This window comes from Primulina tabacum, chromosome 5 (genome assembly GCF_025594145.1).
Source record: "Primulina tabacum isolate GXHZ01 chromosome 5, ASM2559414v2, whole genome shotgun sequence".
Classification (NCBI taxonomy): domain Eukaryota; kingdom Viridiplantae; phylum Streptophyta; class Magnoliopsida; order Lamiales; family Gesneriaceae; genus Primulina; species Primulina tabacum.
The window spans coordinates 37655121-37799299 of record NC_134554.1 but is presented as its reverse complement, the minus strand read 5'-3'; the positions used below and the strand labels follow the sequence as shown (position 1 = coordinate 37799299).

Here is a 144179-nt window from a genome sequence, read left to right as displayed (position 1 = left end):
AGAGTATTTATTACACATAAAATCATTTTAAACTCATTTTGATTATTTTGAAGTGTTCTCTTATGACACCAATTAATTATTTGTGTTTGTAATGCATAGAGTTTTTCGGTTTGGCCTAGTGACACCCACGTCAGTGTAATCCTCATTATGTTCACCATCAGCTTAGTATATGGCTTTGCATGGTAGATCGCAATTATAAGAAATATGTAGTGCCCAAAAGTCAGTACACATAAACCGCATGCATAATTTAATAGGTTAATTAATTTAATTGATTTAAAATAATGAAATGATGAATTCAACATGTTTAATTTATTTTAAATATTTATATGTTTATTTTTATGAGATTTAAATGCATTTCTTGAGTTTGAGTTTTTCAGGCGAATATTCGATGCTTGGCCGGTGATAGGAGACCGGAGACGATTAAGGCGATAAAATTAAATATCATATTTTTATTTTTAAGTCAAGAAAATTAGTTATTTTAAATGATGTATGAATTTTAGCATTTTAAAATTCAATTTAAATTATTAGACGATTTATAAGATTTTAAGCGCTTTAAATGTAAATTTGAAATTTGAGGATTTAGTCCTTAAATTGGGTGTAAACTATTTTTATAATGAATTTTATGTCTTAATTAAATTATTTAATTAGTATTTAAGTTAAATTAAGATTTTAAGTATTTCATTTAGCTATTTCGAAATTTGGAGATTTTAATCTAAAACTTTGGTACTTGAATAATTTATTAAATTTTTGAGTGGGTCTAAATAATTAAATTTGTACGAGTTTAGCCCATTAATTTATTTTATTAGACTTTTATTAACCTTAATTACTTATAATAATCACACACACCTACACCTAAACACACACACACCAACGCACACACACATACGCGTTACTTTTGGATGAAGAAGCTAGGGTTGTGCCTCCCTTGAGCAGCAGCCTCTTGAGCACTCATCCTAGCAATATTTAGGAGATTTTGGTGAGTTTTTGTCAAGAAAACATCAAGGAATCGTCCTTCGTTCATCCTCCAGGTTCCCTCGTGTCGATATTCGTTTATTCAAGCGTTTATATGCAAAAGCATGTATAAACTTTTCTTTTATGTGTCGATCTCATCATATTATGTATTATGTATATTGTGCATGAAAATTCGTTTGTTATATGCAAAGTTCGATGGATTATGGTTTAAACGATTTTTGGAAAATTTTGAGTCATAAAACTCGTCATTTGCTATCATTTCGATTCATGTGGTTTATCCGTCAGTTTTTTGGAAACATTTTTAACATATAATTTGTAGCACTCTATGTTATCTTTGATTCGATAGCAAATTATTAATTGTCTCATAAGAAACGAGGGAGATGTGATTTTTATCTTAAAACCGTACAAGTCGTGAAATTTCTGTGTCACAAAACACGTCACCCTCTGTTATTTTGAATTCTGCGACTCATAGGTTGGTTTTTTGGAAATATTTTTAACATATGATTTGTAGCTCTCTGTGTTACCTTCTATTTGATAGCAAATTCATAATTTTCTGATAGGAAATTAGATAGATATGAATTTTTATCATAAAACCGCTCAAGCTGTGAAAATTTGTGCCTGTTCTTCACGTTTTCTCAAGTTTTTGGTTGCAAGCTTCGTTGGGATCTCCTGGATCATTGCTGCTGTGGTTGGGGCAGCATGTCTAGAGCGTTCCAACGAAGCCCACGATGTTGGAAGTATGATTGACGTGCAAAAACATATATTTTATTTTGGAGGTATGTGATTTATCTTGTGGCCACCCGGTAAAGCATAACTGAGGATTTATGATTATAGGGTTGGAAATTGTTAAAGCATGATCAGAGGCCTCTCCACCCGGTAAAGTATGAATGGGAATTTATGTATGTGGGAGTGGACATCTGGTCGAAAGACTGTGATGATCCCTGCCAGCCCAGTACTGTGGTTTAGTCTGATCAGACGGTTTATGTTACAGACCTCTTGCTTTGAACAAATTTCTATGCAAAATTAAGTATGATTATGTATGTTATGATGGAAGCATTTTATGAAAATATATATGCAGTTATGGCACGTCTATGTTTATGTATGTTTGTTATTTCGTACACGTTACTTTCAAATACATGTGATTTTATTAAGTACTATTTGTTATTCATGGTTTATGCGTGTTGAGTCTTTAGACTCACTAGACTTGGTCGATGCAGATGTTGATGTTTTAGAGGAGACAGAAGGTGCTGACCAGTGAGCTTGCTCGGACTGTGCAGTGCAAACCCGATGACCGCTATTGTTATGAAAGGAGTTATGCACGTTAAACATTTTTTTCTCTTATTTTATTGATTCACGTTTTGTTGGCAACCAAGTATTTTCTTATGCTCGTTTTCAAATAATGTTTTTTCAGTTGTTATGAATGATATTTTTATGCCTTGGAAATATTTTTGTACTTGGACTAATTTCAAGAATTTAGTCAAACATTTTATTTAATTCAGAATGGGAGGAATTTACTATTTAAATAAGAAAAAATTTTGTTTTCCGTAAATTTTAAAGTAGTATTAGTTAGTTTAGCACGAGATATTACAAAATAAAAGTCATGCCTTGAGTAGAAATATAACTTTTGACCTGAAGATCAAGAAACGTTTAAACTAAAAAATTAATATTTCACTATCATTCAATTTTGTTGAGTTAAGCGTGCATGAATGAGAGTAGTAGTGGGATGGTGAACTCCTGAGAAGTTCTCGTACGTTAAGTTGTTGACATTGTGTCGCTTATTTTAAATTATATTAGAGATATAGTTTTTTTTTTTAAAAAAAATGAAGTGTAAATTTCATTCCAAAAATAAAATTTCATTTTTTTCAATTTATTTTAAAATTAATTAATTCATAAAAAACATGTATTTATGTGGGGACCCGGACGCTAATCATGTTCTTAATCATCATTAGGACTAATTAATCAATTAGAAAACAGGGTCTAAATTTTTTTTTTAAATGCGGAACGTAATGGAAATCATACTAATATACATATCAGTATAAAGGAAGGTACAAGTCCTGTACAACATACATTCGTTATAAAGACTAAGGTTCAACATCTACTATCAAGTGTTCAAACCCTATTTACAATCCAAATCCGTAGTCTCCACTCTATCACGATCTCTCCTCATCTCCTCGACCTTGATCCTGTCCCACCTGTTGTCATGTACACATACAAACAAGACAACAGCCGGATAATTCCGGTGAGAATATAATCCCAGTATAAATCAACGAAACATGCCATCATATGATAAACATAAAAGCACGAACAAATAACAACAATATGTATCAAAATCTGAAACATAATCAATATCAAACTGTCGACAATGCTCGTGACTCCACGACTCAGACTAGACTCAATCCTAGTCTAGGGATCCCGGTTTCCAGATGTGGTATTCCTATATCGACCAACAGTAATAGAAGAAACTCCGATTCTATCTACGTCGATATAACCAAACATCCAGTGTCTTGACCTATCCGTCACAGACTGTAGCACAATCGCCAACACACTATCTTGTGACATCGTGCAATGTGCCCATGGCGATCCCACCACTATCAGGCACTTCTGTCACAAGATCACTCGTCTAATACTCATCTATTACATGCTTCCTATAAATCAATAAAACATCATGTAATAATCAAATCAATGCATATAATAACAATAAGTATGTGATTTAGGGAAACCCAAGTATATCCTACTTGAGTCGATCTCCCAATATCACATTGACTTATATCCTTGCGTTTGTAGTCTCGGTCTGAAGCAATATCAGTTCTGAACTCAAGACTGTCTCTGTAAATCTGAAACGACATATCGAGAATCATAATATCAATGTTCTATTCTCAATTCAACACTGAATCATCTGATTAATCTGGATTTAATTCAAATCACGGCATAACAGCACAATCTCAGTATCTCCGTCAATACCATATCAACAGACATCAATTACAAATCATAACCCATATCCGATACAATCTGTAATTCATTCATAATCCAAATCTGTCTGATTTCAAATCAATATAATCAGAAAATCATAACAATTCCATAATCAGTCTGTTTCTCAATCTGACTTCGATTCTACGATGTCAAACATGTCAAGAACATCATATATGAATCCTATTTGATTCTGACAATGCCATAATTTCAAGACATATCAAAACGTAACAAAACTTACGTCCAGTAGTAGCCTGCGTAGATAGGAACACAGTACTGAAGTCGGATTCAAAATATAAAGGCGTAAGGATTTTTTCACAACTCTCCGAAGTCTTCTTCCAAAAATTCTCTCGTTTCTTCCCCTTTGCCGATTCTGAGGAAATTTGATACTTTATATATATATATATATTGCATGTAATGGACGTGTGGCTCATCCTTTGCAAAACACGTCTCGCGCATATGCGCGACATCAATCGGCGCATATGCACGAGACAGTATGTCTCGGCGCGTAGCTCGCACATCCCCTCGCGCATATGCGCGCCCTTACTCGGCGCATATGCGCGAGGCCCTTATTCATTTTGCCCAACTCTCGGGTACCCTCGCGTATGTGCGCGGATACACGTCGCGCATGTGCGCGAGGTGTATCCACGCACATACGCGAGGGTACCCGAGAGTTGGGCAAAATGAAGCGCGAGGTTCTCTGGACATCTCGCGCATATGCGCGCTCCCCGTCGCGCATGTGCGCCCACTTCTCTGGAGTTGACTTTGAACCCTCGCACAGATCGCGCATATGCGCGCACACCTACCGCGTATATGCGCGAGACCCTCTGCCCGTTTCGCGCATGTGCGCGTCTCATGTCGCGCATGTGCGCGAAAGGCACTGTCCTCGCACATACATCTTTTCATGCTGAATCAAATCGTGTCCCGATTAATCCTCTCATAATCATATCAAATTATAAATCAATAATTACAGATTACTAGGATTAAATTCTCGGGCATTACAATTTATTAATACTATTTAACGAAGATAAGGAAATACATGTAAATTCACACAATTTTATTATAGTTTTCAAATTTATTGTTCGTCTATTATTTACATTATTCATATATGTTAATTTACTCCAGTTAAAAATAAAAACCGGCACAAAAACTCCTATGTGACTGTTTCACGGGTCAATTTTTTAAAACATGTTTCCTATCCACTCGGATCATGAAAAAATATTGTTTTTCACTTCGGAAATGGATTGGGTCGATCCATCTCAGGGATATTTATCATGAGACTTGCTTACAAAAGACCTACACAAAAATTGGAGAACTATAAAATTTTGAATAAGATTGTATACTTCATTTTCATTCGATTTATTTTAAATTCATTAATTTATGAAAAAAATAAAGAAATCAAACAAAGGGACATCCAAAAAAATAAAAATAGAGTTAATAAATCAAAAAAAAAAATTTATGACATGAGATTTTGTGTCAAATGAGCTACAAGTCATCGATATCTTTGGTTTCATTTTAATTTTGTAAAAAAGAGTTTTTTTTCCTTCCCAAATGGTGATAACGGGTGTGTGGCTTTGGCTTGTATAACGTTTGACCATAAGATAGGATTCGAAAATGCCACACAAGTGAAAAAGGGAAAACTGATTCTATTTCACACACACACATACGTACATACATATATATATATATATATAGGTAGGAACCATCAAGATAGCTATAAATTTGGATAAAACAATTGCTACATTTTTCATATAATTTTTGTAAAATCTAAGTGTTTGTCATGACCATACAATTCATATAATTACCCATTGAAATTTATCGACAACATATCGAGATAAGAATTGAACGATTAGTTTTTAAGTTATGAGAAATCATTTATATTTTTATCTTTAGTTTCCATATTGTTCACCCAATTTAATTAATTAATTGGAAACTAAATTCCGGCGTTTGACAAAATACAAACCAACTGATCGAGTAAACTGAACTCAGCAACTGGACTTAACAACTGAAATCAGCTGATCTAATAAAGAAAACTGATCAGTTGGAAACCGATCAGTTGATACATTCAGCCGTAACTAAAAATGTCTCGGGAAAGAACTTTCAACCGACAAAGAGACACAAAATACTGCAACTGAATATGAAACGCCGCACTTCAATCAATACAGCTTAGAACAACGCATTTCGGCTAAAGCAGTTAAGACGCCGCATTACAATAAATGAAGGAATAATGAAGTGGCAATCAACGGATACAAATATTCAAATATATCTCAAGTTACCGTTGGAAGGGAAGCTTATAAATATGACAGAAGAACAGCTGAAGCACAATAAGATCATTCCATTCAAAGCTTGCTGTTACTCTGCCAAAATCTTAGCTCACTCTTACTTGATTTATTCGTAGCAGTCAAGGCTACAATTTGAGCTCACTAGTACTTTGTAATAATCGTTAAATTCGATAGTGCTAAGATCAGTTACGCACTGAGAACATTTTGTAATACTAATAGTTTCAGCTTTTGGCAGTGATAAGTCCAAACTGAAGTGGGTCAGTACAAATCTTGTATTCGATCAAAGTCTTTTAGTGGAAATCATATCCTTGAGATAGAAGGGGAGACGTAGGAGTAATTGAAATCTCCGAACATCTAGAAACAAACCTTGTGTATTTTATTTTTGTATTCTATCTTTCAGTCAGTTACTTTCCTCAACTACTTTAGTTTAGCTGATTGTCATTGACCAACAAGATTCCGAGAATCAGTTTGTCAACAAACTGAACTCAAAATTCGAAAAGATCAGTTTTAATTGTGAGTGTTTATTCAACCCCCCCTTCTAAACACTCTTGATACGTTAATCGATCCTATCAAGTGGTATCAGAGCGGTTGAATCTTGTTCTTGAATACTTTTGATCTATAAACTTGCTAGCATGACTTCATTCAACAAAATTCCTATGTTCTCCAGAGAAGAATTTGACGATTGGAAAATCAGAATGCAGGCTCATTTAGCTGCACAAGATGATGACATGTGGTATGTCATAACTGATGGACCCATGAAGATTCTAAAAACAAATACAGCAGTTGCCATAACAGAAGGGGCACCACAAAGAATAGAAAAACCCAGAGATGAATGAACAACTGAAGACAAAAGAAAAGCAAATCTTGATAATGTGGCTAAAGACATTCTGTACAAAACGCTGAACAAAGTAACCTTCAGCAAAATAAAGATGTGTAAGACAGCCAAAGAAATTTGGGAGAAGCTGATCCAGCTGTATGAAGGAAATGATCAAACTAAAGAAAATAAACTTTCTGTTGATGTTCAAAAGTTTGATAACATCAAAATGAAAGCAGGAGAATCAATGCACGAGTATGATGAAAGAGTAAGAAGTATCATCAATGAGTTAAATGCACTTGGAAAAGTGTATACCAACAAAGAGATTGCACTGAAGGTAATGAGAGGTCTTCCCAAGGAATGGGATGGCAATGAGGGAGTCCAAAGATCTGAACCAGATTGAACTTCATGATCTGTTTGCTGACTTTAAAGGCTTATGAATTTGAGCTGCAGACCAGAGAAGGAGAACCATCTACCCCTGCAGCCACAACTGCTCTAGCTGCTGTCAGAACAGAACCAATCAGTTCAGTCGAGAAATCTGCTGATCAGTTGAGCAGTGATGCTATGTCATTGTTCATCAAAAAATTTGGAAGGTTCATGAGAAAGAATCAAGGAAACTTCCAGAAGCCATACCAAAGAAACAGCTCCAAGGATGAATCAAATGCCTGCTACAACTGTGGCAAATCAGGTCACTTTATTGCTGATTGTCCTAAACCCAAGAAGGACAGTCAAGGCTCAACTGATAGAAGAAAGAAATCATATGAGCATAAAAGAAGACCCAAGAAAGATAAGAAGTCCTTCAGAAAGAAACATGAGGTACTCTTAGCTGAAGAAAACAAATCTAAATGGGCAGAAACTGACAGTGAGGAATCAGAACCATAAAGCTCATGCAGCTCCAGTGATGATAAGGAAGTCAAGTGCTTGATGGCTAATGATGCAGAACAAGAATCATCTAGTCAACAGGTATTTGATTTCAGCTCAACTGATTTCACACGAGAAGAACTCATTCTAACATTACATGACATGGTAAATGAGTATCAAAAGCTTGCATCATCATTTGAAAAACTCAAAGCGAAGCAAACTGATCCCACTGACAATAAAACCAAAACTGATGAATCAGTTGATGGGTTGAGTCTAAAAAGGTAAATTGCTGAGCTAAAAGCAGAAAGAGACAAAAATCAGTCATTAATCCAGAAGTTGACTCTTGAAAACTCAAAACAGACTGAGCTCATTCAGTCTTGGAACAAGTCATCTACTGCACTGAATGAGATGCAGAATTAAAAAAAATCAGTTTATGATAAAACTGGTTTAGGGTTCAACACTCAAGGAGAAATATATCCAAATGATACTCAACCAAAGCTAAAAATAGACAAAAGGAAATACATTCACTTTGTCAAATCAGCAGTGATACAAGAACAAATTGAGCCCAGTAAACTGATTGAGCAACCTACTGAGAATATAAACAAGGCTAGAAGATATGTGATTGGTTATAGTCAAAAATTCTCAACTGATTCACAAATTCAGTCATCAAATAGGTTTCACAAGAACTATTCGAATAGCTATTTCAATTACTATAACTGCAAGCCAGTTCAGAAGAGATATAGACTGAACAATCAGTTGAATAAAGCTAAAACACATATTGTACCATCTGTACACTACACACCAAGCACACAAAAGCCGAGAAAAACCATTTGGAATACAGCTACTGGAAAGTCTGTTAGACTAATCCAAGTGTGGGTTCCTAAGGGACTAATCAGTTTAGGACCCAAATAGATATGGGTACCAAGTTATATTATGTGTGTGATTGCAGATAACATGTACAAACAAGAACTCAATATGGTATTTGGACAGTGGATGTTCGCGACATATGACAGGAGATGCAAGTGTGTTATCTCAACTGATCAAATACAGTGGTCCAAACATCAGTTTCGGGGACAATTCCAAAGGTAGAACTGCGGGTAAGGGTAAGCTTATCCATGGTAACTTTACTTTTAAAGATGTTCTATTAGTAGAAAACCTGAAGTATAACTTGATTAGCATCAGTCAGTTATGCGACAGTGGATTCTCAGTACAATTTGACAAAAATTCATGTTCAGTCAAAACTTCAACTGATAAAATCATACTAACTGGCAAACGTTGTGGAAACACATATAAAGTGAGTTGGAATGATCAAACTTATGCACCAGTTTGTTTTATTGCTTCCAAATCATCAAAAAACTAGGTTGTGGCATAAGAGACTAAGTCATTTAAACTTTAAATCCTTCGCCTATCTGAGTAAACATGAACTTGTAACTGGTCCTGCCCAAAATAGACTTTTCAAAAGAAAAACTTTGCTCAGCATGTCAGTATGGTAAAAAAGTACGATCCTCTTTTAAAAACAAGGGCTGTAAATCTTCATCCCGATGCTTAGAACTGTTGCACATGGATCTCTTTGGTCCTATATCAGTCATGAGCTTAGGGGGAATGAAATACACCTTGGTAGTCGTAGATGATTTTTCAAGATTTACTTGGGTTATTTTTCTCAAATCTAAAGACCATACTGCTTCACAACTAATAAAGCTCTTCAAAAGACTTTTAAATGAAAAATCAGTTGGAATTAATCGAATCAGATCTGATCGAGGAACTGAATTCATCAATCAAACTCTCTCAAATTTCCTAGAAAATGCTGGAATTAAGCATGAGCTCTCAGCAGCCAGAACTCCTCAGCAAAATGGTGTAGCTGAGAGGAGAAATCGGACCCTTAAAGAAGCTGCTAGAACTGATGCTTGCTGATTCTGGTATTTCTCAAAGATTTTTGGCAGAGGCAGTAAACACTGCGTGTTACACTCAGAACAGATCAATGATTAATAAGAATCATATGAAAACACCATATGAGATCTGGCATGGAAGAAAAAGTATAATTACTTACTTCAAAATATTCGACTGCAGATGTTTTATTATTGATAATGGTAAAAATTATTTAAAAGCGTTTGATGCTAAATCTGCAGAAAGAATATTTATTGGATACTCAGCAGTTAGTATAGCTTATAGAGTCTTCAACAAGAAAACCCTAAATGTTGAAGAATCTGCTCATGTTGATTTCGATGAAACTGAAATAACTGATAAGCCAACTGATCAAGTTGAGCTAGTTGATCGATTTACAGATATCAGTTTGGAAGATGATGACAAAAATGAAAGTCATGGCAATCAAAACATACTTCAAACACCTCAACCAGAAGTACTGGACCAATCAGATGTGCATGAAGTCGTTGCTGTTGATCAGTTGATAGAGCATAATGATAACATTCAAATACCAGTTGACGAAGCACCAACTGAGACTGAAAACTGTGTTCAGTTACCAACTGAAGAAATTGCTGATACAACAAATACTGAGTACAGATGGAGAAAATCACATCCACCTGAACTGGTAATAGGAAATCCATCTGATCTAGTAAGAACTCGCAATCAAATGCTAAATTTATTTATCTATTCAGCTTTTGTTTCACAACTAGAACCGAAGAAAATTGATGAAGCTCTTGCTGATCCTAACTGGGTAAATGCAATGCAAGAAGAGCTAAATCAGTTCACTTATAACAAAGTCTGGAACTTAACTCCAAGACCAATTTCAAAAACTATTATAGGTACAAAATGGGTATACAGAAATAAACTGAATGAGGATGGTTCAGTTGTGCGCAATAAAGCGAGACTGTTAGCACAAGGATATAGGGAAGAAGAAGGAATTGATTATGATGAAACATATGCACCAGTTGCAAAACTGGAAGCTATCAGAATATTCCTTGCATATGCTTCATTCAAGAACTTCAAAGTCTATCAAATGGATGTAAAAAGTGCATTCCTAAATGTCCAGTTGCAAGAGGAAGTATATGTTGAACAACCTCTAGGTTTTGTAAATCACAACTTTCCTTATCATGTATATCATTTGAACAAAGCCTTATATGGTCTTAAACAAGCTTCCAGAGCTTGGTACGAAACTCTCTCAAAATTTCTAACTGATCATGATTTTTCTGTTGGATCAGTTGATAAGACCTTGTTCAAATTTGATAAGAATAATCACATTTTATTAGTTCAAATTTATGTTGATGATATCATATTTGGGTCAACTAACCCCAAATTATGCGAGAAATTTGCTAAGTTGATGCAGGAAAAGTTCGAAATGAGCATGATGGGTGAACTGACATTCTTTTTTGGACTGCAAGTGAAGCAACTAGAGACTGGTATATTCATCAGTCAGACTAAATATACAAAGGAGTTGCTGAAGAAATTTGGCATGGAATCATGTTTAGCTGCAAATACTCCCATGAGCACATCAGTAAAATTGGACACTGATCAAGGGGGAATATCAGTTGAGGCGACATTATATCGAGGTTTAATAGGTTCATTGTTGTACCTAACTGCCAGTCGTCCTGATATTGTATTTGCTGTCTGTATGTGTGCTAGATTTCAAGCAAATCTAAGCAATCACATTTTTCAGCTGCTAAAAGAATTTTGAGATATCTTAAGGGTACACAAAATGTTGGGTTATGGTATTCTAAAGACTCTACTTTCAATTTAGTTGGATATTCAGATGCAGATTATGCAGGATGTAAGCTTGATCGTAAAAGTACAAGTGGATCTTGTCAGTTTCTAGGAGATAGACTGATCTCTTGGTTCAGCAAAAAGCAGACATCCATAGCTACCTCAACAACTGAAGCATAATATCTTGCTGCTGGTAGTTGTTGTGCACAACTGATCCGGATCCAGCAACAACTGATAGACTATGGAGTAATTACAAATGAATCGCCCATATTCTGTGACAATACGAGCACAATTGCCATCACCTATAATCCAGTTCTTCACTCAAGGACCAAGCATATAGATGTCAAGCACCACTTCATTAGAGATCATGCTTTGAAGAAGGACATTAGACTGGAGTATATTTCAACTGAGCAACAAGCAGCTGACATATTCACCAAACCATTACCCGAGACTAAGTTTTCTCACTTTCGCAATATTCTTGGTTTAATTGACTTGTCTTAAAATTATTATTGATGCTGTTTTACTAATAAAATTATTTGCAGAAAATAAGAATCATAGCATTGCTTGTAACAGAACATTGTCATCAACCAGACAGATGACATTAAATGTTGAAGAAACCCAAAGAGTCTCAAGTCAACCGAAGCGTTTTTCTCATTTACCCAGACTTCTTATTTATCAGTTGTTCATTATCAACTGATATCAGTTTGTCATTTATTACTTAATGCTTAACTTGTAACGCCCCGAAAATTTAAAGGGCCACGCGAACCACATGCATATAAATTATTAAATTCTCCTGTATTTTAATTAAATGTTTTAATTGCATGAATTAAATAAGTTGTGCATATTTGCATGTTTAAAATATATTTTCTACATTGTTGCATAAAAATGTATTTTTAAAGGTTATTCAAGTTGCGATCGAGGAACGGAGACCGATGGCTGAAAAATAGAAAATGTTTTTATTAAATAATTATTTTTAATTATTTAAAATATGGTTGATGTTTTCTTTAGTATTTTTGAAAACATAGGGTTTTGAGGTGATTTTATACGCCGGGACGTAAATTTTATCGGTGTTAGTTTTTAAACTAAAATACGAACTTTTTGGCAACCCGACTAATAAATTCACATATTTAATTAAAGAAAAACTTTGTTAATATTTTAATTATGTCCTAATTAAAGCTAATGGGCTTAAATTTCAAGGCTTAATAGGCCTAAAGCCTAGTTAGTGGTTAATTAGAGTATATAATATATTAAAAGATCCCAAAACCCTATTCTACTCCATCAAATAATCGGCCACCTAGTTTATTTTCTGAAAAACTCTTCCCACCACACACACACAAACCTCACGGCACTTTGAAGGATTTTTGGTAAGGGTTTTTCGAAAGGCAACAAGCAAAGTAGAAGCCGTAGTCATCTCCCGTTCTTCGTCGTCAACGATTATTCGAGCGTATTATACGCAAAGGCACGCCATAATTCTTTCTTTCAAACATCTATCACACCATAATATTTATTTGAACATGTTTTGAAAGAAAACAAGGCACACAACTTGAAGATTTTCGTACATGCATATTAGATGATTTTTAGCACTTGTGTTTTGATTTAAAAACATGATTATTGTGTCATTAAAGGGGCTGCCATGTAGTAGGATGTTAAGGGGTGGTTTTACACGAGATTTAAGGTCCTAATAACACACCAAAAATGTTGTGCAAACTGAATAAAATAAGCTGGAAACCATCAGGTATCATGTGGATTGTAGGGCTCGGTTGATGGGTGGTTTGTGGCATGGCTTGGCTGGGGCTGGACCAAAGCTTGGCTAGGGTCCGTGAAGGGTCAAGGGAAGAGTCCTAGCCAGGCTAAGACTCGAGACCATGGGCTGGGGTGGAGTCCTAGTAAGCTAGGACTCCACCCGAGAGAGAGAGCAAAGGGTAGCGCAGGTTGCAGCAATTTGTGCAGGGGCTGTGGCTCGGCCAGGGGCTTTGGGGCTGGCTAGATTAGGTCCTTAGGGTCCAAAGAAGGGGCACAAGGGGCTGATTCAAGGTCTGGTGTGGTTGGCTAGGTCCTAGCAACAGAAACGTAGGGTCCATGTCTATGTGGGTTCTCGGCTGCTTCTGGTGGCTTGTGTTGTGGCTTCGGTTTTCAACTGGGGCTCGAGTCCTATGGGTTCTAAGGGTCCAGTAGGGTGCCTAGATGGTCTAGGTCATGAGTTAGTTCAGGGTGGCTCGATGGGGCTCGAGCCAAGCACAGAAAACGTGAGGGAGAAGCTGATGCAAACGTGGTTGACCAAGCACCAAAGAAAGCATGAGAGTCGTTGGAGTTGCCCGAATGACCTATAACGAGGGGACGAAGTAAGAAGTTTAAAGATGCACTTCAAGGACTCATGATGAGTTATCAAGGAAGTCCTACAAGTTGGATGTCTAAATTAGAGGAGGTTGGGAATCATGAGAATAATATTGGAGGTTTATGGAATGTTATTCAAGTGCAATTGCCGAAGGTGGAGCGCACCCGCGCCAGTTCAGGGACTGCACCCGCGGTCCATGATAATCAAATTTAAGAGAATATTGCCGAAGCTATTACCGCACCCGCGGTCAAGCAAGGATCGCACCCGCGGACGGCAAGCGCACCCGCGCTCCTACAATGACCGTACCCGCGGTCCTTTTATTCGAACTTAGCCGAAGCCACACCGCACCCGCGGTCTAGTATGCAGCGCACCCGCGGTCTATTGTCAACTTCCGTGTCAAAATTGCTAGTTATCTTCTTTAATGCTTTCTACACTACTTTTTATGGGTTTTATTAATTATATAATGCATTGTAATGACCAAAAACGAGGGAATTGAATATTGATATCAAATACATTGAGTTCTCTCAATTTTCAAAGCTTTTAGCTTTGTTCTTCACAAGAAGAAAACCAAATCAAACTTATCCAAGATTTTCATCTTTGTGGCGTTTGTCGATTGTTCTTCGCACGGATTGTCAAAACAAGTTCTTTGAAGGTTCGTTTGAAATTCAATTGTTTTATCGTTGATATTTGTTGCTAAGTTATAATCGCTTAGAGGTGAATATCACAAAATCGTTACTTGTTTCAAAAGATCGGGACAACATAATCGTTCCTTGTTTGTTATTGAATTGAGGGTGCGATTTATATATTCGTGCTTGCCTTTCATTCGTACGAGGATTCGTATCATTTGGTATCAGAGCTTTGGCTCATTGAATTCAAGTAAGTATTGTTGTTGTTATTTTTCAGATCTGTCTCAAATTTCATTCTGTTTTCAGATCTGTGGTATCCTTTTGTTTCTATTGTCATATCTACCAAAAACAAAAACAAAAATTTGTTCTGTTTCAAGTTTTGTGTTATCCTTTGTTCTATTTTAAGATCTGCGTTATTTCTATCATCTTTTGATAATCCAGAATTCCCGAAAAATTTGTTCTGTGTTATTCTGTCGTTCTTGTTTTTGTGCAATCCATGTGAAACAGTTGCAAGTGTTCACAAGTTGAATCTTGTTAGTTTGATAAAAAAATAATAATATATATATAAAGATTGAGCACACCTTTGAGAGAACTATCAAATTCTAGTGAAAAAACATTTGAGTGCGAGTGTTATTTCTTTGGAGTGATCGTGAGAATTTGGGTGAGGAAAATCTTTTATTTCTACTAACATTTTATTGCAGGTACAAAATTTGAAATTAAAATGGAGAGGGAAGTAGGAGAGAGTTCGAACCAAGGGTTATTAAGGTTTATATGGAAGCGTTATTTGGGCATTTTAGTAGAATGTTGAGGGCCGAGTTGGATCCTTTATATGAGAGGTTGGATAGACTTGAAGTTAGTACGAGTGAAAATAAATCTAAGCCTAAAGGTTTGGGTAGAGTGGATGAAGAAGAGAATGATTATGATTTGGAAGGAGAAGAGGAGAGCCAAAACGAGAATTGGGGTAGAAGCGGAAGAGGTAAAGGATTTGGTAGGGGAAGAAGAGAAGCCTTACGTGGTAGGTACGATGATGGGAATAAGGAAGATAATAACATAGGTAGCATTAAGATGAAAATTCCGTCGTTCCATGGTAAGTCGGATCCAGAGGCTTATTTAGAATGGGAAAAAGCGAGTTGAATTTGTGTTTGATTGTCACCATTATTCCGAACAAAAGAAGGTTAGGTTGGCCGTGGTTGAATTTGTTGATTATGCACTTATTTGGTGGGATCAATTAGTGACCACTAAGAGAAGATGCAATGAGAGGCCTATAGAAACTTGGGCGGAGATGAAAAGCGTAATGAGGAAGAGGTTTGTACCAAATCACTACTATAGAGAAATGTTTAAGAAGTTACAAACTTTGAGACAAGGTGTGAAGAGTGTTGAGGACTACTATAAAGAATTGGAAGTAGTCATGATTAGAGCAAACATAGATGAGGATAGTGAGGCTACTATGGCTCGTTTTCTGTGTGATTTGAACAGGGAAAATCAAGACCAAGTGGAGCTTAGACATTACTTGGATCTAGATGAAATGGTGCAAATGGCGATAAAAGTGGAGCAACAACTCAAGAGGAGAGGAGTTGGTCGTACCACACAAACTGGGAATACATCAACACCTTGGCGTTCCAACGTTGTTAAACGTGAAGAAAGCAAGGTAGTGGTCAAGCCCAAAGTTGACATTAAACAGGAGGCGCCTAAGCAGGGAATGCAAGGTAAACCTGAAACTTCTATTAATCGTTCTAGAGATATTAAATGTTTTAGGTGTCAAGGAATTGGACATATTGCTAGCCAATGTCCCAATAAAAGGGTGATGGTGTTGAATAATTATGGGGAGTATGAATCTCATAGTGAGGGAGATGATGGAGATGATGAAGATGAGATGCCTGCATTAGAGGATCCTGATGAGGGATATGAAGCAGTTGTGGGTGAGGCATTAGTGACTAGGCGTATCATGAGTGCCCAAGTCAAAGAAGAGGAGACGAATCAGCGGGAAAACTTGTTCCATACTAGATGTTTTGTCAGTGGCAAAATTTGCAACGTTATTATAGATGGAGGAAGTTGTACCAATGTTGCTAGTCTTGAGATGGTTGAAAAATTGAGCTTGCCTACTTTGAAACATCCTCAACCATATAGGCTACAGTGGTTGAACGACTGTGCTGAAGTGAAGGTGAACAAACAAGTTTTGGTTGCATTTTCGATTGGGAAGTATGTTGATGAGGTATTGTGTGATGTGGTACCAATGCATGCTTGTCATATTTTGTTAGGAAGACCATGGCAATATTATAGGCAAGTGACACATGATGGGTTTAGAAATAAATATTCTTTTGTACTCAAGAAAGAACCCATTGTTTTACTTCCTTTGTCCCCAAAACAAGTGTTGGAGGACCAATTGAAAAAAAAGAAGAGAGATGAGGCCGAAAGAAAGAGTGAATTAAAAAGTGAGATGACCTTTGAAAAGAAAAATAAAATGGCTAAAAACAAAAGTGATAAAAAAATTGAGATAGCCATACAAAAGAAAAATGAGGAAAAAGAAAATGAGAGGAAAGAGACCAAAAAGAAAATATATATGGTCCAAAAGAGTGACATGAAACAATTGTTGCACACACATGATACACTTGTGTTGATTCTTTACAAAGAGATTCTCTTTAACACAAGTGATATAGCCGGAAATCTTCCGAGCATTGTTGTTTCTCTTTTGCAGGAGTTTGATGATATATTTCCGGAGGAGCTACCTCAAGGAATACCACCATTGAGGGGGATTGAGCACCAAATTGATTTTGTGCCCGGAAGTGCATTACCAAATCGTCCAGCGTATAGAAGCAATCCGGAGGAGACCAAGGAGCTTCAACGGCAGGTAAGTGAATTATTAGATAGGGGTTTCGTGCGTGAGTCCATGTCTCCTTGTGCTGTACCTGTTTTATTAGTTCCTAAGAAAGATGGCTCATGGCGTATGTGTGTAGATTGTAGGGCAATCAATAACATAACCATTAAGTATAGGCATCTCATACCTAGACTAGATGATATGTTAGATGAGTTGCATGGTGCTTGTATTTTTAGCAAGATTGACTTGAAAAGTGGTTATCACCAAATTAGGATGAGAGAAGGTGATGAGTGGAAAACGGCTTTTAAAATCAAGTACGGGTTATATGAGTGGATGGTCATGCCTTTTGGCTTAACTAACGCTCCTTGTACTTTTATGAGGTTAATGAACCATGTCTTGCGTTCATACATAGGAAAATTTGTTGTTGTTTACTTTGATGATATCCTAGTATATAGCAAAGACTTGGATGAGCATGTTAATCACTTGAGACTTGTGCTAATCACACTAAGGGCTGAAAATTTATATGCTAATTTAAAGAAATGTGATTTTTGTACAAGCAAACTCGTCTTCCTTGGTTTTGTGGTAAGTTCGCAGGGGATACAAGTGGATGAGGACAAGGTAAGTGCTATTCGAGATTGGCCAACGCCTGCTTCTGTTGGTCAAGTTCGAAGCTTTCATGGTCTTGCAAGCTTCTATAGGAGGTTTGTAAAAGATTTTAGCACACTGGCGGCACCGATGACGGCGGTGATTAAGAAGAACGTTCCATTCCATTGGGGCGAAGAGCAAGAGAAGTCTTTTAATATTATTAAACAAAAGTTAATTAATGCGCCTTTACTTGTTTTGCGTGATTTTTCTAATACTTTTGAAATTGAATGTAATGCTTCAGGTGTAGGTATTGGTGGTGTTTTGATGCAAGGAGGACGACCAGTGGCGTATTTTAGTGAGAAACTCAATGGAGCAGCGCTGAACTATCCAACGTATGACAAGGAGTTGTACGCGCTTGTGAGGACTTTGGAGGTGTGGCAACACTACTTGAGGCCTAAAGAGTTTGTGATTCACACGGATCATGAGTCTCTTAAGCACCTTAAGGGGCAGCAGAAGTTGAACAAGCGGCATGCCAAGTGGGTTGCATTCATAGGTACATTTCCCTACATCATCAAGTACAAACAAGGTAAGGAAAATGTAGTGGCTGACGCATTATCACGGAGGTACGTATTAATCTCTACCTTGGAGTCGAAAATCTTGGGATTTGAACATATGAAAGAGTTGTATTTGTTGGATGAGGATTTTAAGGAGATATTAGAAACATGTATGCATGGTCCACATGACAAATTTTATTTGCATAATGGGTTTTTATTTAGAGAAGATAGATTGTGCATTCTTAGGTCATCAATTCGTGAGTTACTTGTGAGGGAGGCACATGGTGGTGGTTTGATGGGGCATTTTGGTGTGGCTAAAACTTTAAGTGCATTGCATGAACATTTCTATTGGCCACACATGAAACGTGACGTTGAGCGTGTTTGTGATAAGTGCATTACTTGTAGACAAGCTAAATCTAAAACACAACCACATGGCTTGTATACACCACTTCCCGTCCCTAGTGAACCTTGGGTTGATATTTCTATGGACTTTGTTTTGGGGTTGCCTAGGAAAAAGAAGGGGAGGGATTCTATATTTGTTGTTGTGGATAGATTTTCTAAGATGCCTCATTTTAATGCTTGTCACAAAACTGATGATGCATCTCACATTGCGGATCTATTCTTTAGAGAAGTCGTTAGGTTGCATGGCATGCCTAGGACTATTGTTTCGGACCGTGATGTTAAATTCTTGAGTTATTTTTGGAAAACGTTATGGGCTAAACTTGGCACAAAATTGTTGTTTTCTACTACATGTCATCCTCAAACGGATGGGCAAACTGAAGTTGTCAATAGAACTTTAGGAACACTTTTGCGTGCTATTCTTAAAAAGAACTTAAAGAATTGGGAGGATTTTTTACCATTTGTTGAGTTTGCTTATAATCGTAGTGTGCATTCTACTACGAATTATTCACCATTTGAAATTGTATATGGTTTTAATCCTTTGACTCTGTTGGATTTGATGTCTTTACCTGTGAGTGAAAGGATGAACATGGATGGAAAGAAGAAAGCTGAATTCGTTAGAAGTTTGCATGAGAAGGTCAAGGATAACATCGAGAAGAAGAATTTACAATACACGAAGCAAGCCAACAAGGGAAGGAAAAAGATGGTTTTTGAAAAGGGAGATTGGGTGTGGTTGCACTTAAGGAAGGAAAGATTTCCAGAAAAGCGACGTTCAAAACTCTTACCTAGGGGTGATGGACCATTTCAAGTGCTTGAAAAGATCAACGACAATGCCTACAAATTAGACCTACCAGGTGAGTATAATGTCAGTTCTACTTTTAATGTTAGTGATCTTTCATTTTTTGATGTAGGAGATGATCAAGATTTGAGGACAAATCATTTTCAAGAAGGGGAGAATGATGCAAACGTGGTTGATCAAGCACCAAAGAAAGCATGGGAGTCGTTGGAGTTGCCCGAAGGACCTATAACGAGGGTACGAAGTAAGAAGTTTAAAGATGCACTTCAAGGACTCATGATGAGTTATCAAGGAAGTCCTACAAGTTGGATGTCTAAATTAGAGGAGGTTGGGAATCATGGGAATAATATTGGAGGTTTTTGGAATGTTATTCAAGTGCAATTGCCGAAGGTGGAGCGCACCCGCGCCAGTTCAGGGACTGCACCCGCGGTCCATGATAATCAAATTTAAGAGAATATTGCCGAAGCTATACCGCACCCGCGGTCTAGCAAGGATCGCACCCGCGGACGGCAAACGCACCCGCGCTCCTACAATGACCGCACCCGCGGTCCTTTTATTCGAACTTAGCCGAAGCCACACCGCACCCGCGGTCTAGTATGCAGCGCACCCGCGGTCTATTGTCAACTTCCGTGTCAAAATTGCTAGTTATCTTCTTTAATGTTTTCTACACTACTTTTTATGGGTTTTATTAATTATATAATGCATTGTAATGACCAAAAACGAGGGAATTGAATATTGATATCAAATACATTGAGTTCTCTCAATTTTCAAAGCTTTTAGCTTTGTTCTTCACAAGAAGAAAACCAAATCAAACTTATCAAAGATTTTCATCTTTATGGCGTTTGTCGATCGTTCTTCGCACGGATTGTCAAAACAAGTTCTTTGAAGGTTCGTTTGAAATTCAATTGTTTTATCGTTGATATTTGTTTCTAAGTTATAATCGCTTAGAGGTGAGTATCACAAAATCGTTATTTGTTTCAAAAGATCGGGACAACATAATCGTTCCTTGTTTGTTATTGAATTGAGGGTGCGATTTATATATTCGTGCTTGCCTTTCATTCGTACGAGGATTCGTATCAGAAGCTTTTTGGCAGCAAGTTAGGCGTGAGTTGCTGTCAAGGTTCAGGGGCTTCGCTGCTTGGGTTCAGGAGCTGGGCTTGTCTGGGCAGGGGCTGGGCGTGATCCAGGGAAGGTTAGGGTCGTGTGGGCTCGGTGGTGGCTCGGCTGGGAGGGTCCTAGTTGGGTTAAGAGTCCTAGACATACAAGGAAGCGCACACACAACACATGCAGGTTTTTGGGTCAAGTTTCAGAAGTGTTTTGGGCGGGCCAAGGCTGGTTTTTCGGGCTGGACTTGCACAGTACGGTCCCTAGATGGGTTGGCTAGGTTTTGGCTCAAGGTGGCTCGGGCGTGGCTCGAGTAAATTGGGAGATGGCTCGGTGTGTTCGTCGAAGGGTCAAAAACGAAAATTGAAGAAGGAAAAATTGATCCATGGGTCCACGGGGGTGACTCATGATTTGGAAGGGTTTAATAAATCATAAAAATGTTATGTTTAAAATTTGGGATCAAAATAATGAGTTTTGGATTTATTCGGGATTTAATCGCTGCATGAAACGCTAATTAACGAATTAATTAAAAATCCTAGTTTTAGGCCTCATAAAATTATGGAAAATTGTATTTAAGCTTAAATAATTATTATAAGTCTAAGTTTTTAATTTGGAAATTTTATATTAAGGTTTGGTTTAATTCGGGATTAAAACACATTAATACGTCACATTTAAAAGATTAATTTAAAAATTCCCGATTTAAGCTAAATAAAGATGTGAGAAAATTCACGTAGGTTTAAATAATTATTTGGGACATGTTAGAGTCAATGGAATTAAAAAAAGTCAACAACGATAAAAGTCACGTTCAGGGGTAAAACGTTCATTTTACACCTAGAAATTAGTAAACGTCATGGCAGTGCCCTAAATGCTATTTTTATGATATTATGATTATTTTTAAATGTTTTTGAAATGTTCATGATTAAATTATGATTTTTAAATGTCTAAGGGATTTTTATGATTTAAGGAAGACATTTAAAAGACATGTTGCATGCTTGGTTTCAAAAACAAAATGTTATGTTATGCATGATTTTTATAAAGTGATGAGAATATAAATGTTGAAGGAAGTGAAGTGATTGTGAATAATTCGTTAATGTTGGCGACGTCGTGAGGGTTATGGTCCCAGTGGGAGCCTGACGCTCGTGTTTCCATCATTACGAATATGTGGTAACGGTTATGTGGTAACGGTTTTGTGGTAACGGAAGAATGGGAATATCGTGAGGGGAAAAGGTCCCAGAGGGAGCCCATTTATGGGAAAAGGCCCCAGAGGGAGCCCCGACGATCGTATTTCTATTCGAATAATGATAGGCTAGGGCCCAGTTGACCGGTGAGAGTGTTGCTGGTGTCCCCCACCGCCCAGTACTGTGGTTATATGTAGATGGATCCATCGACCTTCATGTCATGATCAAGAAAGTCACAATTAACGATCTGAATTCAACAAAGAAAAAAGAAAAGGAAAAGAAAAAATGTTTATGATCATGAAAAATGTTTTATGTCATGTCATGTTGAGGAAAAAGGAAAAAGCTTGAGGTTTGTGAAATGCATGTCATGAAAATGTTTATGCTTAAGTTTATGCATCATGAAATATTTATGAAAACGGGTCATGTTTGAAGTTTATGCATCTTCATGAAACGATATTTTAAGTACAAATATTTTTCACTGTTATATGTTGACTGTATTACGTATTACTTGCTATAAACATGATGGTGTGTTGAGTCTTTAGACTCACTAGGTGTGATGGATGCAGGTGAGGATGAGGGAGGACTTGACGGATGATTAGACTGGACTGATGGCGCACACAACCCGAGGACCAGCGCTTCTATTATTCCGCATTATGGCTTATGACTCATGATTTATGTTAAAGATTTTTAAGACTATTTATTTATGCTTTGAGAGATTTTTGAGGGGTTTAGTATGTGCTATTCTTTTCAACTTATTGTTTTTTAGGTTTGGTAAAATATGCGACGATTTCATTTTATCACTATTGCACTTGGTTTTTAAAATGCTAGTTGGTTAATGTTTAATTTTAAAGGGTAAAATATTTTATAAAAATATTTTCATGTGAGAAAGGTACATGGCCGAAAATTGAGTATTAAAAAAAAATTCTAGTACTTTTTAAGCAATAAAAAGGGCAGACGTTTCATAACTGATTTCAGTTCATAGTCAAATTATATAAGTTAGTCTTTCACCAGTTCATCTGTTTAAGTTCGCAATTCATACATAACAACTGATGAAATTTATCATTTGCAGGAAAGAGAAAAACAAAATTAAGCTTATATAAATACTTCATTCAACCACAAACGTTTGCACAGATTACATCATCATATTTTTCCTCTACATCAATTATCCACATTTTCAACCAAGTAGATAAAGGAGAGGTAGATGTCTTGACAAAGTTATGAGAAACAGCTATGCGATTGAGGATTTTCAGTTCATTTCGAAGCATTAGCTGATAGATATGACCATCCTTAAAGATATCCACCCACACAGCTATGTTCAAGTGCTCCCGCACCTTTCTCAACTCTGCCATCAGCTCGGGAGTGGTAGCCTCGCCAGTATTATACAGGAACTCAAGCTTCTGTAACTTTTTCCAGTAGTGAAGATTCTCATAGAAGACTTCATCTTCTATCACAGCCTTCCTAGTCTCCGGAGAAAACGGCGAAGCACTCGAGCTACCCGTATCTGCCATTCTTTTTGTCTTGAATATTTTCACCAATATGTTTGAAACTAACCGTGTTACTTCTATTTATAGCCGAATATCATGGAAGCTGAAGGGCCTTCAACGTTTCAGCAAACGATAATCTTTCTGACCTTTAAATTTATTTTATATCGTCACTTTAATTATTCTATGCACTGATTAAGGGGGAATAATGGTTTCAAGAGGTTAACTGAGAAGACAAATGTTAGTAAACTCTCAACTGAAAGGACACAGTCTTACAACTGATCGTTCAGTTGTGTATTTCACTAATCTTCTCATATAAGTTAACTAATTAACCATAATATATTCCAAATCAAGTGACGTGACTGTCTGCTATCTAATGATGAATCTCATTTTGAAAACGTGGAAGCATTTGAACCGTTTAAATTGTACACATGCTTACAGCACACGTACACACGTTTTTATTAAAAATTTTGAATGGACTGACACGTGTCCAGAATTTGAACAGTCACGAACAAATGTACTATGCCCGCTTCAATTCAGTTTTTTTTCTTACGAATACAATCAGTTCCTAAGAGCACACTAATTCCAGAGCTTATCTTTTACGAATTTCCGATCGTTTTATCTTTTGAAATGGCGAATCAAATCCTAGCTCACGTGTTGAACGCTATGACAATTGATTTTGACTCAGTTTTATCAGTTCAAGAAGAAGAAGTTAAGAACGTCTTTCTGAAGATTGAATCTGCTGGTCTCAGGATGTTTTTGGGACAATCTTCGCAGGAGATATACCCCAAGGAAGTAAATGAATTCTATCTGAAGGGGTTTGTCACTGCTGATGGAAGTATCTCTGTAACTATCAATGATCAGCTGTTGATCCTATCTGAAGAGGCCTTCGGAGAAATTTTCTCTTTGCCAACTGATGGGTACGTCAGCTTCTCTGAAGTCAAAACATCTGACATTGAGGAAATGCAATCTTTGCTGTCTGCTGATAGGCGGAAAATGAAAGTTTCCGATCCAAAGAAAGAGCTGAAATCATAAATTCAATTATTAGCAGACATTGTGGCGAAGGGTATATTAGCTAAGGCTGGCTCTTATGCTGCCCTTACTCTTGAAAAATTCCAAGTGATGACCATCATCATGGGAGAAAAGAAAGCTAACTGGAGGCATATTATTTTCAATATTCTGAGGAATATGCTTCGATCTACCAAACAATCAAGAGGCTTTGCTATTCCAATCAGTTATCTTCTGAAACTAGAGGGATTGGTAGCTGACAATGCTGGAAAATCATCAAAGTTCAAAGTATTCACTGCCAAGAACATCTTGCCTCCAAAGGCCAAATTGGACATTTCTCCCAAATAGTTTTTGAAAACCAAACAGAAGGTTGGGACGCAACCACCTGCTCCAACACCAACCAAGAAGACCAAAACTTTGGCCCAACTGAAGACTGCAAAACAAAAACTGATTATCAGTGAATCAGATTCGGAGAAAACTCCTTCTCCTAAGCTTGTCAAGAGACCGAGGACGCAAAGAGCTAAACCAATAACAGCGGTGGAATTCATTCCAACTGAGAAATTGACTCAATCACCTGCCCAAAAGCCTATTCAGGCTATCCCTTTGCAAGATGTTTTACCTGATGATTCAGTTACTGAAGAAAAGGCACCCGCTAAAGTAAGAGCTCCCTTGACTCATGTAAATCGCCCTACCATTCTGCCTCCGGCCAGATCTAAAGGCGTTATATTGAGGGAACAAGTGGACACCACTCACTCTGGTTTGGATATTCCTCACATTCTCACTACTGAAAAAGGAAGGGCAAGCTAGTCGAAGAGCCAAGACCATCTAATGCCATCCAAACTCACATTGACCTGGTTTGAGAACAGGTAAATGCATTTGCCACATCAAACTAAAATCTTTTGATAGTTGGAAGAGTTTTAGGACTGAGATTTTTGCCAAAGAGCTGAAGCACAAATCCCAACTGAAAAAGTTTATTAAACTTGAAGCGATTGTGTTGAATATAGTCAAAGCTGCTACTATTGCCCAGATATTGGAGAGGCAAAAATATTTCTTTGATCAAATTCGAGCCAAAAAGCTGACTAGAATGGTTGAAAAGCTGAAATCCAACTACAATCCCATAGGTCCATTTGCCTATAATGATAGAGCTGTGTTCACCCAACTGGACTCAGATCTTAGTGGCCTACAAAGGGAAATCAGATTTTGGGAACAGGATCAGGAATTGGTTCTTCCTGAAAAATCATCATGTTCAAAAACAGAAGAAGATACATTCTCCTCCCAGCAGAAAGAGCCATCTCCACAACCGATTGCTGAAGAACCACAATCATCTGCTGATAAAAAATTGTATTCCGAGGCTGAATTAACTTTTGCCAATATTGATGAAATCATTCAGACAGTAGCTCTGGAAGCTCAGCTAGAAGCAATACATTCTGAATCAGTTGCTCCTTCAACTGAGAAACCAGAACAAGAGGTTCAAATATCATCTGAAGAACCAGTTGAGCCTTTTGTTGCTGAAAAATTAATTCAGCAACAAATATCTGCTGAAACTGAAGAACAATCTGAAGTGCCCATCCAAACTTCAGAAAAAAAACTAACTGAATCGGAGGAAACTCAATTAATCATTGAAAATTTTCCACCTGAAGAGCAAGCCCCAGATTTGGAGCAAGAACAACAAGAAGCACAAATTTTTACAACTCAGACTGCAGAAGAAGTCATTGCATCAGAAGTTCTTGATCTTACAACTGCTGAAACTGAAGTTCAGAACATGATTTTAGTAATTTCTGATCAAACTTCTAAAGATCAAACACAGGGAACATCGAATCAGTCACCTCCTCTTCAATCCACAGAAATGGATATTGTCCTTGAATAAATCCAGAATATGCAGCACAATATGCAGCAGATGATTACTGAAATCAAGAAAATTCAATCCACACAATTCTCTCATATAGTCAAATTGGATTCTTCAATTGAATCTGATTCAGCAAAACTGAAAGCCATTCAAGCAAACATGGATTCTCTTACCCGAACTGTGCTTGAGATGAAGAATAACAGAGGTCTAGCTCAAAGTCTCTATACAATTCAGGATATAATCAGTCAACGAGTTGAGCAATTGGAAACTTCTGTTTCTAATAAAATGGAATTGCTACAGACTTGTTTACAAATTGCTGTCTCAAGTATCTCCTCAGATGTCAAAATTCTTTCCACTGACGTTCGAAGATTATCTGAGAAGATGTATTTGTTTGACAAAAAGAGGGAAGAAATCAAATATCAAAGAGCATCTTGAGAAACAAAGCAGTTAATCAGATTATTAGATTCAGCTGTTATTAAATCAAGACCTCTTTCAGTTCAAAAAAAAAATTCAATCTCTTATTTTATCTACAATGAGCTCAGACGTTCAGTTATTATCTACTTAGTTTTGTCAAACACCATAAAGGGGGAAATTGTTGGAAACTAAATTCCGGCGTTTGACAAAATATGAACCAACTGAAAATACGAACCAACTGATCGAGTAAACTGAACTCAGCAACTGGACTTAACAACTGAAATCAGCTGATCTAATAAAGAAAACTGATCAGTTGAAAACCGATCAGTTGATACATTCAGCCGTAACTAAACATGTCTCGGGAAAGAACATTCAACCGACAAAGAGACACAAAAGACTGCAACTGAATATGAAACGCCGCACTTCAATCAATACAGCTTAGAACAACGCATTTCGGCTAAAGCAGTTAAGATGCCACATTACAATAAATGAAGGAATAATGAAGTGGCAATCAACGGATACAAAGATTCAAATATATCTCAAGTTACCGTTGGAAGGGAAGCTTATAAATATGACAGAAGAACAGCTGAAACACAACAAGATCATTCCATTCAAAGCTTGCTGTTACTCAGCCAAAATCTTAGCTCACTCTTACTTGATTTATTCGTAGCAGTCAAGGCTACAATTTGAGCTCACTAGCACTTTGTAATAATCGTTAAATTCGATAGTGCTAAGATCAGTTACGCACTGAGAACATTTTGTAATACTAAGAGTTTCAGCTTTTGGCAGTGATAAGTCCAAACTGAAGTGGGTCAGTACAAATCTTGTATTCAATCAAAGTCTTTTAGTGGAAATCCTATCCTTGAGATAGAAGGGGTGACGTAGGAGTAATTGAAATCTCCGAACATCCAGAAACAAACCTTGTGTATTTTATTTTTGTATTCTATCTTTCAGTCAGTTACTTTCCGCAACTACTTTAGTTTAACTGATTGTCATTGACCAACAAGATTCCGAGAATCAGTTTGTCACCAAACTGAACTCAAAATTCGAAAAGATCAGTTTTAATTGTGAGTGTTTATTCAACCCCCCCTTCTAAACAATCTTGATAAGTTAATCGATCCTATCATATTTTAAGTTTAATTTATGAGTTCACATATATAATTACGTATAATTTATGCGGATCAAATTATATTTCCAAAGGATTCGACATTTGATTTATATTTATAATTCCCAAAATTTTCATATTTCAGCTAGTAATTTCTTTTTTGAAAAATGTATGTCAATAACTACAATATTCACTAACTATGGCAATAAGGTGTATAAATTTGCTCTTTTTTCTCTAAAGTTTTCTCATACTCCTATATATTTTTAAGTCATTTTTATATATTATATTCACTCGAGTATTCAAATCCAAGAATTATGTGATTCGATACGACACCATTCTGAAGACTGTATATTTAGTTAAGATGCATGTGCTACGATTAAGGATGTTAAATTAAAATTTTTAATTTTATCTTACAGATTTGCTGAAGCTTAAGCTGTTGGTTGTTGCACTGAACATTGAATAGATGACCTATTCTTGTCTGCCTTTAAGTTCTAATTCTGGGATTGAACTCCTTTAAGTTTCTTAATTTTGATGGATGTGTTGGATTTCGACTAATTTAGCAGCATTCAGTTGTCACCTCATCGATGGTCATATAAGTATGCACGATAGATATATAACATATCAAAACTCCCCAAACTAAATAGGTGATACTCACGGAGAATTTAGGGTCCGATTCCAGCAAGTGTCACTAGTCCAGACGCATGTTTTGGAATTGTCTTGAGCCTGAAATCACGAATAAGACCGTTAGAAGGAGGCCAGGAGGGTGTTCTGGCGTAACCCCTCCGACGCTCAAGTCAGAGACTGAGGATATATGAGGGGAGCAGCTAAGGGTGCTGCTGAAAATAATATAGTGAATGAATTAACTGAACACTCAAACCTGATATTTAAAGGAGAATACCTGGGCCCTTGATAGGCTTGTCTTCCACTTGGGCTAGGGATGGGCCAGGGATAGTGGGCCCATCCATGGGGTATCACAAGTCTTGTGGGACCCTTAACTCCTAATCGTTATTACAATTCAATTTGATTGTGGTTAATTAATTACAGCGAAAAACAAGTTTAAATTTTCTTTACAATGAGCTCAAAACATCTTGTTTGAATACTAAAAATAGTATTTCATCTCATATCATAAAATATGCCCACACATAATCAAACCCAAATACAGACAAACAATCATATCCTCGGGACATGACCTGGTATATAGATACATATAAATATATACTGGGATAGACCACTAAACCTCAGCTCAAACTATGACTCCTTCCAGAAGCACCCTCTCCGGTCTCCTGATATCCTGGAGTACCTGTCATTGTCCACATACAAAGACAACAAAAGCCCCCTTTGGGGTGATCAAAGCTCAGTCTGAAACAACCACAATATATACCAAAAGTATCTAAACAATATATATGGTATGCAATGCATGTATGTCGTGGAGGTATCAGGTCAAATGCCCATCCACTGAGCATATATTAGAATCAATCGAATAGCTATCAAATCAATGCTCGAGCTGGCACATCAGCCTCAATCAGGGATACTCGTGTGATAACGACGACAAAGCGCTATCAAATTCCAAATTTCAATCAATCAGCGGGGCCACTAATGACTATGCTTTAAGGGCCACATAATACCAAACATAGTTTCGTGTTTGTAGAGCCCAAAATCAGTACACGTAAAACCCATGCATTTATTTAATAGTTAAATTATTTATTTAAGTTTAAAATGATTTATAGCGATGCATGACCTATTTAAATTGCATTATTTTAAATTATTTATGTTTATGTGATACACGTTAAAATGTTTTCTCGAGTTTCATGTTTCAGACGATTATTCGATGCCGGATCGAGGAAAAGAGACCGGTGACGATTTTGGAAATTTTAAATGTGGTATTTTATTTTAAGTTAGATTGAGGTGTTTTAATTAATTTACCTAGTTTTAATATTTTAAAGGCCTAATTTAATTATTAAGTGATCTTATGATTTTACTACTTTTAAAAGTTAGTGAGTGTGCATCTTATTTTAAATTAAGGGATTTGGTGTAGGTAGGGAGGATTAACTTTTAATCAACACTTTTATTTTTAATTAAGCAATTTTATTCCCCTAATTACTATCAAGCTCACGCACACACACACTTTTACACACACTAATACCGATATCACACACACACACACATTCTATTCCACAATTCAGATTTTTATTTTGAGAGCAAAACCAAGGGTTCCTCTACCATAGAGCAGCCGCCCCCTCCCTCTGATTTTCCAGCAAGATTTCGTTGAGTTTTCGTCAAAGAAAATCGCGCCACGTTCGCCCTGGATCGTCTCTCGCATCCTTCCCGCTTCGGCGTCGTCGTTCGGTAACGTTAAAGATTTAAAGACATGTATATTCTGTTTTTCCTGCGTCGATCTTGTCGTATTATATTTTGCAATGTTTTTATGCGAGAAAATCCATGGATGTTTTTATGCGAGAAAATCCATGGGTGATGTAAATGGTTTGAGCAAAAAATTGTTGGATCAATCTATGCAACATTTTTAGATCTCAGAATTTCGTTTTTACTGTATTTTGGATTACTGCGACTTTTCGGTCGAGATTTTGGGAAAACTTTCAACATATGAAACGTAGAAATTTTTGATACCTTTGATTTGATATAAAATTCGAAATATTTGGATGAAAATTGAGTGAATTATGATTGTTCTCGTGGGACTGCTCAAACTGCGTTTTTCTGAAAAATATGTTACTGATGTGTTTTTGAAGTGTTTGAGTTGCAGGCTTCATTGGACATCGCTAGGCCATCACTACTGCGTTTAGACATGATGTGGGATGTGTTTAGGTACTATTTGAGGTTTCATTTTGAGTCGGGGATGGCTTGGGAGACAATAGAATTCGTAGGAAGATAATGGTGTCGAATTTTAGAATTTGTGTCGTTTTGTTGTTGATTGTCGACGTTGTGGTTGTTGGATTTGTTGTCACGGGTTGGAGTCAATACCGTAGCGTCCTAAGATGGGTCTCGAATAGTCCATTCAATTGAGTTGGGAGAACTAAGCACAATATAAAAATTTCAGCAGGTTTGTTTTCACCCGAGGCTAGCCGGACCCCTACACGGACCCTGGCTAGCTGGACCCTTACATGGACTTTGGCACGGGGTCCGTGCCCTTGTTTCTTCCGGAGTGCCATTTTCCAGTGCCTACATGGACCCCTAGACATACCCTAGCACGGGGTCCGTGTCCTTCTTTCTTTTCGGCGTGTCTTTCCAGAGTCTACACGGACCCAGAGCCGGACCTGGGCACGGGGTCCGTGTACCTCTTGTTTGGGAATAGTTTAGGCTTCCATTTGAGATTTGTTTTGGGGTTCTATGCTATGGTTTAATACGATGATTAAACGAGGTCAAGTTCCGAGTGATTTAGAATGTCATAAGCTATTTATTTAATTCGGTGGTGAGAGCGAGCTACCTACGTCTAAGTTATGCAAAATAAGTGTTGGAACTCATGTTAGTATGTGCAGCAGTGGCCCAAGCTAGATCCAACGAATTCCTCAACGCCAAGTAAGTATGTTCGACGTGCAAACAAAATATTTCATGTTTTTGAGGTATGCTAAATGTCTTGTGACCAAATTATGTATGGGATTGGAAAGCGGTAAAGTATGACCAGAGACCAATCCACACCGTTAAATTACGAACGAGTTTAGATCAAGATTGGAAAGCGGTAAAGTATGACCAGGGACCAATCCACCCGTTAAATTATGAACGGGGATCTCATGTATATGGCAGTGGATATTCCCTGTCAGCCCAGTACTGTGGTTTAGTCTGATCAAGCGTATTTATGTATGGGTCACTTGCTTTGAAACATGCCTCTACGCAAAATGATGAAGTTTATGTATGTTCAAGTATGTACAAAGTAAGCATGTTTAAGAAAAGTTTTATGTTGATGGCACGTCTATGTTTGTATGTACGTATGCTTAATCTAATTTATGCAAGTTCAAGTTCCAGTATGTACGTTCTATTTTAAAGCTGCATGTGATCTTATTACGTAGTACTCGTTACTTCCAGTTTATACATGTTGAGTCTTTAGACTCACTAGACTTGATCGATGCAGGTGAGGATGAGTTTGAAGAGACGAGGGGTGGTGATCAGTGAGCTGGCTTGGACTGAGCGGGAGGCTAAACCAGAGGACCGCCATATTTTAAGTTTCATGAAATTTTCAAAATACTCTGATTTTACGTTTTGGTTTTGAACTTTAAACAAGCATTTTTCTTTAGCAAAATTTATTGTGATCCATCTTATTGCAAATACTTTTGTTTTGACAGTTTATTTATGATCAATTTGAAAGTTTATTTTATATTTAAGAAAATTTTTATTTTTCCGCAAATTTCAAATAGTTCAAAATACGGTACGTTACAGTGTTCACAAACCCCAGAATCAAATCCAATCATATCAGGGTATCTAAGGATCATAGCTCAATGTGCATGTCATGTATGCCACATAAACTCAATAAATAAGGAATATAGACATGTATTCCCAATCCAATCATTCAAACATATATCATATAATACAGATACATGTCGTATGTTACCCGGTTGCAACATACCTCAATTCTTCGTTCCCGTCGATGTAGCTTGAAGATATCAGTATAATAATCAACATCAATAACATATTCATTTCAATCAATAGCATCATTCAAAATCAACAATATAAGTTTCAAATATCTTTTGAAAATTCAAAAATTCATATCAAATCGAAATCATAACATAATTCAATTTTGACTTCAAAACTTAGTTTTTTTGTCGGTTAGTCTACCACATATATAATCAGAATCAATCTCAATCCAACGATTAAAATTCTCTAATTATAATAAATTGGGAATAATTCAAAATAACATCACTATAATCATCTCTTCTTCGTTAAAATCATACGTTAGTCAACAATCTTCAATTTTTGTATAATTTAACAATTTATCAGATTTATTCCAAAAATCGACGAATTTCAAACTCACCAAAAATATAAAATTTATACCTCAAATCGAAGATCTCGTGTCAACGATCCCAGAACTGAAGTCGATTCGTCGATTGGATAACCTGATAAATCGCACGATCGAAAAGAAAACCAAAACCTTTTTCTCTTCTCTCTTCTCTCTTCTCTCACTTTCTGTAACTTTCTGAAAGTGACGTTAAATGTTTCAAATTTATCTCTTTTTCTTAATATTATATTATATTATAAATATAATATAATATAATATATATTATTTAATATTTTAACACCGGTATATATCTCTTTGGACCAGTCAAACGATCAAATTTTCCAAAACCCAAAACATGAAACTTCTATATCTCTGAGTTTTCTAGGTTATATCCAAATTTCAAATCATTTGAATTTCATATGATCAAGACATGTCACTAATTACCATTTTTTTAAAATTAATTCATTATTTTTCAACTTATTTACGAAAATGCCATCAAAATAAATTGAATATTTTTCAACTTATTTACAAAAATATCATCAATACTATTTTATTTTCAAGGTCTCACATTTATCCCCAATAAAAGATTTCGTCCTCGAAATGTCATACATCTCTATATACATAACATTGGCAAGCATATAATATGTCACCAGTTATAGTACATATCAAAACTAAAATCAGTAAATGGATCACTATACATTGAATACAATGGAACAAGTGGAATATAATCAAACAAGTGCATATATGATTCTCGCATCTTGCTTTCCAATCCCACGTTGACTCCTCCGCACCATGTCGTTTCCATTGCACTCGAACTAACGGAATCGATTTATTACGCAGTACTTTCTCCTTCCGATCCATAATGCAAACATGTTGTTCAACATAGGAAAGAGAAGGATCAAGATCAACTTCATCAGGTGCAAGTACATGTGATGGATCTGGTTCATACTTTCTCAACATAGAAACATGAAATACATCATGAATGGAAGATAAAGCTGGTGACAATGCTAACCGATAAGCAAGATCCCCAACTCGATCAAGGATCTCGTATGGACCAACATATCGAGGTGATAACTTCCCTCGCATGCCAAATCGAACAATGCCTCTAAAGGGAGATATTTTCAAAAAAACTTGATCACCTTTCTGGAATTCTAAGGGTCGTCTTCGTTTATTCGCATAACTCGTTTGACGATCCTGAGCAGATTTCATCTGCTGTCGAATTAACTGAACCTTATCATTCATTTTGTAAGGTCCTGAAATTAATTATCCGGTAATTTTGGCATAATTAGAATATTTATTGAGTTGTAAATTAAAATAATTATTTATGCCAAATAATTTTTGTAGGTGTGTTAAAAATATGTATTTTAGAATATCGGAGAATTTAACGATATAAAATACATATAGAGTTTAAATAACACACGGGAGCAAGATTAATGCAAAACCCGGATTTTATTGGGCATGTGTTACTATTTTTTTTAGTAACTAATATACATATACATACACACAACTTATCTTTGAGAGAGAGAAGAAGCCAATTTCCCAAACCCATTCCCGTAGCTTTCCTTTTTTTTTTTCTTCAAAATTTTCGTCACTTTCAGCACCTTCATTTTGGAGAGGTCATAACTTTACCGTCCGGCGTCGAAATCACGAACGGTTTGAGGGGTTTTCTTCCTTACATCAGTAGCTTCATTTTGAACCATGAATCGCTACTTTTGATGCTCGTTTCAGCCCCAATCGAACCCTGTTTCGGAACTGATCCTGTTCGAGTTTCTTGTTCGATTTTAGGTGATCTATTGCTTGGTTTTTCTTGGTTGTTTGGAGTATATTGAGCAAGGCTTTGAAGCTTAAATCTTACCTTGCTGTACCTGCGTTTTCCAGCTAGTTTTCAGTTCGGTTTTTGGTCGTTGATAGTGTTTTCCGACGTCTTTTTCGGCGAGTAGCAACATTAGACCACTAGCGACTAGTTTATACTTCGATCTTGGTAATTTTGGATCCAATTCCAGATTTTTCGGTGCTTAAGTAGGCTGCCCCGAAGTGTAATTTTACTCGCTTCGATTTAATTTCGCTTTGTCGATTTTAATGCATTATATTGACGTATATATTGGGTTTATATTGTAGGTTCGATCGTTGGAGAGCTTTGAGGTATAAATCGAAGAGTTCGTGAATTAGTATCGAGTTAATCGTGTGATTCTTTTGGAGAATTACGGTTATTTAGTTGAAATTTCAGAATTGTTGAAATTGATTCGCGAATTAAGTTTTGATAATTAAAAATCAATAAGTTGGATTAATTTAGTTTTATTGGCGAATTGTGAATTATTCGACCTATTTTTATCATTGTTAGGTCGAGGAGATTAAAGTTGAGCTTGTTGTCATTATCAGTCGGTATATGTATGTTACAGCTCGGTAATATACGACGGTAAAACATAAATTATGTTTAATTGTCATTCTGTGTTACATGGATCGTGTTTATGATTTGTTGATTGTTGTAAATTGTTAAATGCCTTCGTTGTGATCTATGTTTATTATTATGACATATTATTGGCATTTAGCATCGGGCATACAGTTATGACATTCATGTTGAGCCTATCGTTCTTGTTTGCCCATTGTTGATATCCGTTGTTATCTGGCACTGTTGTTTATCTCGGGATCATAGTGTGGCTGATAGGCCTATACACGTGAGACCGTAGATGTGATTGAACAATCCCGTGGTTAGTGCAGCCTATTGAGGTGAGCGCTGGGATTGTGTCATCTAGTTCGTTTTCTTGTGTCATCCTGTTATATCGTATCAGCTGTATGGAGGCCGAGCCAGGGGTGTTATTCAACACAGCTTGGCATACCTCGCATACTTGGCAGGGCGGTTTAGCTGCATTATGATGTAGCTCCCCTGTGTTGTTGCTCGAGCATGATTCCAGTTGTTATCGTACCGTTTGTTGGCTCCTGTTATCCCGGTTATTCGTTGAGCCTTTCATGCATTGCATATCACATTTCATTATATGATTATGCATGATTTATGTTATTGTTGTTATTGTTGGGCTGTTTCATACCAGAATCCTAACCTCAGTTGTTTACTAGGAGGGCTATTGTGGTTGCTATTGGGCACCATGGCAGATCTCCCGAGTCGTTTTGCAGCATCAGGCCGAGGTTCCGCCAGTGGAGCTCGGGATTGAGGTTGGATTGCTTGGTTCTGTTCAGTGGAGTCTCCCAGTTAATCTATATGTATGTCTTGGAGTTGTGTCAGTTCGGTGTCGTATTTTATTTGTCGGGGAGATGCCCCGAGTATCTGTATGGGTGTTTGACATGTTATTATTTAGTTTGGATCAGTTTTAGTATATTTTAAAGCCTTGCCGGCTTAGTTGAATTGATGTTTGAGAATTGTTGATGTGTGCCTGGCAGGTACTTGCATGTGACTGTATATGTTTATCGCAGCGTCAGTTTTGAGTCATTTTATTATTTTCTGATGCTTGAGTTTTTTTTTCGGGATGTCCTATTTACGGGGAGGTCATGCCGAAATTTTTCTAGGCCCTGTGGTCCGTTTTAAATTATTTTAAACCATTTCCGCTCCAAATCTAAATCAAACCATTATTGTTTGATCATTAATTGTCATTAGAGTAAATGAGCCTCACATCTTGGTATCAGAGCGTAAACTGGGATACGCTCGAACTAGAGTCTAGGACACTTCAGTCTTGGCACTAAAATGGTTGTTGCGCCTGTGTATGCTACTTGACAACATGCTTATGTGATTATATGATTTGTTTACTTCCTTTCTAATTGTTTTGGTGTTTTATCGTAAATAATGGAAGGAGGTGGAGAAATCCTGTTGATGAGATTCCTCTAGCTCGAGGTCGAGGTCGTGGACGTGGCAGACCTCGTGTCCGTGTTGTTGATGATACTTTTGTTGATCAAGCTGCTGATCAGCTAGAGTAGCTTAGGATGGATGAATTAGTTGCGCGTTTCCATTCTATGCATCCACCTCGATTCAGTGGTTCGGATGGAGCCGAGAAAACTGAATTATGGATTTCTGAGATTGAGGAATTGTTTGATTTGATCGAGTATCCTCCAAAGTGTCGATTGAGATTAGCTGTGCATCAGTTGAAAGATCGTGCTAAAATGTGGTGGTCTACTACATCGATGACTTTAGATGCTCAGAGGATTGTTCCATCATGGGATATATTCAAGCTGAAGTTTAAGGAGAGTTACTGTCCTCCATCATTCTACAGTTCTAAGGCTTCTGAGTTTCATAACCTGAAACAAGGCAATATGTCAGTTGCGGAGTATGCAGATTCTTTTTATGCTATGCTGAGATATGCTCCTCATGTTGCTGCAAGTCAGGTTGCGGTTGTTGAAAGTTTTATTGAAGGATTGAACGATCATCTGCACCCTTTTGTTTCTACCGGTAAGCCACTGAATTATCTTGAAGCAGTGGAAATAGCAAAAAGGGCTGAAGCTTGTCTTAAGAGGAGTGGCAATCGAGTTCCTACCCAACATCATCAGTAGAGGAAGCAACAATTCAGTTCATCTGGTTCTGCATCTCTTCGTCCACGTGGGAAGCAATTTAAGAAGCCTGGTTCTAGTTCTTCGAATTCAGGGAGTTCAGGGAACCGTGGTGGATATCGTTACAGTGGACCTTATTTTGATCACTGTGGGGGCAAGCATTCCAGAAATCAGTGTGTTGGAGTTCAAGGGGTTTGTAATAATTGTGGTCGGCCGGGTCATTTTTCTAAGAGTTTGTCCTAGTAAAACGGGGAAATCAGCCCAGGCAGGTAGTGGAGCTCAGAGTAATAGAATTCCAGCAGCGTCCCAGTCTTCCCATCAGCCTAGTCGCCCTTCGCATCAGAGCAGAGGGCAAGGTGGTCAACAGAATCAGTCATCTGTTCATGTATTTGCCTTGACTGAGGATGAGGCTCAGGCAGCTCCAGGTACTGTCATTTCTGGTAATTGTACTCTATGTGGTTTTATAGCACGAGTGTTATTTGATACCGGAGCATCTCATTCCTTTGTTTCTCATGCATTTGTCATTTCGCATGATCTTCGCACCACTAGTATGAATTCCAATCTATCTGTTGCTACTCTGATGGGCAAAATTATTATCACTGATAATGTGCTGTTCAATGCGATTTTGTTTCATGAGGAAAATCTTCTATATCTGAATCTCGTAGTCTTACCTATGCATGACTTTGATTGTATCGTTGGTATGGATGTTTTGACTGCAAATCGTGCCACTGTTGACTGTTATCGAGGAATAGTTCGTTTCAGACCTAGTTTTGCTCCTAAATAGAATTTCTATGGCCGTGGTTCTCAAGCCAAGATTCCTCTAGTTTCTGCCATTGAGATGAATCGATTGTTAGATTCTGGTCATGAAGGTTTTCTGGTTTATGTTGTTGATCTATCGCAAGATGAGCGACGGATTTCTGATATTCCTGTAGTCTGTGAGTTTCCTGATGTGTTTCCAAAAGAGATTCCTAGTTTTCCACCAGAACGAGAAGTTGAGTTCAGTATCGAATTAATGCCATGAACTAAACCCATATCTCGAGCACCATATCGTTTAGCTCCTGTAGAGCTGAAAAAACTGAAAGAACAATTACAGGATTTGTTGAGTAAAGGTTATATTCATCCTAGTTCTTCGCCATGGGGTGCACCGATTCTATTTGTTAAGAAGAAAGATGGTACGATGCGGATGTGTATTGATTATCGACAACTGAATAAGTCTACTTTCAAGAATAAATATCCACTCCCTAGGATTGATGACTTATTTTATCAGTTGCAAGGTATTTCGGTGTATTCTAAAATTGATCTCCATTCTAGGTACCATCAAGTGCGAGTTAGACAAGATGTGCCGAAAACAGCTTTTCGCACGAGATACGGACACTTTGAATTTTTGGTTATGCCTTTTTGTTTGACCAATGCTCCTGCTGTGTTTATGGACTTGATGAATCGAGTATTTCGTAAATATCTCGATCGTTTTGTGATTGTATTCATCGATGATATTCTTGTTTATTCCAAGTCCGTGGAAGAGAATGCCAAACACTTGAGGATAGTTCTTCGAATTCTTCAAAAGAAGCAGTTGTACACCAAGCTATCCAAGTGTGAGTTTTGGTTAGATAGAGTTGTGTTTCTTGGCCATGTCATATCTCAATAAGGTATTTCTGTCGATCCAAATAAAGTGGAAGCAGTTCTGAACTGGGCATGACCGACAAATGTGCCAGAGATTCGTAGTTTCATGGGTTTAGCTGGTTATTACCGGAGATTTATTGAAAATTTCTCAAAGATTGCTAGACCTATCACTCAACTGACTCAGAAAAATCAGAGATTCATTTGGTCTGATGAATGTGAGTCAAGTTTTGTCGAGTTGAAGAAGAGATTGACTTCTGCACCAGTTCTTACCATTCCAAGTGGTTCTGGAGGATTCGTTGTTTGTACCGACGCATCGAATAAAGGATTAGGTTGTGTTCTGATGCAGCGTGGCAGAGTTGTGGCCTATGGTTCTCGTCAGTTGAAACCGCATGAGTCTAAGTATCCTGTTCATGACTTGGAGTTAGCTGCTATCGTTTTTGCTCTCAAGAGTTGGAGACATTATTTGTTTGGGGAGCAACTTGTAATCTATTTTGATCACAAAAGCTTGAAATATCTGTTCTCTCAGTCAGATCTGAATATGAGAAAGAGACGTTGGATGGATCTTTTGAAATATTATGATTGTGAGATCCAGTATCATCCGGGAAAAGTGAATGTCATTGCCGATGTTTTGAGTCGTAAGGTTGTTGATGTTAATTTATCCTCGATTCGTGTTTCTAAGTTACGAGAGGATATTTGCACCTCTGGGTTGGATTTTCAAATCCAAGGTAATGCTGTTTGTGTATCTCAGATGTCTGTTGAGCCAGAGTTGATTCAGATTGTAAAGTCAGCTCAAAAAACTGATGATCGAGTTCTGAAATCTTATGAGTTAGTGTCTCAAGGACACCAATCTGGTTTCTCAATTCACTCAGATGATTCTCATCGGTTGAATGGTAGATTGGTTGTCCCAGATATTCATGAATTGCGTACAACCATCCTTAGAGAAGCTCATTGTACTCGATATAGTATCCACCCAGGAGGAAGGAAAATGTATCATATTCTACGGCCTCAGTTTTGGTGGAAGAATATGAAAAAGGATGTGGCTGAGTTTGTGTCTCGTTGTATGATCTGTCAGCAAGTCAAAGCGGAACGAATGAGACCGGGAGGATTACTGCATAGCCTTGAGGTTCCTTAGTGGAACTGGGAGCACGTAGCTATGGATTTTGTCACGCATTTGCCACGTACTTCTCGTCATTTCGATGCCATTTGGGTGATTGTCGACAGATTATCTAAATCGGCACACTTTATTCTGTATGAGAGGACATATTCGTATAAGAAGATGGCTCGTCTGTATATTGAAAATGTTGTGAGACTTCATGGAGTTCCAGTTGCAATAGTCTCAGATCGTGACCCTAGATTCACATCAAAATTTTGGACTAGTTTCCAAAAGGAAATGGGTACACGGCTTGCGATGAGTACTGCGTACCATCCTCAGACAGATGGTCAGACAGAGCGTACGATTCAGACACTCAAGGATCTGTTTCGAGCTGTAGTCATAGATTTTAAAGACAGTTGGCAGGAAGTTTTACCACTAGTAGAATTTCATATAACAACAGTTTCCAGACGACTATTGGTATGGCTCCTTTTGAAGCTTTGTACGGCAGACGATGTCAATCACCTCTTTGTTGGGATGAATTTGGTGAGAAGCAGTTGACTGGACCAGACATTGTTCAGGAAATTCATGATAAAGTCCAGTTGATTCGTCAAAGAATGAAAGCTGCCCAAGATCGTCAAGCTAGTTATGCTAACAGACGTCGTCGACCTCTAGAATTTCAAGTTGGAGATTTTGTGTTTCTGAGGATCTCTCCGTTTAGAGGTGGTGTTCGTTTTGGCATGAGGGGTAAGTTATCACCTCGTTTCGTTGGCCCCTACGAGATTGTTGAGCGTATTGGGACTTGCGCTTATCGTTTGGATTTGCCCCAGTCATTGTCTGGCATCCACGATATTTTTCATGTTTCTATGTTGCGTAAGTATGAGCCTGATCCGTCTCATGTGATTCAGCTTGGTGAGGTTGAACTCGACCCTTCTTTATCGTATACTGAGTATCCTGTTTGTATCTTGGATCTTAAAGATAAAGTCTTACGCAATAAAGTTATACCACTTGTACGTGTTCAATGGTCGAGGCATGGTGTAGAAGAATCAAGGTGGAAAACTGAAGAGAAGATGAGAGCATCTTATCCATATCTGTTTGATTATTAGTAATGTATTGTTGGTTTTGTATCGTGTGTAAGATGTATGTGTATAAATAGAAATTTCGAGGACGAAATTTGTTTTAAGGGGTGGAGAATTGTAAGGTCCTGAAATTAATTATCCGGTAATTTTGGCATAAATAGAATAATTATTGAGTTGTAAATTAAAATAATTATTTATGCCAAATAATTTTTGTAGGTGTGTTAAAAATATGTATTTTAGAATATCGGAGAATTTAACGATATAAAATACATATAGAGTTTAAATAACACACGGGAGCAAGATTAATGCAAAACCCGGATTTTATTGGGCATGTGTTACTATTTTTTTAATAACTAATATACATATACATACACACAACTTATCTTTGAGAGAGAGAAGAAGCCAATTTCCCAAACCCATTCCCGTAGCTTTCCTTTTTTTCTTCAAAATTTTCGTCACTTTCAGCACCTTCATTTTGGAGAGGTCATAACTTTACCGTCCGGCGTCGAAATCACGAATGGTTTGAGGGGTTTTCTTCCTTACATCAGTTGCTTCGTTTTGAACCATGAATCGCTACTTTTGATGCTCGTTTCAGCCCAATCGAACCCTGTTTCGGGACTGCTCCTGTTCGATTTTAGGTGAGCTATTGCTTGGTTTTTCTTGGTTTTTTGGAGTATATTGGGCAAGGATTTGAAGCTTAAATCTTACCTTGCTGTTTCCTGCGTTTTCCAGCTAGTTTTCAGTTTGGTTTTTGGTCGTGAATAGTGTTTTCCGACGTCTTTTCCAGCGAGTAGCAACATTGACCGCTAGCGACTAGTTTATACTTCGATCTTGGTAATTTTGGATCCAATTCCAGATTTTTCGGTGCATAAGTAGGCTGCCCCGAAGTGTAATTTTACTCGCTTCGATTTAATTTCGCTTTGTCGATTTTAATGCATTATATTGACGTATATATTGGGTTTATATTGTAGGTTCGATCGTTGGAGAGCTTTGAGGTATAAATCGAAGAGTTCGTGAATTAGTATCGAGTTAATCGTGTGATTCTTTTGGAGAATTACGGTTATTTAGTTGAAATTTCAGAATTGTTGAAATTGATTCGCGAATTAAGTTTTGATAATTAAAAATCAATAAGTTGGATTAATTTAGTTTTATTGGCGAATTGTGAATTATTCGACCTATTTTTATCATTGTTAGGTCGAGGAGATTAAAGTTGAGCTTGTTGTCATTATCAGTCGGTATATGTATGTTACAGCTCGATAATATACGACGGTAAAACATAAATTATGTTTAATTGTCATTCTGTGTTACATGGATCGTGTTTATGATTTGTTGATTGTTGTAAATTGTTAAATGCCTTCGTTGTGATCTATGTTTATTATTATGACATATTATTGGCATTTAGCATCGGGCATACAGTTATGACATTCATGTTGAGCCTATCGTTCTTGTTAGCCCATTGTTGATATCCGTTGTTATCTGGCACTGTTGTTTATCTCGGGATCATAGTGTGGCTGATAGGCCTATACACGTGAGACCGTAGATGTGATTGAACAATCCCGTGGTTAGTGCAGCCTATTGAGGTGAGCGCTGGGATTGTGTCATCTAGTTCGTTTTCTTGTGTCATCCTGTTATATCGTATCAGCTGTATGGAGGCCGAGCCAGGGGTGTTATTCAGCACAGCTTGGCATACCTCGCATACTTGGCAGGGCGGTTTAGCTGCATTATGATGTAGCTCCCCTGTGTTGTTGCTCGAGCATGATTCCAGTTTTTATCGTACCGTTTGTTGGCTCCTGTTATCCCGGTTATTTGTTGAGTCTTTCATGCATTGCATATCACATTTCTTTATATGGTTATGCATGATTTATGTTATTGTTGTTATTGTTGGGCTGTTTCATACCAGAATCCTAACCTCAGTTGTTTACTAGGAGGTCTATTGTGGTTGCTATTGGGCACCATGGCAGATCTCCCGAGTCGTTTTGCAGCATCAGGCCGAGGTTCCGCCAGTGGAGCTCGGGATTGAGGTTGGATTGCTTGGTTCTGTTCAGTGGAGTCTCCCAGTTAATCTATATGTATGTCTTGGAGTTGTGTCAGTTCGGTGTCGTATTTTATTTGTCGGGGAGATGCCCCGAGTATCTGTATGGGTGTTTGACATGTTATTATTTAGTTTGGATCAGTTTTAGTATATTTTAAAGCCTTGCCGGCTTAGTTGAATTGATGTTTGAGAATTGTTGATGTGTGCCTGGCAGGTACTTGCATGTGACTGTATATGTTTATCGCAGCGTCAGTTTTGAGTCATTTTATTATTTTCTGATGCTTGAGTTTTTTTTTCGGGATGTCCTATTTACGGGGAGATCATGCCGAAATTTTTCTAGGCCCTGTGGTCCGTTTTAAATTATTTTAAACCATTTCGCTGCAAATCTAAATCAAACCATTATTGTTTGATCATTAATTGTCATTAGAGTAAATGGGCCTCACACATTTTTTGTATCATTTCAGGTCCAGTCAATTGTTTTTCACCAATTTCATCCCAGAATAACGGTGACCTATATCGTCTCCCGTATAGCACTTCAAACGGTGCCATACCAATACTCGTTTGAAAGCAATTATTGTAAGAAAATTCCACAAATGGTAAAGCATCTTGCCATCAAAATCGCACGTAACATATCTTCTAACGTTTAAATCGTATGATCAGTCTGGCCATCAGTTTGAGGATGATAAGCAGTACTCATAGCCAAACGCGTACCCATAGCTTCTTGAAAACTACCCCTAGAATTTAGAAGCAAACCTGGGATTACGATCTGATACAATGGAGACTGGCACACCATGCAGTCTCACACTATTCTCGATGTATAAACGGGCCATTTTCTTATAAGGATAAGTCCACTCATACGGAATAAAATGTGTAGATTTCGAAAACCGATCAATAATAACCCGAATAACATCACAACCCTTGGGCGAACGAGGTAAATGAGTCACAAAATCCATAGCAATATGTTCCCAATTCCACTTTGGGATTTCAAGACTATGGAGTAATCCTCCCGGTTTCATTCTTTCGGCTTTCACTTGCTGGCAGACAAGACATTTCGAATTAAATTCAGCAATGTCCTTCATACGTCTCCACTAGAATTGAAGTATCAATGTCAAATACATCTTTCGGCCTCCAGGGTGAATACTGTATTTGCTACAATGTACTTCTCGAAGAAGGGCAGATTTCAAATCAAATTATCAGGAACTACTAGCCGATCATTAAGTCGTAAAGAACCATCAGAAAAAATCTGAAATCCAGACTGATGTCCTGCAGATTACAAGTTCTTTCGACTTTTGGATCTGAGCATCGCTTCGTTGGGCCTTTCGTATCTTTGATATCAATTTTGGCTCAATTTGCAATGCTGAGACAGTGAAAAAATTCCAATTCGAGTGAAAAGTCCAACCAAAAGTACATATATCCTCATGTACCTTGGCGACATTGACAGAAGCTAAAACAGAATCATGAACTTTCCGACTAAGAGTATCCGTAGTAACATTCACCGATCCAGTGTGATAGGATAGATTAACGGATCAAGACTGTTTAGAAGGGGGGTTGAATAAACACTCACAATTAAAACTGATCTTTTCGAATTTTGAGTTCAGTTTGGTGACAAACTGATTCTCGGAATCTTGCTGGTCAATGACAATCAGTTAAACTAAAGTAGTTGCGGAAAGTAACTGACTGAAAGATAGAATACAAAACTGAAATAAAATACACAAGGATTGTTTCTGGATGTTCGGAGATTTCAATTACTCCTACGTCACCCCTTCTATATCAAGGATAGGATTGCCACTAAAAGACTTTGATCGAATACAAGATTTGTACTGACCCACTTCAGTTTGGACTTATCACTGCCAAAAGCTGAAACTCTTAGTATTACAAAATGTTCTCAGTGCGTAACTGATCTTAGCACTATCGAATTTAATGATTATTACAAAGTGCTAGTGAGCTCAAATTGTAGCATTGACTGCTACGAATAAACCAAGTAAGAGTGAGCTAAGATTTTGGCAGAGTAAACAACAAGCTTTTAATATAGTGATCTTCTTCTTCTTTTATTCAGCTGTTCTTCTGTCATATTTATAAGCTTCCCTTCCAACGGTAACTTGAGATATATTTGAATCTTTGTATCCGTTGATTGCCACTTCATTATTCCTTGGTCATTGTTTGCTTCATTTATTGTAATGCGGCGTCTTAACTGCTTTAGCCGAAATGCGTTGTTCTAGGTTGTATTGATTGAGGTGCGGCGTTTCATATTCAGTTGCAATCTGCCTATGTCTCTTTGTCGGTTGAATGTTCTTTCCCGAGACACGTTTAGTTGAAGTATGCTTAGCTTAAAAGCATACAGCTGAATATATCAACTGATCGGTTTCCAACAGATCAGTTTTCTTTATTAGATCTGCTGATTTCAGTTGTTAAGTCCAGTTGCTGAATATAATTGCGCGTATCAGTTGGTTGATCAGTTTGTCAAACTCCTAGAATTTAGAGTCCGGTTTTCAACAATTTCCCCCTTTATGGTGTTTGACAAAACTCAGCAAATAATAATAACTGAATACTGAACTTTATGTGGATAAAATAAGATCTGGATTTCTTGAACTTATAAAGGTCTTGATTCAATAACATCTGAATCTAATAATCTGATTAACTGCTTTTTAACGAGATGGTTTCTTCTGTTGTTTCTCAAGATGCTCTTTTGATTTCTTCCCCCTTTTTGTCAAACAAATCCATCTTCCCAGATAATTTTCGGAACATCAGTGGAAAAAATTTTGACATCTGAGGAGATACTTGAGACAACAGATTGTAAAAAAGTCTGCAGCAATTCCATTTTATTAGAAACAGAAGTTTCCAATCGCTCAACTCGTTGACTGATTATATCCTGAGTTGTATAGAGACTTTGAGCTAGACCTCTGTTATTCTTCATCTCAAGCACAGTTCGGGTAAGAGACTCCATGGTTGCTTGAATGGCTTTCAGTTTTGCTGAATCAAATTCAATTGAAGAATTCAATTTGACAGTATGAGACAATTGTGTGGATTGAATTTTCTTGATTTCAGTAATCATCTGCTGCATATTGTGCTGCATATTCTGGATTTCTTCAAGGACAAGATCCATTTCTGTGGATTGAAGAGGATGTGACTGATCAGATGTTCCCTGTGTTTGATCTTTAGAGTCTTGATCAGAAATTACTAGAATCATGTTCTGGAACTTCAGTTTCAGCAGTTGTAAGATCAGGGACTTCTGATTCAATGACTTCTTCTGCAGTATGAGTTGTAACTACAAACATTTGTGCCTCTTGTTGTTCTTGCACCAAATCTGGGGCTTGCTTTTCAGTTGGAAAATTTTCAATGATTAATTGAGTTTCCTCCGATTCAATTAGTTCTTTTTCTGAAGTTTGGATGGGCACTTCAGTTTGTTCTCCAGTCTCAGCAGATATTTCTTGCTGAATTAACTCTTCAGCAACAAGAGGCTCAACTGGTTCTTCAGATGATATCTGAACCTCTTGTTCTGGTTTCTCAGTTGAAGGAGCAACTGATTCAGAATTTATTGCTTCTAGCTGAGCTTCCAGGGCTACTGTCTGAATGATTTCATCAATATTGGCAAAAGTTAATTCAGCCTCGGAATACATGTGTTTATCAGCAGATGATTGTGGCATATCCTGAACAGGTTCTTCAGCAACCGGTTGTGGAGGTGGCTCTTTCTGCTGGGAGGAGAATGTATCTTCTTCTGTTTTTGAACAAGAGGATTTTTCAGGAAGAACCAATTCCTGATCCTGTTCCCAAAATCTGATTTCCCTTTGTAGGCCACTAAGATCTTAGTCCAGTTGGGTGAACACAGCTCTATCATGATATGCAGTTGGACCTATGGGATTGTAGTTGGATTTCAGCTTTTCAACCATTCTAGTCAGCTTTTTGGCTCGAATTTGATCAAAGAAATATTTTTGCCTCTCTAATGCCTGGGCAATAGTAGCAGCTTTGACTATATTCAACACAATCGCTTCAAGTTTAATAAACTTTTTCAGTTGGGATTTGTGCTTCAGCTCTTTGGCAAAAATCTCAGTCCTAAAACTCTTCCAACTATCAAAAGATTTTAGTTTCGATGTGGCAAATGCATTGATCTGTTCCCAAACCAGGTCAATGTGAGTTTGGATTGCATTAGATGGCCTTGGCATTTCAACTAGCGTTCCCTTTCCTTTTTCAGTAGTGAGAATGTGAGGAATATCCAAACCAGAGTCAGTGGTGTCCACTGGTTCCCTCAATATAACGCCTTTAGATCTGGCCGGAAGCAAAATGGTAGGGCGATTTACATGAGTCAAGGGAGGTCTTACTTTATCGGGTGCCTTTTCTTCAGTAACTGAATCATCAGGTGGAACAACCTGCAAAGGGATAGCCTGAATAGGCTATTGGGCAGGTGATTGAGTCAATCTCTCAGTTGGAATGAATTCCATCGCTGTTATTGGTTTAATTCTTTGCGTCCTTGACAAGCTTAGGAGAAGGAGTTTTCTCCGAATCTGATTCACTGATAATCAGTTTTCGTTTTGCAGTCTTCAGTTGGGCCAAAGTTTTGGCCTTCTTGACTGGTGTTGGAGCAGGTGGTTGCGTCCCAACCTCCTGTTTGGTTTTCAAAAATTGTTTGGGAGAAATGTCCAGTTCGGTCTTTGGCGGCAAGATGTTCTTGGCAGTGAATACCTTGAACTTTGATGATTTTCCAGCATTGTCAGCTACCAATCCCTTTAGTTTCAGAAGATAACTGATTGGAATAGCAAAGCCTCTTGATTGTTTGGTAGATTGAAGCATATTGCTCAGAATATTGAAAATAATATGCCTCCAGTTAGCTTTCTTCTCTCCCATGATGATGGTCATCACTTGGAATTTTTCAAGAGTAAGGGCAGCATAAGAGCCGGCCTTAGCCAATATGCCCTTCGCTACAATGTCGGCTAATAACTGAATTTCTGATTTCAGCTCTTTCTTTGTATCGGAAACTTTGATTTTCCGCCTATCAGCAGACAGCAAAGATTGCATTTCCTCAATGTCAGATAGTTTTGACTTCAGAGAAGCTGACGTACCCATCAGTTGGCAAAGAGAAAATTTCTCTGAAGGCCTCTTCAGATAGGATCAACAGCTGATCATTGACAGTTACAGAGATACTTCCATCAATAGTGACAAACCCATTCAGATAGAATTCATTTACTTCCTTGGGGTATATCTCCTGCGAAGCTTGTCCCAAAAACATCCTAAGACCAGCAGATTCAATCTTCAGAAAGACGTTCTTAACTTCAGCTTCTTGAACTGATAAAACTGAGTCAAAATCAATGGCCATAGCGTTCAACATGTGAGCTGGGATTTGATTCGTCATTTCGAAAGATAAAATGATCTGAAATTCGTAAAAGATAAGCTCTGGAATTAGTATGCTCTTAGGAACTGATTGTATTCGTAAGAAAGAAAACTGAATTGAAGCGGGCATAGTACTTTTGTACGTGACTGTTCAAATTCGGGACACGTGTCAGTCCATGAAAAAATTTGAATAAAAATATGTGTACGTGTGCTGTAAGCGTGTGTGCAAAAAGTGAGCGGTTTAAAATAGGCCACGTTATGAAACTGCAGTCACGTCAGTTGATTTGGAATATAATAAGATTTTTAATTTGTTAACTTTTGTGAGAAGATTTGTAAAATATCCAGCTGAACAATCAGTTGGGAAACTGATTCATTTCAGTTGAGAATTCACAAACAATTTTCCTCTCAGTTAACCTCTTCAAAACTGATATTCCCCCTTAATCGGTGCATAGAATAATTAAAGTGACTATATAAAATAAATTTAAAGGTAGAAAGATTATCGTTTGCTGGAACGTTGACGGCCCTTCAGCTTCCATGATTTCGGCTATAAATAGAAGTGACACGGTTAGTTTCAGTCATATTGGTGAAAATATTCAAGACAAAAAGAATGGCAGATACGAGTAGCTCGAGTGCTTCGCCGTTTGCTCTGGAGACCAGGAAGGCTGTTATAGAAGATGAAGTCTTCTATAAGAATCTTCACTACTGGGAAAAGTTACAGAAGCTTGAGTTCCTGTATAATACTGGAGAGGCTACCACCCCTGAACTGGTGGCAGAGTTGAAAAAAGTGCGGGAGCTCTTGAACATAGCTGTGTGGGTGGACATCTTTAAGGATGGTCATATCTATCAGCTAATGCTTCGAAAGGAACTGAAAATCCTTAAGCGCATAGCTGTTTCTCAGAGCTTTGTCAAGACATCTACCGCACCTTTATCCACTTGGTTGAAAATGTGGATAATTGTTGTAGAGAAAAAATATGATGATGTAATCCGTGCAAACGTTTATGGTTGAGTGAAGTATTTATATGAGCTTAACTTTGTTTTTCTCTTTCCTGGTTGATGACAATGTTCTGTTACATGCAATGCTTGTGTTCTTATTTTCTGCAAATAATTTTATTAGTAAAACAGCATCAATAATAATTTTAAGGCAAGTCAATTAAATCAAGAATATTGCGAAAGACAGAAAACTTAGTCTCGGGTAATGGTTTCGTGAAGATGTCAGCGGCTTGTTGCTCAGTTGAAATATACTCCAGTCTAATGTCCTTCTTCAAAGCATGATCTCTAATGAAGTGGTTCCTGACATCTATAAGCTTGGTCCTTGAGTGAAGAACTGGATTATATGTGATGGCAATTGTGCTCGTATTGTCACAAAATATGGGCGATTCATTTATAATTACTCCATAATCTCTCAGTTGTTGCTGGATCCAAATAAGTTGTGCACAACAACTACCAGCAGCAAGGTATTCTGCTTCAGTTGTTGAGGTAGATATGGATGTCTGCTTTTTGCTGAACCAAGAGATCAGTCTATCTCCTAGAAACTGACAAGATCCACTTGTACTTTTACGATCAAGCTTACATCCTGCATAATCTGCATCGGAATATCCAACTAAATTGAAAGTAGAGTCTTTAGAATACCATAACCCAACATTTTGTGTACCCTTAAGATATCTCAAAATTCTTTTAGCAGCTGAGAAATGTGATTGCTTAGGATTTGCTTGAAATCTAGCACACATACAGACAGCAAATACAATATCAGGACGACTGGCAGTTAAGTACAACAATGAACCTATTAAACCTCGATATAATGTCGCCTCAACTGATATTCTCCCTTGATGAGTGTCCAATTTTACTGATGAGCTCATGGGAGTATTTGCAGCTGAACATGATTCCATGCCAAATTTCTTCAGTAGCTCCTTTGTATATTTAGTTTGACTGATGAATATACCAGTCTCCAGTTGCTTCACTTGCAGTCCAAGAAAGAATGTCAGTTCACCCATCATGCTCATTTCAAATTTATCCTGCATTAGCTTAGCAAACTTTTCGCATAATTTGGGATTAGTTGACCCAAATATGATATCATCAACATAAATTTGAACTAATAAAATGTGATCATTCTTAGCAAATTTGAACAAGGTCTTATCAACTGATCCAACAGAAAAATCATGATCAGTTAGAAATTTTGAAAGAGTTTCGTACCAAGCTCTGGAAGCTTGTTTAAGACCATATAAGGCTTTGTTCAAATGATATACATGATCAGGAAAGTTGTGATTTACAAAACCTGGGGGTTGTTCAACATATACTTCCTCTTGTAGTTGACCGTTCAGGAATGCACTCTTTACATCCATCTGATAGACCTTGAAGTTCTTGTGTGATACATAAGCAAGAAAAATTCTAATTGCTTCCAGTCTTGCAACTGGAGCATACGTCTCATCATAATCAATTCCTTCTTCTTGCCTATATCCTTGTGCCACTAATCTTGCTTTGTTGCGTCCAACTGAACCATCCTCGTTCAGTTTATTTCTGTATACCCATTTTGTTCCTATAATAGTTTTTGAAATTGGTCTTGGAACTAAGTTCCAGACATTGTTATAAGTGAAGTGATTTAGCTCTTCTTGCATTGCATTTACCCAGTTAGGATCAGCAAGAGTTTCATCAGTTTTCTTCGGTTCTAGTTGTGAAACAAAAGCTGAATAGATAAATAAATTTAGCATTTGATTGCGAGTTCTTATTGGATCAGGTGGATTTCCTATTACCAGTTCAGGTGGATGTGATTTTCTTCATCTGTACTCAGTATTTGTTGTATCAGCAATTTCTTCAGTTGGTAACTGAACACAGTTTTCAGTCTCAGTTGGTGCTTCATCAACTGGTATTTGAATGTTATCATTATGCTCTATCAACTGATCATCATCAACGACTTCCTGCACATCTGATTGGTCCAGTCCTTCTGGTTCAGGTGTTTGAATTATGTTTTGATTGCCATGACTTTCATTTTTGTCATCATCTTCCAAACTGATATCTGTAAATCGATCAACTAGCTCAACTTAATCAGTTGGCTTATCAGTTAATTCAGTTTCATCGAAATCAACATGAGCAGATTCTTCAACATTTAGGGTTTTCTTGTTGAAGACTCTATAAGCTATACTAACTTATGAGTATCCAAAAAATATTCCTTCTGCGGATTTAGCATCAAACGCTTTTAAATAATTTTTACCATTATCAAGAATAAAACATCTGCAGCCGAATATTTTGAAATAAGTAATTATACTTTTTCTTCCATGCCAGATCTCATATGGTGTTTTCATATGATTCTTATTAATCATTGATCTGTTCTGAGTGTAACACGCAGTGTTTACTGCCTCTGCCCAAAATCTTTGAGAAATACCAGAATCAGCAAGCATTGTTCTAGCAGCTTCTTTAAGAGTCCGATTTCTTCTCTCAGCTACACCATTTTGCTGAGGAGTTCTGGTTGCTGAGAGCTCATGCTTAATTCCAACATTTTCTAGGAAATTTGAAAGAGTTTGATTGATGAATTCAGTTCCTCGATCAGATCTGATTCGATCAATTTCAACTGATTTTTCATTTAAAAGTCTTTTGAAGAGCTTTATTAGTTGCGAAGCAGTATGGTCTTTAGATTTGAGAAAAATAACCCAAGTAAATCTTGAAAAATCATCTACGACTACCAAGGTGTATTTCATTCCTCCTAAGCTCATGACTGGTATAGGACCAAAGAGATCCATGGGCAATATTTCTAAGCATCGGGATGAAGATTTACAGCCCTTGTTTTTAAAAGAGGATCGTACTTGTTTACCATACTGACATGCTGAGCAAAGTTTTTCTTTTGAAAAGCCTATTTTAGGCAAACCAGTTACAAGTTCATGTTTACTCAGATATGCAATGGATTTAAAGTTTAAATGATTTAGTCTCTTATGCCACAACCAGTTTTTAGACGATTTGGAAGCAATAAAACAAACTGGTGCATAAGTTTGATCATTCCAACTGACTTTATATGTGTTTCCACAACGTTTGCCAGTTAGTATGATTTTATCAGTTGAAGTTTTGACAGAACATGAGTTTTTGTCAAATTGTACCGAGAATCCATTGTCGCATAACTGACTGATGTTAATCAAGTTATACTTCAGGTTTTCTACTAATAGAACATCTTTAAAAGTAAAGTTACCATGAATAAGCTTACCCTTACCCACAATTCTACCTTTGGAATTGTCCCTGAAACTGATGTTTGGACCACTGTATTTGATCAGTTGAGATAACGCACTTGCATCTCCTGTCATATGTCGTGAACATCCACTGTCCAAATACCATATTGAGTTCTTGTTTGTACCTGTTACCTGCAATCACTCACATAATATAACTTGGTACCCATATCTATTTGGGTCCTAAGCTGATTAGTCCCTTAGGAACCCACACTTGGATTAGTCTAACAGACTTTCCAGTAGCTGTATTCCAAATGGTTTTTCTCGGCTTTTGTGTGCTTGGTGTGTAGTGTACAGATGATACAATATGTGTTTTAGCTTTATTCAACTGATTGTTCAGTCTATATCTCTTCTGAATTGGCTTGCAGCTATAGTAATTGAAATAGCTATTCGAATAGTTCTTGTGAAACCTCTTTGATGACTGACTTTGTGAATCAGTTGAGAATTTTTGACTATAACAAATCTCATATCTTCTAGCCTTGTTCATATTCTCAGTAGGTTGCTCAATCAGTTTACTGGGCTCAATTTGTTCTTGTACCACTGCTGTTTTGACAAAGTGAATGTATTTCCCTTTGTCTATTTTTATCTTTGGTTGAGTATCATTTGGATAAATTTCTCCTTGAGTGTTGAACCCTAAACCAGTTTTATCAGAAACTGATTTTTGTGAATTCTGCATCTCATTCAGTGCAGTAGATGACTTGTTCCAAGACTGAATGAGCTCAGTCTGTTTTGAGTTTACAAGAATCAACTTCTGGATTAATGACTGAATTTTGTTTCTCTCTGCTTTTAACTCAGCAATTTCCCTTTTTAGACTCAACCCATCAACTGATTCATCAGTTTTGGTTTTATTGTCTGTGGGATCAGTTTGCTTTGCTTTGATTTTTTCAAATGATGATGCAAGCTTTTGATACTCATTTACCATGTCATGTAGTGTTAGAATGAGTTCTTCTCGTGTGAAATCAGTTGAGCTGAAATCAAATACCTGTTGGCTAGAAGATTCTTCTTCTGCATCATTAGCCATCAAGCACTTGACTTCCTCATCATCACTAGAGCTGCATGAGCTTTCTGGTTCTGACTCCTCACTGTTAGTTTCTGCCCATTTAGATTTGTTTTATTCAGCTAAGAGTACCTCATGTTTCTTTCTGAAGGACTTCTTTGAAATGGGATCGGTTATGATGACCGGAAGCGCAACGGAAGTTAAAAATTTTGATTTTTCATCAAGAAATTTCGGCCACCTCTTATTTTGTGTAGCAAATACAATAAAACACCAAAAACATACATAGGGTGTTTTAGAATTTACCTATCAATCTCAAGAGATTGATGAATGGCACCAACCAAGTTGTAAACAACTTGGCTCTTCAAGGATGACAAGTCTACAAGCTCTCCTTCCTTCAAAAATTAGGCCCACCACTTGCTAGGTAAATCCCCTCTTAATTTGCACTAGAAAATTAAGAGGATTTTTCAAGGAGAAGAATATTTCTTCCTCAACACTTGAAGAAGAAAAGAAGAGAAAAACTTGGAGAGAAAAATCCTCAAGTTTCGGCCAAGGTGAGTGTTGAATGAGGGAGGATGAGTTGTCTTGGTAGTGCAAAAAATTGATCCAAAAAGGTTGCATGCCATGCATTATTTTAGTCAAAAGTATTCCCCAACTCTTCACCTCCCAAGCATGCAATGTGACTTGGGCTCGTAACTATTACAAGGCCCATAGACTATTTAAATTGTCTCGAACATATTTGAGCCCAATTAGACTTTACTTGATTTTACTCAAGCCCACTAGTTAAATAATTATTTCCAATTGGGCTCTACAAGGCCCAATGTTATTTAATTAATTCAACACTTGAATTAATTTAATTATTTGGACTCTACTAGGCCCACTAGTGTTTTATTAATTCAATACTTGAATTAATTTAATTTAGTCCATAATAATGTTTATGAAAATCACAATTTTCAAATACATTATTTACTTGGCCTATTTTTAATTTAGGAACACATTCATAAATTAAAAATTACATTTCTCTCATAGAAGTCATACTTCTATTTTTCTCAACGCTTATAAACTCATTTATAAGCCGTTCAACACATTGAACTATTTTTACTTCTCAACGGGATCTAGAAAGCTAGTACTTGTGTGGCCTTCAATGGTTCATTGATACAACTAGCCGTGGGTTCAAATCTCCATGTGATTCGGACTAAACATGTCCTTATATGAGCATACCTCAATTGCTCCATTCTTACTTATCAACTCATTGATAACAAGAACGTCAGAACTCAAGTCTGATAGTACCCAACCAATCATGTTAAACGTCTAGCAGCATCGCTTACATGATTCCCTAGGTATCAATTGATAGTGCCTGCAAGAACCATTCAATTATGGTTAGCGTACAGTACGGTCCCTTCAACTCATATATCCCGACCGATTCGAAAACCATTGGTTTATCGAGAGTTGTCAATGAATCGATACTATGTGTCATGTTGTAGTTGCATCGATGGTGTAATCTATGAAATCCCTTTCATAATTACCACCATACTCTGATCAGAGATTTAATACTACATACACATAGTGTATCCATACCCGAAGGTAAGCGGTGAATCCCCGACTACAACGCATCGACTCCTATATGTTTCGACAAAACACCCAACCTTGCCACCTGATGACCCCTTGAGAGTCGGTAAACAAATCAAAGTTTAATGCTAGCACATAGAGTCTCAATGTTGTCCCGGGTCATAAGGACTAATGGTGTACAACCATAAACCAGGACGTTTCCACTCGATAAGTGAGAACCACTTGGAAGGTCCTTTATGGAGGGTTGTTCAGTGCACTCTACCAGGAGCACCTATCTGCATGCTCGGACATCACAATGTCCCCTACCAATTAAACATGGTACTCACATCGCAGATACTAGTCTCGAACTCTAGTGGCCTATATCCTTCTTAGCGGCGGCTGAATCGACTAGGAACTGTTTAGAATATACAGTATTCCAAGTATGAGTTTCATGATACTCATCATATGAGCATCTCATATTCTTTCTACTATTTGTATATTCAAGGGCTTTATCTATGCAACTAGCATGGGTATACAGATAAAGATTTGCCAAAACAATAATTTCAAATATTATTATAATAAAGATTGCTTATACATAGAGTTTCATTGTGAACACTCGGCCAACACTTGGCTCGACGGGCACCTGCTCTAACATTCTTATCTTCCTTGGGTCTTCTTTTGTGCTCATATGATTTCTTTCTTCTATCAGTTGAGCATTGACTGTCCTTCTTTTGTTTAGGACAATCAGCAATAAAGTGACCTGATTTGCCACAGTTGTAGCAGGCATTTGATTCATCTTTGAAGCTGTTTCTTTGGTATGGCTTCTGGAAGTTTCCTTAATTCTTTCTCATGAACCTTCCAAATTTTTTGATGAACAATGACATAGCATCACTGCTCAACTGATCAGCAGATTTCTCGACTGAACTGATTGGTTCTGTTCTGACAGCAGCTAGAGCAGTTGTGGCTGTAGGGGTAGATGGTTCTCCTTCTCTGGTCTGCAACTCAAATTCATAAGCCTTTAAGTCAGCAAACAGATCATGAAGTTCAATCTGGTTCAGATCTTTGGACTCCCTCATTGCCATGGTCTTGACATCCCATTCTTTGGAAAGACCTCTCATTACCTTCAGTGCAATCTCTTAGTTAGTATACACTTTTCCAAGTGTATTTAACTCATTGATGATACTGCTTACTCTTTCATCATACTCGTGCATTGATTCTCCTGCTTTCATTTTGATGTTATCAAACTTTTGAACAGCAACAGAAAGTTTATTTTCTTTGGTTTGATCATTTCCTTCACACAGCTGGATCAGCTTTTCCCAAATTTCTTTGACTGACTTACACATCTTTATTTTGCTGAAGGTTAATTTGTCCAGCATTTTGTACAGAATGTCTTTAGCCACATTATCAAGATTTGCTTTTCTTTTATCTTCAGTTGTCCATTCATCTCTGGGCTTTTCTATTCTTTGTGGTGCCCCTTCTGTTATGGCAACTGCTGTATTTGTTTTTAGAAACTTCATGGGTTCATAAGTTATGACATACCACATGTCATCATCTTGTGCAGCTAAATGAGCCTGCATTCTGATTTTCCAGTCATCAAATTCTTCTCTGGAGAACATAGGAATTTTGTTGAATGAAGTCATGCTAGCAAGTTTATAGATCAAAAGTATTCAAGAACAAGATTCAACCGCTCTGACACCACTTGATAGGATCGATTAACGTATCAAGAGTATTTAGAAGGGGGGGTTGAATAAACACTCACAATTAAAACTGATCTTTTCGAATTTTGAGTTCAGTTTGGTGACAAACTGATTCTCGGAATCTTGCTGGTCAATGACAATCAGTTAAACTAAAGTAGTTGCGGAAAGTAACTGACTGAAAGATAGAATACAAAACTGAAATAAAATACACAAGGATTTTTTCTGGATGTTCGGAGATTTCAATTACTCCTACGTCACTTCTTCTATCTCAAGGATAGGATTTCCACTAAAAGATTTTGATTGAATACAAGATTTGTACTGACCCACTTTAGTTTGGACTTATCACTGCCAAAAGCTGAAACTCTTAGTATTACAAAATGTTCTCAGTGCGTAACTGATCTTAGCACTATCGAATTTAACGATTATTACAAAGTGCTAGTGAGCTCAAATTGTAGCCTTGACTGCTACGAATAAACCAAGTAAGAGTGAGCTAAGATTTTGGCAGAGTAACAGCAAGCTTTTAATAGAGTGATCTTCTTCTTCTTTTATTCAGTTGTTCTTCTGTCATATTTATAAGCTTCCCTTCCAACGGTAACTTGAGATATATTTGAATCTTTGTATCCGTTGATTGCTACTTCATTATTCCTTGGTCATTGTTTGCTTCAATTATTGTAATGTGGCGTCTTAACTGCTTTAGCCGAAATGCGTTGTTCTAGGTTGTATTGATTGAGGTGAGGTGTTTCATATTCAGTTGCAGTCTGCTATGTCTCTTTGTCGGTTGGAAGTTCTTTCCCGAGACATGTTTAGTTGAAGGATGCTTAGCTTAAAAGCATACGGATGAATATATCAACTGATCGGTTTCCAACTGATCGGTTTCCAACTGATCAGTTTTTTTTATTAGATCTGCTGATTTCAGTTGTTAAGTCCAGTTGCTGAATATAATTGCGCGTATCAGTTGGTTGATCAGTTTGTCAAACTCCAGAATTTAGAGTCTGGTTTTCAACACAGAGTGATACTGAATCTCACTATCAAAATCCTTCAGGAGATCCATCCATCTGCGTTGCCTCATATTCAAATCAGATTGAGAAAAGAGATATTTCAGATTCTTGTGGTCTCAATAGATAACAAACTTCTCTCCATACAAGTAATGGCGCCAAATCTTCAAAGCAAACACAATGTCGGCCAATTCCAGATCATGAACAAGATAACGAGTTTCATGAGATTTCAATTGACGAGACGCATAAGCAATCACTTTGCCATGTTGCATCAGAACACAGCCCAAACCTTTACTTGACGCATCTGTACATACTACAAATCCTCGGTACCTGAGGGAATAGTAAGCACAGGTGCTGTGGTCAATCTCGTCTTTAATTCAAGAAAACTAGCTTCACATTCATCTGACCAAATGAATATCTGATTCTTCTGTGTCAGTTGAGTAATAAGTTTAGCTATTTTCAAAAATCCTTCAATAAAACGACGATAATAGTCAGCTAAACCCATGAAGCTACGGATCTAGGAACATTCGTAGGTCTCGGCCAATTCAATACAGCTTCGACCTTAGCAGGATCAATAGTTATGCCATGTCTTGAAATGACGTGGCCCAAAAATACTACTTTGTCCATCTAGAATTCATATTTGGATAATTTAGCATATAAATGTCCATTGCAAAGAATTTGAAGTACCAGTCTCAGATGTTCAGCATGCTTCTTTTTCGATTTCGAATACACAAGAATATCATCAATAAATACAATAATGAATCGGTCAAGATAATCTCGAAAGACACGATTCATTAGATCCATAAAGGCATAACCAAGAACTCATAGTGGCCATACCTGGTACGAAAAGCAGTCTTAAGCACATCTTCTTCTCGAACACGTACTTGATGATACCCAGAATGAAGATCAATCTTAGAGTAGACAGAAGTACCCTGAAGCTGATCAAATAAATCATCAATACGAGGAAGTGGATACTTGTTTTTCATAGTATCCCGATTCAGTTGTCTATAATCGATACACATTCGCATCGTACCATCTTTCTTCCGAACAAATAAAACTTGAGCTCCCCAAGGTGATACACTCGGTCGAATATATCCCTTATCGAGAAGATCCTGTAATTTTTCTTTCAATTCTTTCAATTCCAGAGGTGCCATAAGATAAGGAGCTTTCGATATAGGCGCCGTTCCCGGCATAAGATCAATACTAAATTCGACTTCTCGATGAGAAGGAAAATCAGGAATCTCATCGGAAAATACATCCGGGAACTCTTTCGTAACAGGAATATTAGATAAAGAAGGCTCCTTCTTAGAGACATCAATAGCGTAGATAAGATAACCCTCATCCCCGCTACACAAAAGTCGGGACATTTCTAAAGTGGATACCAATGGATTTTTTTCTTGGGAACCCTTGCCATAAAAATTCCACTTGGATCCATCAACAGGTCGAAATCGAACCACTCCATGAAAACAATCAACGGTATCTCAATTTGTCGTCGAGATATCCATGCCAACAATACAATCGAAGTCGTGCATTGGGAGGACAATCAAATTCAGGAACATCACATTATCCTCGTATATCAATACACAATTATGCACTAACTTTCTCAGACAGAATAATCTTTCTTGTTGGCGTGGCTATCGATAAGGTATTATACAACGGGGTACACATAACGGATGCAACAAATGCATGAGCTATGAATGAGTGGGATGCTCCTGTATCAAATAAAAGCAGGATATTCTCAAACATGAAAATACCTGCATTCACACCACCAGGAGCTTCTTTCGTCTGATCCTCGGTCATGGCATACCCTCGAACTTGAGGAGGGCCTTGGGCACTCTGACTACCAGGTCCTCGATATCGTGGAACAGTTGACTGCTGAAAAGAGGGAACAGGAACAGCAGGTGCTGGCTGGGGTTGAGAAGAAGTCGTACCCCTGTTCGGACATACTCGAGAGAAATGGTCTTCCTGTCCACACTGATAACAAGTACCAAACATACCTCGACACTGATCGATAGTATGTTTGCCTCCACAATAACTACAATAATGAGCAATCACGGGACTCCCTCTCTGGGATCCATTGGAACTCGAAGAAGATGAAGACACAGCAGAACCAGTCTTCTTGAACTTCTTACCTCTTGGACGCAAAGTAGGTTGCTGAGCTGACACTGGAGGTGAAGGAGCGTACTGAGGACTTCCTCACCTTAGTCCTGCTTCGGCTGCCTTTGCTCTTTCGACTGCCTCTGCGTAGCTCGAAGGCAATCCTGAAATGACAAAAGTATATATAGCAGGATGCAATCCATTCACAAACCTATTATATTTCGCTTTTGCATTTGCAGCTACGTGAGGTGTATATTGCAACAAAGTAGAAAACTTCGAGGCATATTCTGCAACATTCATCATTCCTTGTTGCAGAGTATTGAATTCATTCTCTTGGGCAGTATAGTAAGAAGGAGGGGAATACTGCTCCAAAAACTGGGCCTTGAAGACATCCCATGTGACTTCAATCCCGGCCTCTTTTAGTCCAATCACAGCGGCTTCCCACCAAGATTTTGCTCGGTCCTTCAACTGATAAAGAGCAAGTTTTGTTCACCGAGCATTAGAATATTCAACAATATTAAACAGGTGCTCGATATCCTTCAACCAGGTCTCTGCTCTTTCTGCACTCTCGGTGCCAAAGAACTTCGGTAGTTTCAAATCTTGGAATCGAGCCATCACTAAATCCATGGACAATCCTTCAAATTGTCCAACTATCCTCTCAGTACTGCTACTCGCAGTTTCATTCGTGGGATCCATCTACAAATAAAAGGATGAATATCACAAATCAATATCAATTTCACATCATCATCAATCTCATCAAAAACTTACTCAAACTAAATCAAACAAGAGAAAGTAATACAAATAAATCAAACATAAACGCACAATTCAATTGTGCCTATTCAAGTGTACACAAGACTCAATCGAGCATTCCCAGCTATGCTCTGATACCACTCTGTGTGGGGCCCTTAACTCCTAATCATTATTACAATGCAATTTGATTAGGATTAATTAATTACAGCGGAAAACGAGTTTAAATTTTCTTTACAATGAGCCCAAAATATCTTGTTTGAATACTAAAAATAGTATTTCATCTCACATCATAAAATATGCCCACACATAATAAAACCCAAATACACAAACAATCATATCCTTGGGACATGCCCTAGTATATAGATACATATACATATATACTGGGATGGACCACTAAACCTCAGCTCAAACTATGACTCCTTCCAGAAGCACCCTCTCCGGTCTCCTGATATCCTGGATTACCTGTCATTGTCCACATACAAAGACAACAACAGCCCCCTCTGGGGTGAGCAAAGCTCAGTCTGAAACAACCAAAATATATACCACAAGTATCTAAACAATGATATATGGTATGCAATGCATGTATGTCGTGGAGATATCAGGTCAAATGCCCATCCACTGAGCATATATCAGAATCAATTGAATCGCTATCAAATCAATGCTCGAGTTGGCACACCGGCCTCAATCAGGGATACTCGTATGATAACGTCAACAAAGCACTATCAAATCCCAAATCTCAATCAATCAGCGGGGCCACTAATGACTATGCTTTAAGGGCCACATAATATCAAACATAGCATCGTGTTCACAAACCCCAGAATCAAATCCAATCATATCAGGATATCTAAGGATCATAGCTCAACGTGCATGTCATGTATGCCACATAAACTCAACAAATAAGGCATATAGACATGTATTCTCAATCCAATCATTCAAACATATATCATATAATACAGATACATGTCGTATGTTACCCGGTCGCAACATACATCAATTCTTCGTTCCAGTTGATGTAGCTTGAAGATATCAGTATAATAATCTATCTACATAAATAACATATTCATTTCAATCAATAACATCATTCAAAATCAACAACATAAGTTTCAAATATCTTTTGAAACTTCAAAAATTTATATCAAATCGAAATCATTACATAATTCAATTCCGACTTCAAAACATAGTTTCTTGTCGGTTAGTCTACCACATATATAATCAAAATTAATAATAACTGGGAAAAAATTCTTCAATCTCAATCCACCGATTAAAATTCTTTAATTATAATAAATTGGGAATAATTCAAAATAACATCACTATAATCATCTCTTCTTTGTTAAAATCATACACTAGTCAACAATCTTCCATTTTTGTATGATTTAACAATTTATCGGATTTATTCCAAAAATCGACGAATTTCAAATATCACCAAAAATATAAAATTTATACCTCAAATCGAAGATCTCGTGTCAACGATCCGAGAACTGAAGTCAGTTCGTCAAGTGGATAACCCGATAAATCGCACGATCCAAAAGAAAACCAAAACCCTTCTCTCTTCTATCTTCTCTCTCTTTTAATAACTTTTTGAACGTTACGTTGAATGTTTCAAATTTATATCTTTTTTTTAATATTATATTATATTATATTAATAAAATAATATAATATAATATATACTATTTAACATTTTAACATCGGTATATAACTTAGACCAGTCAAACGATCAAATTTTTCAAAACTCAAAACATGAAACTTCTATATCTTTGAGTTTTCTACGTTATATCCAAATTTCAAAATCATTTGGATTTCATATGACCAAAATATGTCACTAATTATCATTTTGCCCTTAAAATTAATTCATTATTTTTCAACTTATTTATGAAAATGCCACCAAAATAAATTGAATATTTTTCAACTTATTTACAAAAATGCCATCAATATTATTTTATTTTCGGGGTCTCACAAATCTCCCCCTCCCGAGTCGAATTGAATCTTAGGTTCAAAGTTCGATTAATTGGGTTGTCCTCTATTTATCGTTGACGAGGGCATACTGTGTTAGAAAAATTTACTTGGTTTGTCGTTAACGAACGATGTTTACCGCTGCAAAAATTACGGGGATCGATCTGCCCGGTTAGGTCGCGGGGATCGACCTGCCCAATCAGGTCGTGGGGGTTTGGGGGCAACGCCCCCAAAATTTCTTCAGAAAAAATCATTCGCAAGGGTGAGGGCGTGCAATTTCTTCCTGCCGTTCGTCAGTCTCCAAAGATTTGGAAACAAATCAAATCGGATCGCAATCTTGTTCTGAAAGGAGAGATTTTGGCTCTCCCTATAAATATAGGCTTCTTCCTCACTTCATTCTCACTTCACTCAAACATAGTTTCCTCCTCAATTCATTCACCAGCTCTCCCCCGCCCACGCTTCATCTGCGCGTTAGCCCTAGTGCCGCTTCACAATCACCTTGCCGTCACCCTCGCGCGCACCCCAGCCACCGTCTCGCCCAACAGCCCAGCGTGCACGCTCGCCCCGCGCACACGGCCAAGCCATCACCTCGACTAAGCTCTCGCCTCGCCCAAGCCCACACTCGCCCAGCGCCACGCCCAAGCCACCACCTCGCCTAAGCTCTCGCCTCGCCCAAGCCCACGCTCGCCCAAAGCCACACCCAAGCCACTGCCTCGCCCAAGTCTTCGCCTCGCCCTGCGCGCTTGCCTCGCCCAACCTCATGCACGCCAAAGCCACCACCTCATCCCGCACACACTCCTCGCCCAAGCCCTGCCTCGTGCAAGCCACCACCTCGCCCAAGCCCAGCGCGCACGCTCGCCCAACCTCGCGCACGCCCAAGCCACCACCTTGCCCTACGCGCACGCCTCTTTCAAGCCCATCGCGCACGCTCGCCCTCGCCTAAGCCCCCGCCTCGCCTAAGGCTCGCGCACGCCCAAGCCACCACCTCGTCCTGCACTCACGCCTCACCCAACCTCGCGCACACCCAAGCCACTACCTCGCCCTACGTGCACGTCTCGCCCAACCTCGCGCACACCCAAGCCACTCCCTACGCGTAGGCTCACCCCACCTCGCGCACGCCCAGCCCACACACACATCCTCGCCTCCGCGCCTGCCCCGCCGCACACTCTTCTCGCCCTGCCTCGCCACTCTCGCCCACGCCCGAGCGCTTTAGTCTCCTTTCTCGAGCATTTCCTCACGCTTCCTCCGGGTTAGTTTACTTCTTTATCTATTTGAATTCTTAACACTTATGTCTTCTTCCGATTCCGAGTCTAGTTCCTCGAGTGGTTCCGAGAGGTCTAGCAGGTCTAGCGAGTCTAGTGAGTCTGGCGAGAGTAGGACTTCCCCAGCTGATCCTGAATTTACCCTAGATTCTCATGAGGAGGAAGTCACCATCCATAGCCGCCCTGGCAAAGAAGTTCGTCATGTGAACCAACAGATGAACATTTTAAACGCTGATAACCTCTGGTATGGCCATCTATCGTCCCACATCCCTCCTACAAGTGAGTCAAAACTTAGGGCTTTGTGACACATTCCTTCTTCTCACCATATCATAATTCCTACGTCCAAGGACCGACCCTACTTAGCTCCCAAGAGTTACTACACTTTCTTTCAGCACCATTTCGACGCAGGCCTCCGCTTTCCCCTATGTGACTTCTTCCAGGTGTTGAGCAATTAGTATCAAGTGCATCTAGGTTTGCTCACTCCCAATGTTCTTCGCTTGATAAGCTGTTTTGTTGTGTTATTCCGGGCCCTAGACCTCCCTTTGAATTGCACCACTTTCTCATACTTCTTACTTATGTCCAGATCAAAAGAATGATCTTTTTATGTGACTTTTTGGTCTAGCCATAAGCTTTTTGAGGGGGCTCCTAGCCATGTGAAGGACTGAAAAAAATACTTCTTCTTTATCCAGCCACCCAAAGAATTGACATTTTCTACTGATTGGTACCCTACTTTCACCAAGCCTAAACTTTCCAAGGGTTACAAGAAAGATAAGGAGTATCTGCAGATAATGAGTGTACTAGGAGACCGATGCTTTAGCATTCCCCAACTTCTATCTGAAAATCTCATGTGCCATGACGGGTTAAGTCCCGCGAAAATTAAGCTGAAGGAGGACGCCGATAGATATTCTCATCTCTTCACCCTTTCTGTCTCTCTTTTGCTTATTGTGTTCTTTGATAATGTTCTTATTCGATTTACTGTTTTTATTTGCAGGTGTTAGAATCATGAATGCCGCATTGCTTCGCGAGGCTGCGAAAAAGAAGGCTGGGAGTTCATCCTCCGCCCCTCAGAAGTCAGTCGTTCCAGCAGTCATGATGGGCACAAAGGGAGACTGTTATGCTGCTGAGAATAAGAAAATAGGTTTTTGCTCTACTACTGCGAAGAGACCTGCTAGCTCCCCTACTGCTGTGAAGAAGAAGGCAGGCTCATCCTCCTCCGCCCCAAAGCGAGCCTCCTCTCCACCTCCTCGAGCCAAGTCCCCTCCTCCGTCTGGTAAGAAGAAGGCGTCAACTGATCCTAGCCCGTCAGTCCCACAGCATGGTAAGCGCAAGATTTCTGAGATCTCAGTCGTATCGATCTCTTCTCCAGAAGGGTCTGGGTCAGATGAGGGGCCTCCCCCTGCATCGGGGATACATCCTCTATACACCTCGGATTCGGCTATCGTGGGGCGGGGTCCTACTCATCTGGCTCAGAAGATAATGTATCAGCTTCCTTCCGACACGGATGCAGCGTTCATGAGTTCACTTGGGTGGTCTGAACTCACTCGCCGGACATGCAGCAGTATCACTTAGGTATACTTATCCTTCTATACTCTAGATTGATGTCTAATACATGTTTGATTTTCTTGTCGTTTTTTCACTCTTGTCTACTTATTCAGGGCATGATGTACGTATGGGAGTTGGTTGAGCGCGCTAACGCCACTCGATCTAGCACCTGCCAAGACTTACGCGAGGGCAAGGTTCTTCGCGAACAGCTCCAGGTTACTATTGACGAGATGAAAGTGACGCATGCTATTGAGCTTTCGGATTCCCAAGCTCGAGGTGACGAGCTTCTGAAGGAGAAACAGGAGCTTCAGCGACTGACAGAGGACCACGCGAAGGAGAACCAGAAGTTGAAGGAAGAGTTAAAGAATGCTCGAGCTGAAGTAGCACAAATCCGTAGGGACCTCAAGGACTCCCAGGCGCAACATGCTTCCGAAGCCTCTTCATTCAAAGAGGAATTCCTCAAGTCCGAGGAGTTCAACGAGATCTGCGCCCCTAAAGCTTATCATTTCCTGGAGGTGGGTTTCGAGGGTGCAGTCGACCTCTTCAAGGCTCAGGGCTATCCTCCGCCAGGCGCCCCTACTGAATTCATCGACATTGAGGGTTTCATAGCAAGTCTCCCCCCCCCGATTCTTAGACCGAGCTCCTTTACTTATGTTATTTTTTCATTTACGCAGACATTGTATGCCTTCGGGCCATATTCTGTTATTTTTTGCACTTCATTACTTTTCATATTATTATACGACTAGGGATTTTATGAAGTTTATATTTCTTCTTTTGCGCACTTTTGGTATGTACGAACTCGTTTTTTGCCATATTGAGTATTTTGCATTTGCATTCACTGCTTCTTCTGAATTTATCTCTGATGCTTTTAAACCACTAGGGTGAATAAAATCGGCAGAGTGCGAACTTCTCTGCTAGGCGATGCCTTAGTATGAAAATAAAAAATCAATGCCCTGGCTCTCTAACTCCTCTGTTAGGCGATACCTTAGCAGAAAAATAAAAATTCATCTTCCTTGCCCTCTAACTCCTCTGCTAGGCAACGCCTTAGCAGGAAATTAAAAATTCAACACCCCCACCCTCTAACTCCTCTGCTAGGCGATGCTTTAGCAGGGAAATAAAAATTCAAAACCCTCGCTCTCTAACTCCTCTGCTAGGCGATACCTTAGCAGGAAAATAAAATTTTTTCTCTTCTTCCCAACTCTGCTCCTCCACTAGACACAGCCTAAGTAGGAAAATAAATTTTTTTCTCTTCTTCGTCTCTGCTCCTCTATTAGGCGATGCCTTAGTAGGAAAATAAAAATTCAACACCCCCACCCTCTAACTCCTCTGCTAGGCGATGCCTTAGCAGGAAAATAAAAATTCAACACCATCGCTATCTAACTCCTCTGCTAGGTGATACCTTAGCAGGAAAAAAAATTTTTTCTCTTCTTCCCTACTCTGCTCCTCTACTAGGCACAGTCTAAGTAGAAAAATAAAATTTTTTCTCTTCTTCCCAACTCTGCTCCTCTAATAGGCACAGCCTAAGTAGGAAAATAAAATTTTTTCTCTTCTTTGCCTCTGCTTCTCTATTAGGCGATGCCTTAGTAGGAAAATAAATTTTTTTCTCTTTTTCGGCTCTGCTTCTCTACTAGACGATGCCTTGTAGGAAAATAAAAATTCAACACGCCCACCCTTTAACTTCTCTGCTAGGCGATGCCTTAGCAGAAAAATAAAAATTCAACATCCTCGCTCTCTAACTCCTCTGCTAGGTGATACCTTAGCAGAAAAATAAAATTTTTTCTCTTCTTCCCAACTCTGCTCCTCTACTAGGCACAGCCTAAGTAAGAAAATAAAATTTTTTCTCTTCTTCGCCTCTACTCCTCTACTAGGCGATGCCTAGGTAGGAAAATAAAAATTCAACACCCTCAAAATACAACAACATTTATGAACTGAAAATAAGAACTTGATTTTATTGAATCGCAACTAATTACATAGGAAAATTCGAAATTAAATACATCAACAAGAAAATCAAGAATAATATTTTCTAAGGTGATAAGCGTTCCAGGGCCTCTTCAATGTCTTGCCTTGCGCATTCTCCAAGTAATAGGCTCCAGAGCTCAGTTTCTCGATAACTTTGAAGGGACCCTCCCACTTTGGATCCAACTTTCCTCTCTGCTCTTCTTGCACCTTCCTCAAGACCAAGTCAACTACTTGGAAGTTTATCTGAATGACCCACCGATTATAAGACTGTGCAATGCGGTTCTTATAAGCTTCCATGTGAATGCGAGCAGCCTCTCTCTTTTCTTCCGGAAGATCAAGGTCAGTGGCGTGTCTCGCACCATTGTCCTCGTCATAAAACATTACCCTTGTCGATTCCAACCCAATCTCATCCGGGAGCACTGCCTCATTACCATAGACCAAATTGAAAGGAGTTTCTTTGGTTCCTTCTCTTGGTGTGGTTCGGTACGCCCATAAGACGCTTGGTAATTCATCCACCCAATTTCCCTTAGCATTGCCAAGTCGAACCTTCAGACCCTACACCAGCGTCCGATTAGTCACCTCCACCTGCCCATTACTCTGCGGGTAAGCTACAGATGTAAAGACTTGTTGGATCTTCATCTCTTTACACCAGGTTTGGATCTTAGCCCCTCCATTATCAGATATCAATCTTCTAGGCACCCCATATTTGCACACTATATTCTTCCACAAGAATTTCAAGACGTCATTCTCAGTGATTCTTGCCAGCGGCTCTGCTTCCACCCATTTCGAGAAATAGTCAACTGCCACCAATAAGAATTTCTTCTGAGCAGGAGCTATAGGAAAAGGCCCCACAATATCTATTCCCCACTGGTCAAAGTGAAAAGCAGCTAGGATAGTCTTCATCATCGCGGCCGGCTGGTGCTGTAACCGGGCATGACGTTGACAATTATCACATGACATTACTAGTTCTTGGGAATCATGCAACACTGAGGGCCAGCAATAGCCTGCGAGCAACACTTTCCTAGCCAAAGCACAAGCTCCCAGGTGATTTCCACAGCACCCCTCATGGACTTCCCGGAGCACATAATCAGCCTTCTAATAACTCAAGCACCGAAGAAGAGGCCCTGCAAAAGACATTCGGTACAACACTTCTTCGACTATCACATAACGCGAACACTTTAACTTCAACTTACGAGCTTCCCGAGAGTTATCAGGAAGCTTTCCCTCTTTCAGGTAATCAATTATGCCAGTTCTCCAATCCTCTTCCTCCTGTTCAACTGCCGGCAAACTCGTGTGAGGTGTGAGTTCAACTTGAAATACCACATCTCTAGTTTTCCAACTTCCCATTGTTCCAGCCATTTTGGCTAGAGTGTCCGCCTTTTCATTTTCTTTCCTGGGAATCTGTTCAAATGTAATCTCTGTGAATTTCTCTCTGACTATGTCCACTTCTTGAGCAAACTCAATAAGTTTTTCATCTTGTACATCATATATTCCCTTCATCTGTTGTGCCACCAGCTGTGAGTCAGAAAAAATAAGTACCCGGGTAGCTCCCACGTTTCGGGCTGCTCGAAGTCCTGCCAACACAGCCTCATACTCCGCCTCATTGTTGGATGCTCGAAAGTCCAACCTTACAGCTAACTTCACCTCCTCCCCAGCTGGCAAAATCAGTACTACTCCCACCTCACTTCCCTCCTTCGAAGAGGAACCATCCACATATACTTTCCAAGGGTCCCCATTTTCTTGATGCACGGACTCAGCCAGAAAATCGGCTAAGGCTTGCGCTTTAATAGCTGTTCTTGGCTCGTACTGGATGTCATATTCTCCCAGCTCAGTAGTCCATTTTACCAAACGGGAAGACATATCTAAATGAGTTAAGATCCTCTCCAATGGACTTTTGGGGAGCACCACAATTGGATGAGATAGGAAGTAGGGCCTCAAATGTCTCGCAGTCATCACTAAGGCTAAAGCCAGTTTTTCCAATCCGGAGTATCTTATCTCTGCCTCTTTGAGTTTATGTGAAACATAGTAGATTGGCTGTTGAGTTGATCCCTCTTGCTTGACAAGAACCGAACTTACTGCTCCTTCAGTAGCAGAAAAATATACACACAAAGGCTCACTTGCTGCCGGTTTGGCCAGGACAGGCAGCTCAGCAAGGTACTTCTTCAACTCTCCAAAAGCTTGCTCGCAATCCGGTCCCCATTCAAATTTCTTCACCTTACGCAGAATGCGGAAGAAGGGTAGGCTTCTGTGATGGGATCTCGAGATAAACCGTGCCAGTGCTGCAATCCTTCCTGTCAACTGTTGCACATCTTTTGGTCCTTGGGGAGAAACCATCTCTTGGATAGCTCGGACCTTCTCTGGGTTAGCCTCAATCCCTCTCTTTGTCACCATATAACCCAGAAACTTCCCACTCCTCACCCCAAAGATGCATTTCTGAGGGTTCAACTTCAGCCCATAGGACCCGAGGGTGAAAAAGGTCTCCACCAAATCAGGCATGAGTTGGGTTGAGTCCCTCGACTTCACCATGATGTCGTCCACATACACTTCAACATTCCTTCCTACCAGCTTAGAAAAGACTTAATCCATCAATCGTTGGTACGTGGCTCCGACACTTTTGAATCCGAAGGACATGATCACGTAACAGAAAGTTCCTTCAGAGGTGATGAAACTCATACTCATTTTATCTTGGTCCTCCACAGCCAAGGGGATTCGATGGTACCCCTGATAAGCGTCCAACATGCACAAATATTGATGTCCAGCTGTAGAGTCCACCAATTGATCTATCCAGGGCAAATGATAACAATCTTTAGGACATGCCTTATTGAGATCTCTGAAGTCCACACACATCCTCCACTTCCCTGAACTCTTTGGGACTAGAACAACATTCGATAGCCAAGTAGGAAATTGCACTTCTCGAATGTGCCCAGCCTCAAGCAATTCACCGACCTCTTTTCGTATGACTTTATCTTTCTTCGGCCCGAAATGTCTTTTTTCTGCTTTACAGGGCGAGCATTTGGCAAGATGTTCAACCGATGCTCTGCAACATTTGGGGTCGTTCCTGTGAGTTCATGGGCTGACCAAGCGAACACGCTGAGGTTAGCCTGTAAGCAAGTATGAGTTCCTCCCTGACCCTGGGGTCTAGGTCAGGGGCTATTTTGAGCGTTTTCTTCTCGGGCCCGAGCGCTATAACCTCAGGCTCTTCATCTATCACCTCCTGAAACTCCTTCCTCTCCACGGACAACCCACTCCTTCCCCTTCTAATTATATTGAATTCCACCCGCGCCCTCTTTCCCACTTCCTTCACTATCCCTTCATAACACCGACGTGCGACTTTCTTGTCCCCGCATAAGAATCCGACCCCCTTACGAACAGGAAACTTCAGCTTCTGATGATATGTGGAAGCTATAGCTCTAAAATCCTTTAGGGCCGGCCATCCCAGAATTCCATTGTAAGAGGATTGGGTGTCTACCACGGTAAATGTTGTCATCTTTGTTACCCTCCGAGGCTCATGTCCCAAAGATAGAGGAAGGACAATCTGACCTAGCGGCGCGATGGCATGTCCTGCAAACCCATATAGAGGAGTAAAGATCGGCTCGAACTCAAATCTCTCCACCTTCATCTGATCCAGAGTGCTCTTGAAAGGATCTTGGGGAGCCACAACGCATCGGAGATCTTCTGGCCCAAAACTGATGACAGGATCTTGGGATAGGTCTGCACCCCTAGATATTTCAATGTTTTCCAACCTCCTCCCATGCGCTTTCCGAGCTCGCCCGGAATCTCCATCAGTAGCACCCCCCGAGATCATATGATTAATTCCTCTCGTAGGGTGGTTATCCGCATTCGTTCCTCTCCTCGATTCAACGGGCTCCCGAGGGACATCCTGACCTCGACCTTCCCTCCTCGGCTCCCCAACCCTCTGATTTATCCATGAAGGGCCTCGACCCCGCCTAGGACATGGGCGAGATCTCGGCTCATTCTCGGATGAGGATCCTTCTTGCCTGCCTCGCGTTGGAAACCTAACATTGCTCTCCATCTTTTGCGACTTCTCCCCCCTCTCCCCTGATTCTCTCACCTCCATCACTTTATCCCGATTCCTATTAAGAGGAACATGCGATGAGAATTGTCCTCTACCTCTAGTCTTGTCCTCCTCCCTTTCACCCGCACTCTTTTTCCTTCCTCCTCTCTCTGCTCCCTCAACTCTTCCCCCTCCAGGACGTTGCTCCAACCTCTTGTGCCTCTAGGCGTCCTCTAGATTCACATATTTTTCCGTCCGAGCTAACAGATCATCATAGTACGACGGAGGTTTCTTGACCAACGATTTGAAAAACTCTCCTCCCCTCAATCTTTGTGTGAAGGCACTTATCATGATGTCAGGGGTATCCGCTGGTATTTATAACGTTGTACTGTTGAAACGGTGGACAAATTCTTGCAAAGTCTCAGCCTCTTGTTGTTTCATCATGAACATGCTCAAATAATTTTTCTGATGCCTTTTGCTGCTAGCAAATCGGTGCAAGAAAGCCGTAGAAAAATCCTCGAAAGACTGTATGGAGTTGGGCTGCAGGGTATTAAACCATTGCTGGGCTGACCTCACCAACGTGCCCAGAAACACCATGCACCTAACTCTATCCAAATACTGATGTAACAGAGCCGCATTCTCAAATCTCCCCAAGTGTTTTTCGGGGTCAGTATGTTGGAAACTAGATTCTGGAGTTTGACAAAACATGAATCAATCGATTAACAAAATATGAATCAACTGATACGCGCAAGCAAATTCGGCAACTGAACTTATCAACTGAAATCAGCTGATACAATGATACAGAGTAAACTGATCAGTTGGAAGTGATCAGTTAAAACATTCAGCCGAATGCCTCAAAGTCTCTCAACTGAAGATGTCTCGGGAAAGAACAAAGAAGACATAACAGATTACAAGAGCACCGCACAACAACCAAGACTACTTAAAACAACGCATTCCGGACAAAGCAATTAAGACGCCGAATTATAATAAATGAAGCAAACAATATCGAAGGAATAATCAAGTGGAAACCAATGGATACAAAGATTCAAATTTATCTCAAGATTACCGTTGGAAAAGAAGAGTATAAATATGGCAGAAGAAAAAGAAGAAGTGACGATACATCATTCAAAACTTGCTATTACTCTGTCAAAATCTCAGCTCACTCTTACTTGATTTATTCGTAGCAGTCAAGGCTGCAAGTTGAGCAAACTAGCACTCTGTAATATTTGTTAATTCAATAGTGCTAAGATCAGTTACGCACAGAGATCATTTTGTAATACTAAGAGTTTCAGTTTAGGCAGTGGGTAAGTCCTAACTGAAGTGGGTCTGTACAAGTGTTGTATTGGATCAAAGTCTTTTAGTGGAAATCATATCCTTGTGATAGAAGGGGTGACGTAGGAGTAATTGAATTCTCCGAACATCCAGAAACAATCCTTGTGTATTTTATTTCAGTTCTGTATTCTATCTGTCAGTCAGTTACCTTCCGCAACTACCTCAGTTTAACTGATTGATACTGACCAACAAGATTCCGAGAATCATTTGTCACCAAACTGAACTCAAAAATTCGAAAAGACCAATATTAATTGAGAGTGTTTATTCAACCCCCCCCCCTCTAAACACTCTTGACACGTCAATCGATACTATCAAGTGGTATCAGAGCGGTTGAATCTTGTTCTTGAATACTTCTGATCTATAAATCTGCTAGCATGACTTCATTCAATAAAATTCCTATGTTCTCAGGAGAAGATTTCGATGACTGGAAAATCAGAATGCAGGCTCACTTAGCTGCACAAGATGATGACATGTGGTATGTCATAACAGACGGACCCATGAAGATTCTAAAAGCAAATACAGCAATTGCCATAACTGAAGGGGCACCATAGAGAATTCAAAAGCCCAGAGAAGAGTGGACAACTGAGGACAAAAGAAAAGTCAATCTTGACAATGTGGCCAAAGATACTCTAGACAAAACACTGGACAAAGCAACATTCAACAAAATAAAGATGTGCAAAACAGCAAAAGAAATTTGGGAAAAGTTGATTCAGTTATATGAAGGAAATGACCAAACAAAAGAAAATAAACTCTCTGTTGCTGTTCAGAAATTTGACAATATCAAAATGAAGGTTGGAGAATCAATGAATGAGTATGATGAAAGGGTGAGCAGTATTGTAAATGAATTAAATGCACTCGAAAAGGTGTATACTAACAAAGAGGTTGCACTAAAAGTGATGAGAGGTCTTCCAACGGAATGGGATGTCAAAACTATGGCTATGAGAGAATCTTAAGACTTGAACCAGATCGAACTTCATGAACTATTTGCTGATTTAAAGGCTTATGAATTTGAATTGCAGAGCAGAGAAGGAGAACCATTTACTCCTACAGCTACAACTGCTCTAGCAGCTGTAAGAACTGAATCAACCAGTTCAGTCGAGAAATCTGCCGATCAGTTAAGCAATGATGCTATGTCATTATTCATCAAAAAGTTTGGGAAGTTCATGAGAAAGAACAAAGGAAACTTTCAGAAGCAATACCAGAGAAACAATTCCAAAGAAGAAATAAATGCTTGCTACAATTGTGGCAAAACAGGTCATTATATTGCTGACTGTCCTAAACCTAAAAAGGACAGTCAAGGATCAACTGACAGAAGAAAGAAATCATATGAGCATAAGAGAAGATCCAGAGATGATAAGAAAACCTACAAAAAGAAACATGTGGTTTTATTAGCTGAAGAGAACATATCTAAATGGGCAGAAACTAATAGTGACGAATCAGAACCAGAAAGCTCATATAGCTCAAGTGATGAAGAGGAAGTCAAATGTCTAATGGCCAATGATACAGAAGCAGAATCTACAAGTCAACAGGTATTTGATTTTAGTTCAACTGATTTTACACGAGAAGAACTCATTTTAACATTGCATGAAATGGTAAATGAGTACCAGAAACTTGCATCATCATTTGAGGAAATAAAGTCAAAGCAAAATGATCCCATGGACAATAAAACCAAAACTGATGAATCAGTTGATGGGTTGAGTCTAAAAAGAGAAATTGCTGAGTTAAAAGCAGAGAGAAAGAAAGATCAGTCACTGATCCAGAAATTGATCCTTGAAAATTCAAAACAGACTGAACTCATTCAATCTTGGAATAAGTCGTCTACTGCACTGAATGAGATGCAGAATTCACAAAAATCAGTTTCTGATAAAACATGTTTAGGGTTCAGTAATCAAGGAGAAACGTTTTCAAATGATACTCAACCAAAGCTGACAATGAACAAAGGAAAGTACATTCACTTTGTCAAATCAGCAGTGGTACAAGAACAAATTGAGCTCAGTAAACTGATTGAACAACCTACTGAGAAGTTGAACAAGGCTAGAAGATATGGGATTGGCTATAGCCAAAAGCTTTCAACTGATTCACAAAGCGGGTCATCAAAAAGATTTCACAAAAACTATTCGAATGGCTATGTCAATTACTATAACTGCAAGCCAGTTCAGAAGAGATACAGATTGAACAATCAGTTGAATAAGACTAAAACACATACTGTATCAACTGTACACTACTCACCAAGCACACAAAAGTCGAGAAAAACCATTTGGAATACAGCTACTGGAAAGTCAGTTAGACTAATCCAAGTATGGGTTCCAAAGGGACTAATAAGTTTTGGACCCAAATAGATATGGGTACCAAATCATATTATGTGTGTGCTTGCAGGTAACAGGTACAGATAAAAATTCAATATGGTATTTGGACAGCGGTTGCTCACGACATATGACAGGAGATGCAAGTATGATATCTCAACTGACCAAATATAGTGGTCCAAACATCAGTTTCGGAGATAATTCCAAAGGTAAAACCGTGGATAAGGATAAGCTTATCCATGGTAACTTTACTATTAAAGATGTTTTATTAGTAGAGAATCTGAAGTATAACTTGATTAGCATCAGTCAGTTATGCGACAATGGATTCTCGGTACAATTTGATAAAAACTCATGCTCAGTTAAAACATCAACTGATGAAATCATACTAACTGGCAAACGATGTGGAAACACATATAAAGTCAGTTGGAATGAACAGCCTCATGCACCAGTCTGCTTTATTGCTTCAAAATCATCTCAAAACTGGTTGTGGCCTAAAAGGTTAAATCATTTAAACTTTAAATACATTGCCTATCTGAGTAAACATGAACTTGTAACTGGTTTGCCCAAAATAAATTTTTCAAAAGAAAAACTTTGCTCAGCATGTCAGTATGGAAAACAAGTACGATCTTCTTTCAAAAACAAGGGCTGTAATTCTTCATCCCGATGCTTAGAACTATTGCACATGGATCTCTTCGGTCCAATACCAGTCATGAGCTTAGAGAGAATGAAATACACCTTGGTGGTCGTAGATGATTTTTCAAGATTTACTTGGGTTATCTTTCTCAAATCCAAAGACCATACGGCTGCACAACTGATTAAACTCTTTAAAAGACTTTTAAATGAAAAATCAGTTGGGATTGATCGAATCAGATCTGATCGAGGAACTGAATTCATCAATCAAACACTTTCAAGCTTTCTAGAAAATGCTGGAATCAAGCATGAGCTCTCAGCAGCAAGAACTCCTCAGCAAAACGGTGTAGCTGAGAGAAGAAATCGAACCCTTAAAGAAGCTGCTAGAACAATGCTTGCTGATTCTGGTATTTCTCAAAGAATTTGGGCAGAGTCAGTAAACACTGCATGTTATACTCAAAACATATCAATGATTAATAAGAATCATATGAAAACACCATATGAGATCTGGCATGGAAGAAAAAGTATAATCACCTATTTCAAAATATTCGGCTGTAGATGTTTTATTCATGATAATAGTAAAAATTACTTAAAAGCATTCGATGCCAAATCTGCAGAAGGAATATTCCTTGGATATTCATCAGTTAGTATAGCATATAGAGTCTTTAATAAGAAAACTTTAAATGTTGAAGAATCTGCGCATGTTGATTTTGATGAAACTGCACTAACTGATAAGCCAACTGATCAAGTTGAGCTAGCTAATCGATTTTCAGATATAAGTTTGGAAGATGATGACAAAGATGAAAATCATAATAATCAAAACATCCTTCAAACACCAGAACCAGAGATATTGGATAAATTAAATGAGCAGGAAGTCAATGCTGACAATCAGTTATTAAAGAAAAATGATAATATTCAAATATCAGCTGACGAGGCATCAACTGAAGCTGAAAACTGCATTCAGTTACCAACTGAAGAAGTTGCAGATGCAACGAATGCTGAGTACAGATTGAGAAAATCACATCCACCAGAATTGGTAACAGGAAATCCATCTGATCCAGTAAGAACTCGCAATCAAATGTTAAATTTATTTATTCATTCAGCCTTTGTCTCACAAATGGAACCAAAGAAAACTGATGAAGCTCTTGCTGATCCTAACTGGGTAAATGCTATGCAAGAAGAGCTGAATCAGTTCACTCACAATAACGTCTGGAACTTAGTTCCAAGACCAACTTCAAAAACCATTATAGGTACAAAATGGGTGCACAGGAATAAACTAAACGAGGACGGTTCAGTTATACGCAACAAAGCAAGACTAGTAGCACAAGGATATAGGCAAGAAGAAGTAATTGACTACGATGAGACGTATGCTCCAGTTGCAATATTGGAAGCAATCAGAATATTTCTTGCTTATGCATCTCACAAAACTTCAAAGTTTACCAGATGGATGTGAAGAGTGCATTCCTAAACGGTCAGTTACAAGAAGAAGTATATGTTGAACAACCTCCAGGTTTTGTAAATCACAAACTTCCTGATCATGTATACTATTTGAACAAAGCATTATATGGTCTTAAACAAGCTCCCAGGGCTTGGTACGAAAATCTTTCAAAATTCCTAACTGATCATGACTTTACAGTCGGATCAGTTGATAAGACCTTGTTCAAATTTACTAAAAATAATCATATTCTATTAGTTCAAATTTATGTTGATGATATAATATTTGGGTCAACTAACCCCAAATTGTACGAAAAGTTTGCTAAGTTAATGCAGGAAAAATTTGAAATGAGCATGATGGGTGAACTGACATTTTTTTCTTGGACTGCAAGTGAAGCAACTGGAAACTGGTATATTCATTAGTCAAACAAAATATACAAAGGAGTTGCTAAAGAAATTTGGTATGGAATCATGCTCAGCTGCAACTACTCCCATGAGCTCATCAGTTAAACTAGATACTGACGAATGGGGAATATCAGTAGAGGCGACATTATATAGAGGATTAATAGGTTCATTGTTGTACCTAACAGCCAGTCGACCTGATATTGTTTTTGCTGTCTGTATGTGTGCCAGATTTCAAGCAAATCCTAAGCAATCACATTTCTCAGCTGCTAAAAGAATTCTGAGATATCTTAAGGACACGCAAAATGTTGGGCTATGGTATTCCAAAGACTCCACCTTCAATTTAGTTGGATATTCAGACGCAGGTTATGCAGGATGTAAGCTTGATCGCAAAAGTACAAGTGGATCTTGTCAGTTCTTAGGAGACAGACTGATCTCTTGGTTCAGCAAGAAGCAGACATCCATAGCTACCTCAACAACAGAAGTAGAATATCTTGCTGCTGGTAGCTGTTGTGCACAACTGATCTGGATTCAGCACCAACTGAAGAATTATGGAGTAACGTCAACTGAATCGCCCATATTTTGTGATAATACCAGCACAATTGCCATCACTTATAATCCAGTTCTTCACTCAAGGACCAAGCATATAGATGTCTGGCATCACTTCATTAGGGATCATGCGTTAAAGAAGGATATTCGACTAGAATATATTTCAACTGAACAGCAAGCAGCTGACATCTTCACAAAACCATTACCCGAGGCTAAGTTTTCTTACTATCAAAATATTCTTGGTTTAATTGATTTATCTTAGAAATTATTAGTAATATTGCTTCACTAACAGAATTATATGCAGAAAATAAGAATACAACAAATTGAAAATAACACTTCATTAAGAATACCAACGTTCCCATTTTACAGAAGATATCATGGAATCAACTGAATCTAGCCACGCCCTAACCCAATCATTTAACTCATAAATTCGAACTCTAGCAAATGCCCTAGATTTCGAAATCTTATCAACAACATGCCACTCCTTCCATAGCATCGCCTCCAAAAGACATTTGTCTTCAACCAAATCCCTAACATGCCTCACTTCAAAACGTTCAAGGTATTTCAGTGCTCTTGCCTCCTGAGAACGAGTAGGAATAGCACCACTGTCACTCACCCTCTTCAACTCATGAATCTTTTCCCATGTTAACATCACCTTCTGAAAAACATATATCTCCATCTTTCTCTTGATATCTTTTAAACGAGAAGTTGACTGCTCAGTAACATGAACATGAGTGCTGCTGCATGCATCAGAATCAGACATATTGAAATATTTTTGAACTGATATTGCATCACATTTTTATCACTATCATCTTATTTATAGGAAAATGACGTTGGAGAAGCTGAAGAGTCTCAAGTTAATCAATGCGTCTTTCACATTTACCAAGGACTTTAAGTTATCAGTTGTTCATTGTCAGCTGACACCAGTTTGAATTCTATTAATAGTTGTTTAAATAGTCCCAGTTCATGATCAACTTATGACAGTTAGTCTCTCATCAGTTCATTTGTTTACATATCACAGCTGATGAAATATATCATTTGCAGAAAAACAGAGTTAAAACCAGATAAATATTTCATTACTTATAAATGTTGGTCTGGATTACATCATCATACTTCTCCTCCACAACAATTATCCAAATTTCAGTCAAACAGATAGAGAAGAAGGAGCAGTCATGAGAAAGCTGTGAGAATGAGCTATGCGCCTCAGGATCTTCAATTCCTTGCGAAGCATCAGCTGATACATGTGACCGTCCTCGAAGACGTCCACCCACACAGCAATATTCAAGTGCTTTCGCACTTGATTCAGTTCTGCCACCAATTCAGGAGTGGTGGCCTCCCCAGAGTTGTATAAGAGCTCAAGCTCCTGCAATCGCTCCTAGTAATGCAGACTTTCATAGAAGACTTCGTCTTCTATCTCAGCCTTCCTGGCCTCCACAGAAAAGGGAGAAAGACTTGAGTCACCCGTATCAGACATTTTTTTATCTTGAATATTTTGGATGATATGTCTAAAACTAATTGAGTCATTTCTATTTATAGCAGAATATCAAGAAAGCTGAAGAGTCGTCAACGTTTCAGCAAAACCAATAACCTCTCTGACTCTTAAAATTAATGTATGAAGCACAACTTTAATTATTATATGCACCAATTTAGGGGGAATGTCAGTTTTTAAGACGTTAACTGAGAAGACAATCGTTTGTGAATTCTCAACTGACTTGAATCAGTTTCCCAACTGATCGTTCAGCTTGAAAATTTTACAAATCTTCTCACATAAGTTAACCATCTAAAAACTTATTATATTCCAAATCAAATGAGGTGACTAAATTTTTATGACGTGGCATATTTTAAAACCGCTCATTATTATATACACACGATTACAGCACACGTGCACACATTTTTATTCAAAATTTTTCCCGGGCTGACACGTTTCCAGAATTTGAACAGTCACGAACAAAAGCATTTTGCCCTCTTCACTTCAGTTCTATTCTTCACAATTACAATCAGTTTCTAAGAGTATACAAATTTCAGAACTTATTCTCTTCAATTTGCAGATCACTACACTTTCCGAAATGGCAAACCAGATCCCAGCCTATATCTTGAATGCGATGGTCATCGATTTTAACTCGGTTCTATCGATTCAAGAAGCAGACGTTAAGAATGTATTTCTAAAGCTTGAGTCGGCAGGTCTCAGGATGTTCTTGGGACAATCTTCTCAGAAGATATACCTCAAGGAGGTCAATGAATTCTATCGGAAGGGATTTATCACTGCTAATGACACTATCTCTGTAACTATCAATGATCAGTTGCTACTCCTTTCTGAAGAAGCTTTCGGAGAAATCTTCTCTTTGCCAACTGATGGTTATGTCAGCTTTTCTGAAGTAAAAACTCATGACATTGAAGAAATGCAGTCTCGACTATCTGCTGATGGACGGAAAATCAAGGTTTCCGATCCAAAGAAGGAACTGAAACCAGAAATTCAGTTGTTAGCTGATATCGTGGCAAAGGGAATATTAGCAAAAGCCGGTTCTTATGCTGCTCTTACACTCGAAAAATTCCAGGTAATGACCATAATCATGGGTGAAAAGAAAGCAAATTGGAGATATATTCTTTTTAACATCTTGAAGAATATGCTCAAATCATCCAAAGAGTCATGTGGCTTCGCCATCCAAATCAGTTATCTGTTAAAACTGAAGGGTTTGGTAGCTGAAAATGCTGAAACATCATCAAAATTCAAGGTATTTACTACCAAAAATACCTTGCCATCAAAAACCAAAATAGAGGTTGAGCCATCACCAGTCAAGAAGGTCAAAACAGCAAAAAGGAAACTGATTCTCAGTGAATCAGATTCAGAGAAAACTTCTTCCCCTAAGCTTGTCAAGAGACCAAAGACTCAAAGAACCAAACCAATAACCACAGTGGAAGTCATTCCACCTGAGAAAATTATTCAATCAGCTGCTCAACAGCCCATTCAGGCTATCCCTTTGCAAGTAGTCTCACCTGATGATTCAGTTACCAAAGCAAAGACACCAGCTAAGGTAAGAGCTCCCTTGACTCTTGTAAATCGCCCTACCATCCTGCCTAGAGCCAGATCTAAAGGTGTAATATTAAGACCAATATTAATTGAGAGTGTTTATTCAACCCCCCCCTTCTAAACACTCTTGACACGTCAATGGATCCTATCACACATTTGACTGTCGGAAATTTGGAGGAAGTCCTTCTTCCAAAATGGCCAGTGAAAAAGAACTTCCTCTCTTGGGGGTCGGCGCTCTGCTTCCCACTTGCTGCCTCAACATCCGTATTTCCTTCCACATCTCCGCATTCCCTTCACTTGGGAGGGGTTGTGTCTCTTCAATCCTGCTCTGCTGGTTCTCAACATTTTCCTCTCGCTCCTGGTGAGTGGCCTGCTCTTCAGTGAACATAGATTATTGGTTCCTCTTCATAGCATCATCCACTGTCCGAGTGATAAATTGGCCCAACTGCTCCAGGGTCAAGTTCCCCACATTCTCATTGGGACGGGGTTGCTCGGCCCTGGTCTATTGACGAGGTTGTTCAGTTCTTGTCTCCTGACGGGGTTGTTCCTGCCTCGCCTCAGCATGAGACTGTTCGGGTCCCCTCTGAGGACGCGATAATGCTGAGTTAACTCTTCTGCTCCCTCTCCTCCTACCATCTCTACGTCTCAACTCAAATGTTCCCACAGACGGCTCCAAGTGATACTCACGGAGAATTTAGGGTCCGATTCCAGCAAGTGTCACTAGTCCAGACGCAGGTTTTGGAATTGTCCTGAGCCTGAAATCACGAATAAGATCATTAGAAGGGGCCAGGAGGGTGTCCTAGCGTAGCCTCTCCGACGCTCAAGTCAGAGACTGAGGATATATATGGGGAGAGCAGCTAAGGTGCTGCTGAAAATAATATAGTGAATGAATTAACTGAACATTCAAATCTGATATTTATAGGATAATACCTGGGCCCTTGATGGGCTTGTCTTCCATTTGGGCTAGGGATGGGCTAGGGGTAGTGGGCTCATCCATGGGGTATCAATAGGTATTGTTGAAGCATTTTATGTGTTCTTCAAATACCAAAATATTGCATACCAAGTGTTTGATAAAATGCTTCAACTAAAATATTTTTACTCATTCAACTTGAATATATTTTAAATTCTTTACAAAATCTTTAATCGGTTTCTACGAATGATTATTTCGAGTGTCTTCCGCTTGGTTTGAAAACCAAATTCGATTTAATTCATCGGTATTCAAATTTTCAAGAACAAGCTATTGTAGCTTTTAAAAACAACTTTTTTTTAAAAGAGTCTATTTACCCCCCCTTCTAAACTCTTTACAGATCCCAACAATGTCTATGTTTATGTAAATATGTTCAGAGTTTAAGTATTTATGTGCTACTTTAAAATGCATGTGGTTTTATTATGTATTACTTGCTATTCTCAGTTTATACATGTTGAGTCTTTAGACTCACTAGACTTGATCGATACAGGTGAGGACGAGTACGAGGAGACGAGAGGTGGGCACCAGTGAGTTGGCTCGGACTGTGCAGAGGCCTAATCTGAAAACCACTTAAGTTTTCAAGAATTTTATGCATGTTAAATTCATTTACTCTGATTTTAATGAAATTACTCCATGTTGTTTAAACAAGTACTTTTTGCAAGCTCGTTTTAATTGTGACATTGATGACACGGAAATAGTTTGTACTCGTTTATATTTCAAATATTTAGTCAAGAATTTTATTTATATTGCATTTTGAAAGATTATTACTTATTTAAGAAAAAAATTTTATTTTCTGCAAATTTTAAGTAGTTTTAAAGTAATGTACGTTACAAATTCGGATAATCTCGGACTGGTTTGGTGTCCAACGTTAAATACGCCAAGGTAAACATATCAAAACACCCTATGAATATTTTAAATCATATGACGGTCAAAGAATGTTTACAACGTCAAAACTAAAAATTTTAAATTCTGCTGCGCTTTGAATGCGATAAAACGATACTCAAACAATTAAAAAAAAACACTTTAAACAAAAAAGGTTACACAATCCTTTAAATTTTCTTTCCAATAAAAATAACATCATCTCAATTGGACGAATACACTCATTGTTATGTTAGAAACCGTAACATATATCACTCATCCATTGTCGCCTAACACAAATTTCAAGCATTAATTCAAACAAAATTCCATACCTTCATCGAAATGTAATATTTTTCATGACCTATTCTCAATTATATGAATGGTAATGAAATAATTAAATGATCACTGAGAAGGTAAACGTGATTTTCATTAAAATAGTCTGAGGGTCTTTCAATTTGTTCTTACATGATTTGAACTTCATGCACTTTTAATCTATTTTACATTTAAGTTGCTTAGGATAAGAATTATCACAGTGCCATTAATATTATGGATGTAATTGAATCAAATCAAGTCGAATAATATTTAAAAAGTATATCCGAGTTTGAGTTTTAAAAATTGTATCATGTTCAAATTCTAATTGAAATTTAAAAAATACATCTAATTTTGACTCAAACTCGATTAAAATGATTCAACCTTGAATCGAGCATATTTAAACTATAAATAAAAATTACTCAATTACTAGCTCGAAATTTTTTTATAACAACACAACTGAAAAAAAAAATTATAACTCCAACATATCTATTTACAATGCCAACAGATTGAAGAACTCAATAACTCAAGTTACATTTTCTTTTATTCTCCAAGTAAAGATGGTGAAATTGTTTTAACCCGAGCCTTACGTATGCCTCTGGGTTGACCAAACCACTTCTAATCATTTTTCCTTCCAATAATAAAACACTAATTCATAGATAATCACACTTTAATCCTCTATTTTGTTTCTACACTTATGTTTGTAAAATAAAGAATTTTGTGTTTTTAATAGTTTTGAAATGAAGAATTGGTGGGTATTTACATCAGAGGTTTAAGGAAAAAAATAAATTATGCACTTAATCAATATAAGGCCCCAAAAATATCATAAATGAAATGAATTCAAATATGTTGGCACAATTGTAGGGTTCTCTCCAAGTATTAGCGCCGAAAAAGAGTGTTAGTTATTTTCAAGATCATTAAGTAATTCATTGATAATGTATAACAAGAATGAATAACATGTTACATGTAACCGTAGAGATCGACGTATGTGATATTTATGTGTTTATGTGACGTATTATGACATTTCATAATATCGATGTTTGAAAAATAAAATATATTTACAAACATATTTTTTATATACATAGCATCGATCAATTCTATTGAATTTCATATTGAGTCTTGATTCCACTGATGGCTTTTTTATATTGTGTATGGATTCGAGGTGTGATTTTGGGATAATACGAAACTGTTACCTTATCCGAAGATGATGTAGATTGAGAAATGCACGATGTGTCCGTAATCTGAATAAGATACACATGTAGTTGAAAGGTGGAGAAGTGGTCTTATACTGACATAGCCTTGGTTCGCCTGATTTAGCTAGAACATTTGATACAGCTGATATGCTGACATCATTACCTTTATTTCAATTATCCTTGCATGAGATTTTGACATGGACATGCGTTAAATCTATATGTCATTCATTATTATAGATATTTTTATTTTGATCATATAGTACTGGGTTATTACTCACTACCGTAACTTGGGTCGAGAGATGAATCAAAATATGCAATTCATTTATGAAAAATTATCAATGATCTATCATTATCGTACATGTCTATTTTTTTTCCGTACAAAATTTATTGATAGTTAAATACTAGTCAAATAGTTTTTGATCTAGAATCTTTTTCTACTTTTTTTAATAAAAAATATCATTAACAACAAACAAATAGTTGCATACATAAAACCAGAATTTTTGAAATTGGACCAGAGACCGGTTGGTTCGATCGAGAATCGGTCACGGGTCCAATTCAGAACAACCCTATTAACCGTATTTATAGTCCAACTGTCAAAATCGTTTCAAAATCTATCCGACCGATTCACCTTTTCTTTTATTTTTTAAAATTTCTCTTTTTCATACTCAAAATTTTATTTTTTGAATATATATATGATTATTTGGATTTAAAATATATTTAAAATATTATTTTAGTAATAATAAACACTATATTGATTTAAATATTTTTTAAAAATTATAAATATTATAGGATCGAACGCTTTCCACTTTACCAAAAGTTATAACTAGTGGTAATGTCGCAACTCAAATCTTTTAAATTGCATAGTAGGTCAAGCGCCATGGTTTGATCGCTTTACACAGCATAGACAATTATTGCACCTCAACAATCTTCTTCTCAATAATTACACTCCTTGCAATCAATGAGAATCGTACTCATGACATTGGCTCTGATATCAATTATAGGACCGAACGCTTGTCATTTTACCAAAAGTTATAGCTAGTGATGCAATTCAAATATTTTAAACCGCAGAGCAGTCTAAACATCATAGTTCGATCGTTCTACTCGACTAAGATAATTATTGCACATCAATTGATATAATTATATTTGATTATATGTACGATGTTAGAAGATCGCGCTATTCAATAAATAAAAGGATAGGAGAGAGAGAAGACAAAATATCGGAAAGCTGAAATATACTATTCAATAGTTATGGATAATGGAAATGTCGGAGAAATAGAAAAAGGAGGTTGATTAGTGGAAGTGTGAGGGAAACACATTGCAGTGGTAAAGTGACTTTTAGGACAATAGTTTGCCCTAACTTTGCATTTTGTGCTTCCTGAGATGCTTGGCTAGTTTCAGTTTCTTTGTTGAAACAATGGCGTATGCTGCTCTTGTGTCACTTTTGCATGCCACAGACCAGTTTCTTGATTTGGATATCTGCTTCTTCCCTTTCACAAGGGAAAAAATCGAGTCTTTTCAACAAACAATTAATTCTTTAGTGGCATTTCTTGATAAGTCCCCACCTATTTGCAGCCAAGAAATCAATGATTTGATAAGGGAAATCAGAGATGTATCGTATGGAGCGGAGGATATCCTCGAGTCCCTAATAGCAACTCACTTTCTGCAAAAAGATGGAAGCGATGGTTATCAAAGATTGAAGAAATTTCGAGAGATCAGCTTCGAACAAATCGTGGAAAAACTTGAATCGATTAACACAGAGGTGAGCAATATTCAGCTAGATGGGAATGATGTTCATGACCGGAGAATTTCAGCTTTGAGGGGCAATAACTCTAGTTTGGAGGCACTGGACGATGATCTGAAGATGAAACTAATGGAACAACTTGTAGCAGGATGTTCCCAAATCGACGTCATTCCGATCGTTGGCATGGGAGGGATTGGTAAGACGACTCTTGCTAGAATCTTGTTTGATAGTCAGCTGATCAAGGAGTCTTTTGACATTCGTGGTTGGGTCACAGTATCTCAAACATATAGAGTTCAGGAAGTTGTTTTAGGCATTCTAAAAGACATCGGTGTACCTCTGGATAAAAAAAAGGATGTCGAACAACAACTATATCAAACTTTATATGGCAGAAAGTTTTTAATTGTATTAGATGATGTTTGGGATATACAGGTCTGGGATGACTTAAAAAGACTATTTCTAGATAAGAAAAATGGTAGTCGAATCATACTGACTACTAGACATTCGAAAGTGGCTGCATATGCCAACTCTTTTGGCGCTAATCATGAGATGCAGCTTCTAGATGAGGATTCGAGTTGGAGTCTCCTATGTCGAGAGATATTTCCCCAAAAAAATTGTCCATCTGAACTAGTTGAAATTGGAAAGGAGATTGCAAGACAATGCCACGGTCTTCCTCTAGCTATATCTGCCATTGGTGGGCATCTTAAAAAGGAGAAGCACACAGTAGAATGCTGGGAGTATGTTTCTGGAAATGTAAATATTGTCTTAAAGTCAACTAATGACCCGACATTGGAGATATTAACTCTGAGTTATAACTACTTGCCCCATCATTTGAAAGCATGCTTCCTTTATTTTGGATTTTTTCAAGAAGATCGTCCCATAGAGGTATTCAGACTGGTGAATTTGTGGGTTGCTGAGGGATTTGTAAAGACAAGTAGATGGAATAGCATAGAACAGGTTGCAGAAGAATACTTGAGAGATGTCATTGAGAGAAATCTTGTTTTCGTGCATAAATATGATTCGTTTGGGAAGCCGAAGAGATGTGGCATCCATGATTTATTTAGAGATATATGCATTAGGGAGGCTAAAAAAGAAAACCTTTCTTATGTCTTGGATACAGATGAACCGCCCGACGATCTTTTTGAGATAAATAACTTACGGCGTTGTGTTCTAGAGGGTTACGAATCTCCTTCAATGGAGAGTAACTTAACCCTTCGCGATTATTATGATGACTATGATGTTTTTTGGGATGACAGTAATTCTTCGTACAATGGGGACTCTGAAGATTCTAACTATTCAGATACTAATATTGAGTATGATGGAAGTGATAATTCTCCTGCAAATGAACATAAATATCGATGCAAGATAAGGGACATTATATTAACATCTCGTTCTTTAGTTTGTCATGGTATTGATATTTCACAACAAATTAAACTAGCTTCAGGATTGCTCAAGGTATTGAACATTAGGATGGGATCAACGAAGTTTCCAATGGGAATTTTAGAATTCATCAAACTAAAGTACCTTCATCTTGGCAATGTCCGAGAAATCCCATCTTCAATATCTAGACTCAGGAACCTTCAAACACTTATTATTTGGGTTATGCAGATAAAGTCTATGCCATCTGAAATTTGGAAGATGAAACAACTAAGGCATCTTCTGATCGGTGGTTTTCATCTTCTTGATATTCCTGATGTTCAAGGCGAAGGGACGAATGCATACTTTCTCGAATGTCTCCAGACACTTTCAGAGATAATCGATTTCACTTGTAAGCGAGAGGTCATCGCAAGGGTCCCAAATCTTAAAGAGCTAAAACTTTTGTTCAGCAGGGATGCTGTTCACTGGTCATTTGAATCTCTGCACAATCTTGTCTATTTGTGCGAACTTGAATCATTACGCCTAGATTTCTGGCCAGGTGAATACAACTTGCAGAACCTTGCCTTCCCTTTTTCGCTAAAAAAACATGGTGTTAGTAGGCTGTCGAATTCCTTGGGAGAAAATGACCACTATCGGTATCTTGCCCAATCTTGAGGTCCTCAAACTGAAGCACAGAGCCACGAAAGGAATAATCTGGGAGACCAATGACGGAGAATTCAAGCGATTGAAATTCCTCTTGATTCAGTTATCAACTTTAGTAGAATGGAAAACTGAAAAGGCCCATTTCCCAAGCCTTCGTCACCTTATCCTCCAGTGCTGTTTACTGGTGGCAATCCCGTATGAAATCGGAGAAATTTCGACCCTTGAAATAATTGAACTAAAGGGATGTTTGCCTGCAGCAGAGTCTTCGGCAAAGGAAGTGCTCGGGGAAGATAGTGACATCAAGCTCATAATTTCCAATGTTGAAACCCAAGAGCATCCTTTTACCGGTCGTTATATCTTAGATTTAGTTGGTCAATATCTCTGTGAGTCAATTAAGGAATCATGTTGTATCATCCTTTGAAGTTCTTGTAATTTACTTTCTACATCTTATGATTTGTTGATACTTTCTGAAACTTACGAGTACAAATTCTGGCCAAGATAGTAAGCTAACCATAGTTAAACAATTCCGGGATCTTCGGGGGTTACATTTTCCGAGAAAGTAAACGTCTCTTTTTTGTTGTTGTTGGTATTTTACACTCTTTTTGGTCTGCTTCTGTTTTGCTGTTGTGGTTTGTGCAGTGATGTTGCTAAAATTTCTGGCTTGCTCTTCAAATTTTGGTGGAAGAGAAATGTCTTGCAAAATGTTGTGATCTAATCATACTTACATGTTGATGTACTTTACAAAATCAGAATCCCTTTATTGTTGAAAATATGGGAAAATGAGGAAGGTAATCGTGAATATCTCATTTAATTGTCAAGCTAATCAGTTCTATCTTTGCTTCGTCAGAAAAGATCGGTTGATGCTAAAACAAAGGACCATAGAATTTGAAGTCAAGTTTAATACAGAAGTCTCGTCAATGAAAGGCCTCATGCGATCTGACGAGATACACAAGCCGAGTCAATGATACCACTGAATCTATAAAAGTGTAGATACTTGAAAAGTTTTCCAATTGTGAATGGACATAATTACCTTTCACACGTTTCATTATTTTCATTATCAAGTAACATATGTGGTAGTTTCTGTTAAAAAATATATTTAAAATGTGAGTATTGAATATTTGAATGTTGAATATTTGAATGTTGAAAATAAGAGTTGTAAATATTGAAAATTAGTGTGTGATGATGTAGGTAATGATGTATTTTATTTTTGGATTATTTGTGAAGATTTCCTATAAATAGATCTCTCATTTGTGAAGTAAATCACAATTGAGTAGAGAGAAAAATATTATAAAGTGTGTAGTTTGGTAAATTTTGAGAGTTTGAGATTTTTACTTTTTACCATAAATTTTTACTTTTTCACAACACGTTATCAGCACGAAGCTCTAAAAGTCCTACATACTTTTTCAAGCTCCAAACAGAAAAAAAAGGTAACAAAAATAATTATATTTATTTTACTGTTATTTATTTATTGTGTATTTATTTAATATACAATATAATGTTATTATTAGAAATAATAAAAATAAATTTTTCATAAACTTGTTATAAATCCTGGGAGGATGTTAAGACGACATCCCACACTCCCGGTAAGGGATACGACAAGTATAAAAGCCTATAAGGTTTTTAAACAAAATAAATTATGACACTCATTATAATATTATGATATGATATACATAATTATTTAAACATGTCTAATATTATATATATCATATTATTACCATAAAATTATACAAATACATACCTTTATTTTTTTTGTACCCCAACGGTCATAAATGGTAAAAAACGGCTAGTTTTTGCCCTATAAATATGATCTCACAAACACATTCCATCACTCCAACTTTCTCTTCTTCTCTAAAAATTATTCATCATCAAATTTTTCGAAGAAAAAAGAAGATGGCTTTCTCAAGGATATTTTTAATTATTTTGGTTATCATACTCACGAGTCTTTTATTTATCGGAGAATATCCTCCTCGTGCGTTTTCTTTATTTTTACAAATACTTGTACTTGTTGTTTATCCGTTACTTTGTATTGCAATAATTATTAACTAATAAAATGCATCGTAATTTTTTTTAGTACCACCATGTCAAATTTAACAAAGCTCGAATTTGTTGCGCTCGACATCACGGGAAAGAATTATATGCCATGGACTCTAGATGTAGAAATGCATCTTGAGTCATTGGGTCTAAGCGAGACCATTAAAGAAAATGGCATATGCACGTCACAAGAAAAGGCAAGAGCCATGATATTTTTGCGTCGACATCTCGACGATGGATTGAAATGTGAATATCTGACTGAAAAAAATCCCATGGCTTTGTGGAAGGGATTAAAAGAAAGATTCGAACATATAAGAGAAGTTATACTTCCGACCGCCCGGGATGAATGGAATACATTGAGATTCCAAGACTTTAAAAAAGTCAGTGATTACAATTCGGCGATGTATAGAATAATCTCGCAATTAAAATTTTGTGGACATGAGGTCACAGAATCTGAGATGCTTGAAAAAACATTTTCCACGTTTCATGCATCAAATATTACTCTACAGCAACAATATAGAGTACGTGGATTCGCGAGATATTCTGAACTCATCGCCTGTCTTCTTGTGGCGGAAAAAAACAACGAGCTATTAATGAGAAATCATCAGTCCCGACCCACTGGATCAACAGCATTTCCAGAAGTAAATGCTGTAAGTAAAAATGAATTTAAACCTGGAAACCAAAATCAAATTCAAAGACAAGGTTTTGGTCGAGGTCGAGGTCGAGGTCGTGGACGTGGACGTGGACGTGGAATTGGCCGTGGTCGTGGTCAAGGCCGTGGTTTTGAAAATAATCGAGATAGTTATTTTTATAACTCATCTCAAAAGAACGTCCCAAACCATCCACAGAAAAGGCATCATGAGAATACAAGTGTTAATGAGAAGCACTCAAAAAGATATGAAAGTTCTTGTTACAGATGTGGTACTCCAGGACATTGGTCCAAAGTTTGTCGAGCCCCTGAGCACCTTTGTAAACTTTATAAAGAATCATTAAAGGGGAAAGAAAAGGAGACCAACTTCACTGAACGCAGTGACCGTTTGAGTGATTCAACTCATTTTGATGCTGGTGATTTTATGAATGATTTCTCTGGAAATGATCAATATGTTGGTGGGATAGAAATGAACAATATTGATGCTGCAGATTTTCTCAACGATTTCTCTGAAAATGAACAATATAATGGTAGAATATAAATGTACAATAATCTATTTTTCATAGAATAATGTTTTATTGTATAATTATGATTTGTGTTATATTTAAATATATATTGCAAGTAATTTATTTCATTGCATATTTTTTTGAAGTTCAAATATGGAAAATGCTATGAGCAAAGCTGAAGTTTGCATACCCGATAGTGGTACAACGCACACTATCCTCCGAGATAAAAGATATTTCTTGGAACTAAAACCAACAAAAACAACAGTGAATACAATATCAGGTCCTGTAGACTTGATTAAAGGATGTGGTAAAGCACAATTTTTGTTACCTAATGGTACAAAATTTTTGATCAATGATACTTTATATTCACCACAATCGAAAAGAAATTTGTTGAGTTTTAATGATATATATTCCCATGGGTATGATACTCAAACAATGAATGAAGGGAATGAGAAATATATGTGTCTTATCACATATAAATCAGGAAAGAAATATGTGATTGAAAAACTACCAATGCTCCCTACTGGATTGCATTATACACATATAAGTCCCATTGAATCAAACATGGTAGTTGATAATTCTTCGATATTAACCAATTGGCATGATCGATTGGGACATCCTGGTTCAACAATGATGCGAAGAATTATAGAAAATACACATGGTCATCCACTGAAAGACCAGAAGATCTTTCAGAATAATAAGTTTCAATGTAAAGCATGTTCTCTTGGAAAACTTATTATAAGACCATCACCAGTCAAAATCCAAAATGAATCACCAATGTTTCTTGAACGTATTCAGGGTGATATTTGTGGACCAATCCATCCACCATGTGGACCATTCAGATACTTTATGGTATTGATTGATGCCTCCAGCAGATGGTCACATGTATGTTTATTATCAACTCGAAATGTTGCATTTGCAAGATTACTTGCTCAAATAATAAAATTGAGGAATCAATTTCCCGATTATACAATCAAGAAAATTAGACTTGATAATGCTGGTGAATTTACTTCCCAAACTTTCAATGATTATTGTATGTCTATGGGAATCATTGTTGAGCATCCTGTTGCTCATGTACATACACAGAATGGATTGGCTGAATCATTGATTAAACGTCTTCAAATGATTGCTAGACCAATGATTATGAAAACAAAGCTCCCTATTTCTATATGGGGACATGCAATTTTACACGCTGCTTCATTAATTCGCATCAGACCAAGTGCATATCATAAATACTCCCCATTGCAGCTTGCATTTGGTAAAGAACCAGACATTTCTCATCTGAGAATTTTTGGATGTATGGTGTATGTGCCTATCGCACCACCGCAACGAAAGAAAATGGGACCTCAAAGAAAGGTTGGAATTTATATTGGTTATGATAGTACATCAATCATTCGATATCTTGAACCTCAGACAGGCGACGTGTTCACAGCACGTTTTGCTGATTGTCATTTTAATGAGGAAATCTTCCCAATGTTAGGGGGAGAACAGAAACATACCGAAAAAGAAATTACATGGTATGTATCATCATTGTTACATCTGGATCCAAGAACAAAACAATGTGAAAAAGATGTACAACAAATTGTACACTTGCAAAGAATAGCAAATCAAATACCAGATGCATTTGCAGATACAAAAGGGGTAACTAAATCATATATACATGCTGCAAATGCCCCTGCTCGAATTGAAATTCCAAAGAAACAAATGGAAGATACTCATGATGTCATTAAACGCCTGAAGCGTGGAAGGCCAGTCGGTTCCAAGGATAAAAATCCTCGAAAAAGAAAATTCATAGAGAAACACGATGATCACAAAATAAAGAATGACGTTTCTGAAGAAACACATGATGATCACAAAATAGAGAATGGTGTTCCTGAAGAAACACATGATGATGAAAATGTTCTGTCAGAACCACAAACTGACGAGAATCATGAAATCTCTATCAATTATATTAATACTGGAAAAATATGGAACCGAAAAGATATAGATGAAATTGATGATATATTTTCTTATAATGTGGCAATCGACATCATAAATGATAACGAAGATCATGAACCAAAATCTTTTGGTGAATGTAAAAATCGGCAGGATTGGATACAATGGAAAGATGCCATCCAGGTTGAATTAAATTCGCTAAATAAACGTAATGTTTTTGGACCTATAGTCCTTACACCTGAAGGTGTAAAACCTGTTGGATACAAATGGGTTTTTATTCGAAAGCGAAATGAGAAAAATGAAATAGTAAGATATAAAGCTCGACTTGTTGCACAAGGTTTTTCTCAAAGGCCTGGAATTGATTATGAAGAAACGTATTCTCCTGTGATGGATGCAATTACGTTTCGGTATTTGATTAGCTTGGCGGTATCTGAAAATTTAGAAATGCGTCTTATGGATGTTGTTACAGCTTACTTATATGGATCACTTGATAGTAATATATATATGAAAATCCCTGAAGGATTTAAGATGCCTGAAGCACAAAGTTCAAAACCCAGGGAATGTTATTCTGTGAAATTACAAAGATCATTATATGGGTTAAAGCAATCAGGTCGAATGTGGTATAATCGACTAAGTGATCACTTGATGAAAAAGGGATATGTAAATAATTCAATATGCCCTTGTGTTTTCATTAAGAAAACAACATCCGGATGCATAATTATTGTTGTATATGTTGATGATTTAAACATCATTGGAACGAATAAAGAAATTCAAGAAGTTGTGTCATACTTGAAGGAAGAATTTGAAATGAAGGATCTTGGAAAAACCAAGTATTGTCTGGGTTTACAAATTGAACAAAAAGAATGTGGAATGTTTGTTCACCAGACAAATTATACAGAAAAGATCCTTAAACGTTTTAATATGGATAAAGCAAATCCTTTAAGTACTCCAATGGTTGTTAGATCATTAAACATAGAAAAGGATCCATTCCGTCCATGTGAAGATGATGAAGATATTCTTGGTCCAGAAGTACCATATCTAAGTGCCATCGGTGCCCTTATGTACCTTACAAATTGTACAAGGCCTGATATATCTTTTGCCGTGAATCTGTTGGCAAGATTTAGCACATATCCAACAAAGAGACACTGGAACGGAATTAAACATATATTCCGTTATCTACGAGGAACGACAGACTTGGGACTTTTGTATTCAAAAGATGCTAATCCAAGTATAATTGGTTATGCTGATGCTGGATACTTATCTGATCCACACAAGGCACGTTCCCAAACTGGATATGTATTTACTCGTGGAGGCACTGCAATATCTTGGCGTTCTCAGAAACAAACGCTCGTAACAACTTCATCAAATCATGCCGAGATTATTGCACTACATGAAGCAAGTCGTGAATGTGTGTGGTTAAAATCAATGACCCAACATATCCAAATTTCATGCGGATTATCATCTGATGAGAAGCCTGTGATACTATATGAAGATAATGCTGCATGTGTTGCTCAAATGAAAGAAGGATACATAAAAAGCGACAGAACTAAACATATTCCTCCTAAGTTCTTCGCATTCACCAAGGAGCTTGAGAAGAATAGATGTATTGATGTTCGTCACATTCAATCAAGTGAAAACTCATCAGATCTCTTCACAAAGGCACTTCCTACGTCAATATTCAGAAAGCACATATATAATATTGGGATGCGCAATCTACGAAATTTGTGAAGAATTGTTCGTGTCAACATGAGGGGGAGTTTACGTGACTGCACTCTTTTTCCCTTACTATGGTTTTTATCCCAATAGGTTTTTCCTAGTAAGGTTTTTAACGAGGCAGTATAAAAACACGTAATGAAGACAATCATTATGATCATCATCACAAGGGGGAGTGTTAAAAAATATATTTAAAATGTGAGTATTGAATATTTGAATGTTGAATATTTGAATGTTGAAAATAAGAGTTGTAAATATTGAAAATTAGTGTGTGATGATGTAGGTAATGATGTATTTTATTTTTGGATTATTTGTAAAGATTTCCTATAAATAGATCTCTCATTTGTGAAGTAAATCACAATTGAGTAGAGAGAAAAATATTATAAAGTGTGTAGTTTGGTAAATTTTGAGAGTTTGAGATTTTTACTTTTTACCATAAATTTTTACTTTTTCACAACAGTTTCACACTTATTCTATTAATTAATAATTAAAACTAATTACCCATTATGGTTATGGTTTTGTGTTTTTGACTTTCTACCCTTATCTTTTTTCGTTATAATATTAATTATGTCATATTTCATTCTATTTCATTTTTTTTAAAAAAATATTTCGTTCTATATACATATAAATGTGTGGATTTTTTCAATTGTAAACGAGCATAAGAGAAATAAGTTAGGTTATATTCATAATGAAATGACCCATTATAAAGTATATAATATAGATTTTTAAAAAGTGTGGATCATTGATTTATTTTCCAATCCAATCCAATTGTGAAAAGACACAAATGTCCTCCTTATAAATAAAAATCCAAAAACTCAATAAGGATATATATGTAAAATTCTAACAAATTGCTAATGAATTATCACTACAATTACATTAATTGTAGTAATTTATATCATTTCAAGAATAAAATGTAACTCCTAAATAATTTTCTCAAATAAATCATCTTTATATTACCTTTAATTGTTCTATCTTTTTCATTTCATTATAATAAATATAAATTATAAATATCATTGATTAACATCTTCAAAGTATTAGAGCTTTTACATATGATATTTTAACATCTTTACTTAATTTGAAATCGAACTAACTAATTCAACAAATACAATAAATAACATTTTTTATGCAAGTTTATTTCTTTGGTTATATTTCAAACTTTTATGTGAAAATCATAACAGTAGTTTAAAATTTATATTTAATAATTATTCTATGAGTTTATTAGATTTTTTTTGATATTTTGTTGGTTGAGAAACACTAGCAATCTTGATTTTGATGATAACAAAACTTGTTACTGTGTTTCTAACATATTTACTCTAGTGTGAAGTTGATACATCAAGTTGGAAGCTATAACCTCAATTTCGTAACGGTAGAATTCTGGCGAGGTGCAGTATTTTGAGCATATCTTACAAAACAAATATCGAAATGACCTAAGGCCAAAACGGTTAGAAAGCCAACTCAATTATCTACAAGTCATATCTCAGGCCGGTTGGACCAGTTCGAATGTTATCTAGGTCAAACCGCTGATTGAAGTTCAGACAAGACATTTCGGATTGTGCAAACGGTTCAAAACGAGCAGTGTTAGTATTTTGCCCATATCTCTCAACCGGTTGATTCAAGACAATCTGTCAACTTCCTTGATCAGAAAACACATTTTGGAACAAGTCGTACTTCACGTCATTTGGGCAAAATCGAATGGTATCTAGTCCAAACCGGTTGTTGAATGACCAAACTGATTGCACAAAAACAGCAATCTGTTGGGTATGAGCAGTTGCGGTATTTTGGCCATATCTCTCAGTTCGCTTATTGGAATGAATCGATTCAGTATGCGTTGGAAAGATAAGATGATGATCTACAAATCATCTTCAGAAGTCAAAGTCTGAATCGAAGCTTAAGATGCTGATAAATGGCGATGAAGCTACTGGTTCTGCACGGAAAACCAGTTGAGCTGCGGTTGAGCTGCTGACCAGTTTGAACCGCTGACTAGTTTTCAACCGCTGACCAGCTTGAACCGCTGACCAGTTTTCAACCGCTGATCAGCTGACCAGTTTGAACCGTTGACCAACCAGTTTAAGCTCGGGAAAAGGTCCAGCAAGGTGAATTTGACCGTTGCAATTTCAGAATCAATACAGAAACTTTCTAAACGGTCATATTCTTGTGTCTAACGTATATATCATTGTTGGAGCCTATAAATACAACATCTTGAAGATTAAACAAGAGCTTTTGAAGTGGATTCAAAGCATGGGCAGTTAGCATGAAGAAAATTGCTATTTGAGAGCACAAGCCCTTATGTGAGGATATATTTGAAATGTACACTTTAAAAGATAAATTCCTCACACACAATCACTCACACATATACAAGAGAGTTGAATTTCAAAGTTTAGTTGAGTGAGTCTTCACAAAAAGACATTAAACATTGTGTTTGTAGTCTTGGCATAAGAGACGTTAAACATTATGCGGATTGTGAGGTTGTGGCCTACAATGGAGAGTGTGCTAGGAGTTTCAATTAGGCAAGAGATAAGTCCTAAGTTGAAATAGGTTTGTACAAGGTGTTGTATAAATCAAAGTGTAAGGCCATGTAATTAATTATCCGGTAATTTGGCATAATTAGAATAATTATTGAGTTGTAAATTAAAATAATTATTTATGCCAAATAAATTCTAGAAGTGTGTTAAAAATATGTATTTTAGAATATCGGAAAATTTAACGATATAAAATATATATAGAGTTTAAATAACACACGGGAGCAAAATAAATACAGACCGGGATAGATGGGCTTGAGATACACCTACTGTAATTCGGGTTTTTGGCATATAAGCACTCGGATTCTGGGTTTTTGGTTAAAAAGAAAGTTGTAGAGCTATGTGTTGTCTTCGTAATGATATAAGATTCGTTAAATTTCATTAAGAATTGAGCAAGTTATGGTGGTTTTTCTGAAACTGCTCAGTAGGAGAATTCTGTCCGAAAATCTCTTGAGTGGCAGTGTGTTCTTGAAAATTCTGGGATTAATCTACTGAGATTTGGAAGATGGTTTCTTCTAGAAAAAGTTAGATATTCAAGTTATCTTTCATTTCCAATTGGGGGATATTGATTTGAGTTAATATTGAGCGAGATACGAATTTTATGCTCTTTTGTGCCAAATTGGATATTGGTATGGAATGTAGTTCATGATCGGTTTATTGTTGCTTTGTTTAGGCCAAGGGTCTTGAATTGAAGTTGTTATTGGATTGTCAAGTTGGTATAGGTATGTTACAGCTCGGTAACATACGACGGTAAAACATAAATTATGTTTAATTACCATTCTGTGTTACATGGATCGTGTTTATGATTTGTTAACTGTTGTAAATTGTTAAATGTCTTCGTTGTGATCTATGTTTATTATTATGACATATTATTGGCATTTAGCATCGGGCATACAGTTATGACATTCATGTTAAGCCCTATCGTTCTTGTTAGCCCTTGTTGATATCCGTTGTTATCTGGCACTGTTGGTTATCTCGGGATCATTGTGTAGCTGATAGGCCTATACACATGAGACCGTAGATGTGATTGAACAATCCCATGGTTAGTGCAGCCTTTTGAGGTGAGCGTTGGGATTGTGTCATCTAGTTCGTTTTGTTGTGTCATCCTGTTATATCGTATCAGCTGTATGGAGGCCGAGTCAGGGGTGTTATTCAGCACAGCTTGGCATACCTTGCATACTTGGCAGGGCGGTTTAGTTGCATGACGGTGTAGCTCCCCTGTGTTGTTGCTCGATCATTATTTCAGTTGTTATCGTACCGTTTGTTGGCTCCTGTGATCCCGATTATTCGTTGAGCCTTTCATGCATTGCATGTTACATTTTATTATATAATTATGCATGATTTATGTTTATTGTTGTTATTGTTGAACTGTTTCATACCAGAATCCTAACCTCAATTGTTTACTGGGGGGCTGCTGTGGTTGCTATTGGGCACCATGGTAGATCTCCCGAGTCGTTTTGCAGCATCAGGCCGAGGTTCCGCCAGTGGAGCTCGGGATTGAGGTTGGATTGCTTGGTTCTGTTCAGTGGAGTCTCCCAGTTAGTCTATATGTATGTCTTGAATTTGTTTTAGACTTGTATTGTATTTTATTTTCCGGGGAGATGCCCCGTGTATTTGTAGTATTATTTGGTTGTTTGAATGATGTTCTAAGTCGATTCTATGGTTCGTATGATCTGGCGAGTATTTGGTAAGTTTTAAATTCTGTTTAGTCATGGCCAGTGCGGCTATAGGTTGTTTAACTTCGATTTTTTTATTTAATGACTCTAGTTGGAGTATATTTTGATATAAAATGTTGTTTGAGTTTTCGGGATATTCTATTTACGGGGAGGTCATGCCGAAATTTTTCTAGGCCCTGAGGTCCATTTTAAAGTATTTTAAACCTCTTTCCGTTGCAGTTTAAATCAAACCATTATTGTTTGATCATTAATTGTCGTTAGAGTAAATGGGCCTCACATCTTGGTATCATAGCGTAAACTGGGATACGCTCGAACTAGAGTTTAGGACACTCGAGTCTTGGCACTAAAATGGTTGTTGCGCATGTGTATGATACTTGAAAACATGCTTATGTAATTATATGATTTGTTTACTTCCATTCTAATTGTTTTGATGTTTTATCGTATAGAATGGAGGGAGGTGGAGAAATTTCTGTTGATGAGATTCCTCTAGCTCGAGGTCGAGGTCGTGGTCTAGGTCGTGGACGTGGTAGACCTCGTGTCCGTGTTGTTGATGATACTTTTGTTGAGCAAGCTGATGATCATCTAGAGCAGCTTAGGATGGATGAGTTAGTTGCGCGTTTCCATTCTATGCATCCTCCTCGATTCAGTGGTTCAGAGGGAGCTGAGAAAGCTGAGTTATGGATTTCTGAGATTGTGGAATTGTTCGATTTGATTGAGTATCCTCCAGAGTGTCGATTGAGATTAGATGTGCATCAGTTGAAAGATCGTGCTTAAAAAGATGATGTTTGGGATATACAGGTCTGGGATGACTTAAAAAAGACTATTTCTAGATAAGAAAAATGGTAGTCGAATCATACTGACTACTAGACATTCGAAAGTGGCTGCATATGCCAACTCTTTTGGCGCTAATCATGAGATGCAGCTTCTAGATGAGGATTCGAGTTGGAGTCTCCTATGTCGAGAGATATTTCCCCAAAAAAATTGTCCATCTGAACTAGTTGAAATTGGAAAGGAGATTGCAAGACAATGCCACGGTCTTCCTCTAGCTATATCTGCCATTGGTGGGCATCTTAAAAAGGAGAAGCACACAGTAGAATGCTGGGAGTATGTTTCTGGAAATGTAAATATGGTCTTAAAGACAACTAATGACCCGACATTGGAGATATTAACTTTGAGTTATTACTACTTGCCCCATCATTTGAAAGCATGCTTCCTGTATTTTGGATTTTTTCAAGAAGATTGTCCCATAGAGGTATTCAGACTGGTGAATTTGTGGGTTGCTGAGGGATTTGTAAAGCCAAGTAGATGGAATAGCATAGAACAGGTTGCAGAAGAATATTTGAGAGATGTCATTGAGAGAAATCTTGTTTTCGTGCATAAATATGATTCGTTTGGGAAGCCGAAGAGATGTGGCATCCATGATCTATTTAGAGACATGTGCATTAGCGAGGCTAAAAAAGAAAACCTTTTTTATGTCTTGGATACAGATGATGCACCCTGTGATCTTTAGGAGATAAATAGCCTTCGGCGATATGTTCTAGACGGTTACAAATCTCCTTCATTGGAGACTAGCTTAACCCTTCGCTATTATTATGAAGACTATCATGTTGTTTCGGGTGACAGTAATTCTTCGTACCATGGGGACTTTGAAGATTATGACTCTTCAGATGCTAATATTGAGTATGATGGAAGTGATAATTCTCCTGTAAATGAACATGAATATCGATGCAAGATAAGTGACATTATGTTAACGACCCGTTCTTTAGTTTGTCATGGTATTAATATTTCACAACAAATTAAACTAGCTTCAGGATTGCTCAAGGTATTGAACATTAGGATGGAATCAACAAAGTTTCCTATGGGAATTTTAGAATTGATCAACCTAAAGTACCTTCATCTTGGCAATGTTCGGGAAATCCCATCTTCAATATCTAGACTCAAGAACCTACAAACACTTATTATTCGGGTTATGCAGATAAAGTCTATGCCATCTGAAATTTGGAAGATGAAACAACTAAGGCATCTTCTGATCGGTGGTTTTCATCTTCTTGATATTCCTGATGTTCAAGGCGAAGGGACAAATGCATACTTTCTCGAATGTCTCCAGACACTTTCAGAGATAATCGATTTCACTTGTAAGCGAGAGGTCATCGCAAGGGTCCCAAATCTTAAAGAGCTAAAACTTTTGTACAGCAGGGATGCTGTTGGCTGGTCATTTGTATCTCTGAACAATCTTGTGTATTTGTGCGAACTTGAATCATTGCGCCTCGATTTTTGGCCAGGTGAGTATAACTTTCAGAACCTTGTCTTCCCTTTTTCCCTAAAAAAATTGGTGTTAGTAGGCTGTCGAATTCCTTGGTAGAAAATGACCATTATCGGTATCTTGCCCAATCTAGAGGTCCTCAAACTGAGGCACAGAGCCACGAAAGGAAAAATCTGGGAGACGAATGACTGGAGAATTCAAGCGATTGAAATTCCTCTCGATTCGGTTTTCAACTTTAGCAGAGTGGAAAACTGAAAAGGACCATTTCCCAAGCCTTCGGCACCTTATCCTCCAGTGCTGTTTACTGGAGGCAATCCCGTATGAAATCGGAGAAATTTCGACCCTTGAAATAATTGAACTACAGGATTGTTCGCCTGCAGCAGAGTCTTCGGCAAAGGAAGTGCTCGGGGAAGATAGTGACATTAAGCTCATAATTTCCAATAATGAAAACAGATTGCATCCTTTTGCTGATCGTTATATCTTAGATTTAGTTGCTCAAAAGCTCTGTGAGTCAATCAAGGAATCATGATGTATCATCCTTTGAAGTTTTTGTAATTTACTTTCTATATCTTATAATTTGTTGACACTTTCTGAAAATTTTGAGTATAAATTCTTGCCAATATAGTAAGCTAGCATAGTTAAACAAGTCCGGGATCTTTGGGGGTTAAATTTTCCAAGAAAGTAAACGTCTCTATTTGTTGGTTGGTATTTTACACTTTTTTTGGTCTGCTTCTGTTTTGCTGTAGTGATTTGTGCAGTGATGGTGTTAAAATTTTTGGCTTGCTCTTCAAATTTTGGTTGAAGAGAAACGTCTTGCAAAATGTTGTGATCTAATCATACTTGCATGATTATGTACTTTACAAAATCAGAATGATTTTATTGTTGAAAGTCTGGGAAAATGAGGAAGGTAATTGTGAATATCCTATTAATTCTCAAGCTAATTAGTTCTATCTTCGCTTCGTCAGAAGAGATGGGAAACAAAGGAACATAGAATTTGAAGTCAAGTTTAATATATTAGTCTCGTCAATGAAAGGCATCATGCGATCTCACGAGATACACAAGCTCACTCAATGATACCATCTTATTTTTATTTAACTCACTGATATATATATATATATATATACTAGAAAAGTTCACGTGTGTTGCACGTGAACAACTAAACTGCTGAAATATATGAATAAAATTTTGATAATATTTAAATGAATTAAAATAAGGATAGTAGTATTTATCAATTGAAATAAATCAAACCACAAAAATTAAAAATCATGATCATAGACGGTATATGAATCAGAAAAGTTGTCTTATCCATATGGCACATTTTTCAATATGCTTCTTGGTTGATTTTGACTACTCAACAACTCTTTGTCGTAGTTTTTATAATATGCGTATAACTATTTTGGTATACTCAACAAGTATATAATCATCTTTAACTTATCATGTTATTTAGAATCCTCATCGAAGATTTGACATGCTTGTAGTTTGCTTCTCTATCACGACATTTTTTCAGTTTTCTACATTATTTTTATCCGGTAATCTTATATTTCGACTATTTATTATTATTTTTTTAATGATTTTTCAGTTTATGACAATCATCAACTGTAACTCCTAAGAAAAAATTCTTTTAGTCGTGATAGGTTTTCACTTGTGAGTAAAAGTATGTATAACATATATATCCTTCGACAACATAATCAATGAATGATGTTGTAATTTCTTCAAACATCGTGATATTTGTAATATCAATTTTATATATTTAATATCAATATTATTAACATATAGCTATAAGGTTAATAAATTAGAACTGTTTATATATAGTTATTCGGTTAATATATCTACTCAAATTACTATATTAGAACTATTTCCTCGTTTAATTTGACGCAATTCAGGAAAGTCATCTCGTTAGTTATTTTTTTAGAAGCTTTGGAACGATGATTGCGTTCATCATATCATGGGGATAATATAGTTTCATTCTCATTTGTTGTGTCTAGAACATAATATTATATTATTCATTGAAACAAAACAAATGTTCTTCTATCGAGTTTACATTTTGTTTATAATATTTTATATCTTGTGGAACGACATACAAAATTAATTATTGTATTTTAAAAATTTTGAGAAGAGACATGAATAACATAATTAAGATTCAAATGAGATAATAAATATCATTCAAATATATATAAAAGTATTTGTTTTATTCAATATCTCATCTAATAATACAACTGTTTAGATTTCATAAGCATTTTATGATAGTCAAAATTAATTTGATGAAATGTTGTACAATTTTATTTGCATTTCACTATTTGGCTAAGTGAATATATTTGGCGAGAAGTTTTCAATACTACTATTTTATATCTTATGAATTAGCTGATTAGTCACTTTGACTAAAAAAAAAGACAAAAACAACCTCTTAACCACCTCGAAATATATCGAGATGATATTGGATAAAATAAAGTGCAATTGGCTTAATGTCTCAATTTACTAAAAATTCACAAAATTGATCTATTGTGTCCACAAAGCTTTAGAATTATTCTCATACCATTATAAATAGAATGAGAATTGTGTACACTTTGTTTTTCATGTGTTTCTTTTTCTGGATGAAGAATTTTTTCTTTTTGAAAACGATTTTATTTTCTTAGAAATATTGACATTTTATATGACATTCATACAACATAATCAACACAAATGACATATAACAATAAAACATATTAACTCTAGTGTAAAAAACTCATCTCATTGCAAGAACACTAAATGACAAATGAATCATATTATTTAATAATATTTATTTAGCAGCATATATAAAAAATTGACCAAATGGCTTAAAAATAGTGTTTGAAATCAGTTACATACAAACATTTCTCTCAATCACGTATCTCAATTGACACATAAAAAGTCTGAAAATATCTCTATTCTAAATGGGAGAAAGAATTTTTATATGAACTTAATATTTATTAATAATTTATTTTTATTCAATCCGTCTCATCTCCCTTCGTCTTCCCATTATTATCTATCATTAATATGATAGAGATTTTCATAAATTTGACTGCAATGTATAAATTTAAGAAATTAAAACTAAATTAAAATAATAATTATTTTGATTGAGTTAAGTACACTATTAATGATCATTTTATACTAGTATAAAAAATGACTTAAATAACATCATGAATATGATGAATATTGTAAAACAAAAAATTGGTAAAATAGTAAGCTCACAATTGAAAGTCATATATTTAATAGATATTATTAATAGATAATATATTATTTAAGGATATTTTTTTAGCATCATATATCGAAATTGATTAAATACTTAAATATTTGTCTTTGTATTGAAATCACTTACATACAAACTTTTTCTCTCAATTATGTATCTATGTTGATACATAAGTAGTTTAAAAATATATCTATTTTAAATGAGAAAAATATATTTTATATGATTTTAATTTTATTAATAATTTAATTTTATTCAACATCACTCATCTACATTCGTCTTCCCATTATTACCTTAATATTCGGAATATTAACAAATTTTTAATTTATAACATTATTATAGTAGTTTTCTATGAATTTGATGTCAATGAATAATTAAAGTTTATTATATTACTTTTCTATGAATTTGATGTCAATGTATAATTAAAGTAATTAAATTTAAATTTAAAAATAAAATTGAAATAATAAATACCTTAACTAAGTACTCTATTAATAATCATATTAAACTAACGTAGAAAATAATTTAAAGAACCTCATAAACATGACAGATTATAAAACAAACAAAATGGTAAAATAATAATCCTATTAAACTAACGTAGAAAATAATTTAAGAAACCTCATGAACATGACAATTTATAAAACAAATAAAATGGTAAAATAGTAAGTTTACGAATGAAAATCATATATTTATAAAAGTAAAATAGATGTAATATTATTATTTTTTTAAAATATGTAAATTAAATTAAATTTAAAAGTAAAATCAAATTAATAATTATATTGATTGAATTAAGTAGACTATTAATGATCATATTAAATTAACATAGAAAATTACTTAAAAAACATCATAAACATAACAAATTGTAAATAAATAAATGAAAGGGTAAAATAGTAAGCTCACAATTCAAACTCATATATTTACAATAGTATTAGATATTAGATATATATAATACTACATATCTATAAATATATTTACAATACTACTTTTATATCACATTCTTATTTTTCCCCTAAACCAGCATACTACTGATATATTTTAAAATTAAAAATACCCATAAATGATTTAAAAATATTAAATGCCATAACAAATTTTTTTATGATTAGACCGCTGCAAATATTTTGATATTTTTCCAAAAGCAAAAACACGCACGAAGTTTCCAAATACATTAAAAAAACACCCTTAGTTTACTCATTACAAATTTGGAAACTAAACCAATCATATACACAGCAATATGGGGTTTCAGGCGAAGGAATTTTCACAGAGAACAGGCTAAAAAAAATCCATCACTTCAAAAAATTTGCAAGAACGCATAGAAACAAGTATCCACAACAGAATCAATCACATTACTAAACTCCAATGAAGCTTTTGGCATTAGAAGTGAGAAAGATATGCAATATACATAAGTGAACTACCTTCAGAGTGCTATACACATTTTCAACCTTTATGTTTCACATAAATGAATTACAAAGTTTACAGGATTCCCATAGTCAGAAGAAGCCTCGGGGAAAGGGGAAGGTGAACTATGAGTCAGTTCTGAGTGTATTGGTAACGAGTCTGATCCATCAAGCTTCACCTGATGTGGATGTGGATTCGGTAGAAACGATGCCATGGCTCCAAAGTTGTTTTAGCTCCTTTCTCACCAAACCCAACAAAACACAAGTTCCTGAAGTTCACATGCATATATTGCATTTGTAAAAGTTGGAAAGCTAAAATTCAAACCAAAAAAGAAAAGGAAAAGAATAATAGTAGACGTCACGTGTTCATGTACAAAGAATACAATCGTTCCTTGGAAATAAACTTGAAAATGGCAATTTCATTCATTTATATGCATGAAATAGAGAAACAATTATGAAACTGAAGATTATAGAGGGGGAAATAGTTTCTTTTAACTGTATAAATTGATGGCAAGAGATTCATACCGAGTGTACAGGGAACCAGATAAAGGAGAGCAGGCTGACCGTGCCCATCCATCAAATATAAGCCCAAGTAGGTAAATAACAGGCCTGCAGCAAAGCATCTTCAATATGACTGTATTATTTAGTTCAAGCTCGTTTATTGAGAGAAACTTGATAGGAAAATCGCATAGTTCTTCAACAAAGATAATTCAGAGCTTTCATGCAGTAATGGAACATGGCAAAAAAATTAAATGCCTGTAATGTTGAACGATAACAAAATAACTAGCAAGAATCATGGGACTGCGGAGTATTATCTACCACGTTTGGATAGCAAGGAAAGAAATATTTTTTATGCTGAAATCCCTTGATTAAGTACATGTTTGTAAAATTAAACTCATGCTTTTAATTGCATGTATTTATTGTATCCCCCACTTTAACCACAAAGGTTGATCCTTAATAAGTCGCGAGCTTTTGGTTTTCCTAGATATGCCCAACATATTTGTGTAGTTCTTAATCAATAAATAATTTACCGATGGGAAACTGAATTTGAAGAGGTGATGAAACCAGAAAGCTATTGTTTTGGATCCAAGCAACACAAGCCCAAATGTTCCATACATTAGAATATAACAATACACAAAATCCAGCTAATACACTCACCAGCTCCATAACCAATTGTCAACCACAAGAAGTATCCATTCAATGAACTCTTCTTATAGGCTTTGTCAAATCTGCAACAAAACAATTTTTTCCAGTCAAATAATACAGTGGATTACCTAAAAGCTCAGATTTTTCAATTAAAACATTTTAATTAACATGTAAGTATACTTAAATGAGGACATGTACTTGTACATATCAGACTGATATACAGAACTAAAGGTTTTTGAAAAAGCATTCACAAATTTTCATCCAAAAAAAGGCGAAATACAGCATCTTTATTGATGAGACTGCAATTTATTCAAATTGCACAAAAAATGCATTATAACTAATGATTATTTATCCAAAGCAATTCACAAAAATTTGTAGAGTAAATCATCATATTTATCACCATCAACCACGATGCCGTACAGGTACCTATGAGCAAAGGAAACTAGTAAACCCGGGAAGAGAATGTCCCCAAAACCTATCATGTTGTAACCACCCCAAGGATCAGCTAGTCGAGGAATCCTCAAAAGCATGGGGATTGATTCTCCACCGGCTTTATCACCTCGAGCAACCTAAATTATTTGCAAAAAAAATTTCAAGTCGATATAAAGTAATTCACAAGGATTGCAATAACAATGCAAGTATAATGTGCTCCAAATTCTAATTAACCATTAAATTCAGTCAATTCAATATCACAGATTAAAAAAATTCAAATTGTTGGCAGACAACAAAAAGTGCAGAAAGAATCCATAAAAGCACGCATCTCTACTCACTTTCCTGATATAGTAACTCCGTAAAACTTTCAATGTGGAAGAATATTAGAGTTAATGCAAAGACGACAAATCTACAAAGGGTGGCACAATGAAAACAGATAATTTAGCACAGAGAAAATTCTAACATCCGTTTCGATGATTAGTTAGCTTTTTATCCAGTTGATCTTGGATATTTTCTGACCTATCTAGACCTATCTTAACCACAACTGTGAGATCATTCAGATTTCTTAATGGTCAAAGCTATAGACACAAAAACCTCTCAACCTTTATTTATAAATGACAAAGGTCCCCTGCACAGTTAAAGTGGACAGAAGACATGGACTGACGCACTCCAGTGTCTGAAACACCTTAAAATGAAGAGTAAAAACATGAAGGAGATTGATAGGAAAATACCACGAGGTTGTTTAATGCATACATTCTACATGGCCACGTTTGCTTGTAATTTTTCAAGATTCATTGGCAAAAGTAGTTATCTGAGCTTGCTTCAGAGTCATTTTCACACAATATCCACAAGACATCAAGTAACAATGAGAAAGACAAGGGCTGATGCTTCACATATAGATTGGTCTTTTAATCACTTTGAAAGATAATATATGACACAACAGATGTTTCCAAATGCGTTTTTACTTGTATTTTTCCCCTTTTGCTCGAAGATATTTCATATAAATGAAAACACTTGGGGTACTTGTATCAGAAGACAGACAAATTCTAGTCCACAAAACAACTATATAAAGGAAGAGTACAGAAAAGTTGAACGCATATCGCGTCTACATAAGGATGTTGTTTAAGAATTGAGCCCAGAGCATCCAAAATCGAGTTTAACCATGGAAAGTAGCAGACCATATAGGAACCATGTTCACGATAGATAAGCTAATCGCATAAAATTAAAGAGAGAAATGACAAATCAATACAAACTTACTGCAATCATAACGCTGTCATGGAATATAAGAGGAGACAAAAAAACCCAAAAGATGTCATATATGAAGGCACAGCACAAAAGTACTGTGGCAACCTAGAAGACAACAAAAAATTATCAGTTGATGAAATGGAGCCAACAGTGTAATTACAAAGCACGGATTTTCTACATGCCTTTATATTTGGTAATTGAGCCAACTGCAAAACAGTTATCATCATACAAATACCCTGAAATCAAGAAAATATTAAATATTTGGCAATGTTATTTCATGTGCAACAATCAACAGCTTTTCAAGGATTGATTCAGAAATAATGAGAGAAATTGTCAAATGGCAACATAAATGCAAATTAAATAACAGTACCAGAGAGCCAAATGTAAAAACAGCTACCAAATAATCAAAACTCACAAATATATTACCGCATGTTAATCCAGACATCTTTCATAAACATCATAAGCCATAATGGAGAGACAGCCATAGTGAAATAGAGAAACTGGTGTGGTGCATATAGATGAAATGAAATCCAGGAAGCCTGATTTTAAATGCAAAGACAAATAGAAAAACACATTGCTTCCACCGTTGATAAGCCAATAATGATTTCACAAATAGAGTCAATACTTCATATCGAATTAAAATCTTCTTTATATTTGGTCCAAACTCATGTTCAGATCAACATTTCCCAATCCTCTCTCTACTAAAAATAAATCTGGGCATCAAAGCAAGCTCGCTGCGATTTATAAGATCTTTTGATTTGCAATGGTAAACTATCCATGGAAATATTGCAAGTGGCCAGTGGGTTTCTGATGAAACGATAGGGCATGTGTGAATTTCTACAGAAAAGCACTTGGAGATTCACGTTCAGAGACCACAGGAGAATCTACCAAACCCACTTCAATGCTAAGCTAGTATAACTAAGTCTAAAATTTTCCAGTTTGCAGAAGGGCTAAACCAGAATATACACATTTGTTTTACAACATGCAGGATTGAATCATACCAGCAGAGCCAAGTAGCCAACATGTCAAATCAGCACGGCTGGTAGGAATAATTCAACTGAACAAATATATTCAGGAACAGGGTAAACATGAAAGAAACAGATGACAGCTTACAAGAACGTCTTGGCCAAACCAAGAGTATGACGCCTTCCTATTTGCAGCCCACACAATGGCAAATAGTAGACAGAATGTCAACACAGCTAAAGAGAAAACGGAAACCTCCCCTACAAGGGGCATATTCAATGTCTTTTGTCCAAGACTTTTGCGTTTGCTGCTCAAATAACAAGAACACAGAAGAGACATATATACATGAACACAAGGGACTCAGTAATAATAAAAACTTTTAAGTTCACCGAACAAAATCAAATCATACCTCATCGCCAATGATACAATACAATTATGCATTCCCTGGAAAGTATTCAATAAGCATGATGAAGCACGAGTAACCTTAATAGCTTATAGATATGAACAAAAATTTAATGGGAGGTGTTATAAAGCATCTTCGTAAGGATGTAAAAGCTGATATAAGTATTGAGTTCATCACATTATAATGCAAATGCACTGAATAGTCAGTCCCATAAGCATTTGATTCAAGTCACAAAATTTAGATCTAGTCCACAGCAAACAGGAAGACCCAAACATGTAAAGAGGTAACATAACATCATTCTCTGACATAACTCCTTGGATGCAGCTTTTTGGGTTTTTTTATCCCCAAGAAAAAAACAAAGCATGGAATTATTTAATACACTAAGATCTGTACTAATCAGATATTAAATGTATGTCTCACTTAACAAGAACTTTCACAGCATGTGTGACCAGGACTCATAGGTCAATAAAGAATATAAGTCCCACATGCCTACTGCAGAAATCAAGCAGCCTTGTTTATTATTCATATAAGTTGAATCACTCATTCTGTCATTCATCATCACCTATGCTTTTCCATCACAATAACTTTTGGTTTTCCATTATTTATACCCATAGTACCTCTTTTGTCTTGGGCAGATGACAAATTGTATTAATCACCAAAAGTTCCTTGTTAAGAAAATTGCTAAATATCCAGTAGTTAGTGCATATAAATTAGCACATTTCATAGCATCAAGAATATTGATGGTTTTTTTTAAAAAAATTTAAACAAATATATCTACCAAAACATAACATGAACTAAATGTTTATGTTTTTATAATAAACCACGAATCAGCTCTGTAGATTAATAGTACTCGCTGATCCAGTATGAACACCTTCTTTAAAATATTTTTTTAAAAAAATTAGGTATTTTCCTAAAAATAATTTTTTTAAAAAAAAATATATGAGCCGTGGGTCAGAATTTTTTTCTATACAGGAATGCAAAGCACCGATGAATTTCACAGGCTGCCAACTCTAAATTTTTTTTTAAAAGAATTAGAGTCGTGGACTTGAGGCTCCTCAAAATAATATTTAACATAAATTCGGTGCTTTGGATTCCACGAGGTCCGCGGCTCTTCGCAGAATCAAAAGCACCAAATTTATATTAACGTTTTTTAGGAGCCTAGGACTCGGTCTGCGGCTCCTCCAAGTCTTTGCCTCCTCTAATTTTTTTTTTTTTGAAAAATTTAAGTAACTATGAACTGGTGCGGTTACAACTTAAAACCCGGTTTATGATAAAAACATAAACTTCTTGTTTATGTTATATTTTAATAAATATATTTAGTTTTACAATAGTTTTGTAAAAAAAATAAAACGCCGCATACTGATGTGTAATTGAGGGCCCAAAATAACAAGCTACGAGGGAGTTTATGAAACCCTACATTACAAGCCAATACTTATGTTCCAAAACAGAAAATAACATAATAGGTCCATATGGAAAGTTTGCATAATGTAATGACCCGAATCCTTATTTGAATGAAGTACCAATTAAGACATTATTAAAGAAATATTAATTAAGCATTATTAAGGAATTGATTAATTAATTATCAACATGTTGGGATCCACTGAATTAAGGAATTGATTATCAACATCCTGGGATCCACTAAATTTAAAATGGACAACTCAATGTACTTCAAATTATATTATCCAAAGAAGTTCAACTAGATGAATGAGATTATGACACGCGGCAAAAACAATATTGAGTTCGGATCTTCTGAACTAGCCAGGATGCAGCCTATAAATAGAAGTTGATTTCATTTGTTTTCTGCATCGCTTTCTCTCAACTTCTCTCTCGAGTTCTAGCAATATGCAATAGATTTTTAACCAGTTTCTAAGGCAGTTTAATGTCGGGAAGCTTCGGAACTAGTGTCGACTCGAGGAGGGTTCGATGAACCGGGACACACAGAGCAAGACGTCATCAACGGGCTGAAGACGGACGCGGGTATAATCCTAAAGCTTTAAATGTGATTTAAGGATCATTAGGAAGAACTTTGAAGCATTTTTAGTGATTCTGGATCTGGCATGATAGTGATTTCAGTATGTTGATATTGTCTAGGTTCACACGAATAGACTTTCTGTCAGATTGTTTCAGTGAAGTACGTGATGTACTGACTGAGATATCCAAGCATATTATACACGCTTATATGTAGTATATTTCTTTGTTGCATGATACATGTTCACTGTTTGGACATATTATGCATGACATATCACGTTGGGCCTGATATCTTTTGAGATATACCTCGTTTGTTTGGGCCGCTCAGCCATGTTATGTATTGTGGACGGTTTGAGCATCGAGAACTACAGTGTCCGACGAGACTCGCGGGTTCTGATGACCCTGGACATTCTAGGTCCACGCACAGTTGTCAATAGCGCTTGTAGCGCTCGCTATAGCGTGTAGCGAGGCGTAGCGCTGCCCGGTCGCTACAGGGGGCTACGCACTAGCCACTTCCAAATAGCGAGCACTATCGTCGCTATTTTGGTATTTCTGTAGCGATGACATAGTGCGCTATGTTGAAGAAAGCTCTGGCCAGTTTTTTCACCCAATTTTCGGCCCATTTTATACTGCCAATTTTAGGCCCATGTTGCTCAATTATTTAGGCCCATGTTGCTCAAATGTTTAGGCCCATTCTGCACAACCCTACAGATAGTTTATACATCGCGTCTCTTCTCCACTTCTCCACTTCTCCAAGCATCAACAACACGCCCAAGAAAGCTCGCCTTGCACCGCCGACCGCCGGACTTCTGGACACTGCTTTGCATCGCTGCACTTCGGTAATATTCTGCTCTTTTTTTTTTCCTTCTGATTTTTGATTTTTTTTGGACACCTTGTTGAGAAGAACAATCTCTATAACATATTAATTCTATTTGCTTATAGGTTGATTCTATAATATTAGTTACTGCCATTTGATTATTGGAATATTAGTTACTGCCTTTGTACTTACTGTCATTTGCTTAGGAATATTGATTCTATTTCTGAAATATTAGTTAATGCCATTTGCTTATTAGAATATTGGATTTCCTCAATGTATAATCTCTATAACAGAATGATTTTATTTCTGGAATATTAGCTACTAGCCTACTGCCATTTGCTTATTGGATTTCCTCAATGTATAATCAATTTTTTTTTCTTAATTTCAGAGTTTATAAGATGGAAAACCTACAAGAAGAATTGAGAAAAAAAGATATTGGATGGAACTATGGGAGGATGGTTAATCCAGACAAGATTTCTGATGGAATATTATGCAACTTTTGCCAAAAAGTTACAAAATGTGGGATAACAAGGCTCAAACAACATCTTGCGGGAGGATTTAAAAATACAAAACTTTGTCCAAAAGCCCCAGCATGTGTTAATCAAGAAATGAAATATCACTTTGAAGAAAAGTTAGCCCAAAAAACTGTCATGGATTCCATGCCTCACTTTGATGATGTTTTTGATATAGAAAAGCAAGGAGATGATATTGATACACACGGGGATCCATCCTCTCGTGGAAAGCGGTCGGCATCTATTTCTTCCTATGGCAACTCGTCAATGTTAATGCCCAAAAAACCACGGTCATTGGGTCCTATAAATGCTTTCTTTAAGCTAGACGCAAAGAATCAAGGTGGTAAAGCACCCCAATTTAATGAAGTTCAGAAAAAGTTGAGGTTTGATGCAGTTCAAAAATTTGCAAGGTGGATGTATGATGCAAGGATCGCATTCAATGCGGTCAAATATGACAGCTTAAAGCCAATGATCGAAAGCTATTGGACAATATGGTCCTGGGATGAAACCACCTAGTTACCATGAGGTGAGATAACCACTTTTAAAGGAAGAGATCAACCATACAAAGCTGATTTTGAAACAAAATGAAGAGGAGATGGCGAAGAATGGTTGTACTTTGATGGCTGATGGGTGGAGAGATAGAAAGGGGAGATCACTTATCAATTTCTTGGTGAATACCCCAAAAGGCAGCATGTTTATTGAATCAGTTGATGCATCTAGCTACTCTCACACGGGTGAGAAGACGTTTGAGTTGCTTGACAAGTTTGTGCAAAAAGTTGGGTTGAATAATATTGTTCAAGTGGTCACCGACAATGCATCAAATAATGTTTATGCGGGTTAGAAAATCTAATATACTAAGTTACAACGTCTTTTAACTTTCGTTGATTAGTTTCATTTTCATTAACTATCATTTTATTCTCTTGTTCTTTACAGGAAAGAAGTTGATGGATAAATATCCAAACTTGTATTGGGCCTCGTGTGTAGCATATTGTTTGGATTTGATGATTGAGGACATATTCAAAATGCCAGATTTGAAGAGGGCACTTGAGCGGGCAATTAATGTTGACGGATATATTTACAACAGCGGTTATGTTGTTGAGCATGATGAGAGAGTTCACCGGCCAAAGAGACCTTATCAGGCCAGCTAAAACTCATTTTGCCACCGCTTTCTTGACTATGAGAAGCTTTCAGCAGCATAAGCAACATTTGAGAAAGATGTTTACTTCAAAAAATTTGAATAAAAGCAAATTTGCGAAGGAACAGACTGGTAAGCAAGCACAGAAAATTATTTTGATGCCTTCATTTTGGAATTCTATCATTTATGCTATGAAAGTTGGTGGCCCATTATTGGAGGTACTTCGGTTGGTGGATGGGGAGAAGAAGTCTGGCATGGGTTATATATACGAGGCAATGAATAGGGCTAAGGAGAAAATAGCAAAAGCCTTTGGTAATAACGAAGATAGGTACAAAGAGGTTTTTGACATAATCGACGATAGGTGGCAGTTGCAACTCCATCAAGATTTGCATGCAGCGAGTTATTTCTTGAACCCTCAGTTCTTTTACTCAAATTCTGAGATAGAACAAGATGAGGAAGTATTTACGGGGTTGTACAATGCAATCAGTAGGTTGACTTTTGATACTGAGACGGAGAGAAAAATACATACAGAGTTGTTAAAATACAAACAGCCGAAGGTTTTTTTGGGAAGGAAGTTGCAATCGAAATGAGAAAGGTTGTATCACCATGTATGAAAATCAAGTTTTTCCTTATTTTTTTGAAATAAATTCAATGAGAAATATTAATATAACTATTGTTATTAACTAGCTGCATGGTGGAACTCATACGGAGCTTCGACACCAAAGTTGCAAAAACTTGCCCAAAAGATACTCAGTCTCACTTGTAAGCTCCTCTGGTTCCGAGCGCAATTGGAGTGTGTTTGAACATGTAAGTTTTTATAGTATTATAATTTTTATTTTCTATTACTGTGAAGTTTTAAGAATTTGTTCTCGTGCCACGTGCCTTGATAAACATATATAAATAAATGCAGCTTCATTACAAGAAAAGAAATAGATTGGAGCAAAAACGCCTGAATGATTTGGTGTTCATCAAATACAACAGAGCTCTGAGGCGTAGATACGATAGTCGTGATACCATCGATCCTATCATATTGACTGAAGTGGATGATGGCAATGAATGGCTGCTAGGGAGACTGGAGGATGAAGAGCCTGACTTTGTTCATGATGGTGATGATTTGACTTGGCAAGATATTGCAGATGTTGTTGGAGTAGATGAAGCTCCTTATACATTGAGGAAATCCAAAGGGGCCTCGAAGGCGACCCCTACATCTACAGGAAGCTCGAAGGCGTCCACATCTAAGTCTAGAGGGAAAAGGCCAATAGAAACATCTTCCACACTTAATTTTATAGATGATGATGAATTTGACTTTGATGAAGAAAGTGAAGAAGAGAATGACGCCGAACATTATGCAATTTCAAATGAAGAAGATGGTCTCGATCTTGATGAAGAAGATGAAGATGAATTTTAAATTATGTTTTTCTAGTTTTAGAATTGAGGTTTTATATGTTTTGAACTTATATTTTTGTTATTTAACAATGAAATATCGAATTGATGTTAGTATATGCTATATATTATATATTTATATGCTTGTGGCGTTTTACTTTCAAATAGCCCTCGCTATGCGCTATAGCCACGGGCAACCTCTGCACTACAGGGCGCTACGCGCGATTGACAACTATGGGTCTCCTGATGATGGGGGTGAGAACCAAAACATGCCTATGACATATGAGAGACTACACACTCAGGCGCCTCTACTACACACTCAGGCGCCTCTACTACACACTCAGGCGCCTCTAGACTGAGCATGAGATTCTTGACTTTATCTTTGATATCCGAGCATATAGCATTTTGCATGTATCATATCTGTTTGTATACTCGTAGATTCTCGTATTGGGTAATTGTCGCTCACGTCCTTGTTTTCATCGGACACCCCATTTCACTGGGTAGGTCTTAGTTTGGACGGTTTGGACTAGGGCTGGGAAAAAATACCGAAATTCCGGTATACCGTGCATACCATATCGAAATATACCGCATATACCGATATTAACAGTACTGTACCGAAATTTTCGGTACCGGTATCGGTATATGTTTTTGAAATGTTCGGTAATTCGGTATATTCCGAAATACCGAAATATTATTATAATAAAATTATTTTGTTGTGATTGTGATGAGATTAACAATTTTTTTAAAAAAATTCGGTATAGATGGTATTATATCGATACCGTAACGAAATTGCGGATATACCGAATTTTTTTTGTAAGAACGGTATGTAATTTATGTCATACCAAAATTTCGGTATACCGACATGACGGTGTACCGAAATTTCGGTACGGTATCGGTATTCATTTTTCGGTACCGAAAAAATTTCGGTACGATATTATTAAAAAAAATCGGTATACAGTACCGAACCAAGCCTAGTTTGGACGGCCATGGCAGTGGCTAGAGCAGTTGGGTTTTCGTTGTTTATCAAGTGGAGGTTTTATTTGGTTTCTCGTATTCAATGATTACGATTTCAATTTGGTTGTATTAACGATTAAGACTGGAATTATTGTTTTATTTTCGTTTAAGTTGTAAAAGTACTTAAATTATTCTTTTCGTTATTTAATTGTTGTTATTAAGTTTTAATCATGCGTACTTATTAGTCTTTTTTGTAGTGGGACGCTACACTTCAAGATATATGTTGTTTCCAATGAACATGAACTTCATCAAATATCATACTCAATCCATCACAGCACCTTCCCCAATCATGCAATCCCGATCTCTGTATAAGACATTAGTCTCGAGAAATATAAATAGTTTTTGCAGGTTAGACGAAAACTGCTCTCTTAATTTCTTGCATCAATACATGTAAAGAATGTACTATCCACAAGGTTGTTCTACATGGGTGGTATAAAGATATAAGCCCATGCATGAACCACTAGCCCTATATTCAGCACTAGTAAAAACAAAGTTTCCCTTTAATTATTTTATTGTTTAACATATTTTATTATCTAATTCACCGCAGCCAAAGAATAATGCACCATATTGAAACATGGAGCTTTGGTCACTAAAACTACAGCCCTGTTATGCAGCAAATTATAAAGGCTTGTTGTCATTCTGCACCAAAGAATAAGCTGCAGTTGACAAATCCAGTATTAGTGAAAATAAGCTTTTAACTTAACATCTTTTATTTCATTGCAGCCGAAGAATGATGCAATCACATCGAAAAATGTAGCTTTCGTCACTAAAACTACAGACATGTTATGTAGCAATTATAAAGACTCGTTACAGTCATTCTGCACTAAAGAATAAGCTGCAGCCTTTATTCAGTATTATTGAAAACCAGGTTTTAATTTAACTTCTTTTATTATCTACTTCATCGCAGCCAAAGAATGATGCACCACATTGAAACATGCAGCATTTGTCACAAAAAATACAGCCTGTTATGTAGCAAAATTATAAATGCTCGTTACATTCATTCTGCACTAATGAATAAGTAAAATCATAAAGGCTCGTATCATTACAGCCATTCTGCACTAAAGAATAAACATACACATAACAATCTGATGACAATGGTGATGGTAAGAGAATAATGTTACTTGTCCTCTAAGTCAACACGCCACATCCTAATACAGTATTTTTGTCAATCTCATGATAGTCGGATGACAAACTTTTGTGTAACATTGTTAACAGTTCTCACTGTTTTCCTCAATAATCTAATCAGTATATTGTAATAGATTGAATATTCACTTATTCCACTAATTGTAGTTAATTTAACTGTGTTTTTCATGTTAGTTTCATGGTATGCACAGAGGTTTACAGTTTGCCTGCCTCCATCAGGATCACCAAAATCATGATAGTTCATGTTCGTAATTTGCGCTATTATAATCTGTATCATCTGTATCAAGAAGTAAATGGCAAAGAGGGAAGTTAATATCTACCTCAATACCACCAATGCAGAAGAGAACAATTAGCAGCCAGACAAACCAGGATGACATAAACAGGTAAAGCAGGACCAGGAAAGTCGACGCCGTTATAACAAAAATTACAGCACTTTTGGTAGTAAGTTGGAGGATTTCCTTGTCTTCCTCATCGATGGCTGCTGTAGCATTAGACTCCTAACATGAAAAAAAGAGACTTTATGCAACCCGTGTTCACCATATGAAAACAGATGAAGCTTTGACTTTCAGAGAAAAGATACAAATTGAAGAAAGAAAGAACTCTTGTAGTTAATGCTCAACATAAGTAACTAGAAGCCAACAACTCTATCATGCAATAACTCGGTAAATTTTTTAATAACACCACAAAATCTGATAGGAAACTTTATTCTCACGTTCTATTTAATTCTTATTCTGTTTCATCCTAGTCACCGAGTTCAGGAACCAAGGGATCAATTTAATAAGTAATGAGAGAGAGTTACAGCCCAATAGCCTAAATGAACATAAGAATAAATAGTTAGCTCACAAAGGCTGTGATACGATTGGCTAATTGGTTAAGGAACGAAAGAAAGTAATATCAGCACCAAGAATCACTACTACAGATATACTTATTGTACAACATACACATACCTGAAATGCAACTCTTGTAAATGATTTATCAGATATAAAGAAGTGAAACATAAAATCAGAGTTGATGGTGATAAATTAAATCGCCATTCAACAGAGCTTTTTAATATTCACAAATTGACTTGATATATTGTTAGTAAAAACGCCAATCATAATGCCCAATAACATGCTTCATGACGCTATTCAAGAAAAGAAACAACATATATTTTTTTTGTAAATAACATGTCTATCCAGAAAGAGTAAAGATCTGTACTGTACAAGAACATATAGAAAATTTGTCTAGTTCATGTAACCTTGGGCGACAACTCATTGTAGCGCTCATCACTTTGCTCTGTCCCAGTGAATTCTGACCAAAGTGATGCAGTAACTATTGTCCCAACAGCCATCAGCCATAGGAATATCACCGAGTAATCTAAAATTGGACGATTTGGAGAATATAACAAAAGTTCCACTGCATTTGAAAACATAAAATTTAGCACTCCAGATTCCTCAGAAAATAGATCCACGGATACCATGATATTACAAGAGCACCATGCAATACATTAATAAATATGACAAAATCAGAGTATCGGACCAAGGCAAACATGATTGAAAGCTAGCTTTATGTCATTTTCTTGACAATATTGAAGATATTCATCAAGGAATGGCTTCTGCAGTTGCTAGTCCAATCGAGTTCAGTCCGTGTTCATGGCCATGCTCCAGTAATAAGACATCCTCACTTGTTTGTTTTGAACTTTTTATTCCTAGATTTATTGTTTTGGCAGGTAAGATGGATTGTCAAAAAGTTCACCCTATTCAGCGACTATAATTTTTTGTTTTCAAAAAAAAAAGAAGAAACGGTGCATAAGAGCACCTTCGATTGAGTTGCCTACATGATTTCTAAAGACTAAATTAAATCAAAAGTCTTTCAGAGAATTGATAATATACGCACATCTAAAATGCAAAATTCAAATAATTCCAAACACCAAATCATTTTGAATCAACAGAAAACTGAAACTAAAAAAATGAATAAGTGCATCGATAACTGCACGTAATCCGGTACAATTAAGTGAAATAGATGAAGCATTTTTTGTTCGTGAAAATGGGATTACCTCTCATTCCTTCCACCAGGGAATTGTTTAATTCTGCTCCTTCTGATTTAGTAATTGCAACTACTGGAATTGTAATGTTTGAAGTAGTGTCATTTGCAGCACAACTCATCTCCAAAAGATCTATGGAAGTTCAGAAAGGATGCATCATTAAGGGCAAAAAGAATGAACTAAGCCAAGATTGGCAGAAACAAAATACAAGCTCCATGAATTTAGATAATAAATAATAAAAGCTACCTTCACTATCATTTATCACCACCAATCCAGCGGCTCCACCCACTTGTGCAATGTTAGCCTTAGTCGTAAAACCGCAATCACCACGTAGTGCCAATACAATAGATCCTGATATCTACATGGAAATATCAGACGCTCTTTGTGTTATGATCGGTGACTGGTTTGACAAAGAATTCACATTCAAATTAGCTATAAATGCAAAGACTCATGCATCCAAGAACAAAATGAATGCTTCTTGATACTTAACTATGCCTAATTGATTTTACAATGACCACAACATAGTAAAGATGGAAATGACAAATCCTTCAAAAATCTTGAGCACCAGTTATGGGGACATAGGAATGAAGGGAGGAAATTACTGTTGAGTGAGAATTACATTAATGAACCAAAAAACAGAGAACATAACAAATTATATCAAGAATCATGTATTGATGTGTTACTCAGATGGTTTACTGGTTTTAATTATTCTGATTTCCTGTTGACAGTTCAATATTAGTTCATTACAGGGATTAAACATACAGCGAATGCAAGGATTTTCAGATGTAGGCCTCTTGCATTAAAAAAAATGTATGAGAGTTGTTTTTTTTACTTGAATTTTCAATAACCTACCTCCTTTATGAAAATATCCAGTACAGCCTCGAGGAATTTTAAAACATAAAAGTCGAAAACCACCAGCTACAGATCATTATCAGCAGTATTAGAAATCAAAGAAATGAAGAGATTTGAATTTCAGTTACATGTATAACATCAGGGACACCAACAATTCAAAAGTGATGTTAGAATCTAGGTTCAATAGTGTTCACCTCATTGCCTGACTATTTCAGTATGTTTTGAATTTTCAAAATGAAATCTATCACAACCAGAACTACGTACAACATTTCCTAGCTTTACCTTAGGTATTCAGGATTTTTTTCCGATATCATCCCTCAAAGACAAGAGTTTTGTCGAATTCCATCCAATACCCCACCTCGAAACATATTGTTTATCCCTTATACTTGTAAAAGATGAATAAATGCATAAAGAAAATATGCAAAAAAAGGCGACCCTTGGGGGAAAATGTACCTTTTATTATATATCTATTATTTATGGGCAAAATTTAATTGAATTAGCTTAAATGACCATATGGACATCGATAGATCTAGAACTAATCCTAATCAGACATAGAAAAAACATATGTTACTAACTCAATATAAATGCAATTAGCGCACACTTATAGTACATGTGATGCGGCTTGTGGACAAATACCATTCATCAGCTAAGATCCAAAACTCCATTCTTCGGGTGGATGAGGATGAGTAAGGATTAAGGGCTAGACTCAGCCCCATTACAGGATCAAGCTAACATTGCAAGCTCGGGTATCAAAGTGACGGGTGAATGCCCAATGCACTCGTTGAATGAGAGAGATTAAATGATGCTCCAAAACTAAAGGAAACTCCAAATAAAAAGAAAAAAAGACTGCACAGAAGAAATACCTTAGCAGATGAGGATGAACAACTATTCAAGGGAAGTGAAAATATAGCTGGCAGTCTGTGACCTTGTTCAGTGTCAGTGGGCAATATAGAGCCAAATGCTGCAGTTATCCCACTTATTGGATCCTTTTCAACCCCATTTACCCACCTATTGACCTTAACCTGGAAACAAAATGAACGATGATTAAAAATTAATATCAATCAAGAAAACATCATTTTCACTTTTGGTATGCTATTTCTCATAAGCCAATAGCCAGCAAGAAAAAATTTAGATTTCATGAAGTTTCACTTCACTCTCTAGAAACAAAAACACAAGTTTGATTTTTACATCGCGTAACTACACCTTGAAGCCAATTCATCAACATAACATCAATCAATAAACTCAAGTTCATATAATCTTGTATCCAAATAGCCCCGCCCTTCTTTGCAAATAGTATGAGTACTAAAAATCCTAGTAAAAGTTACTATATCGCAAGTGGCTATCATGGAAATCAAGCCCAAAGTACATCACTTCATCACACGAATCAAACACAATCGACAACCAAACACTATACTCGAAACAAAAGCAGAAAAATACAGCTTTTTAAATTCAAATGCTAATCATGAAATTGATACTTAAACGAAAAACAAATACTCGTGTGTATATATACATGAGGATTGAATGAAGGACAAACCTAGGAAGGGAAATTGGTGCTTTTTTCATGAACATTTATTTTGATTAAAATAATTGGGTTTGTCACACATGATAAAAATGGGTAACCGTATCATATCTCCTTAAATTGTGAAGTGAAAAATTCAAAACGCCCCATAAAAAACAAACGAACACAAATTACCCGGTATTGTTTATGAAATGCATTCAAAACCTCAAAATCAAATCACTGTCAGGTGATAGGAATTGCTAATTATTATCTCATCGATCCTGAATGCTTTAGTACTACAGTGCTACTTAGTGATCAATAAGGATGTTGACATCGTTGTTCAAATAACAAATGCCATTGCTTAAACTTCATTCAGCCACTGGATCCTAAATGCACATGTTTGCACCAATATGTCAGCAAAATGTTGCTACTTTCCGTTCACATTTGTCTTTGCATATTCACCCAATACAATAAAAATATTTTAAGTAACTGAAACGCAATAGAAAACAACAAAGAACAAAAACAACGACATGTTACTTAGGATTAGAATATCATACCAATCGGAAGTCGTTACCACAGGATGCAGGAGCGCCTCTTGGGGCGGCAAGTGAGACGTCGTCCCCGGTGGCATTGGACAATAGAAAGAGCAATAAAATACACAATCGGGACAAAAACAATACACCCAGGGACAATTTATGAGATGAAGCACCCATACCTAACAAATTTCAGATTTTCTAAATAATGGAAATTGATCGAGCAAATTTCACATGTTCATCCTCAATTTTCACATAATTTCCATGCAGGGAATTGATAAATCCAATTTTAGGATGCCAATTACTGATTGAAGCATGGAGAATCGAGAAGAGAGGAAGAGGAATTTGGGGAAGAGGGGAGACAGAAGAGCAAAAGATGCGTCGGCACGTCAAAAAAAAGTTCATGCGATTATACCAAAGAGACACGTTGTTCTCGTTATAAAAATGATTGTTGTTCATTTCAAAAAAAAAAAAATTTGCTTCTTGTTATTATTATTATATATAATAATGTTTGAATAAATATATATTTAGGATTTTATTATTAGTTTTTCATGGTTTTTTTAAAAATTTATCATGGTTGTGTGTTTTTTTAAAAATGCACCAAACTAATGCGAAATTGAAAGTCAATGAGAACAAAGTAATGATTAATGCATTAATTCAAGCTAACATAATAGTTAATCTAATAACTCGTGTTTTGTCACATTAACACTATTAGCATTGATATTACGCCATGTGTTGAGACGTATATTCTTAGATATATGATGGGGTATTACACTAAATGTAGCATCTCATTAACAGATTACAGACCTGCCTCAAGAGATTTGATTTTTAATTGTTTTATATTAAAAAAATATACTGAAAAGTTCAAATCTCGTGCCAAACAAAATTTTTCTAAATTATAAAACAATTTGAACACATGTTATAAAAAAATTATTGTTCGGAAAAAAAATGAAGAAAAACAATATAATATCGCGTTGAGAAATCTGTGTTGATTGACAAAAAAATTGATTCAAATTACCTAAATCATCATATAAAATTATATTAAATGAAAAAAATTCGAATATATCTACGTTATAAGAATAATAAGAAGAAGAATATGCGTTAGTTACATAAAAAAACCAAGCAATTTTTTGTCAATAAAATATCTCACATCCGAATGGAATTAAAATATGATTTTAAAAAAGTTTACTGCTCATTAGGTTTATTAATTAAAAATGTTGTGAATTAAATAATATAAACAATTATATTCAAAAATTTATGGAAATTGAATTTTTTTTATAATTGATTCACTTTGAACATGTTTTAATTTAAATGATATTATATTTCAATTAACTCGATTCTAAATAAAAATATTAGATATCGAATTCCTGAACATTTTAACGAAATACACAAACTAAAATAATAAGAAGACATATATATTAATGATAAATCTATTGTTTATGAGAAATATGACAAAATCTAATGCATGTGAATGCAAATTTTTGGTACGAAAAACGTTATCTATACTATTTTATAAAGTTTGAGACACTTTGAAACGACCTCGATTTTTTTTTCTAATCTTAAATCGTAAATTTTAAATTACTAAATAAAATAATTTACATAATCATGAATCATAATAATTTAACAATTTAAATCTCAAGTGCATAAAATAAAATCCTAAATCACCGACTAACCAAAATTCATAAATCGACCTTTAAAAAGATCGGCTAACAATAAAATTAAGCATATAAATATCTCTAATAAAAATCATTAACATAATCTTTAAATCATTTATCTATCTAGCTAGTGCGGAAATATAAAGGTCATCGGGTGTGTACTGCTGTACTCGATCCACTCAATCGTCAGCGCCTCCCATAAATCATCAAATCCTGCATCATACAAACCTAGTGAGTCTAAAGACTCAACACGTTCTAAACATAGATAGCAAATAAAACATATACATTCACATGCATTAAAATCATATTTTTATTCAAAATAGCTTTTGGACATAAATAAATCATTTAAAATCATTTTAGCATAATTAAATCATAAATCGTAAAATCATTTTAAAATAACTTTAAGCATAAATAAATAATTTAAAAATTATTTAAAAATAAACTTTGAGCATAAATAAATCATTTTAAAAATCATTTAATAATAGCTTTAATCATCATCATAAATCATATATCATAAAATCATTAAAATCGTAAAGCTTTCGATCATATATCATTTTGGGTGAAGTTTGATCATTGAAAGTGACTAGCTTTTATCCTTTGGTCGACTGATCAGTCTTCAGCTCCACATGGCCCATGGGGTGGGCACTAGGCTCCACCATGAAAATACGATCGTCGGGGTTCCCTCGGGGGCCTTTTCCCATAGACGGGTTCCCTCTGAGGCATTTTCCCACAAATGGGTTCCCTTTGGGGTCTTTTCCCCTCACGACATCTCCATAAAATCATATGTATCATAAATCATATGTCACGGTAAATTCACAACCCTCAAAATATTTTTTATTTTCTTGAAAATCATATAATAGCACAACTTTCCCAAAAATAGCATTTTAGACAGTAAAATTGCACAGCTTACCATAAATCATAAAAATACATATTATCATCAAAATCATATAATAAATAATAAAATATCATTTTAAAATCATTATGATCCTTCGGGATGCTGTCAAGCGTTTACGTATTTTCCTAAGTATAAAAAGACTGTTTTGCCCCTAGACGTAAAAATTCTCGAATTTATCTTTTTCTCACTTTTAATGACATGAGATTATTCTAAATAATTAATTAAGCTTAAATATAATTTTTTATAATTTTATAAAGCTTAAAACTAGGCTTTTCAATTAATTCTTTAATTAGCGTTTCGTGCGTCGATTAAAACTCAAATAAATCCAAAACTCATTACTTTGATCCCAAATTTTAAACATAACATTTTTAAGATTTATTCTACCCTTCTAAGTCATGAGCCACACCCTTGGACCCATGGATTCAATTTTTTGTTCTTAAATTTTCGAAATCGACATATTAGTGAATCCACCGAGCCATCTCTCAATTTACTCGACCATGCCCGAGGCACCTCGAGCCAAACCCTAGCCAACCACCTAGGTACCCTCCTGACCAAGCCCAAGCCCCTGAACCTATCCCTGGCTCGCTCAAACTCGCCTGGAACTCGACCCAACATGCACATGGCTTGAACTCACGCCTATAGATTCCTAGTGACACTAGGACACCTCCAGCCGAGCCACCACCGAGCCCACACGACCCTCACCATCCCTGGACCACGCCCAGACCATACCCAGACCAGACCAAGCCCTGGACCACGCGCACGAGCCGCTTGAAGTGGAACAGCAACCTGCGCGCTACCCCTTTGTTGCCCTGCGTTTCCTCGCATTTTGTTCAACCAGCAGCGAGCCCACCACTCCAGACCCTAGCCCGACCCATGCCCATCATCCTAGGACCCTGATGAACCACCTAGCCCAGCCCACACCGAGCCGCAGCCCCTGGAGTTCTCGGCCATACCAGAACTCTCTCGAGAAGAGCCCCAACCAGCGTGGACTCCTTCCCCAGCCCCAAGCTCGAACCCTAGCCGCCCTAGGACCCTACCTAGCCTTTCAAACCTGACCTTGGCCAAGCCCCAACCAGCCCTGGCCAGCCCCCAAGCCCCATGGCAAAAGGAACGAGTCCCTTGAACCACACATGCACAAGAAACTCCAAAAACTCACGTTCTTAATTTCTGAAATAGCCCACAATTTTCCAGCCCTGTTTTCTTGATTAATTTATCATGTTTTGGCTATAAATCATTCATGTTTTATCATGTATTGGCAGCGTGTCCGTCGGAATCAAAAACTTTTTTCAAATAAACGTAAAATCGTTGAAACTTTGAAAAATATGCATCCCGCCGTAAAATAATCAAACACCAATATTTTTCATGCATAAACAATTAAATCAAGCATATTATGATTTGTATGATTTTAAACGAGTTTAGGAAATGTGCCTTTGCGTTTATAACGCTCGAATATACGATCTTCAGCAAGGGTGCGACATTGGACGACCGGACGACGAAGAACACAAGCTTTTCTCCTCTCCTAAATTTCGAAAATCCTTGTGAGTGTGTGAGGGTGTCTCGGCTGATTGATGGTGTTTGTGGTGAATAAAAGACCTTGGTTGCATATTTTATAATTAATTAACAAGTTAAATGGGCTTTGGTTTGGGCTAACAAGCTTAAGGCTAATTGGGCCTACTTAAATTAATTAAATTGAGCCCAATAACACTTAATTAATTAAAACATAAAAGTTTATAAATTTAGTTTCCATAAAATAATATTTTTTATCTTTTAAAACTCCTTGTTTGCCCAAAACCGGTTTCCCGGGAAAAATCGAGCTCGACTCGTAAAATAAATTCGAACTCCAACATTTTTAGAAAAATTAAATCATTTTTTTACTCATATTAGGATGCCTTGCCATTATTTAATGAAAAATAAATATTCTTGTATTGGTCGTCCCCGGTCTCTTTTCCCCTGCCTATTATCGAATATTCGGGTAAAATTCTTAATTTCATGCAATCATGTCATATTATCATTCAATCATGCAATTATTTAATCATATAATAAATATCATGCTAACATTTAGAATCAATTAAATAAAACAATTAAGCAATTAAAATAATTTTGCATGCATGTGGTTTACGTAGATTGGTTTTTCGGACGTTACACACTCAGAGTAACTAACTTTGGTGTCATGGTCTGTTTTAATAATATATAAATTACTAAAATGTTAAAATTTTAATGTAAGTTATATGTAGTTCAACAGATAAAGTCATTGTTTATTGGGGTTTAGGTTATAGGTTCAATTCTTACTTAGGTCATTTTTTTATTCTTTTATTTTTCAATTTATTTTTTAATTTATATATCAAAATTACAGTATAGTCCCTCACTATTTCTTATAATTATATTTTGATCCTCATTTAAATATAAATCAAATGAATTATAAAAAATATTATACAAGCACGCAACGCGTGCGTCGTTGCACTAGTATCTATTATTATTAACATAAAAATCTATGTACCCAACAAATAAAAAATAGATGAATACAAATTAATTATACGTAGATCAATCAAAGAAATACAATATTTTCTCATGTGGTTCGACCGAACAGTCAGAGTAGTGTTGGCATTGTCTGCGGTATTTGACCTACATCTAGAACAACTAGATGTGAAAACGACATTTCTTCATGGAGTTATTGAAGAATAAATCTATATGTTCCAGCCAGAAGGTTTTGCAGAAAATGACAAAGAGAACTTGGTTTGCATGTTGAACAATCTTTCTACGGTCTCAAACAGGTGCCGAGATGTTGGTACAAGAGATTTGATCCCTATATGAGCCTTGGATACAACAGACAGTGTATATACCCTTGTAAATATTTCAAGAGGTTTATTAATGATTATATCATTTTGCTATTGTATGAGGATGACAAGTTGGTAGTAGACCCCAGCAAAGATCACGTCCAAAGATTGAAGTCACATGTTGGCCAAAGAATTTGATATGAATGACTTGGGACCAGTAAACAAGATTCTAGGGATGCAATTTCACCGAGACATAAGTAAAAAAAAAGATTTGGCTTTCCTAGAAAAATTATTTGAAGAAAGTCTTGCAACACTTCAACATGCAAGATAGTAAGCCAATATCGACCTCTCTTCCAATAAACTTCAAGTTATTCTCCGAGATGTGTTCTAGCAGTGAAGCAGAAAGGATGAAGATGTTAGAATATGTGCTCAACAAGCTAACATGTGGCTCAACTTTTATTGACTTTGATGTAAAACAATCTTTATTTTAATAATATTTTACGATTTCATTCAATTATGGTATTATATTTTATTTGCATACTTATGCAAGCTGCATAGATAAAATCTTGAAATATACAATAAGTATCATAAGGTCTGCCTCGCAATGTAAGATCATGAAACTCATTAGGAAGTGTATCGTATATTCTAAATAGGTTCCTAGTCAAATCAGTTGTCTAGGATAAAGGTCGTTTGAGCTTGAGACTAGCATCTGTGATGTAAACGCCATGTTTCATTGGCAAGTGCATGAAGATGTCCATTCACACAGATGGGTGATCATATGATGATGCACTGAACAACCTTCCTTCGGAATGTTCAAGTGGTTCTCATTTATCGAGTGGAATAGTTCACAGTTATGGTTGTACACTATTAGTATAACATCCGAAAATCAGTCCACGTAAACCGTATACATGAAAATTATTAAATTGCTAAAATATTTTAATTAAATGATTTTAGATGCATGAATGATATATTTTGAGTGACTAAATGATTGATTGTGTAATTTTGCTCGATTGCATAATCTAAAGATTTTCAGACGAATATCGATGGTGGCCGAGGACGGAGGACCGGAGACGATTAATGTGTTAAAGATTTAAAAGCTAAAATTTTATTTTAATTAATAAAATATTTATTTTAAATATTTTAAGAATTATTGTATTTTTAAGGTCAAATTTAAATTAATTAGTGGGAGCAAGTAAATTATGTATTTTATAAGGGATTTTTTTGGAAATAGATATTTTTAAATCTTTTAATTTGATGCCTAATGATTTTACTAATCTTAATGGGCTTAATTAATTATTTAAAAACTATGGTTAATTGAGTCCATTAATTAAGTGTTTAGGAAAACTTTTTAAATTCTTTTAAAAAGAACTAAATAACAATAATCAGAGATAATTACGGAAACGGTCAATAAACAATAGTTATACAACCAATCGAAGTCCAGGATAACTCAAACCATAATATATGGTACAACCATATCGAAACAAAATAGTACTGATAAACTAAATCAATCGGCTACTCAACGTCCTCCTCGTCCTCTTGAGCCATCCAACCCGAGGCCTGCTCCATGGGAATAGGGTGCCCAAGATAAACAAAATCGAGAACGTGAGCGATAAGAATGCCCATTACAAAAGCATGAGTATACAAACCTATATGACATGCACATACTATGATATGATACCAGGGTAGTCAAGAAACATGAATCACAAAAGATCTCAACATGCTCAGTCTAGAGGCGCCAAGTGGATAGTGTCGCGTGGTACTCCTCTGGGTCACTACATCCATTACAAGATCAGACGTAGACCTGAAATGTCACGGATCGCAGATGCCCTACCGAACCGTCGGACACTGTGTACTCTTGGTGTCCATGCGTCCACAAGATATAGCTTATCTCGAAAGAGATACAGCTCAACAGTAAAGGCTACCTCGAAGGAGATACGGCTCAACATGAAATGCAACATGCAACATAAAATGTGACATAATAACATGGATCATATGACATATATCAATGCAGCAAATAGTCATGAAACACATATAAGAATGTATACTCGACCAGGATATCTTGGATAGTACTTTCATACCTCTATCACTGCAATCCTAATCTACAGAAAAACCAGAACAACCAGGTCTAGTCCAATCCTATACATCAAGCGAAAACCATCATTAAAACGTATCTACCAGACTTAACTAGAGTATCAAATACTCCTGAAATTCTAATGATACAATTCTATACCTTCGTCCGTCGTTAGCCCGCTGATGACGATGATCTGAGTCCAACCGATCCAAGTTCGAACAGTTCGTTCCCTGACTACTTCGTTCCCTAGCTGCTCTGTCCGAACTGCTCTGTTCTGTCCGGACTGCTCAATTTTGTTCGGACTTCTCTGTCCTGTCTGGAATGCTCTTCTCTTTCTGGACTGCTCTGTCCTGCCTGGACTGCTCTGCTCTGACCTGCCCGGACTGCTCTGCTCTGCTTTGTCCGGACTGTTCTGCTTTCTCCGGGCTGCTCTACTCTGCTCTGACTTGCCCGGACTGCTCTGGTTTTCCCAGACTGCTCTGCTCTGCCTAAACTGCTCTGCTCTGTCCGAACTCACTAGGATGGCTAGGACTTGCACTATAAACACACAATACCCCCTTCAGAATGAGAAATCATATGGCCTATTTATAGACCTCAGTTCAGGTCTCCCGAGCCCTTTCATGCATGGACGTGTCAACCCAATGCCATGCATTTCGACACCTGTCCGAACACCTGTCACTCGGCCACATGCACAAAGACACCTGTCCCGACTTGTGACACGTTACTGGACACCTCAGCTCACTATCCCGACCTCCATCTTCGCTCCCTAACTAACATACCAGTTCGGACTTAATCCCTAGCAACAGTTTGGACATATTCCTTAGCACCAGTTCGGACTTAATCCCTAGCACCAGTTTTGCTCAGCCACTTCTGCTCAGCCACGTCTCTTCAGCCACTACCTATGCTGTCATGACTTTTGAAATCAGGTATGGCTTCTGAAATAAGCTATGGCGGTTCCAATGTCAATTAACACATGATTTACTTAATTAAAGACACTTAATCATATTTAATTAACTAAGTAGAATTCGGGCTACTACATTATCCTCCACTTAAAAAGATTTCGTCATCGAAATCGGGTTTAGAGGATGAACAAAACTGAATAATAACATTGTTATTACATCTCAATTGTTGTTGAATACAACTGAAAACACAAATACATCCAAGGTACAACTACAGTACAACTCAAAAGAGCTCTGGATTCTCTGAACGCATACGACTCTCTAACTCCCAAGTGGCTTCTTCAATGCTTATGCGCTGCCACTAAACTAAGACAAGAGGAATGATCTTATTCCGCAACACCTTGTCTTTGCAATCGAGAATCTGAAATGGTCGTTCCACATAAGACAAATCCGAATCAAGTTGGACTTCAGATGGATGTAAGATGTGAGACTCATCTGCTACATACCGTCTCAATAAAGATACGTGGAACACATCATGAATACACGATAGGCACGGCAAGCAATGCAAGTCTGTAAGCCAAATCTCCAATGCTTTCCAATATCTCAAATGGACCAATAAACCTCGGAGATAGCTTACCCTTGAGACCAAATCTCAAAATCTTGCGAAAAGGCGAAACTCAGAGAAACACTTTCTCAACTGGCTGAAATTGAAGAGGTCTACACTTGGTATTCGCATAACTAGCCTGTCGATCCTGTGCAGTCTTAATTTGTTTCTTGATTACTGCAACTTTATCAATAGCCTGCTGGACTAACTCTGGTCCCTCAACCTCTCGTTCCCAAACTTCGTCCCAGAATAATGGAGTACGACAGCGTCACCCAGTAAAACGCCTCAAATGGTGCCATACCAATACTATGATAATTAGTTGTTGTTGTACGCGAAGTCAATCAAAGGCAAATGATCCTGCCAAACGGTTCTGAAATCCATAACACAGGCACACAACATATCCTCAAGCATACGGATAGTCCTCTCTGACTGACCTGTCAGTCTCTGGATGATAAGCAATACTCAGACTCAGTGAAGTGCCCAATGCTGACTGGAAACTACCCATAATCGTGAGGTAAAATGATGATATCTCTCACTGACAATACTGACTGGAACTCCATGCAAAAATACAATCTCTTTAATGTACAATCAAGCCATACGATCGAAAGTGAAATCACGGTTATATAGCAGAAAATGAGCAGACTTGGTGAGTCGATCCACCACTACCCAAATAGCAACATTGTTCCTCGAAGACAATGGCAAGTGAGTCATGAAGTCCATCATGATGTGCTCCCACTTCTGCTCAGGAATAGGTAGATTCAACAATAATCCCCTAGGTCGACGGTGCTCTGCCTTAACATGCTGACAAACTAGACACTTGGAGACAAACTGATACACGCTGCGCTATATCCCTTTCCACCAAAATCGCGTCCTCAAGTCTTTATACATCTTGTTGCTTCTCGGATGAACAATCAACTTGTTGCGATGAGCTTGAGACAAGATCTCTTCCCTCAAAGTGTCATCCTCTGTTACTACAACCCGCCTAGACAAACACAGAAGACCATCAGACTGATAGTGGAAACCGCTATCTCCATCAGCTAACCGAAATAATCTCTGAGTCTTGAGATCAGACATCTGAGCATCTCGAATCCGAGTGAACAAAGCTGGCTCAGATAAAATGGTAGCAACACGAATGCTCTCCATACCCTTCCGATGCTTGAAGTTAAACCCCAACGAACAACAATCCTGGAGAGCACTAGACATAGTACTAGTATGAAGTGCAGAATCTCTCACCTTGCGACTAAGAGCATCAACTGTGAGATTCGCAGAACCTCGGATGGTATTTGATCACACAGTCATAATCCTTAAGTAGATCCATCCAACGATGTTGTCTCATGTTCAACTCAGCCTGAGTGAACAGATACTTCAGACTCTTATGGTCAGTAAAGATTTCAAACTGAACACTGTACAAATAATGACGCCATATATTCTGCGCAAACACAATAGTTGCCAACTCCAGATCATGAATAGGATAATTCTCCTCGTGAGATTTCAACTATCTGGAAGCATAAGCGATCACATGACCATTCTGTTGTGAATCGTGTTTTCTCGTGCCTAAACGCAGCGGAAGTTTCAAAAAAATTTGATCTTGACATTCAAGATATTGTTTGAACACTCCTATAATTTTAAACGAATAAACATACATAGGAATGTTTAGTATATACCTCTAGTGAATTTTTCACTTGGCTCCAACTACGCCTGTATAAGCGAACGTAGCTCTTGTTGTAATCCTACAAACTTTCTTCAAATATTCTTTCTTCAATCTCATAATCAAGTCCACGACTGGATTACTTGTTCCTCTTCCAACTTACACTAGAAAGTATAGAAGGAATTTACGTTGAGATTAATCAAACGAGAGAAGGCTCAAAACCCTTTGAAAAACCAAAGGTGGAGGCCGAAAATTATGAGATGAGGAGAGGAGGATTTTCGAAATTCCTTTCTTGGAGGTTAGGGTTTCGAAAATTGCATGGATTAATTGTGTTAACCCTAAACCTAATACACACACATATATATAAACTTAAGGCCCATTAATTAAATTAAATACTTGATGGGCTTAATAAATTAATTATTCTAGTTCAACTAGTTTAATTAATTAATTAATCCTTTTAAAGTCAAATCAAGAACCTTAATAATTTGTATATTGGTCTTGTACTCCTATAAGCCCATAATACATATACACATTACATTTAATTTAAATCTGTTATAAATTCAACATTTGAATTTAATATTTAAATTATAAATTCAACTCCTTGAATTTATCACTTCCAAAATATAATAGTCATAAATTCAACTCTTTGAATTTATTTCTCAATGTTTTCTATAAATTCAACTCCTAGAATTTATTATCTCAACGGGGACAAAATTATCCAGTAATTGTGTGACTCTCAATGGTTCAAGGATACAACTAGCCGTGGGTTCACAACTCTTTGCGATTCATGACATAATCCTTTATTCAGGCTTACCCTAATTTGCCCCATTCTATGTATCAACAATTGATCACGAAAATGTCAGAAATCATATTTCTGATTAAACACATTAAATCATGGTAAGAGTGTCTAGTAGCATCGCCCCATGATTCCCTAGGTATCACTGATTGTGCCTACAAGAACCAGTCGGTTATGATTAACGTACAGTAAAGTTCCTTCATCTCATATATCCCGATCCAATCTGCAACTATTGGTTCATCGAGGGTTGCATAAGAATTCGATAACTATGTGACACATAATTGAGAATAAATAGTGGCATCGCATGTACAACTGGAGAACTCCTTCTCTAACGTACATTTCATACTCTGGCAAGATATTCCATGCACTATTATTTCATCAGATCACACAGGTTATCCACACCCATAGGTTAGCGGTGAATTCCGACTACAATGCACTGGCTCTTATATGCGTCACAACTGTACCCAATCTCACCACCTGATGATCCTCATGGAGTCGGTAAATGAGTCAAAGTACAGCCCTAGCATATAGAGCCTCAGTGTTGTTTCGGGTCGTAAGGATTGATAGTGTACAATCATAACCACAGACTTATCCTCTCGATGAATGATAACCACTTGGAAAGTTCTAGGGAGGGAATTTTGGTACAATCATCATATGATTAACCATCTATTTGTTTGGACATCTCTATGCCCCTGACAAGAAATGTGGTACACAATATCACAGATGCTAGTCTCGAGCTCAAACGACCTTTATCCATGTTTTAGGTGGCTGAATCGATTAGGAACGAATTTAGATTATACATTGATTATAAATGAGTTTCAACATCAAATTACGATTCATCTGTATTAAAGTATAATCAAGATATTTATCTATGTTGATCACATTGGTGTACAGATAAAAAAATAACAAATCATGAAATAATGAATTATATGATTGTTTATTACAACTAAGTCAATAAATTCCCTAGCCAACAGTTGGCTTACAGGGCATCTAATCTAACAATCTCCCACTTGTCCTAGAGCCAATTACTCATAAACTTTAATCTCATTGCTTCGCGATACTTCTCAAACAATGGTCCTGACAAGGGCTTTGTAAATTGTAGGGACTCGGACGCTAATTCATTTCTTCAATCTTCTTTGGGATTAAGTGGATCAATTAACTATATTAGATCGAATTTTTTTTTAAATTTGAACACTTCATAAACAAGTGTACAAAATACTACAACAAGTTATCCATCATCTTATTTAATTTACAAGATCAAGTTTAATATCTACAACCTGATCAAAAGTACAAGTCTTGTACAATATACAATCATGAAAAACTAGGGTTCAACAACTACATATCAAGTGTTGAAAGCCAATTCTACTTCTAAGCCCGGATCTCCACTCTAATCTCGATTGTTCATCCTCTTCTCGACCCTGATCATATCGCACATGTTGTCATGCACACATACAAACACAACAACAGCCGGATAACTCCGGTGATATTTATAATTCCCAGTATAAACAATGTATACATGCATTTCATACAATCACATACAAAAGCATATAACATTTGTAAAACAATATGCATCGTAGTCTACGAAAACATAAATCGATACAAAACTGTAAATCGAACTCTTGAACTCTTACTCTTTGACTCGACTCTTATCTAGGGATCCCGGTTTGAATAAGAACGTAACAAGTCTCCCACCTACTCTTCCCAACTAGATGGTGGTACGTTCTTATTCCCAGACATTGGCCCTCTATATCGAATCTCTACAATAGGAGTCGATCTTCTCCTAAGCACATCGATATAAACCAAATGTCCAGTGACCTGGCACCTCTGCCAAAGACTCAAATGTATGCTTTGCTATAACTCAATAGACTAAGCATATCAATCTTCAAGAATTGCAAATACATCAAAACAATTACAATAAAGTATGTGGTTTTGAGAAACTCAAGCTACCTCTTACTCGAGTTAGCTCTCCCGGTCTAACATTGATTTATACCTTTCTTTTCGTAGTTCTTGGTTGAATCAAATATCAATCTGGCTTTGATCGTTCTTCGAAGCCTTCAATACCAAATCTGGAATGACATTTCGAGAAGTACAATATCACATACAACTCAATGCAATACTGAATATGATTAGAACTCAATCTAATTCTGTTTTGACGGCATAACAGCACAAATCTCGATATATCCAGCAACTCAGACATCAACAGATACAAATATCACAACTCATAATCAATACAATTACAGCCCACAATTACCAAATCTGTACAATCTCATTCAATATAGGCTGAAAATTGATAACAATTGCATAAACTGTTCTTCGATCTGATTTCGATTACATGCTTATCATAATCTCAAGAACATATAATACCAATCAAACTATGATTTACCCAAAAACAAATTTTCGAAACATTCTGAAAAGTAATCAAACTTACATCCTTTTGAAGCCTTCGACGAGAGAAGCACGGAACTAAACTCGGATTGAAAATCAGACGGACCGGATCTTGCGCAATCACAATTTTAAAATATGAAAGCTTGAGGATTCTTCTTAGGCATGGAGGGTCTCGATTCCTGCTATTTACTTCTGAATGAATTGAAGATGGAGAGTTATACATGTCCCCATGCATGGCAATACAAGTGGCACAATTTCATATAGCAGTGCTCGCGCATATACGTGCCCGGTCTTCGTGCATATGCGCGAGACCTACTGTCTCGGCACATGACAAATTCTTTTGCTCACGCATATGCGCGCCTTGTCTCGGGCATATGCGCGAGACCTACTGTCTCAGCGCTTGTACATAAATCTTGCTCGCGCATATGCGCGCCCCGTCTCGCGCATATGCGCAAGACTTACTGTCTCGGCATATAGCAGGTCGCGCATATGCGCGCCTCGTCTCCGCGCATATGCGCGAGACCTTCTGGTCTCACACCTAACTCATGTCTTTTTAGGGCTTCCTCAGATCTTGGCCTTTCATAATCACATCAATTATCAATTAATAATCTCGAATTAACAGGATATAATCTCGGGCATTACAATTCTCCCCTTCTCAGACATGATTTCGTCCCCGAAATCACAGGCAATCAAATCACATAAAACAAGTAGATATAACAGAAGCTAAATAAGAAACTCACATCAATGAAATAACTCTGGAAATTTTTGTCTCATATCTGATTCAGTTTTCCAAGTAGCTTCTTCAATGCCATGAAGACTCGACTGAACTTTCACTAGCGGAATAGTCTTCGTTCTGAGCTACTTTTCTTTACGATCTAGAATCTGGATCGATTTTTCAAAATAACTCAGAGTTTCATCAAGTTCTATCTCGTCTGGCAGAAGAACATGAGAAGCATCAGGAAGATATTTTCGCAGCATAGACACATGAAAGACGTCATGTATCCCAGATAGAGAAGGAGGAATAGCGAGTCGATAGGCACAATCACCTATCTTCTCCAGAATCTCATAAGGACCAATATATCGTGGAGACAACTTTCCTCTTTTGCCAAATCTGACAATGCCTCTAAAAGGAGATATCTTCAGAAATATTCTGTCTCGTTGCTCAAATTCTAACGGTCGACGTCGAATATTTGCATATTTGGCCTTACTATCCTGAGCTGTTTTCATTCTCTGCTGAATCAGTTTTACTTTCTCAGTCATTTCTCGAATCATATCAGGTCCAAGTTCAGGTACCTCAGATATCTCATCCCAGTAAAGAGGGGATCTGCACTTCTTGCCGTACAATGCTTCAAACGGAGTCATCTTTGTACTTGTCTGATAGCTGTTGTTGTACTAGAATTCACAAAGTGGCAAAGAATCTTGCCAACTAGTGCCAAAGTCTAGAACTACAGCTCCAAGCATATCCTCCAATGTCTGGATAGTCCTCTCTGACTGTCCTGTCAGTCTGAGGATGATATGCAGTACAAAAATGTAATTTCGTACCTATAGCTTGTTTCAAACTGTGCCAAAAGTGTGAAGTAAACCGAGGATCACGATCTGATACAATGGAGTTTGGCATACCATGCTATCTGACCACTTCTCTTACATAAATCTCTGTCATCTGGTCATGTCTGTACGTCATTCTGTAAGGAATAAAGCACGCAGATTTGGTTAATCTGTCAATAATGACCCAAATCGCATCACAACCTCTGGAGGATCGTTGTAGCTTCGTAACAAAATCCATGGAAATGTGATCCTATTTCCATTCTGGATAGATAAACTATGCAACAGACCTCCTGGTTTCTTCCTTTCTGCTTTCACCTGTTGGCAATTCAAACATCTAGACACAAAAATCTGCAATGTCTGATTTCATCTGTTTCAACCAAAACTGTTTCTTCAGATCATTGTACATTTTTCTGCCACCAGGATGAATACTAAAACGACTACAGTGTGCTTCTATCAAAAATTGATGTTTCAAATCTGAAACATCTGGCACAACAAGACTATTATTCACATATAACACATCATCACGAACCTGATATTCTGATCGATGCCCTGATCTGACCATCGCAATCGAGTTCTGAACATTCTGATCAGTTTTCTGTGTTTCTTTGATTCTTAAAATCAACTCTGGTTCAACTTGAATGACATAAAGTCTCAAAGGTTGACAATCTGTCTCAAATATTAATCCAGAAAGACAGCAATCTTCAATCAAATTCGAAACACCAATCGTTGATAGGGATAAAGAACATACCTTTCGACTCAGTGCATCAGCTGCTGCATTTGATTTTCCCAGATAATATTTGATTTCACAATCAAAATCTTTCAATAAATCAAGCTTTCTACGTTGTCTCATATTCAGTTCTGACTTTGAAAATAGATATTTCAAACTCTTGTGATCAGAATAAATTTCGAATTTCTCACCATATAGATAGTGTCGTCATATCTTCAATGCAAACACGATGGCAGCCAATTCAAGATCATGAATCGGGTAGCGAGTCTCATGTTGTTTCAATTGTCTCGAGGCATAAGCAATAACATGTCCTCGCTGCATCAAAACACAACCTAGTCCTCTGTGAGAAGCATCACAATAAACAATGAAATCACCAGTACATGACGGGATAGTCAACACCGGAGCGCTGGTTAATCTCTTTTTCGACTCTAGAAAACTAGATTCACAAGCTTCTGAGCAAACAAATGGGGCATTCTTCTGAGTCAACTGAGTAATCGGCTTAGCAATACTGGAGAAATATTTAATAAATCGACGATAATAGCCCGCTAAACCCATAAAATTGCGTATCTCTGGCAATGATGTCGGTCTAGGCCAACTGATCACAGCCTCAACTTTGCTAGGATCAACAAAAATACCATATCCAGATATAATGTGTCCCAAAAATATCACTTGTCTCAGCCAAAACTCACATTTAGATAGCTTTGCATACAGTTTCTCAGTTCTCAGAATCTTCAATACAGTTCTAAGATGCTCAGCATGATTAATCATATTCTTTGAATAAATCAGAATATCATCAATAAAGATAATCACAAAATCATCAAGATATTTCTGAAATATATGGTTCATCAAACCCATAAATACAGCTGGAGCATTCGTTAAACCAAACGGCATGACTATAAACTCATAGTGGCCATACCTGGTTCTGAAAGCTGTCTTCGATATATCAGAATCTCTGACTCTCAGCTGATGATATCCAGATCTCTGACCGATCTTGGAATAAACAGAAGAACCCTGCAACTGATCAAATAGATCATCAATACGAGGCAAATGATATTTATTCTTTATCGTAGCCTTGTACAATTGCCGATAGTCAATGCAGAGTCTCATAGAACTGTCTTTCTTTCTGACAAACAGTACTGAAGCACCCCAAGAGAAACACTCGGTCTGATGTACCCCTTGGCTAGTAAATCTTCTAGCAGATCTTTCAATTCTTTCAATTCAATTGGTGGCATTTTGTATGGACTTTTAGAAATAGGTACTGTACCTGGTATCAATTCAATGCTGAAGTCTATTTCTCGGACTGGAGACAAATCCCGGAATCTCATCTGGAAAGACATCAGCAAACTCACATACCACTGTCAAATATGCCAATGACGGGCTCGATTTCAGTACATCTACTGAATACACAAGGAATCCCTATGCTCTTTTCTGTAATAATCGAGTCATAGACAAAACAGATATCAAAGGAATTCGAGCACTGGAACCCTTACCGTAAAATTTCCATTCAGTCAGCCATTTCAGGTCTGAATCTTACAATTTTCTGGAAATAATCTACGGTAGCTCTGTACTTGGTCATCATATCAATACCAATAATGCAATCAAAATCAGACAAACCGAGTACAATACAATCTAACTCAATTTCAGTTACCATCATACTGCGGCATACAATGTCTAACAGACTTCACTGATATAAGACCTCTCCACAAAGGTGAAGAGACAGATATTACAGCAGATAATGACTCAATAGGCAAATCATGTATCAATGCAAATCGCTCAGAGATAAACGTATGGGATGCACCCGTATCTATCAACACATAAGCAGAGTAACCAAAAAGAGAACAGTTACCTGCAACAACATCATCAGGTGCTTTCTGGGCCTGTTCCTCAGTCAATGCAAATACTCTGGCCTGTTGTTTTGGAGGTTGGCTAACAGTCTAGCTTCCTTCCTGCCCTCGGCTGTGACTGAGTTGTAGGTGGCTGGAAAGAGTGAACGGCAGATGATCGTCTATCAGCCTGAGCCACTGATCCAGATGATTCTGCTCCCTGGGATCGTTGAGAACCTCGCTGTGGACAGACTCTGGCAAAATTTCCCTGCTGTCGATAGATATAGAAACTACCAAATACTCCTTGGCATTGCTCTGTTGGATGTCTTCCTCCACATGTTCTGCAATAGACTCTTGTATAACTCTGGTTCTGTCGTGACCCTTGTATAACTCTGGATTCTGTCGTGAACCACTGGAGCTAGATGAACTACTTCCAGACTTCTTAAACTGTCTCCCTCGGGCTTTCAAATTATCTTTCTTTCCACTGCTGCTACCACCACTATCAAATCTGGGAGGTGGTTGGTGAAACTGGGCTGAAGGTTGTGGCTGTTTTGGTGTTGGAGCAACATACGAAGTTCCTCGCTGTCTAATCAAGCATGCTTCAGCTCCTTTAACTCTGTTCAAGGCATCAGCAAAATTATTTGGTCGCCCTGCATTTACCATTGTAAAAAATATCTGGATTCAATCCATTGATGAACTGATCTGCCACGGCTTCATCATTCTCAGCAATATGAGGAGCTAATCGTAGCAAGGTAGATAATTTGGCCACATATTCTTCAATATTCAGATGACCCTGTCTCAGATTAGCAAACTCTGCACCCTTGTCTTTTCTATACGATACTGGGAAGAATCGTTGATAAAATTCAGCTTTAAAGATCTTCCAAGTAATAACTGTACCTCGATGCTCCAAAGTCCTCTTGGTTGTGAGCCACCAGCTTTTTGCAACATCGTGTAATTGAAGCCCAATCAGTCTGACTCTACGCTCATCTGTATAGTCAAGTGAATCAAACAACATCTCAATATCAACAAGCCAACTCTCACACTCAATAGAATTCTCAGTGCCCTTCAAGGTCGGCGGTTTGAATGACTGAAATCTCTTCAGCAATGTTTCCAGGGTGTCGCTGTAACATCCATCGGATTGTTTGAAGTACTACCCTGTTCTGGGATTCTTCGAGGAGGTATATCTGATTATCAAAATGATTAGTAATCAAATATAACAAATATGTCTCAATCTTCCTCTGATCAAAACTCGGTTCTGATTCATTCTTCAATAATAAACGTTTTCAATCAAATCAGATAATCATGTAAATATGTATTTTCAAAGTAGTAAAACATACTAGCACCACAAAAACAGGAAAGAAAACTCAATCTACCCCGCTCACTCGCTTTTATCCCAGTCTAAGGAACATACAGCTCTGATACCACCTGCTGTGGGGACTCGGACACTAACTCATTTCTTTAATCTTCTTTGGGATTAAGTGGATCAATTAACTATATTAGGTCGAATTTTTTTTTTAATTTGAACACTTCGTAAACAAGTGTACAAAATACTACAATAAGTTATGCATCATCTTATTTGATTTAAAAGAACAAGTTATGCATCATCTTATACAATATACAATCATGACAAACTAGGGTTCAACTACTACATATCAAGTGTTGAAAGCCAATTCTACTTCTAAGCCCGGATCTCCACTCTAATCTCGATCGTTCATTCTCTTCTCGACCCTGATCATGTCCCACCTGTTGTCATGCACACATACAAAAACAACAACAGCCGGATAACTCCGGTGATATATATAATTCCCAGTATAAACAATATATACATGCATTTCATACAATCATATACAAAAGCATATAACATTTGTAAAACAATATGCATCGCAGTCTACGAAAACATAAACCGATACAAAACTGTAAATCGAACTCTTGAACTCTTGCTCTTTGACTCGACTCTTATCTAGGGATCCCGGTTTGCATAAGAACGTAACAAGTCTCCCACCTAATCTTCCCAACTAGATGGTGGTACGTTCTTATTCCCAGACATTGGCCCTCTATATCGAATATCTACAATAGGAGTCGATCTTCTCCTAAGCACATCGATATAAACCAAATGTCCAGTGACCTGGCACCTCTGCCAAAGACTCAAATGTATGCTTTGCTATAACTCAATAGACTAAGCATATCAATCTTCAAGAATTGCAAATACATCAAAGCAATTACCATAAAGTATGTGGTTTTGGGAAACTCAAGCTACCTCTTACTCGAGTTATCTCTCCCGGTCTAACATTGATTTATACCTTTCTTTTCAGTAGTTCTTGGTTGAATCAAATATCAATCTGGCTTTGATCGTTCTTCGAAGCCTTCAATACCAAATCTGGAATGACATTTCGAGAAGTACAATATCACATACAACTCAAGGCAATACTGGATATGATTAGAACTCAATCTAATTCTGTTTTGACGGCATAACAGCACAAATCTCGATATATCCAGCAACTCAGACATCAACAGATACAAATCACAACTCATAATCAATACAATTACAGCCCACAATTACCAAATCTGTACAATCTCATTCAATATAGGCTGAAAATTGATAACAATTGCATAAACTAGTCCGTTCTTCGATCTGATTTCGATTACATGCTTATCATAATCTCAAGAACATATAATATCAATCAAACTATGATTTCCCCAATAACAAATTTTCGAACCATTCTGAAAAGTAATCAAACTTACATCCTTTTGAAGCCTTCAACGGGAGAAGCACAGAACTAAATTCGGATTGGCGCAATCACAATTTTAAAATATGAAAGCTTGAGGATTCTTCTTAGGCATGGAGGGTCTCGATTCCTGCTATTCACTTCTGAATGAATTGAAGATGGAGAGTTATACATGTCTCCATGCATGGCAATACAAGTGGCACAATTTCATACAGCAGTGCTTGCGCATATGCGCGCCCGGTCTTCGCGCATATGCGCGAGACCTACTGTCTCGGCACATGACAAATTCTTCTGCTCGCGCATATGCGCGCCTTGTCACGCGCATATGCGCGAGACCTACTGTCTCAGCGCTTGTACATAAATCTTGCTCGCGCATATGCGCGCTCCGTCTTGTGCATATGCGCGAGACTTACTGTCTCGGCATATAGCTGCTCGCCCATATGCGTGCCTCGTCTCCGGGCATATGCACGAGACCTTCTGGTCTCACACCTAACTCGTGTCTTTTTTCGGGCTTCCTCAGATCTTGCCTTT

At 37.0% G+C, this 144179-nt stretch overlaps 4 protein-coding genes across 4 annotated transcripts; 3 read left to right on the top strand and 1 right to left on the bottom strand.

Annotated features, from left to right (window-relative positions):
• The first annotated feature begins 34039 nt into the window (after window positions 1–34039).
• On the top strand, window positions 34040–99951 carry LOC142544420 (uncharacterized). Its single transcript, XM_075651470.1, has 6 exons — window positions 34040–34523; window positions 41751–41852; window positions 41990–42013; window positions 42213–42831; window positions 98797–99051; window positions 99624–99951. Exons 5-6 carry the CDS (start codon window positions 98846–98848, stop codon window positions 99949–99951), a joined length of 534 nt encoding a protein of 177 aa, XP_075507585.1. The 5' UTR covers window positions 34040–34523; window positions 41751–41852; window positions 41990–42013; window positions 42213–42831; window positions 98797–98845.
• Window positions 85652–88727, top strand: LOC142547576 (putative late blight resistance protein homolog R1B-8). Its single transcript, XM_075655939.1, has one exon. It carries the CDS (start codon window positions 85806–85808, stop codon window positions 88158–88160), a length of 2355 nt encoding a protein of 784 aa, XP_075512054.1. The 5' UTR covers window positions 85652–85805; the 3' UTR covers window positions 88161–88727.
• A 142-nt stretch (window positions 99952–100093) lies between the features above and the next one.
• LOC142544419 (putative late blight resistance protein homolog R1B-16) lies at window positions 100094–101969 on the top strand. The gene is made up of 3 exons (XM_075651469.1): window positions 100094–100676; window positions 100776–101459; window positions 101683–101969. Exons 1-3 carry the CDS (start codon window positions 100094–100096, stop codon window positions 101967–101969), a joined length of 1554 nt encoding a protein of 517 aa, XP_075507584.1.
• A 3982-nt stretch (window positions 101970–105951) lies between these two features.
• On the bottom strand, window positions 105952–123531 carry LOC142547575 (signal peptide peptidase-like 3). The gene is made up of 14 exons (XM_075655938.1): window positions 123125–123531; window positions 121933–122091; window positions 120464–120575; window positions 120230–120349; window positions 119432–119589; window positions 118515–118691; window positions 110229–110263; window positions 109970–110126; window positions 109039–109092; window positions 108869–108961; window positions 107606–107748; window positions 107192–107262; window positions 106559–106642; window positions 105952–106302 (listed from the first exon to the last, which is right to left on the bottom strand). The coding sequence occupies exons 1-14, from the start codon at window positions 123278–123280 to the stop codon at window positions 106202–106204; spliced, it is 1620 nt and encodes a 539-aa protein (XP_075512053.1). The 5' UTR covers window positions 123281–123531; the 3' UTR covers window positions 105952–106201.
• Window positions 123532–144179: the final 20648 nt, after the last annotated feature.

Bases quoted from the DNA above. Each gene is read 5' to 3' on its own strand.
- LOC142547576 (XM_075655939.1), top strand. From the start codon at position 85,806: ATGGCGTATGCTGCTCTTGTGTCACTTTTGCATGCCACAGACCAGTTT.
- LOC142544420 (XM_075651470.1), top strand. From the start codon at position 98,846: ATGTTTATTGTTGTTATTGTTGAACTGTTTCATACCAGAATCCTAACC. The intron at 99,052-99,623 runs GTATGTCTTGAA...TTTATCGTATAG, and splicing joins GTCTCCCAGTTAGTCTATAT to AATGGAGGGAGGTGGAGAAA.
- LOC142544419 (XM_075651469.1), top strand. From the start codon at position 100,094: ATGCAGCTTCTAGATGAGGATTCGAGTTGGAGTCTCCTATGTCGAGAG. The intron at 100,677-100,775 runs GTGATCTTTAGG...ATTATTATGAAG, and splicing joins GGATACAGATGATGCACCCT to ACTATCATGTTGTTTCGGGT. The intron at 101,460-101,682 runs GTGAGTATAACT...CAACTTTAGCAG, and splicing joins GCGCCTCGATTTTTGGCCAG to AGTGGAAAACTGAAAAGGAC.
- LOC142547575 (XM_075655938.1), bottom strand. From the start codon at position 123,280: ATGGGTGCTTCATCTCATAAATTGTCCCTGGGTGTATTGTTTTTGTCC. The intron at 110,127-110,228 runs GTATGATTTGAT...TTATTTGAGCAG, and splicing joins ATTGTATCATTGGCGATGAG to CAAACGCAAAAGTCTTGGAC. The intron at 106,303-106,558 runs GTATGAATCTCT...TGTGAACTTCAG, and splicing joins TCTGGTTCCCTGTACACTCG to GAACTTGTGTTTTGTTGGGT.